The sequence below is a fragment of the Dermacentor albipictus genome, unplaced genomic scaffold, assembly GCF_038994185.2.
Source record: "Dermacentor albipictus isolate Rhodes 1998 colony unplaced genomic scaffold, USDA_Dalb.pri_finalv2 scaffold_11, whole genome shotgun sequence".
Classification (NCBI taxonomy): Eukaryota; Metazoa; Arthropoda; class Arachnida; order Ixodida; family Ixodidae; genus Dermacentor; species Dermacentor albipictus.
In genome coordinates, this window is record NW_027225565.1 from 6,968,319 (window position 1) to 7,100,797 (window position 132,479).

Consider the following 132,479-nt stretch of genomic DNA (forward strand, 5'->3'; position numbering starts at 1 on the left):
CATGCTTTCAGGCAGGTACGAGTAGTCAGTGCCTGAGCAATCGGCGGCAGCCATCTTTTATTCATTTCGGAACAGGGTAGCCCGCGGCTATTCAGAAGGAAACTCCGTTTTGTTCGGCATAATAATGCATCTTTACCGCGTACACGCCACTTTGACGCGGTGAGCTTTTGTGTTTTTGTGACGTCGAGTGACAGGCAGGTGAAGTGGGTGCAGTCCGAAAGCTTTTGACCAATAGCCGGGGGCTAATGCCGAAAAGCGTCGAATCAAAAATAAAAATTTTTATTCTTTTATTCAAATCATGCATAATCAGTGTGCACACGCCATATCAGATGGGGAGCTATCGTGGTTTTCGTCACGTCGCGTGACGGACAGGTGAAGTGGGGGTGGTCCATAAAAGTTATTGACCAATCGCGAAGGGCTAATTACAGAATTGGAATAGAAAAGTGTGGAATAGTTTTACGTTATAGCGTCCATATTTTAGTTCTTTCTCCATTAGGCCTTTGTCAGGTCCACGTCCTGCTACTGCGCTTTTTGAAGAAGCTATTGATATCTTGGACTCTACTCCTCCACGGGAATTCCAATGTTCCTAAATTGATGCTGTAGTTATTATTTGCTTGTTCCGCAGGCTGATTTTCTCCTATTTTTGCATTGAAGTCGACCATGACTGCAGTATGGTGAGTTTGCACCTTTGTCAATGCTAATTCAATATCTTCATCCAACTGTTTTATTTCTTCATCATTATGACTGCAGGTTGCAGCATAGCCTTGTACTACCTTTATTCTATATCTCCTATTTAAATTTATTACGACGCCTGCTATTTCCTCATTAATGCTGTAGAATTCATCAATGTTGCTCCCTATGACCTTAGGGATTAGAAGTCCTACCCTGTATTCTCTCTTATCTGGACGACATCTGTAGCAGATGATGCGGCCGTTAGTCAGCACTGTATAAGCCTGACCAGTTCTTCTAAGGTCACTAATGCCAATAATAGCCCACACAATGCCTGCTAGTTCCTCATAGAGCCCTGCTGAGCTAGCCTCACCGGAGAGAGTTCGCATTTTAAATATTGTCAGGTTCCAATGCGAGTGGCGGCCTGTCCGAATCCAGAGATTCTTAGAGCCCTCTGCCGCGTCTCAGGTCTGACCGCCACCATAATAAGGTGCTCCGCAGCCGCTGGGGACTGAGGGCCATGGCTTAATTGCTGGTCACGAGGGAGGTAGAAGCCAAACACAGCACCAGGGTGCAGCACCAGGGAGCACCAGATCAGCACCAATTGCTGATCTGGTGTGGGAATGTCTTGGTTGAAGCTTAGTGCACCCGCCAAATTTGGTTGTGCCCGGACTAGGCTCGCCCCGCAGGGTATCCGCATTGTTTTTTTTTTCTTTTTGCAGGTGCCAAACCAGATGATTTAGTGGAATGGACGAGAATTCAAGCTTCCGACCTTAAGATTAGAAGCTCGGCCTTCTACCTTTGCTCTACGCCACCTGGCTCCAACATTGAAATGTACGCGCCTTTGTGCACTTCACTTCTGTCGCAATCCGGCCGCCTGAGCCTGCAAAACAAGCTCTTTGACCTATTGCGAGGTATCATCGTGTTTTATCAGTTCAGCAGCAAAAAAAGAAAAGCGGTGTAAACTCATGCGACGTAAACGTGCGATATAGGCAGGTTCGCGGGAGGTGCTTATATAGATCTCCGTGCCCTCGGCACGGATGCGAAGAGAGCGGGAGTTTGTTCGTCGGTTCGCGCTCGGCGAGTTCGTCGACCAGCACCTTACAAATGCTGGTCGACAAATGCTGCTGGCTGCCGAGGGAGCTGATATTGAGCCTATTTGCGGCATTATAACTGCACCTACAACTCTGTGCAGCGCGATCACATAGACTACCGATGAACGTACTGTTGCTGGTGGCCTTGCATTGACGCCATATGAACTAGTTATTATGCAGCTTTCCCTTTGTTTTCTATCCGTCATTACTATAGAAAAAATTAATCGCTTTGTAGTATGGTGGTGGGGCGGGTGGTGATGTTGCTAGAGGTGGGGTTAGCGTGGCAGCCCTAGCCGGCAACTGCTCCTCCTGAGCATCTCTTTCTGCGCCAAATATGTCGCCAAGGGTTCATCAGTTCTGCCTCTGGCAGAAACGTGAGAAGAATGCGTGATACTTCCACTGCCATTCTTTTGGCGATCACGCGGTGAACGGACTAGCGCACTTGCGTTTGTCGACGCTTAGCAGACACCCGGAAAAGGAACCTCTCAAATAGGGGTGTGCGGTGATTTGCCGTAAGAATATAGCCTCAACTGCAGATGCATGATGAGAGATCATGTTGTCAGTTGACCGCGCTCCTTTAATTTCTTGTTGTTTATTCCGACCTTTGCTTCCTCCTCGCTCTCATACGACGCCGCAAGTTAAATGCGCGGCCACTTCGGTGGGACCCTTATTTTAGCGTAAGAACTTCTTCGCTAAGAAATTGCGTACGAATGGCGTAGCTTCGTAAGTTCTGCCCATGGTACGATAGTATTTTGAAAGCACATTCCGTTAGTTATCATGCTAGTATTATTTCTTTTAGTCTTCTTTGCTACAGACCTGTCGCCTTGCGACTTCCACTTTTTGGAGCATTTGAACAAACAGCTCAAGGGAACCAGATTCGTATCGGACGGTGGCGTGAAAGAGTCAGTTGCAGACTTTTTGAAGCAGCAGCCCAAGATGTTTAATGAGACGGGAATCACGCGACTCGTTACACAACGGGACAAATGTCTAAAGGATCATGGAGACTACTTTTAAATGAGGTACCCCGTTTGTCATATATTCGCACTGGCTGACTTTCGTTTGACTGGCCCTCGTTTATTTTGCAGAACTCCTGCTTTTTATACGTGCTCTCTGTTGCGGCTATAATTTCGGTGCAATTACTCACGATACACGACCGGTGACAGCTGCTCCTGCGTAATACATTGGAACAAATGACAGCGTCATTAAGATTTTTCACTGGCCGTTACATATGTACAGGAATCTAAACAAGGTTCTTGAATGAGAAAGTTTCATTACAATTTTTGTCCTCAACTTGTTAATTTCATTGGCTTTGCATTTTTTATATCTGCGGCATGCACTGCCTTGCTGGTTTCGAACTGATATAGTTCTAAAGTTCGTGTGATATTTTATTTACTTATTAAATAGAGAAAGAACATGGACGCATTGATATCGGTTATTTTGGGCACAACTTCTGGCACATCCAAGTATATACTTGTATAAAGAAATACCTATTTTACTTGTTTTGACAGTGCGTAGCGTTGAAGAATTCGTTTGCAGCATCGTTAGCAATGACAAAGCAGTTATTATTCATGTATTTGATCCCCAGACAAATTGTTTAAGAGGAAGCTTTAGCTGGCGCCCAACTCCGACGCGGCTTATTCAAATACATGTAAAACGCAGAAACGCTTTTTTGTGATAACCCCCGGATCACTTTTAATGAAATTTGTTACATTTGAGGGAGAAAGTTGAATTCTAGTGTCTGTTGGAAGCGGAATTTCGATTTAGGGCCTGAACATTGTTTCATTATTTTGAAAAGCTTGGAAGTTTCCCCCCAAAATACGAGCATGACGTTTACAAACTAATAGCTTTGCATCAAGCACACATGTCGCTGTTCAGTAAACGGCATCTATTATAACAGCCAAAGCGAACAAATTTGGTGTGTCAATTCGTAGCTTACGTGAATTGGCTACGTTGTGTACAGGGATTCAGCGAACGCCGTATTTCCGTAATGTTAATTTCTTGAGATTCACGTGTAACACAGAAATTTTGTCCGCTGTAGATGTACTATTAGGTGCAATTCACAGAATTGTGATACCATTTTTCATTGCCGAGTTCCAGAGTTTTAAACTCGATAGTTCAGATTTCTGAAAATTTGCGATTTTGGTAAATTTTTAATAAAGAATTGACAACCTAAATGAAAAATTCGAAACCAACAGTCACTAGAATTCAAGATTTTCTTTTAACCGCAACAAACCTCATCAAATTTGGTGCATTGGTTGCCGAGAAAAACGAATTTTCATTCTACATGTATTTAGATACGAGCACCCGAGCTAAAGCTTCCTCTTAAGGAGGAGACCGAGTTGCAATGTGAGCCCCCACCCCCGAACGAAATTTCTGGCTACGCCACTGACCACAGATGCATTACTTTTAGCATATGGAGGACAAGAGTAGGGCTTCCCACAAGCGTAAACTTTAGTACTTGTGTTGCAAAACCTTCGTCTACGACCTACTCTGAGGTCGATAAAGCTTTCCTGTGCTGGCTAAGTTCACACTAATAGGAGGTAGTACTTGGGGTCCAATACACCGCGGGTTCCTTCGTGAACACCTGCACGGGCCTGTGATGAGTATTCGCGCGAGTACCTTCATAATGTGGAACAAATGCGTTTTCTGTCCATTCTGCAGTTTCTCCGTTTCCTTGTTGGCCAGCAGAGAGAGAGTAAAACTTTATTAATGTAAATAAAACAAGGCACGATGGTTGGAGCCCCTATTCCAGGGCCCCACTGGCACGAGCGGCTCGCTGGGCTTGGTCCAGAAGAGCCAACTGGCTCTTCCGACCCTCGTCCGCAAGCCATGCCTCCCCCTGCCTATTCCTCATTAGTGGATGTTCGTGTAATATGGGACTGTCTATGTGCGGAGGCCTCCTGGGACACTCCCATGTGATGTGTTTTAGTGTGGGTGTGTCTGTGCACCACGGGCACTCGTCAGTGAACCTCGTGGGGTGTATTCTGTGTGGGTGGTGCAGGTTGGGGTATGTATTCGTCTGAATACGACGCCAGTCCCTCTCCTGTTGGCTGTTTAAATCGGAGTGAGGATGTCCAAAACGTCTCCGCTCCTGCCTTTGCTGAAGGAGGATGTCACGAGAATTCGGTGGAAGGTCATCGCTAGGCCATGCCGTTGCTCGGACGTTCAAACCTCGAGCAATACGGTCTGCCCTAGCGTTTCCTGCCAGTCGCTCGTGTGCCGGACACCAGACGATAGTGTGGTGCCCTTCTAGTTGAGTGCCTAAAATTTTGATTACTGATTTGGGTGCCGTTCCTTGTAAAAACAGGCGGCAAGCCGCTTGTGAGTCGGATAATATGACAGCCGAATTGGTTTGGCGCTCGGCGTCCTGAATGCCAGCAACTCTATAAACTTCCCACTGCCAAACTCGTATGCGGCTCTGTTTCCGCCATGGGCATCGCAGCTGTTCGTAAGAGCTTTGCTGTCGATTCCCAGCCGGGCGCTTCATTGCCGAACAAACCCATCAATACTACTATTGGCATCAAGGTTAACATCCTCGACGAAAGCATTCCTGACGCAACGACATCGTCTTGCGTCCTGACGTGGCGTACGAAAGTGCGTCGAGCCTTACATTCGTCCAGAGTCCCCCACCACGATGTTCGTCACAACCACATTGCATTTTTGGCAGGTAAAACCGCAATATTTTAAGTGTCCGGCTGACAATTCACCGGATGTCTTATAAATGCTGTGACAGCATTAAAGTAGGACGAAAGCTTCATGCACATGACTGCGACGCGCAGTGGAGTCGCTGCAATCGTGATTCTGGGAGTGAGCCAGCAGGCCATTTGGCGCAACTTCAAATGGCAGCTCTTCGCACGACGATAGGATTACGACATACGCGAATATTGAGATCGGACAATAAATAACTCCTTTATTGTAAGTACTACAAAACCACACTTTTCTTGAAACAAGGGCATTTTAAAGAGTCATATCGACGCCACTCTCAAAAAGCATGAGCCCCGGAGAGCGAAAGCATCGATAAAATAATGATGAAGCCGTCAGCGCCATCTGGAGGAATGCGTGGCAGAAGTAGGAAGAGGTGCCCAACGGCTGAGCCGACGTCGCCCACGTAGGCCACGAGTATGTGCAGCAGGCTGCGGAGTGAGGAAGGCAGGCTTGGGTAGGAGAACCCCTTCCGCCATGTCTTCCTCCTGGTAGCAGAACATACTCAGGGTATGCCGATCCTTGCCACCGTCCTTATCTTGCTGCACGCAATACATCGCGTAAGTGCTTGGACCACGCCACTGCAAGCCGCCTCCGAATACTTGTGGTTGAAAACTATATAGACGGAACAAGGTCATCACTCCCTGGACAGGAACGGCTTCTTTTGACCGGTCGCCATTCTTCGATGAGCAACGCGCTTCACTGGAGTCGACTCTTTCGCTACGTGAGACGAAGCTGCCCCACGTAGATGACAAGGATGAAGTCTGCGACAATGAAGCCGGTGCTCCGTTTTGGCCGACGCACGGGGCAAGGAAGAAGCCTGCACCAAAGGTTACGAAGGACGGTTACGAATGTGGATGTAGATAGGCTGGTGGAATCCTAATAATTCAAAGCTGAATAATTTAACTTTTTTTGTTCGTGAACAATGTCTTCCTCTCGCGAGCAACACAAAGCACGGGGGTCGCGAACGGCAGTTCGGCAACCCTCACTGCAAGCTCCAGCTAGCCTTGCAATGTGAAGTGGACTGGCAACATTGTATGTCACGTTGTACTCCGGTTCCTTGCTAATTAAGTGTCATGATTCAGTGCTAAAAACACTGACATTGTCAAAGGCGGTTGGCTGTGGGCTTTCTGCTCAATGCGTAGGGGCTAAATATGCGCATGCTGAACGACCAGATAGCGGAAGGTCGCTATAGCGATCGACTGAAGGGGTCACTGAGCGTCAATAACACACATCCCGACTTTTGAGCAATACTGCTCTCTCTCTCGCACATACATACATGCTCTCGCTTCCATGCATACATACATGCATGGAAGATTTATAACATCACTGTGCTACAGAATAGCGCGACCGCGCAACTTAGGTGGTCATTTCAAATCTTCTTATCTAGCTCCATATCAAAGCTTTATAGTTTACTGCTGCTGTTGAAAGGCGATAACCCTATTATTATGTTTACAGTTTAAACACTACGGTAGTGGAAGCTGGTCCTTATGCCCATCGACCCATGAGGTGTGACGAATCGCTTCACTACGCAATCCATGAGCTCTGCTTTGTGTTTGTGTGTTGCATTGTTTATTAAGATTCATAAAAGTTAAGCACTGAGTTATCTCAAATTATGCGTATAGGTAAAAGATGTTTTCATCATATTGAAATTGCGACTTCTAACAGCACAATGCTATTCCCGCTACTTCATAATACGAATTGTGAATGTGTAATCATTGTCAAAGGGACTGTGTGCAAAATACTCGCAGTGGACATCCATGTGGAATAAAGGTTATACAACCGTCGAGACAAAACAGCAACGCGCCTGCATCATTTTGGCATTGACGTATCACATGGCGTAGTGAGGTGTGGGCGCTAGATTTTGACTATTGGCTAAGTATACTGCCTGTCTAATTGCGTTTAGTGGTCTGAGGAGCACGTGATAAAATAGGAAGGAAAATTCTGCTTGTATATTATGTGGTCACATTGCGCACCCACACAATGACATATCCGTTTACATAAAATTATTTTGTCGTTCATTTAAATGATGCAGCTTAATACACAGAAATGTTCGTGGGGTTTTACATGCCAGAACGACAATCCAATGATCAGTCGCACCACTCCAGCATTTATTTTACTACTCGGGGTTCTTTGCCGTGTAACGAATGCATCTTGCACGAGCGTTTTTGCATTCCGCCCCTGCAGGAGTTTGGCGCCCCGCCTGTAGGATCGAACACATGACCTTGACCTCTGAAAGCGACAACATGGCCGGTGCGCTACCTCGTCATCTATTAGCTGCTACTGTTATTCACTCACAGCGGTCACTGCATACAAAAAATATATCTAAAGAAGATGGATTGATAGGCTGCACACAGAGGCACTTCTTTGATTATACGTTTCTTGTGGTTTAGTCTCTGTAAAACTAGACAAATGACTTATTGACAAGTACTTACAATTACCTACACTAAGACACCAACTTGAGGAATAAAATGAATAAACAAAAACACATGAGAGACCGTTACATTTTTACTGATGAATATTGTGTAGAGGGTTTCTATGCAAACAGTTAAGATCAGAAAGTCAGCATGGCGCATCTTAGATTCAATAGAAAGATATCCTGTGACGCACAGTGCTATATCTGCCTCTGAACTCTACCTAACTGCAGGGCAGCTAAATACACTCACGGCGAATGACTAACCGTGACTTGCCGTGGTTCTGCAGGAGTGCATCCTTTCGTGTCGGAACCAGAAACATGGTTGGATGCTGCAGTTGCCAGGTGCTGCTGCTGTGGATTCCAGAGTGAAGCCCGACATGGCGTCATGGCGGCACTTGCTCTGGAAGAGGTGGCGAGACCTGCTGCAGTCCTTGTGGCGCCCAGGCAGCCGGAGGAAAAACTCGTCGGTGGAAGCCCGCTGCGAAGCCCCGTTAACACAACGTCGGATGCATAGTGAGACTGGAGGGCGGACGACATCAGTAAGCCGTTGACATCTTGCATGAGGGTGCCTTCGCACCCGGGAACGCGTGAAGGACTTCGGAGCGGCTGAAGGGGCCATCGTCTCCGAGTTGCTTTTCTTCGTTGGCTGGTTGTTGTTGTTGTTGTTGTTGTAGCCTGTGGCACGTGTGGCTCCTACCCACGATGGGGGATTGGCCAAGAAATGGATGGATTAGTCCAAAATAATATATAGCATAAATTTCCTAATATCTATGGGAATATCATTGAATAGGATTGAATAACCGGCTAAAATAAAATCAGGAAGGTACTGTTGAATGAGAAATAATTAATTTAAAAGTAATAATAAAAAATAGAATTTAGCAGGGCATTCGTTTAGATTCTGTAAGGAATGTTTGGACAGCGAAGCATGCATCCCTGTGGCTGAAACCCAAAGTGGACGTCCCGAACGAAAGAATTGCAGGTTCTGTCAAGTCCAGGCCAATTCTTCTAAACGGCATCTCCAACAATCTGCTATCGTGCAGCGTCTCGTGCAGCGTCGAATGCAGAAGGGCGTTTCGTCTTTTACTCGCACGCCCGCGACGGGCATGGCTCTTGATATGTTTATGAATACGATTATGGAATGTGTTTACTGCAGCTTAGATTGACATCGTTAAAAGACTTTCCCAAAGCAGTCTCAGGCGCGCCAGCTTCGTGTTTTACTTGCTTTTATTTTCTCTCACTTAAGCGAGCTCACAAAAGAAAATGATTTGGTGCTTTTCGAGTGAGTTTCGTAATCCCTTCTTCCATTCTTTGTGTCACCATTTTATGTCAGTGTCCTCATCACTGTATTTTTCGTGTGCTGGCCGGCAAACACTTCATTGATGCAGCCGTCCTTGTTCCGCGTTTCCTCGAGACTGTTGCGTAGAGAATAGGGACAGCCTTTAATGAAAGGTCTTTTACCACCGATCGCAAGGTCACATTATATGAGCCAGCTTCTACTCTGTGCAGAAAGGGAAGAGATGTGGTGGGGTCAGAAACTGGATGCAACGTTTAGTCGGAATATGAAAGTACGATGAATGTGCTTTAAATTAGACTTTTTTTCAGCTGTATACACAGATCTCTGGGCCTCATGCTCACATGAAAGCTTTATGGAAGGCTAAAAGTTAATCGACAGTCTGTATGTATTTTTTCCGGTCAAGAGCGCAAACTAAGTAAATATCAGTATTTCAGCAAGAATGACGAAGCGTTATGTAACAGGAACCGATTGTACTTCGACTGATTTAGCGTGTGAATAAGCGTATGAGTGGCGAAAATGTCGGCGAAATGAAGGACAGACAGATGCAGTGCAAATGTCACATATTTTTTATTTGAACGCTCCTTCCGCGCTAAAATAACAAAAAAGACAAGAACGAAGAATAATTGTGTGGTTTATTCACTTTATTGAAGTATGCTATAGACATACGTGTGACACTTTAGTGGGTGGACTCCGGGTGACGGTTGACCGCCTAGGGTTCAAATCGCACCCACGAAAAGCTGCGCAAACGTTTTCGTATTAAGGCACTATCGAAATGCGGCGGCCGTGACCAGCGACTGAAGCTACGACCTCGTGAAGTGCTGCAGAATGCCATGAACCATTACGAAAAACATTTTGGCAAGATCACGGAAGTGGTTTACTCTAAGTATAAGGACAGGGTTTGTGCACCTATTACATTGTCTGTTACCTCGCTTGATTTCTCAGAGTATAGCGGTCCGCTTCTTAGCTCGAGTTCGAGGGTTCGATTCCCAGAAGTTGTGGCCGGATTTTATTGCGGTTGGAATGAAAACCCTTCTGCACGTGCCCAGGGTCGAAGTCCTGTTGTAAAACACCCGACGGCAAAAATTATTCCAGAGGCATTGTCCCTATTGGTCACTCATAGCCACTATGTTCCTTCGTCAGATAAAATCGCGGAATCAACGTTAATGAAATGGCGAATTGTGATTAACATATTCTTCAATTTACTTTATTCGCAGTGATGTAGTCGCTCGATATGCGCCACTGTGTGTGTATGTGCCCGTTCTTGGCCAATTCTCCTGAATTCGCCCACTGTGACACAAGAGGTACAGAAACCTGAAATGATGTTACATACGCGTCGTACTTTTCTGTTCACGCACTTGTCATTCCCAGTCTTCCCTCCACAAGCGTCAGGCATCGCCTGTGTCCTCGTAGACATTTTTGTGTAGACGTCTCGCACTGTGCACCCCCTGATTAAGACTGCATTTCGGTAGAGGCTGTGAACGATGTAGTGCATAAGCGTACAAATTCCAAGACTATAAAGTTGTGAGCTTTGTGGCGCATATTGCACGAGATTACGGGTTCCATAGGCTGAAGGCAAAGGCAAATGTACTCGTGACCGATAGATGCAAAGAAATTATTTAAGCGCTTTAATAAAGCTTCGCTTCACATAGATTCCAAGATGTGCATTCTCTCGGCGTAATTTTTTTTTTGTCGCTAATGGTCTATCAATTTTTGCTCACGATTGGACAACGTCTGCATTAAGAAGATCATTCGCACTGGAACAGTTCACCACACTAATCTGTTCGAACTTCAAAGTGCTACGTAACTTAAGCGTACCCGTTAGTTTTATCTCCCTGCAGTAGACATGTGGCGAGTCTGTAATGTAAAAAGAAAGGGGAAAAGCTTGTACGTGCGAAATCGTGCGTCGTTTTGTTGCCGTATTTGCCGTCGGGTTAGAGCATTGCACCAGGCCCGATTTTTTTTTTTTTTTTACAAATTCTCGCTTTTACGCCATGCATATTGGTTACTGACTCCAAATATGGTCTAGTCACATAGTTGCGCACACAAGAAAAGTGGGATAATACCGATTAAGGATAGTGCCCGGCAAGTAGGCACCCGCTCTCCAAAGTTACTCATTACATGGGTGCAGAAAAGCAATCAAACTGGCAGAATGAGAATGTTAACATGTCAATGAGAAATGTACGTCATGAAGGCTTCGATTTGCCGCCGACGCTGTGTTGTTCAGCAACTAGAGATATGACCTAAACGATTGAAGACTTCAACGCGGGTAAGAATTGCAGTGCCACAGTGGTAGTGCGAAAACTCAAGTAGAGTTAGATGTGGGCCTAAATATAACTGTTAAGGCGTGCCACTTCCTCTTTATTTTCATCCCTGATTGACTCTTGGAGCTGCGTCTACCGAGCTTGAGCAGTTAATTTTGACGGAAGGTGCCGCCGTTTCTCAGTATGCGCAGATAAGTTTTGTGCGTGCCTTTTCTTTTTCCGCCACTGTGCGACCTTTCAGTTGACTGTGGGTGTTTCTGTTTTGCGTTTCCCTCTGTTTGTGTCCGTGTCTGCATGCCTACCTTTTCTCTAACATGAAATGCTATCACTGACGCATGACGTGTAGGTAGGCGTCTTGAAACTGTTTCGAGAACATTTCCCGCCTTCTGCCTTTCTTTATACATTTTAGTGATTTGTCCAAAACGGTGCTCTCCGCTGTGAACGGCGACTGCTTGCAGCTCGCGAGAAGCAAGGGTGCAGCGACTGAAGTCCCTGATTCCTAGACACTTCGTGAGGAAGGCATGTCTGTGTGCCCTGCATGGAAGCCTATCTAGTCGCTGTATTGGAGGCGTGGGTGCCGCAAGCATGAAGTAAATAAATGAGGGAGAAAATAAATGAGGTCAGGCTACGCTGTCTCCAATGGAACTTCCGAATTTTTAGCGCTTCTTTAGGTTCCTTTTTATAACAGAAACTTCATTGATAAAAAAAAAAATTGGTACATTTTGACTTCCAAAGGAGATGCGATTATCAATTGAGCTCAAATAAAAATGGACTGACATTAACTATCAGCCGCAGAATTTTCCCGAAAAAAAAAAACAACAACAACGTATTTTTCCATATCACTTGCGCAAGCTATACAATTATAAGACTCGTAGTGGGCCCTTCTTTCCGAACGCTTCTTTTCAACATGTTTATTGTTAACCCTTTACTGCACAATTTTTTGTTTCCTCAAAATATTTTTCATGGAGTTGTAGGGAAGAATAATAGTAGCTGTACTGCCATGAAAACTAACTTTAGCGAATTTCTCTTGTTTGAATGTGCAGAAAAAGCGTATGTTGCGCATTTGCAACAACGTGCACGTAAAGAAGAAGTTGAAGGTGAAAGACAAACTTAGTGCGATTCATACTCGGATGTTTATTTGCACGTGACAATCATTGGTACACCTATGATTTAGTGTGGAACAAAAAGAAGCAATTATACTTGCTTGTGCACCACAGGTGGTTCCCACACTTCGTGCAGTACGTGGTCGAGATTCCCGTGCAGCCAGGAAGCAATGCAGTGTATTCGCGTTATTGTCAAAATTTAGCACATAGAAGCACAGACGTAAGGCTGTGCCGTGACGACGCGACACGGCAGCGTGCAGCTGCACCGCATCCTTTCAAAAAAAAAAAATCGACCAGAAAACATTTTGCACGCATATAGAATCGAAACGAATTAACACTCGTGGTTGTCGTCACTCCTGGAATGGTCGCTGCGTTCACTATCAGGAGGAACTGCTGAGCCATCAAAGCGTTTAGAAGCCATTTCACTTTTCCGAAGAAAATAAACCATGTACACGTTGTTGCATTTGAGCAACATAGCAACGTTCCGTCGCCAGGAACAAAATATTTCGAGATAAGAATGTCTTTTTTTTAATTTACAGAGTCAGGAGAATGTGGAGCTTAGCGTAAGAATTTTTGGGGAGCTTTGGCTTATGGAGAAATACATTTATAAGTGGCAAAACTTATCCATATCACTGCTCGTGGGCACGCGCAGCCTCCACCACGTTTGTTTTGGTAGAAGGTGCGAAGGATGAGCACAGATGGCAGCACAAAGGGGCGCGTTCTTTAGACGAATGTTGCGGAAATGCAACAACGCCTACAGGCAGCTTCAAACGGACTTTGCTTCTGCGTTTAACGCCTTTCATCAGAATGTTGCGTAAATGCAACAAGGTGCAGTAAAGGGTTAAGCTTGTTAAAGCAGTTGGTTGTACGTATACACTTGACTGGCATCTGAACTGTTAAATGAGAACACGCAAAGTTTTACGATCGTAAACTTGCGATCCTCAACCGCGAGGTCGAGCAAGTAAGCGCGTACACGCAGCGTTGCCCGTTTCGTGCCGCCGTGCCCTTGTTCCTGCTTGCGCAGGTCCTTGACTCAAGCCAGCGGCAGGTATTCACGTGCCACACATGTGCGTGACATGTCTGGTGGTCTCGCTAACGAATGACTCGCATATTCTTTCTTTCACCTTGATGCAGCCTATAGGAGGACAAAATCAGGACCGAGGGTTCTTCACCTACTGCCACGAGGTGGGCCGAAACCTGTCATTTCCTAAAGAAAAAAAAAACTCTGTGCCCAGACTGTAGGCGCGGCGGACATGTTTCTTCTGAAAACCGCGGGCGACCTCAAAGGCCCTTCTTCCGCTCCAAGTTGGTATAGTCGCGCTAGTATGCACTGCTTCGTAGGAATGCTGACATAATAAAAAAACGCTAATAAACCCCATAGGGGCGGCAATAGATGCGGAAACAGACAGCTCTAGGGTCACTTTAATAAGTAGTTATTCAATAAGATGCACGTAATCATGAAGACGGCATTCTGCAGTCTCGCTTTGAAATCTACCTTCAAGCACTGTCTTGGGCTCCTGTATATACATCAGGTGTCATTGAATATGGGTGTGCCCGACCCTGATATATTCAACCCTAAAAATTTTAAGTTAGTGTCGCTTAATGCAATACGTTCTATTACACGTTGAAAAACGGAAAATTACGTTCCGTAATACAGTAAATGATTCCAACAACCATGTGTTTGCCGTATTTTATTTTCCGCTCGTTATACGCAGAAAGAAAAAGAGAGATAGAAGGGAAGCTGAATTTTTAATTGAAATTGTGCTTTTACGTGGCAAAACCACAGTATGATATGAGGCACGAAGTAGTGGGGGACTCCGGATTGAATCTGACAACGTGGGCAGCGTATTGTGCACTTATTTCCCGCTAGGCGGCCGTTTTTTCACTTCACCCCCATCGAAATGCGACCGCCGCGGCCGGGATTTATTCCCGCGCGCTCGGGCTTAGCAGCTTAACGACAAAGACACAGAGCGTCTCAAGTTACTGGTTGTTGAACTATAAAGACTGAAGCATATGGCGATGTACTACATTTTACGCAACTTTTTTCTGTTATTGTATGCTTCGCAAGGAAATTTTCTTTCGACAGCCCGTGTTGGGCACCGCGACCTGCAAAAGGTGTTATTGTGTATCGAATCCGCTGTATCTTATAACCAGATCCCAAACACCCGGTACTCCGCGAGGTAAGGTCGACAGTGCACTCGGTCTGGGATCGGACCTCAATCGGAGAGATTTGGTTGGCCACCTGTTTGCATGCACGAGCCCGACACACTACGCGCGGAGTTGTCCTCCCTTTTCCTGGATCCGCAGCATTGGGGATAAGATACATTCAGGCCTCTTAGTATGGCTTGAAACAAGAAGGATCGGTGAAGCGGAAAAGAAGGTATATAGCAGGAAAACATATCTTTATTATTTCAATAGTTCATACTAAATATTTACAATCTTAAAGGAGTTCAACCGACGTGAACCACGAGTTTTACAGAAGAAAAGAAAAAACGCATTCGTAAAAAAGCGTGCGTGCCTCGGTATCGCCGCTCCTTCGGCCGCAGCGCAGTGCAAGCGCGGACCACGTTCGGCAAAAAAAAAAGGAAAAAGAAAAAAAGAAAGGGAGCCGCTTCGCCTGCTTCGGGTGTCGTGGCCCCGGACTCGTCGGGAGGCGCACACGGGCGCCAATGGCTGCGACGCTGAGTGCGATGCTCGCGCTTCCAGCAGCCTCTGCCTCACGAAATCCTCCAGCGTATTCCAGTTTCTATGAAACCGTGTTTTACAGAAGCCGGGCAACGTTCATACGCTGACGCTTCGCGAAAAATTATTGGGAAAGATTGTTTAGGCCTTAAATACGTTATTCAGTTTGGCACCACGTGTTACCAATGTGAATCACGTCTCTACACTTTCCTTGCAACACGTCACCTTCGCTGCGTTCAGGGAAATAATGTACAATCAGCCGTGGACTTGCCAGCTACAGGCTAACTAAAACAAGCACGGGAGCTCCCCTTACAGTTCAATACCCGTCGAATAGCACGTGAGTATCGTACCCTGATGGCACTGGCTACCGTTCTATCATTGGAATCGATCGTTCTACTCTCCTTTTAAACAAACTTTGGTCTCGCAAGCCGGCAGTTTGAGGACTATGAGGACCCACTAAACTTTCCTGTCAGAAGTGCTGATAACTCTAAATGCACTAATACTGACCAAGCTCCTTCCTCCATTGCATGAATATATTCCCAAAAAACTGACATTTTCTATTTTTTGAGCATTCAATCACTTAACATTCTTAACACCGGGCTTGACTAATTAGCTTCTCGTGTTTTCTGCGCCACATTTTCCCATTTAGGAACTAGTTTAATGCACTGACACTTGACGAGTAAGAACACGTGACAAGTTTTGCTTAAGGTGATTACTATGGCTGCGGCGGCGGCCAAATTTATTTGTTCGAGCGTAGCAGTAGCAGTACTGGCTATGTAGTAGCGACACGAACCATCCTGGAGATTATATGCATGTCTAACTGGCATGTTAAAAGGGGCCTTAGCTTATTCGTGTGAACAGGGTCGGTATATTGTAAAGATTGCACTGCAATGATATTCCTTTTGGCTCTTCGTCCGTGGTCCGAGCTACACTCCGGCTGGGCCGTGCAGAATGAAGCAGGAGGAGGAATAAACTTTTATTGTAGACCCAGCACTTTATAATGGCCGAGCCTAAGCCTCCCACGAAGGGACGTCGAGGGCTTGCCTCACCGCCGCCTCGCGGGCGTGCTGGGTCGCCCAGGTTTGGTCGTCGAGGGCGGAGCTCCGCAGAGCCCCATGCAACCTCGACGAGAGAGTCGTGGTGTTAGTCTGTGTGTACTGTGCTGGGCACTCCCATAGCATATGCGGAAGCGTAGCCGGGTGAATCCCACAGCACCGGCAGTTGGGGGTAGTGTATACGTCCGGAAATATAAGGTGGAGGCGGGCGGGTGAAGGGTACGTGTTTGTTTGTTTGTAGTAGACGCAGGGTGGTAGCCTGCGCCCGGCTGAGTTTTGGGTGAGGCGTGGGGAAGATTCGGCGACTGAGGTGAAATGCCTTAACGAGATCGAACGAGAAGAATGAATATTTAAAAAATTATGCGTGACACTGCCATCGTGAACACCAGAGACTAGTGGAACTGGGGCAAGGCCAGTAAAGTAGTGCCAAACCGAAGACAATACACACAAGCGCCAACAACGCATAGCTACGGCGTCCGCCAAAGGAGTTTACTACGGCGTCCGCAGTTCGCGTGGCCAACGCCGTATTATGCGAAGCATAGTAGGTTTCGGGCCTTCGCGCGACGCCCGGCGGTGGCCACCATTCACCCTGAAGTGGGGTCACGTGACATAACGTCACACCGGCTGCAGATGGGGCCTCATATCGCGCCGTCGGTCGCCTCCCGGCGGTGGCCACCATTGACCCTGAAGTGAGATCACATGATGTGACGTCACGTGATGACGTCACACCAGCTGCAGATGGGGCCTTAAGCGGCGCGCGCCCGCCGTCGCGTCAGTCTCTGTGCCCGCAACCGCGCCAGCGTCTTTGCGCCGGCCGTGTATGCGGTCAAGATGCATCCAAACGCTAAGGATACGCTAAGGTTAAGCCCAGTGGACGAAGCATCCACTGGGCTTAATCTTGATAAGCCTCCAATTTTTTGGTGGTTGTCTCCACTCTGTACGGCGCAGCGGGCGAGAAGGACATCGGCCACCCTAGCACCAGCTGGAGAAGAACGCTCCTCCTCCCTCGCCTGAACCCCCTGTGTCGCACACCATATGGAGAGGGCACGCTCCGGGCCGCGTTCCTCCCTCTCGTGCGCGCCGTTAATTCTCCCCTGCTAGGCTCCACCCACTCTCGCTGCGTCGCTATGCTGTGCTAGGTTTATACTCTGCTTTCACTGTCTCTCTCCTCTCTCCTCCCTCAGCTCGACGAAGCGGCGCACGTCCAGAGAAAGCCGGCGAGGTTCAAACAGCTCCACTGCAAAAAGCAATATAATCGATCGAAAGGGATCCTCACGGTATATCGACTCAGGGTACCATAACCAGTCACAGAAACCCCTACGGCTGCTTTTGTTTTTTTGTTTTTTGTTGCGGCGCTCGTAAATTCGAGGCTATTAGCCCCGAGATACCTCAATGGCACCCTCTTGAGTGTGATGTCAGAGCGGGGACAGCTGCTCTGCTCGGGTTTTTGAAATGCGAGTCAGCATGTTTGTAGAACAGTACATACGGAATGTTGCAGGACGTTATTTCCTGCGAAATCGAGCAGAGTTGCCGTCGTCACCACGCTTAGCGTGCATTGCTCCTGGCGTCGTCTGCTGTAGTCACCAGTGTGTACAGGTGCGTGTACGGCGTTGGTTACTCATCGTCGGTTGTCTCGGCGCACTCGTATTGATTTGTCTGTCCAGCGCCTGCTGCGTGTTCGGTCGCCAGTTTGGTTGGCCACCGACATTACAATTCTGTTGCTGCCCAGCTGCATATCACGAAAGACGTTTGATGACATTCTCAGGAAACGAAGTGGTCGCTACGGTGCGTTTCTGTATGCACTGTTTTAGCATCATTAACCCAAAATCCGGTCTGGAACGCCTGGTGGTTGCGCGGACAAAATTAGTGGGCAAAACAACGTTACGTAGTGTTGTGCTGCTATACTGACCTTCCCAAAATAAATTAAACTTAATTACTTCCCTGCTGACACAGCTCGCCATTGGAAGTTAGTCGTCTCAGCGTAACTATTTCTTGCTTTGCTTCTACAACGGGCAGCGAGCACATTTTCCGGGCGACGTTCGTCGAGCGATGAGAATTGCGCTATAAAAAACAGGTGACATTACCTTCCCTTAGATCATCGTTTCTTATATACCTTGTTCTGTAAGCGCGCCATGCATACTTAAAGCAAATAAAGCTGAGAAGTTCAGGATGGCTGGCACTTGACCGAATAACTACGCAACTGGAGCACTAAACATAATAGGGGAAAAAAAGGGGGGGGGATTCAAAGGCGCAATGAAATGTTACTTTAGACAAACAATATTTTCGCAGTAGAAAGTGGTAATGAGAGTTACTTGCAAGAAAATAGAGAGCTTTAGAATAGGCGCCCCAAACGCTTTGGGGCCCCAAAGAAATAGCGTCGAAGCTACTGCGCATGCGCAAGACGCAAACTGCGTTTGGGTTTTGCGTTGGGGATGCTATTTCACCGATTTAGCGGGAGCCCAAATAGCGGCCCCAAAAGCTTTGCGTCGGCAAACATGGCGGCACCCATCGAAGCGACGGCTCTAACCTAGCACAAAACTGGCTTCGATTCGCGGTAACGCGTGGAGTTCGCAAGCTAGGAGAAGTGACTGCGGTTATCGCTCTCTCTCAACTAGCGCGTTTTATGAAGATTGACTCATTAGACGCCGCTGATTTTGAATTCCATTGTGGATTTTATGGCTTGTAGGCCTAACACGGCTAAGCTTGGCTGGTGAAGGCTAGTAAAGTTGGTTTGCTCAAAACTAAGCGCAACTAATTGTTTGCTGCTTACAGAATAACCTCTAAATTGTAATTAAACGCGAATACACGCAAGTCATAATTATTATTCCTATCATAAAATGGTATGTTGTATTTAATTATTTCTAATAGCTTTTCTTTGACGCCGTAGTGGCGCTGTCAGCGCAACACGCTATCCGCAAACGTAAGACCCTATTCTAAAACTATTCAATCCTACGTGCCCCAACGCTAACACCTGCAAAGCTCTTTGGGGCCCCAAACTATTGGGGCCCCTATTCTAAAATTCTCTAATAATGTAAAGCAGGTGTGACGCTTGCGAAGCAGGATAGAGCATGGTACTAATGTTCGAGATAAGCCGCTTCCCACTGAAAAAAATTATTAGATTTTTCTGGTCAGAAAAAGCTTTGTATATGTAACAGCAAGTGACCGGAATTGGGAGAGAAATTTAAAATTTGTATTCGGCTTCAATGGGGCTTAGCCAACGCGAAATTATGTGAATGAGTCCTGCGATCGTGCATGCTTCCTTTCAAAAAACTGTACACTCTCATTTAGTCGCTCAGCGTGATGTTTTATTACAGAATCACGAGATCTTTTCCCTGCCGCAAGGTCTGTGGTTATATGGAATGTTATTATGAAAAATGATGTTCGGTGAGTCTGCGTACCAAAAACACAATATGAGTACTAGGCACGCCGTAATGGGGGACTACAGATTCATTTTGACGAAGTGAAACGACCCGGGACGCAAGATGTCTGATATGGGCTCAAAATAGCATTAAGCAGTGGATTGAGTTGCACACAAAGACACTTTCCTAAGAGCTTGTAATCGCAGTTCAGAAATGTGATGTGACGCCATCGTCTTATGTCGGTACTTCTGGACTCATGCTTACAAAGGAGAGTGATTAGTCCATCTATTTGAGACGTTGGCAAAGTCTCTTTACTGAGCAGCCTATTCACCAGGGATGTGAAAGGCTTCCCTAACACTTGCCAGCACTTAACGTAAAATTCAACGGCCAAACCATCAGATCCTGGACTGCGATTATGTTTCATAGACTTCAAAGCCGAAAAGAGCTCTTTCTCAACTGTGGCTGAATCAGAAACTTCTGGCGGCTCAACTGGTGAAACAATTGGAACACCAGCTAGAATGGTAGCTGGATCAGCATATAAATTCTTATAGAGCGGCCTCGCCAACTCAAGAACTCCATCTGGTGAAGCTAGTATGCCACCAGTGCTTGGTTCTACTAAGGAAGAGAGAGTTGTGCTCTTACTTGAAAGATTTCTACGGAGGGCGTTTCTTCTGCCCCATGCTTCCATTTCTATCGCCTCAAGCCATCCCAGCATCGCTGCAGGGGAATCCGATCTTCCTTTCAGAGAGATGCCAGTGCTAGAGTTGCCACAGGACCGCACCACAGTGGTATCAAGCGCAGGATGATTGCGTCAGAGACGATCTTAATCTCGCGCGATCGACACTTGTACCAAGACCTGAAGCACTCGCACATACCTGCCGTCACTTGATCCCATTCTCTGACTTCGAGATTCTCTTTGTTATGGAGCTTGCGAAATAGAATGTACAATACCTCGGCGGTTGCCTGCCTGTCCTTTAAGAGCCGTGGATTTAAGCGCCATGGTCTCTTCCCTTGCGAGACTAAATGCGAATCGGAAAACCGCAGAATTAGAAAGGAGTGCTCTCTAAGAGCCCAACGAAACAACCTCGAAGAGTGCATACTGGGTGACAGTGATGATGAGACATAAAACCGATCAATTCAGCCCTCGCCAAGCATCTGCATTCCAAGCTCATCATCGAGCTCTCAGAGTACTGAATCTCCAGCCATGTCTTTAAATTTTGGAGTACCGCTATAGGATACACGATCCATCTCCCCTAACACGCAATTGAAATCGCCCACGAGAATGAGCCGCGATGGGCCTACCAAGTCAGGGTTCAATAATGGAGTGAAAAACTCTCTGCGACCTTAACCCCTGCATGGAGTGTAGACACTAACAATTAGAATGTCAGACTCAAGATCCACTGACTATATACGGCCCTCGGAATCCCTGGCATATGTCGCAGCACAACCCCGTCAAAATCTGGCATCAAAATGATAGGTCCACCAGTAGCGTCGTCTGCTCATTACACTTCTTGAGCACCGACGGCAGTTCCGAGTCCGCCAATTAGAACCGGCGCCTGAAGCGTACTGTTGTCCCCAGTTTTTTCCTGGCTACCCGAGTTATATGCAGTCACAGATACCAAAACTTATGCACAAAACTTGGCGGGCAGGAGATTCTCGAAAAAAAAACTACGTTCCTTCGTCAGTCAGGTGGCATTCCTTCTAGCATGTAGAGTTCGAATTCCTTATGCCGCTTGTATGCTTTGCAATGGAATGCTGCGCTTGATCGCGCGGAAGTGTAATCTTCCCGCAAACTTTGGTTCGCGGGTGTACTCTGTTCGGGCAGCATCATCCCGGCAGGGGTTGGGCCTATGTCCTTCTCAGCTCCACGCTCACTGACCAAATCTGGGCCGTGAAGCGTCGTCTAGGCAAGGCCTGGACGTCCCGACATGGGAGACCGGGGCCCGGGTCAGCAATCTGCAGGACACTCAAAAAAAGTTTTACCAACCAACCTACAGGGGATATGCATCGCCGCTTTTGTGTCGCTTTTTGCTCGGGACAACTTGTGGCAGTTTGTTATAAAGCGATAGTTTAAAGGTGGAGCGAATCATCTCCCGTACAGCCATATCAACGAAGTCGAGGCGTCGGAGCTGTGCGTTCAGCGTGTGTTCTTCCTACAGCTATCGTATACCTCTCTTGGCACTCTCGTAACCGCAAATGTAGCTTCGCACAACGACGTCTCTGTTTTTTCTTAACCGTCGTCGTTGTCTTCAACACAGGCACGCGATAACGGCGACATTAAGGTAACACTCATGTACTCGCAGAGGAACGGCAATATTGAAAAAAATAATTATAGCAGAACCTATCAACTGAGCTATTAAGCTGTCTTAGGACAAAGTGTTCCAGAAGAAAAAAATTGCCAACATTTTGAGACCATAAAATGTTCCCGCATAACAATGTTTCCCGTTTATACGGGGTATTGGTTATTGATGCGAAATAGCAATATTTTGGACTCTGCGAGCGTTTCGTAATTTCATGCACTTAGCGTGCGTGTGCGTCTTAATGTTTGTGTATGTGTGCATGAGTGTTACACATGCAACCACATGATTATTTTTAGATCCAAAATAGTGACGTTGACATGATCAGGCTTAAGAGGAAGCTTTAGCTCGGGAGCTCCTATCTAAATACATGTAAAAGGAGAATTCGTTTTTCTCGGCAACAACTGCACCAAATTTGACAAGATTTGTTGCACTTAAATGAAAACCTTAAAATCTAGTGACTGCTGGTTTTGAATTTTTGATTTACGTCGTAAATGTTTTATTAAAAATTCACAAAAATCGAAAATTTTCAGAAAACGACACTATCAAGTTTACAACTCAGTAACTCAGCAACGAAATGTGATAATACAATTCTGTGAATTTAATCTAATAGGGTATCTGAAGCGGACAAAATTTATATGTTACACATGAATCTCAAAAGTTTTGTAATTTGCAAATACAGCTTTTGCACAACCCCTGTAAACAACGTAACAAATTCCCGTAAGATGTAAAATTACATATAGAATTTGTCCGCTTTGAGTGATCTAATGGATGCCGTTTACAGAACCGCGATATCTGTTCTTGATGCAGAGCTATGAATTTGTAAACTTCGTGCTTCTATTTTTTTCTAACGGTCGAATATTTGAAATTTTTTTCAGCAAAATTCAAGCCCTAAATCGAAATTCCGCTTCCAACAGTCACTAGAACTTAACTTTCTCTCTCAAATGAAACACATTTTATTAAAATCGGTGCAGGGGTTCTCTCACAATAATGTTTTTGCGTTTTACATGTATTTGAAAGGGCCGCGTTGGTGTTGGGCCCGAGCTAAAACTTCCTCTTAATCATTTTCGCTAGAAGGGCTCATATTTTTTACTGAACCAGATTTTTTCGGTCATATTGGAGCCAGCATCCACGAATGATAATTGCAACAGCATGCGGTCCACATGGCCAACGCTGTTTAGCCAGCAGTCACCTTGCTCGAACTGCCAACTTTTTGGCTGTTATCATTGATTGGCCAAAACCTACTGTCTAAATAAAAAAATACTTGTTTAATTGATCAAGCTCAAGTGTTAAATGCCTTCATATGTGGAGAACTGAAATCGCGGGGAGCAAACGGTCGTGCCTCGTGTTTTATTTTATTTTTTTCCTATTTCGCGGGCTTTCTTTTGGATGCAGAAAGAGATTACATAACAAATAGTAAGTTAGAAAATGCAGAATTAGATGTTCCCTAGAAGGCTGTACCTCTCATCGGAAGTTTGTGTTAAAGTTGATACTTGCAATGTTAATTTGGCTTGGATAATCATGCTGTTAAGAAGAACACAAGGCTTGTTCGACACAATAGCGAACAACATGCATTTGTAGCATCCTCTTACAGCGCTCCTGCATTCTTTTAAACCTTGGCTAATGTTAGCTAGTACATGCCCTGTATATCTTAGCGCTGAACGTGAAAAAGCAATGGAAAAGCAAATTCGCGATAGGCGTATTATCGTTCCTAGATGCATGCCAAGAAGGGCAGCGCTTAATTGTCCGGCTCTGTAGCCTGTAAATAAAACCGCCAATCGAATATTTGTCTGTACTCTTAGATTGCGATAAAAAGAAAGCTACAGCGAAGAATTCGGCTTTCCTAAAGAACGGCGGAATGTTATCTTAACGCGAGGATAGAAAGGTGGGGATATGCGCATGTTTGCGCGAATTGGGATAGCAGGCGAGATAAGAAAAAGATGCACCTAATTTCGATTTGGAGTGCTATAGAACTAACGTCAGTCCGTGCCATGTAGTGAGCCATCGAGCTGCATATATGTGGCAGCCTGACAACACACTCAGTGCCGAGTCCTCATCATTTTTGAGAGACTCTTCTCATTCATTTCAGCTCAATTCACCTGAAATTTTCTGTAGGAGAGAGCAGCCCCATGAAAACTACCGAGAGGCGGCCGCACCCTTCTTTGGCAGCAATGAACAGCATGACATTTAAACAGATGCTTAGGACAGGCATACAATAACCAATAATGCACGTACGTATGAGGGCATAAAATAACAAACGGACAACTGGCGTGATAAATTAATCACAGAAATAATGACACTGCACATATGATTCCAAAATCGTATCGTGTATACGCATTACTTAAACTGAGAGAACGTACAACCGCTTTGATCATTAATGCCACTAACTTACGAAGGCAAAATGAAGGAAGTCGGAAGTCAAGGACAAATTGCGAAGTTGCGCGACATAGTAGTATACACATACTAGCGATATACTAGCAAGACGCATTCTAATAAGGCAGTGCAAGGGCGAACAATAAAGCTCGAAGCGGGGTTGAAACCATCATTCATAAGAATATACGTGTAAGTGTTTTAAAAACTTACCCATGCCATGGCTACGGAAGAAATAATTTAGCCGTGCGGAAAGCCGGTACCGAAGCGTCTGTTTACCATTGTTTGTGCGGCAACAGCCTATATTCCTGCATTCAGGAGTACGAGTGTTGCAAGCATTCGTAAAACCTTGAAGTTGTGCCAAGTGAATATGTAAAGTTATCGCTCTTTACTGTCCCTAACCTATCAAGGCGGCCGAGATGGGATAAAACGCCCTTGGCTTCAGCTTAGAACGACCTCGTGTCGCTCAACGAGAGTGGCCAGGCGTAGACGCAACCACCACAGACAACGAAATCCTTATTTAATCAAAAATGTAATACAATCGTGAAGAAAGCGCACGAACTTGAGCCGCCAGAAGTGACGGCACAGAAAGGCGACATCACCGAGACAAACAAGCGCGGCCGTGCCACGACAGCGCGTTCTCCTCGCCTCGCTGTGCATTGTGGGCGGCCGCGTCACCGAGGCTCGGCCGCTGCAGCTCCCCGACGAAGCACGTGGTGCGCATGGCCGCGCGGCTGCGTGTGGTCCTCCAGCGTCGAGCAGGGAAGCGGGGCTGCAGGGTCGGGACACTGCGACAGAAAGGGCCGCCATCACCTCGGCGCTTGCACTCAATAGAAAAATAACGCACAAAAGAAAGTGCGTGCTCGATCGAAACTCCGCGCGAAGGCGGCGGCGAGTCTGAAAGCGCACAGTATGATGACAACCGAAGAATTCCGAGCCGACCGTAAAAAAGACAAACGACAGAAAAGAAGAAAAAGAAGAATTTGAGCACGCGCGGATGCCATGCCAATATCGCGGCCACGGACAAAGGTCACTTGCCTATAACAAGGCGGACTGCATACCAACCAAAATGGCTGTCCTCCCATCATCATCAGCAGCAGCAACAGGCAACAGCAGCCATTTTTATGTCGACTGCAGGACGGAGGCCTCTCCGTGCGATCTTCTACTACCCCACTCTTGCGCTAGCTGATTCGCCCCCCCCCACGCCCTGCATGCGCCTGCAAATTTCCTAATTTCATCACCCCACCTAGTTTTCTGCCGTCCTCGAGTGTGCTCCCGTTCCTTTGGTACCCATTCTTTAACTCTAATGGTCCACTGGTTATATACCCTACGCATTACATCGCCTGCCCAGATCCCTCTCTTTCTCTTTATGTCATCTGGAATGTCGGCTATCCCCGTTTGCTCTCTGATCCACGCCCCTTTCTTTGTTTCTTAACGTTACGCCTAACATTTTTCCTTCCATCGCTCTGTCGGCGCAGTCCTTAACTTGGTCTCGCGCTTCTGTCTTAAACTCGAAAGTTTCTGCCCCATATGTTAGCACGGGTAGAATACAATGATTACACACTTTCCTCTTGAACTACAGGGGTGAGCTGGTGCCCTCCCATAAGAAGCCGCTAATGTTGCCTTGTGGGGGCTGTGAACGAGGTAAAGGGAGAGAGTGTCTGCTGCGTAAAATGTAGTCGCTTGCTCGCACTATTGATTTACGCCTGACATATCATTTGGTTATATCAAGGCTAGCACTAACCTTTACTCACAATGTTTTGGTATATTTTAACGCTCCTTGCACGGCAGTCTGCGAAATCTGGTGTATAACCAAAGTCTTATACGGGTCACGATCGATGTTATTTGCACACCACTTGGAACGAAGACTAGGGAACGACAGAGACAAGCGGTTTTGTCTGTCGTTCCCCAGTCCTCGATCCAAGTGGTGCGCAAATAACATCGATCATGAATTCTAACCAACTATCCCAAACCACTACCCTTCTTATACACGGGGCCTGACTATGGGCCCATTAAACTGCGATGAGCTATCATTTATGATTGAGGTCTTCCACCACGGCATTTAACAGCTCGTGATGGTTTCTAGAGGCCATATGCACCATCATTCATGGAAGTTACGTTTTCCGCCCTATGATGTTACGCGCCAACATTTACATTCACTGCAAGAAGCACTCACTTATCGATAATAATGTTATTGGCATCCCCTTTCAAACGGCGCGGTGATCAACGGTGACATAGCTTGCTTGGGCTAATCATATTATAAAGTTTAGTATAGCTACTGCAGTCTGATATTTTGCCGAGCTTTTTCTGATATTGTAAGGTTACCTGTGCCTGTAAGAACGCCGGCATTTGTTCTCTTGATTTTGTTTCCCACGAATACTCTAAACGTGTCTTGCTTATTCGGACCGCTGACCAGGTAATGTTCCCGTAAGCTTTCAACACCTGCGCTTGTTCAATGCCGACATTCCCTACTGCTCTGGCTGCGCTTTGCATTGCAATTGCAGCTGCACATTGCATCTTGACATTGTCATGTTAAAATGGGTTTAGTCTTCTCTTGCAATAGACAACCGAGTTGCAACCGAGTTGCAGGGCGAGTTCAACGCCGCACGGCTTTGAGACGCACATAATGTGATGCCTGGGACGTTCTTCATAGGCACTGCGGTACAGCCTAGAGAACTGCACGGGCCCGGACCGACCCGAAAGCACGGGCCAGGCCTGCTTAAGATGTTTTTGGGTGGGCGCGGGCTCGGTTTTGACGCTGCGGACACCGGGCCGGGCTCGTTCGCTAATTAACCTGGGTCGTGTTTCAGAGCGCGCGCGGACGTTCTGCATAGATGCAAAGCACTCCGTGCGAAGCCAAACTGACACGTTGTAAAAGCTGGCTCTCAGTTACCTCACTCGACATAATAAAAAAATCATAAAGTTTGAATTCTAAACAAACTTGCTTCCCCCCCCCCCCCCTAACTGACACTAAAAGCCGCTGTTGATACGATTATTTTATTGCGATTGTGCTATTTTTCAGCATTTTATTTCTTGAAAACACTGATTGCTTAATCGTCACTGAAGTGCGCATGGCAATCTTCTTTGTAGGCCTTAAATAGAAGCTTCGTCCCGAGTTCGGTAGGGTCAGTGTGGTAGCTCAAAGCCCTCACTTGCTGTAGGTTTCTGGTCAAAACGCCGCTATAGATTTCAGCCTTAGCTTAAACTCATCATATGCCTTGCGATATTCCAACGTGATCTCAATTACTATACCGTGTTTATTATTATTGTTTTTTAAATGACCACCCACTGCACATGTCCATTTCGTATGCTGCTGAAGCCCTGATCGGATGGGCTGGGGAGACAGAAGGAGACAGGCGCCCCCACCCAATCACCACTTCCAACACCAGACGAAATTAACGTGTCCACTACAGAACACACCCTTGCAGTGGCGTAGCCAGAAATTTCGTTCGGGGGGGGGGGGGGGGCTCACTTTGCAGCTCGGCCTGCTCCTTATGAAATTAGTCGAGGGATCAATATATATATATACATAGATGTCTGTCATTCAACAACTTTGTGTACATTTTTGTACATATGCAACGACCAAGGGAAAATCTCAATGACGCTTTCCTTTGTAAGAATGTATTGCGCAGGAGCAGCCGTTGCCGTTTGTTCATTGCGAGTAATTGCTCCGAAATTATAGTCGCAACAGAGAGCACATATAAAAAGCAGGAGTTCTGCAACATATACGAGGGCGAGTCAAATGAAAGTGAGCCAATTCCAATATATGACAAACGGGGTACTTTATTTAAAAGTAGTCACCATGAGTATTCAGACACTTGTTCTACAAACGAGTCGCTTAATTCCCGTCTCATAAAACTCCTTGGGTTGCTGCCTCAAAAATCTGCAAATGACTACACGTCATCTTTCGACACGAATCTGGTTCCCTTGAGCAGTTTCTTCAAATTTTACCAAATGTGGAAGACGCAAGGCAACAGGTTTGGGCTGCATGAGGGATGTTGCAGCGTTTCCCATTTGAACTTTGCCAGTTTTGTATTAACCACATCAGCGGCGTGGGAACGGGCAATGTCGTGAAGGAAGATGTCCCCAATGCGCAATTTTCCACGTCGTTTGTTCTTAATTGTGACACGCAGCCGATCCGATCTTTCACAATATCTGAAACGATTTAGAGTCTCTCCAGGTTTAGAAAATTCGATCAATAGTGGCCCCTTACGATTTAAAAAGAAGTCAACGCTTTTCCGGCATAACTGACGGCCTTTGTTTTCCTTGGGAGCCGTGAATTCAAATGTTTCCACTGTAACATTTGCCGTAATGTTTCAGGCTAGTAGTAGCGGCACCATGAGTCATCCCCGGTCACAATTGCAGACAAAAAGTCGTCACCTTCATCTGCGGTTCTTTGACGTGCACTTAAATCTAAGTACACGGGTGTTTTCGCATTTCGCGTCCATAGAAATGCAGCCGCCGTGACCAGGATTCGATCCCGCGACCGTGTACTCAGCAGCCGAACACCATAGCCACTGAGCAACCACGGCCTTTTCAATTGTGTTGGGGGTGATTGCACGGTGGCTTTGGCCCGGCCGTGGATCGTCTTTGTAACTTTCATGTGCTGCTTTGAACAGTTTGCTACAACGCTTCTTAGTGGCCAATGAAACGCAAAGTTCAACGCATACGGCAGCCATACGGCGAATAATTTCTTTCTGGGAAACATCTTCATTTGTCAAACACCTCACGACACCAAGCTGTTCAACTTTTGAAGTGCCCATAATGTCACGCAACCATGTTAAACCCCGTGTATGAGAGCATTAAAGAACATTTAACCTCACCTCTGCATGTCACTTGTAAATGAGACGCGTATGTGCTACGCGCATGCGTCGAAAATAATGAACCGAACTATTATTGCGCCGGGCGGGTTGTCTCACTTTCATTTGACTCGCCTTCGTGCATTAGAAATGCGAAGATACGATGGAATATACAAATGTGAAGATACAGCTTGATACAAGGCAAAACATTGTCACTGGAAACAAAGTTAACTGCGCATATACACAAAACCTCGCAACAAGATGTTTAAATATACGCATAAGGCTCCAATAAATCTACGTACCTAAGAAAAAGCCACTATATATAAGAGAGAGAGAGAGAAGGGAAGACGGAAAGGCAGGGAGGTTAACTAGACTGAGTCCAGTTTGCTACCCTACGCGTGGGGAGGGGAATGGGGAGTGAAAGAGAAAGAGAGAGAACTTAAGTGTAGGCTGTCTATAGTCGCGCACTCAAGTCCGTCGCCTTCAGGTAGCGAAAATGCGTCAAACTAGGCAAGTAAGCTGGTTGCGCAACCACAGATTCACAAACGGGGTACCAGCACCCGCCCCCCCCCCCCTCCCTCCACTCCCAAAATGTATCGCGTGCGACGGAAGGCGGCGCGCTTCCTCCCCGCTTTTCTCCCTTGCGCACACAAGACTCTGCCACCATCGTCGGCTCACCACCTCCCCTTCCCCCCGCACGCTTTCACTCGGACATAGAGCATGCGGCGCGCGGTCACGATGTTATCGCCCTTGGCCTTTATTTATACGGAACATGAGGGCAACGACAGGAATGCGCCTGGAGTCTTCATAGAGCTGCTATCGCAATAATAAAATAGTATCCGGCAAGTGAAGCATCCTGTCGCCCATTACTTTCCGCAAAAGAAGCAACAAAATCGAACTTTCACCATGCGAAAATTCGCTGCGCCGCAATGATGTCTTCTTTTTTTGTGTGTGGGCGGGGGGCGGCGAAAAAGTATAACGCAAAGGAAACCATGTTGGCTACAATCGGATGCCTACTTTGGGCCCCTAGTGTGGCTACCGAACGATTATCGAAGAAAACGTGTGAAGCTTGGTCCACAGAAAACCATACGCGTACGGCTCGGTATCCTACACCGGCGAGACAACATTTTCCGGGGAGGTTGCGCTCAAGCGGACGCGTTGCAATCTATCGAGTCCCCGCAGTGCTGGCGGCGAGTGACTATGCATTGTTTTTTTCTCGTCTGCTAGCCAGAAAGCGTCCAAAACTCTCCTAGGCGAAAATGCAGTCGGCCAGAGAAAAACAAACGCGCATACAAGTGCGCCGCGCGGTTGTCGATGCAGCACGAGAAAAACGCATGCGCTCTGGCTGGATCGGCAGCCCGCGGGTTGCGAGAACACACAAAAAAAAAGAATGAGAAAGAAAGGAGAAAGAGGCTCAATATATCCTCGCGAATAAAAGTCTAGGTAGAAAAATAAATAAGAACTTAGTTACAATGGTGGCTTTAGTGTCTTGACATGGATGCTTTCGCGCAGGTGAAAAAAAATGTTTATATTCTTTTCTGTGACCTGATGGCACAAATGAACCACCAGAACGCTTTGTCTCATCGGACCTCGCTGCGTGCTTTGTCAACTTGTCTGATAGTATGTTGATTTGGCTTGTCTCGTTGTATGGCCCGATGTACGACTTTAGAAAAGTCGATGCACCTTTGGCGTCAAATGTTTACAACAGCATTAAACCCAAAAAGTTCCGGAATCGAAAATCTAAAGCACGACTTTGAAAATGTCAATGGACCTTTCGCATCAAAATGTTATGAGAACTTCACACCCACAACGTTTCAGAATTGAAATCCAAGCACTCCGTAGATTCCACAGACTCCGCGAGATGCCGAGACCACCCCGCTCGCCTTCAAAACGCCCTTGAAATTTTGTGCCCGGTGAGGCTCCTTGCGTTACGATATGTGACTCCCTATGCATGGGCGTTGCCCCGAAATCCAGCCCGATTTTTCAATGTTCGCGCTAAAATGTCTTTTCGAGCGTGAATTAACAACATTCTAGGCAAAATCGAGCATGATTTCTGGCGCCGGGAGTTGTTTTGGTCGGCGCCACATGACAGCACGAAAAAATTTCGGGGGGGGGGGGGCAGAAGCCCCATAAGCCCCCCCCCCCTGACTACGGCCCTGCACCCTTGGTATGGGCGACCACATCTAAAAGCAGCATTATTATGCTTCTAGCTGTGAAAAAAAAGGACCAATAAGACTTATGGCTGGTGGCAGTTACAGAACTTAACTTTTTATTCAATAAAATATTCTTTGTCTGGACATTCTTTTTGCATACAGGTTATTATATTCTCTCGAATTTTGTCTGCCAAGTGTACCTAACATCTTTAGGCTCGCTCTAAAACGGCACGCATACATCAATGCATTTGTACGAGACAAATCAATGGTTATTTTCGTGTGTAAGAACAAACTACGGTGAACGGAGCTTAGAATATCTATTGCCTAGAACACTAAATATGTATGACCCGTTCTATGATGTGTATGTCGAAGTTTATAGCTTCGCTTCATTTAGGTTACATTTTATTAAAAGAAACAAATAATAGTGTTTGCTAATAGATAACTAGTTTGCGTTCTTGCTGTTTTAGTTGATGTTTCATTCCCCAGTCTTTCATATAACATGTTGTCCTTCTGAAATGTTATTTCGCCATTGCCTGCTGGCATAAATTGTGTATGCGTGCTACCCCGGTATACCATATATCTGTATTTATACTCTGGGCCGCAGATGTTCTCAAGCTACATTTCTGTAACGTTTCACTAGGGTGCATTCCCTAATTGACTGAAATAAATGAAGCAATCATTAATTCCCCGCAGTGCCTCAAAGAGCCACCGCAGTTGGCGTTCGCCTGTGAACGCGCCCCACAACGCAAGCAGGGGCGTCCTTCGCGTCGGCGCCTTGTCTCCGACCTTCGTCGAGCAATTCCCGACCACCGGCCTTGGTCTACCAACCACACACAACCGACCAGGAAAACGGGTGACGGAGCCAAAGAAAGCTGTACGATTTAAAAGGTGCAAGTCAACGCGAAGGAATGAATGCACACACCATCTGCTTCATCTCAAAGGGAGGAGATAAAGTGAGAAAGGCAGACAGTGCAGTTTTTTTTTTATCTCGCACCATCGCTCTCTCACTTGCTCGGTCCTCAGCGAAGGTCGTGCGAATCGTTGCAATACATGGAAATAACGGTGCACCGCCACTGACACGATGCGCTAAGAAGTTCGACTGTATAGAATATCACACATTATCTGCGCCGGTGATGTAAACGCACTGACTCGGACTATACAGATATCTGATAACAAGCCGCACACCAATGCCATACGCTCACTGGGCAGCGCCTTGCCAGTTTCGTGCAATGAAGCGAAAACCGCCGATGAGGATCGAGAATCGGCTAAGTGTCACAAAGAGCGTGTAGCTCGCCCTTCGTGCGCCGCTTATAATCCTGTTGCACACGGAAGAATCAGCGACGGACAAAGGGAGAGCCTCTCTCTGTTCATCGTAAAGAGCCGCTTGTCGCCCCAGGATGAATGACGCGAACCACAGTATTCGCTGCCCTACGTTGATCTGCAGTGTTGTACATAGTTATGTGGGCAAGCTTGGCGCTTGTCGACTGGCGTGTTAGCTTCATCAACTGTGTTAGCTTCATCAACTGTGCTGTGGGTGCACGGTAAACCCACCTCTGAACGGCGAAGGGTCCGGACGCATGTGGGCTTTCGTGCTGGAGCCTGAAAAGTTGTGCGAGGTGGAAGCTCCGAGAGAGCGGAAGTGGCCCGACACGTCGCCCATCGTTTACGGACTGCGCGTGCACTTGCAGGAAGCCTTGAATGAAGACTGCCCCGTCTTCCTCGGTGAGGTGGCACGTGGCGACTTGCTCAGCCGTGTGCGTCGACCCGCGGCCAACCATGTTTAGATTCTGGTAGTGCAGCCACAAGCGATGGGCAAAGCCGCTCATCGGGAAAAAGCGCAGTGTGGCGGCCCCGATGCAAACTTGGCCGCAGCCAGGAGCGTCGTGTAAGCGCCGCAGGAGTCCGCGCAACTGCATTGGGTGACGTCACACTCGGCTCGTTACACTCGTACGGCCGCAGACTAGGACCTCAGGAGACGATGCAGAAGCCTGGCAGATGCTGCGCGTGTCACATGGAACGAGGAGCTGCGTGCTGCGTGCTCGAGCTGATCATGGTGCATGTCGGGAACTATGGCACAGACCCACTTGAGCGGATAGAAGTCTGGTGGCATGGGTATATGTGCAAAATAAAGGACTGTTCTAAAGAGCGAAAAAAATATAAGAACGAATGCCTAAAAATGGAAAGAATAGATCGAAACTGAGTCAGACTAACAATACATAAAATTCGGAAAGGTTTCATATACGATGGCTATCCAAGTAAGCGATTAGTCGAAAATTGCAACTTATGAGGCGCGTACTCAATTTATGAGGCGCTTCATGCGGGACACACTGCTCGTTCCGTTGACGCCACCTGGAATTCCGCGCATCATAGTGGCACCGATACAGTGATTCAAGTGGGAGGCAAAGATATTTGTTGAAGCACGTACATGTACCCTTTCGAACACGCCGAGACGAACGACCCACATTTTTCGACTGCACTATTCCGGTACCGGCCCATATATCTGCTAGGACAGCTGAATAGCTGTACAATCAGGAGAAAAAAAAGAAAATCTTGCCTGAGTATGTCAAGAATGCTTTTCGCATTAAAATATTGAAATATTATACAGTTCTCCCTCACTGTGGGAATCGATCATATCCGAAGAATTTAGCAGGTTTCTGGCTGTGTAGAACAAGGTGGAACAACGTGTTTTTGTAAGGCGAGCAGCTGTGAGAATGACGCGAACGTCTGTGTGACAACAGCAGCGATATGACGAGGACGACAGTGACGACGACCGAACGACGGCGATGGCAATAATTTATGCTGTGGCCTCTCCACGTGAATTCACGGCACGCGTGTTCCTCGGACCTACATAGGTACTGTATGGGCGTAAGCAAAATTATGGCATCAGCTGCGACTAAGTGTTAATACAGTGCGACGTGCCCGCGTCTATGTTAAGTGGTTTATGTTCAAACGACGGTGCAGTTTGTGCTCCGCCAAAAAACTTTAAAACCAGTTCGACCTGCGTTGATCACGAAGGCGGTACGCTGTCGTCCTCGATCTACGTCAGTCGCGTAGCCAAAAATGTATTTCGCGAGAGGGGGAAAGGTACACTACAGTGTGACAGTGTACAGTGTGACAGAGGCGCCGACATGAAAGAAAAGACCCTGCGGCCGATAGTTGGAACACCGAAATCGGTGTCGGATCGGCCTAGTGTGAGTGAGCCTTAAGTAGGCCACGGCAACCCCAAAGCAACTGCCGCCAAGCGTGTACCTGGCACACAATACAGCGCACTTCTGCGAAATCTGCATGGCGGTGAAATCAGAGTGCTAATAAATGACCCCACGGCCTGCGTAATATGGCGCCGCCCATGAAAAAAAAAATTCTATAGGTGGCGTGCGCAACTGGTTCCGCAGCGCCCACTAACCATATTGTGGCTGTCTACACTTCTCTCGTGCTGAAGCGAACTTCCCGGCTGGCTGTATTAGTCGTCTGGTCCTTCCGTCACGTGTCAGTTTCTCGCATTCTTCCGTCGCAGCAGACAACACTTTGAGATGTTGTGCAAGACTATGCCGCTTTTTGGATCGGTTCACTATCGCCAGTTATTTCCGCGTGGCAGCTAACACTACGTAGAAATTGTGCGAAACTCTATATACCACCTTAATATTCAATGGAGGTCGAACAGGTCTTAACGTTTCGTTGCCGGAGTTCAAATGGTTTAATCATTTTAACATAAATCATTAACATAAAACACTTCGTAGCAGATAACTTCATAATCCCTGTTTCTTTCGCTTACTTCCATGTGTAGTTTCCAGGAATAGGCATGCCGTAAGGTCACGTCGAAAGATCGGAGTATAAATGAGGCCGTCACCACCGTCATGCGATCGTCGTCACTGTCATCGGTGCCATATTGCGGCCATGGTCACACAGACTCGCATAATCCACACAACTGCTCGCAATACATAAACACGTTGTTCCACCTGGCAATGCTTTGCGCGACACCCAACGAAGCTGGACAGCCAGCAACTTGCATAATGCATCGCATATGGTTCTTGTTCCCGACAATGTGTTGGATCTGCATTTTTAAAATATTTTTATTACCATTGGTCTTACTCTTCGTTTTTACAACTATCCTTTTCATTCGGCATCTTCGTTTCTGCATTATTTCGCCGGCGCAGTTGCGCGGATTCCTGCGCCGCTGTCACGGTGTTCTCGGTTGTTGCCAAGCTGAGATCGGAGGTGACATTCCACGTTGTTTCCCAATCGGCAGCCTTCGACGTGGCTTGCGGCTGCAGTGCCCGAGTCTAAACGCTATTGGCCACGGGTTGACGCACTTGGATTAGAAATTCACCCCGTGCCGCCTCGTCGCGAGTAAACATTGCAGATCCGAATTCAAGATTTCTTCCACTCCGCTGCCCCGTCCTCCTACATTGCACGTCCCGCCATTTTTCAGGCTCGAGCATGACAGCCCACAAACCCTCGCACTCATCGTCGCTCAGAGGTGGGTTCTCCGCACAAACTCGCTGAAGCTGATGAGGCCAACACGCGAGTCGTCAAGCGTGAAACTTCCCCACATAACTCCGTACCGTCAGATCTCTGTAGAGCAGCGAATACTGTGGTTCATGTGTCACCCTGGAGTGAGAGGCGGCTCTTTACGGCGAGCAATGAAAGGCTCTCCCTTTGCCCGCCGCCAAGGGCGAGCTATACGCTCTTTGCCACACTTTCGATCCTCGTTGGCGATTCTCGCTTTATTGCTCGAAGCTGGCGAGACGGCAGGTACAGTGAAAGTATGGCGTGGGTTTACATCTTGTTGTTAGATATTTCTGCAATCAGAAGTTGACGCGTTAACAAAATCCGCACTCGTAAGTTTGAGATTCAAGGTATAGTCGGACTAGCTAGCTTATCATGTTAATATGATGTGCCTCAATTGACATATATTGCACAATTTCGGGTGACAGTCGCATAGAGTGGACCAAATGAGAGAGCGACGGTTCGAGATAAAAATGAGTGTGCTCACTGACTCTCAGAGTTTCTCTCTTATCTTTGATGCGATGGAGAAGGTGTTTGTGTATTACAATTTCACCAAAGATTACGATGCTCCCTAATGTGAAATTTGAGTGCAGCTCTATACGTGTTTTGATTTCGCGATATACTGGCTCGCGCGGGCAATCTGTTTCATGTGGCATGTCTCAAAGGGAGCGAAACGTAGCGCGACTGCGTCCCTAATCGGGCGATCGCGAGAGGCAGCAGGTAGGTAACGCACAGGCGCGATTCACAGCAGCCGTCGCAGACTGACTTGCCAGACGACGCACGCTAGTGCGGCGCCATCGCGTTGTCATCGTCGCCGCAGAGCGCGTCTTGCGAGGAACTACGCGTTTATTGTTCCGCTTTCACCATGCCCTCCTCCGCCGCTTTCCTTCTTGCGCTCTCTTCGCTGTCACCGTTATTCATCTTTCAATGTGCTTGTTCGCTCCGTGACGCTGACGCTCTCCGTAGGAACGAACGCCTAAGAGCTGCGTTCTAAAATTAAATTCACGGGTTTTAAGCGCAAGAACTACGATGTGATTATGTGGCACGTTGTAGTGTTCTGTAACGTGCACACAATGCATAGTAAACGCACGTTTTTGCACTTTGCCCCGTCGAATAGCGACCGCTGCGGCCAGTAGTAGATAGTGCACCTTTGCGGTTAGCACGGTTTCTGTTTGTATGTAGTCGTTTAGGTTAACTTGCAACTTTCTGTGTCCCCATTATACAACATTACCGATTACGTATACTTCGAGCTTGACTTTTGTTTTCATCTATTTTAGAGCTGCGTTTGCAATATTGTGTACATCGAAACTTATACCGCCGGGAGATCAGCTTTCCATTTCTCGTGCAGGGAATCTCCGTCTCTCTGAGTAATCAAGCTGAATGACTAGAGTTACGTTATCTGCAACAGGCTATGTTTAAAAATTGCATAAAACTTTAATGAGATCCTCATTTGTCGATCGGGTTGGGAACGTAAAACGCCTCAAGTTTTTTTTCTGTTTTCTTTTTTATTGCGAGAGGATTACTTGGCTCATTCAGCCACCCCCGCCATCGTCAGAAAGCCGCGGCAGAAAAACGACACAAGATTTACGCCATCATTTAGTTTATTAAGGTAAGCCAGACGAAGATGGAATTCACTCAAATAGACGGTTCACCATTACATTGGTAATATATGGGTTAGCAATCCAGGCAATTAAATTAAAGCTGCAAGCATGGCAGAGAATAGCAGCATTTTAGGAGAAATTCAGAATGGCTTCAGAATAATGAAGCGTCTCGATAAGTTATTAGAAATGAAATGAGTGGAAGAAACAAGTAGAAATGACACCGTTATACGTGGCCTTTATAGACATTATATGAGCGTATGAAAAGGTAGACATCAAAATTTTGTGGGAAATTCTGGAATGGGAAGGCTTGGGCGATAACTGCATACAGGTTTTGAGAGAGCTTTACCTAGAAATCGATGTTTGCGTGAATAGAAAAGGATGAGGATCGAGGAGGAAGTTGATATCAGCAAGGGACAGAGGCGAGGGTGGCCTGGTGAGGATGGAAAGGGCGCTAGAGGGAAGTAATATCGGGTTTGATCTCTCATGCAAACAGGCGGGTATAGCAGTAGAGCAGTAGCTTCCAGGTTTGTTTTATGCGGATGACATTGTGTTGCTAGCTAACAAGCAAAGTGATATGCAACGTCTAGTTAATATCGGTGGACAGGAAAGCGAGAATTTAGGTCAGAAATGTAGCGTTAAAAACGAGGTGTTGTGGAATTCAATGAAAATAGTGAACAGACTGTGTCAATGCGGGGCCAGGAAATACCTCGGGAAAAAGAACGTAAATAAATACCTTGGTATATGTATAAACCATATACCATGTGCTGTATATAACCATTTCCAGATAGATATCAAGAAACGCAGGAAAAAATTACAGCAAACGGGAAGAGAAATACGTCTTTATTTTTATTTTTATTTATTTATTTCATACATACTGCTAGCCTCCATTTTGAGGCTGTTGCAGGACATGGGAAAATACATTGCATCAAAATAAGAATGACAAACTTATACACTTGTTAGTATTGTAGTTTACAAGTAGACGTAGTTGAGTAATACAACAAAGGGTGTGACCTTCCTGAGTCAGGCCTTAAAGGTTAATGAACAGAAATACAGAAGCATAAGATAAACAACAAAAAAGTACATCAAAACCAAAAATGCGGGGTCTTCAGGCGATACTGGTAAATCAAGATGCGCATGCATAGACATATTTTTCCAGCATAGGGAGGAAATCGTCAGGTGAGCAAGTTATGATATCACTAGGCAATGAATTCCAGTCTCTGATTGTCTGGGGAAAGAAAGAATACCTGAATGTGTCTGTATGGAACCTGTATTCAATTAAATGTTTATGATGTTTAGTTCTAGTGTTTCGCTGTTCAGAAAAAGATACATATGCACCACTGTTTAATTTGTAGACTCCGTTAAGGAGGTGGAACAGAAACTTGAGACGTAAGTATTTCGCACGCTTGTAAATAGTCGGGAGACAAGCTTTATCAAGGAGTTCTGTCGGAGAATCATTACGGTTGTACCTATTATAAATGAATCTGATGGCTTTTCTCTGTATTGTTTCTAGGCGTTTTATGCACTGTCTGGTATGTGGAGACCAGCAGGTAATATCATATTCTAGTATAGGACGAACGAATGAGGTGTAGGCTAGCATCTTAGTGTCTGGTGAGGCAGATTTTAAAGAGCGTTTAAGCGAACAAAGTGTTGTAAATGCCTTAGAAGATATGTGTGACACATGCTTGTCCCATTTCATATCAGATGATAGGACAATGCCCAAATATTTATAATCATCGATTATCTTTAATTTTTGCTGTTCGATCGTGTAGGTGAATTCTAGTGGGGTTCTTTTTCGGCTTACTCTCATAAAAACAGTCTTGTCTAAATTAATCTTCATTTGCCATGCCTGACACCAATTTTCTACTTGCGCAAGCTCGTGATTTAGTATTACTTGATCATTATGGTTCCTAATCTCCCTATATATAATGCAATCATCTGCAAACATGCGCATCGTTGATTTTATGTTATCTGCCATGTCATTGATGTATAGTAAAAAAAGAATTGGTGCTAAGACTGTTCCTTGTGGTACTCCGGATGACACTTCTACCCAATCAGATTGCTGACTTTCGATTTCTACGTACTGTTGCCGACCTGCAAGATAGGCTTTTATCCAGTTTATTATGCTGCCAGATCCGAGAATGTGTTGTAGTTTGCCCAGGAGTTTAGGATGGGATACCCGGTCGAAGGCCTTCGATAGATCTAAGAATATTATGTCAGTCTGCCCGCGGTTATCAATTGTTAGAGCGAGATCATGCACAGTTTGTGTCAGTTGCGTAACAGTAGACAGTCCTTTTCTGAAACCATGTTGGTTGATGCTAAGCAAGTTATTATCTTCCGCAAAGGTTACGATGTGTTTTAGTATGATGTGTTCGAGAATTTTGCAAGATGTGCAGGTTAGCGAAATCGGTCTATAATTTGATGGGCTTGTTGCGTCACCTGATTTGAGAATCGGGACAATCTTTGCTATTTTCCAGTCTTTGGGCACGTCAGACGATTCTAGAGATTTTTTAAAGATAAGTAAGAGGTATTTAGAGACCCATTCTGCGTATCTCTTGAGGAAAGTATTGGGGATCCCATCTTGGCCACAAGATTTTTTAATGTCGATGTTAAGCAGCAATGAAAGTATACCTGATTCTGTTATCTCTATATCACCAAGTATGTCGCCGGTTCCCCTCGGCTGATGGTTTAAATCTGGTGAGATTCCGTTGTCTTGTGTAAAAACGGATTTAAAAAAGTTATTAAACTGATTTGCTCTTTGGAAAGCATCCTTCTGCGGCAAATTGCTTTGCTTATGCACGTTCGCGTTAAAATATCTCCAAAATTTTTGAGGAGACGTCTTGATGAAGTTGCTAAGTGTGACGTTCATGTACGTATGTTTTGCTTGCTTTATCACTACTTTCAACTCATGTGCCAATTTTCTAATTTTGTCAGAGAAACAGGGATTTGATGTCTTACCCTTAAGTTTCCTCAGCCTTGACATTTTACGTTTCATATGTATTATATTCCTTGTGATCCAAGGGTTTCTTTTGTGCACTTTCTTTTTTTTTCATGGGTACGAAGTTTGATAAACATTCGTGTACATAGGTCTTAAATTTCGCCCATAATTCATCTACTGTCACAGAATTATCATGGAAAAGACAAGAAAAATTGGGGTAGTGATAATCAAAAAAGTCAAGAATGCCGACATCATCTACGTTTTTCCAATCATATATTCGTGTGATCAATTTTTCTGAGCGTATTGGCGACGGTAGTGATAGACAACATTTGGTTGCCTTGTGGTCCGAAATTCCGTCAATTATTTCCCATGATATGTCCTCTACAGGAATGTTTTCACTCACAAAAGTTAGATCAAGAATTGTGCTGCTCGACAAAGTGACACGTGTGGGTTGCTGAATGATTTGCTTTAAACCACTATTGAAGGCCATATCAAGTATCGCCTCAGCGCTGTCCTTATCGATAACACCAGCATCGTACGAATCCCATCTTATACCTGGTAGATTGTAATCCCCCGTAAGGACAACCTTTTTGTCCCCTTGAAGGTGACGCTGCATGTAGTCAGACAAGATATGTAATGGCTCCGGGCCAGAATTCGGTGCTCTGTACATTGTACCAACATAAAGGGAATATACGCCGATCGTGATCCTACAAAACAGTGCTTCTGCGCCGGTAATGTTAGGTAGCGGTGTGGTCTGAATGTCGTCTTTCACTAAAATCGCGACGCCACCGCCACGTGTACATCTATCCTGACGAAGAACTATATAACCTGGGGGAAATATATTGTTGGTCAAGATACATGATGACAGCCAAGTTTCACTAATGGTTATGATATCAGGTTCATGTGCAAGAGACAAGGCCTCAAGTTCTACCGTCTTATTAACTATACTCCTGGCGTTGATATTAAGAATAGTTAGTTTTTTCTTAACTTAGCAGGTTGCCGTTCGGCAATTCTAGGAGACACTTTTTTTACTGGTATTCTCTCGCCTAATTCTTCATCCCATGCAAAGAGTTCATCATTTACTTTGATCTTATCGTAAACGAGTCTGACCTTTTCGTGCTTTTCTCTATTAAGTTTGCAACTATCCCAAAGTTTTTTTCTTATATTGCGTACCGCCAGAGAAAAATCTTCGCTGACAGAAATTTTGGAACCCTTCAGTCTAAAACAGTTCTTAAGTATCTTGGCTTTGTCTCTGTAATCGAACAGCTTGAAGATCACGGGGCGCGTTTTGTTAGCCGTCTTCCCTCCCAAGCGGTGAATTCGCTCGAAACCGGAAAACGTTACACCAAGCACTTCTTTAATTAGTTTAGTGCTAACCTCGTGTTCTAGGATTTCCGATGTTTCATCCTCGGGTTCGCTTAGTCCGTAAATAATTAGGTTCGACCGTCTGCTTCGGTTTTCTAGGTCGTCAATTTGACGCAGAAATGATTTCATGGTCTTTTCCAGTTGCATGCACTTTTCCTCGATGGCTGACATACGACTTTCAAGCTGTCCTAAAAGATCTAGTTTGGAGTGAATACTTGCTAACGACTCACTTGAACCCTCATTTTCGTTTCTGATAGCGGTGATGTCGGCAGCCATTTTTCTAATTTCAGCAGCAAGTTCCTGCATGTTGGGACCAGGGTTGCTCTCTACATCCCCTCCCAGCAACAACAGGTATCTTAAAGACACTATGCAGTTTCGAAGCAAAGAACACATTTGCCTTGGGCACGGCAGTACAAGAAGAATCAAGCAATTACTACGGTAACATTTGCCAAAACGTTTGCTCACCTGGAGCATGAAGACAAAGGGGTTTGTCAGCCACATATTCATTCCGGTGCGACCGTGCCCAATGCTGTACTCGTGGAAGCAGCTGCTATTTAAAGCGGTTGATGTCGATAAGGTTGCCGATGTCGCTGCAGCCATGAAGAAGTGGTGATCCAAACGGAACGGAACGGAAGCCTGAACGTCGTTGCGCAGACGTTGTCGCGCAGCCCAGTTATCGTACGTGAACGCGTGGTCACTGCTTTGAGGCTCGTCGATGTGGACTGGACGGGAGACGACGAGGGCACTCGGTCCAGCCACCAAGAATACAGGAAGCGCCTGGAGCATGAAGACAAAGGGGTTTGTCAGCCACATATTCATTCCGGTGCGACCGTGCCCAATGCTGTACTCGTGGAAGCAGCTGCTATTTAAAGCGGTTGATGTCGATAAGGTTGCCGATGTCGCTGCAGCCATGAAGAAGTGGTGATCCAAACGGAACGGAACGGAAGCCTGAACGTCGTTGCGCAGACGTTGTCGCGCAGCCCAGTTATCGTCCGTGAACGCGTGGTCACTGCTTTGAGGCTCGTCGATGTGGACTGGACGGGAGACGACGAGGGCACTCGGTCCAGCCACCAAGAATACAGGAAGCGCCTGGAGCATGAAGACAAAGGGGTTTGTCAGCCACATATTCATTCCGGTGCGACCGTGCCCAATGCTGTACTCGTGGAAGCAGCTGCTATTTAAAGCGGTTGATGTCGATAAGGTTGCCGATGTCGCTGCAGCCATGAAGAAGTGGTGATCCAAACGGAACGGAACGGAAGCCTGAACGTCGTTGCGCAGACGTTGTCGCGCAGCCCAGTTATCGTCCGTGAACGCGTGGTCACTGCTTTGAGGCTCGTCGATGTGGACTGGACGGGAGACGACGAGGGCACTCGGTCCAGCCACCAAGAATACAGGAAGCGCCTGGAGCATGAAGACAAAGGGGTTTGTCAGCCACATATTCATTCCGGTGCGACCGTGCCGGAATGAAACACGGAGTCCTATGGGGATACAATAGGTAGGAGGTGCTCCGGGGTATATGAAAAGATTTGGTGGTTCCAGGACTTACATTAGAAAATGCGGTTGTTAGCTTGAAATCAGAGGTACAATCAGGACTCGATGGCAACCAAAGGTCAGAGGGACGCCTCGCATTGGGCGCTCACGGGAAGACTACAAATGAAACTGTGCAGGGTGATACGGGCTGGCCAAGCTTTGAAGCGAGAGAACCTGAACGTAAAATTGATTATGAATAACTACTGACTAATATGGAGAAAAGTTAAATGGGCTGGGAAGGTTTTCAGGTATTTGTACAAAAAAAGCAGAAACATGGATTCACAGTGCAGGAACAGAACTAGGAAGCTTTCCAGCAAGTATGCGACCTGTATGGTGAGCAACATGGCAACAAAGAACATCAAGCGGAAAGTCAGAGAGACTGAGATAATCTCATGGGTGGCGGCATTGGAAAAGAAACCTGCCATGAGTAACTACTTCGGAGGAAAAAACGAAATCGGAAAAGGAACAATTCATGATAACTCAAGGGAAGCTCTTACTTTTCGAAGCGAGAGCGGGATGCGTTAGAACACGCACTTATAAAGCGAGATATAAGAAGGAAGTAGACGCATGTGGCTGTTCCGGTAAAGCTGGAGAAACGATGGAGCACGTTTTATTAGAATGTGAAGATATCTGTCCAGCGGTCGATTTAGGCATCTCAGGCCTCCTTGAAGAACATGGATTTAGCGAGAGCAGGGGTAACGTAAATATGTGCGCAGGAGAGATTAGTAAGCGGCGATTGGAAGATTGGTGAATATAAAGTGGGCAAACGGCAAACAACCGAGGCACGCAAAAACAAAGTTTACAATAGGGGTTCAGCAACATTGGTTATGGGAGTTCATCGTGATTTTTTTTCTCCTTTCCTTTTTTTTTTTAAAAAAAGGCAGGACATTAGGCAATATAATGAGAGCTCGGTGGCGCAACCCTCCACTCCGTTCCAAAGGACATACTCACGGCAACCATCCGTCCATCCATCCATACATCGCAGATGAACCGCCATGTTTTTGAACGTATAGGCTCCTATGGTCGCTTCGCTACCAGCTGTATTTACCTCGGAGGTGAGCTGCAGCAACTCGCTCTGCCTTTCGCGTTGTCGGGATCCCGCAGACGCCATGGACGAATAAGATGCAACGTGCTTCAGGTGCCCCTCGGATGACGACGACTACGACATCCCCCCGTAGTATGAGGTGGAGTTCGCCTACGCACCCGATGAAGAAATGTAGTGCCGACACTATGGTGCCGGATCGGAAAAAAATACTGGCATCGCTCGGCCAAGTGAAGTCATCGAGAAATAACACTCAACGCAAGTGAAACACTATAGTTTAAGTAGAACTCAGCTGAGAAATCGCACTACGGCCTGTTTGTCATCTTGCAATTGTTGCGACCTCATAGGCAGCAACATTACCCTCGGAAACATAACGCAGCAACGCTAAACTCAGCAAAATTTTGCCGCTGCATTAAACTCGGCGGCATACATCAGCGTCACGTTATACTCTCGCAATCACACGCAACAATTGCTTAGTTGCCCCCAAAGATGTTTTTTTTTCATGACGCCATACGGCTCTCAGGTGTCCCATTAACATGTTGTATGGCACGGAGGCGCGGCATATAACGCTGGAATCATTGGTGCGTTCTGCCGGTGTTCACGGAGCACAAGTTCCAGAACACTTTGGAAAGATATTTTTTTGTCGGCTCCTCCTATTTATTTATTTAAAATATATTACAGGCTCTATGGGGGCAATGTGTAAGGAAGTTACAAAATCAAATGCATAAAAAGGAAGAGTAAGGAGCCTTGTGAAGTCTGGTACAAAAGATACGTACCAACGCATGGCTTTTCCGCATGGCTAGAAAGATCAAAACATGCAAAAGGAAAAACTGAAGTAATGAAATGCCACCAAGGCACACTTCAAGGAAAAAACACGAGTAAAATTAACGTAAGGCACCAATACTAGAAAGTGCAATACAGAAAAATTGAACAGATCAAGGAATACAATGATTCAAGGGATATTTCGGGAAAAAGATGCAAAGAAGCAATAATATATACAGGGCATACAAGGAACACGTGACGCAGCATAAAATACCCATTGATAAGAGCGAGATAGCAATGCATTAATAGAAATAAAAACATCGCAAGAAGTTAGAAGCACATTGCCAAGTCCCAAAGGTAACGCCGGAAGAAGTAAAGAAAGCCTTGGGAGATATGCAAAGGGGGAAGGCAGCTGGGGAGGATCAGGTAACAGCAGATTTGTTGAAGGACGGTGGACAGATTGTTCTAGAGAAACTGGCCACCCTGTATACGCAATGCCTCATGACCTCGAGCGTACCGGAATCTTGGAAAAACGCTAACATAATCCTAATTCAATCCTAATTCATAAGAAAGGAGACGCCAAAGACTTGAAAAATTATAGACCGATCAGCTTACTGTCCGTTGCCTACAAACTATTTACTAAGGTAATAGCAAATAGAATCAGGAACACCTTAGACTTCTGTCAAGCAAAGGACCAGGCAGGATTCCGTAAAGGCTACTCAACAATAGATCATATTCACACTATCAATCAGGTAATAGAGAAATGTGCGGAATATAACCAACCCTTATATATAGCTTTCATTGATTACGAGAAAGCGTTTGATTCTGTCGAAACCTCAGCAGTCATGGAGGCATTACGGAATCAGGGTGTAGACGAGCCGTATGTAAAAATACTGAAAGATATCTATAGCGGCTCCACAGCCACCATAGTCCTCCATAAAGCAAGCAACAAAATCCCAATAAAGAAAGGCGTCAGGCAGGGAGATACGATCTCTCCAATGCTATTCACAGCATGTTTACAGGAGGTATTCAGAGACCTGGACTGGGAAGAATTGGGGATAAAAGTTAATGGAGAGTACCTTAGTAACTTGCGATTCGCTGATGATATTGCCTTGCTTAGTAACTCAGGGGACCAATTGCAATGCATGCTCACTGACCTGGAGAGGCAAAGCAGAAGAGTGGGTCTAAAATTTAATCTGCAGAAAACTAAAGTAATGTTTAACAGTCTCGGAAAACAACAGCAATTTACAATAGGCAGCGAGGCACTGGAAGTCGTAAGGGAATACACCTACTTGGGGCAGGTAGTTACGGCGGATCCGGATCATGAGACGGAAATAATTAGGAGAATAAGAATGGGCTGGGGTGCGTTTGGCAGGCATTCTCAGATCATGAACAGCAGGCTGCCATTATCCGTCAAGAGAAAAGTATATAACACCTGTGTCTTACCAGTACTCACCTACGGGGCAGAAACCTGGAGGCTTACGAAAAGAGTTCTACTCAAATTGAGGACGACGCAACGAGCTATGGAAAGAAGAATGATAGGTGTAACGTTAAGGGATAAGAAAAGAGCAGATTGGGTAAGGGAACACACGCGAGTTAATGACATCTTAGTTGAAATCAAGAAAAAGAAATGGGCATGGGCAGGACATGTAATGAGGAGGGAAGATAACCGATGGTCATTAAGGGTTACGGACTGGATTCCAAGGGAAGGGAAGCGTAGCAGGGGGCGGCAGAAAGTTAGGTGGGCGGATGAGATTAAGAAGTTTGCAGGGACGGCGTGGCCACAATTAGTACATGACCGGGGTCGTTGGAGAAATATGGGAGAGGCCTTTGCCCTGCAGTGGGCGTAACCAGGCTGATGATGATGATGATGATGCCAAGTACTAGAAACAAGATAACATGGTTTGTGTGTACTATTATGAAAAATGCTCTTGTAGGGGATGACGAAAGTAATTGCGACACCGAAATACTTATATTTTGTTTCTTCCCGCAAAGGCAACGAACCTACCGTGTTGCTAAAGGTTAAAAAAGACCGTCTTTTCAGCGTTAAGCCGCATGCGACGCAATTTCCACCAATCAATGATGCCAGCGAGACAAGTATTTAAATCAATTTGATCATCTGTTGAAGTGATTGCTCTAAAAAGCACACAGTCGTCCGCAAACAACCTAGTTTGCACACTTGAATGAATATATATATATATATATATATATATATATATATATATATATATATATATATATATATATATATATATATATATATTTAAATGTGTATGTATATATCTGACGATATAAAGCCACCTGACATTAAAGCCACGGAAAGCAACGGGTAAATTAACTGTGGCTGGAATTAGGCCTGCATTTTAGCCCTCTAAGTTATTTTACGACACTGTTATAGTTAAAGTGAACTTCAGATATATGCTCCAGCCTTAATTCCGTGTAATGCAGTACTGAGCCATCGTAGGGGTGTGTGAACACAGACGGAAAATAACAAATTAAACAGCACGCCTTCTTATAGTTGTCTGCTACTGTATGTAGTACTATCTGACTGTAACCTCGAAATATATTCCTGCTCCCGGCAACTATTCTTCAAAAATTTTCACCACTCCATCGTGTTGTCTGAAGTGTTAAGCCATGTGAATCGAAAAAGCCTTTTTTTTTTAAGTAACCTTAACTTTGCGTCAATCTCCTAATTAAGTCTCCTCATGATTTCATGCACCCGTGGCTTCTGACTTTTCCTGTAAGAAAAACGATCGCAATGTCGTTTTAATTAGCTTTCTAGCATCGTTATTCATCCAAGGCTTGTCTTGACGCCTTTTTCGTGTTATGACTTTAGACGGGACAAAAGCGTTTATGAACGCAACGAATTTAGTTGTCAGAGCAGTCACATGCCATCGCAATCTCTGTTATACTCTGTATTCAAGAACTTAGGCATATACAGGGTAAGTTCGCATTTTATTGGTGCATTGTGTTCATTATCATAAAGATAAACCTTCCTGGGTAACCTATATAAGGTGCTTTGGCGGCGAACTGCAATCCATGCGCAACAACAAATTATGATGGCAATATACCGGGAATTATTTCGATATTCGAAACAAGCGGTCCAGGGTTTGCCAAGAAGTCGAGCATTGGAGGTGACGTGTTTCTTTGCCACGTGGTTTCAGTCACACGGTGATTTAGAATATTTGAGGCTGTGATTTCCGCAGATTCAATAGACAAAGCGTTCCCGTTTACAAATACCTACCATAAAACCACTGTCTTACCATAAAACTTGTGGCTTGTTGACATGTCCCCCAATTATAAAGCCGTGATTTGTTGTCCACAAAAAAAAGCACAATTACCTGCTTAAAAACGTGCACAATTATTCGGCGAATGAGAGGGATACGCAGCAGCAATGGCCAGACGACCGCCAGTGTTTATATTGAATTTACGCCGCGCGGATTCGCAAGATCCGAAAGACGCCGAAAGCGGACAAGGCTGAAGGCACCTATGTGTATTCTGATCAGAGTGCAAGAGAGACAACTTTATTCGTCAGAGTGGGGAGCTAATTCATGGGCTCGTCAGGAAGGCCAGATGGCCGCCAGGCGATACGTGGCAGTGACCTCTTCGGCTTGGAGCTTGTGTCTGTTGTTTTGCGCTAAACAAAGTATTCATGGATTCGTACCAACTAGCTCGTCAACGCATTGTGTTGGCTATGTATATTTTACTAATAGAACTAATCCTGGGAGTCTTAGCCAGCGTCACAACTCGCAAACCTTGAAGGCGGATGTGGCACGTCTTTTCTGTCCCAAGAGTCACGAGTACGTGATCTTTTTTGCGTGAAGGCAACTGGTCTATAAACCAACACGTGCTGCCTGAATGCATCAATATTGCCTTCAATGTTGGCTTGGAGAGTCGAGACTTTTGTTATGTAATAAACGAGAAGAAAGGCGGTTAACCGAGGCGACTGATTTTGAATAATCAGATCATAAGAAACCACCAAACAATCACACGAAGGAAAACGTAAGAAAAATTGCTTGTACACACTGATTGAACTAAAGAGACATAGTTCCTAATTAGTAATTCTCGTTTGTTACATAACAAGCGTCTTTAATCCGGCAACATTGATGCCTTAAGGTAGCATGCGTTGTCTTCACCCGAAAAGATCACGTGCTCGTGACGCCTCTAGGGTGTGCCACATACGCCGCCAAGGCTGGTGAGTTGTGGCGCTGGCTAAGACTCCCAGGATTAGTTCTAGTAGTAACACATTAATATTCGAGAATGTAGATGGGCAAACAGTGCTGCGGTAGCTCATCTGGTAGAGCATGGGGCGCATAATGCGAAGACGTGGGATGGTTCCCCACCTTCGGTACATTGTGTTTCAGCCACATTTATTTCCAATAATCTATTATTTATTTAATTCGGTTAGTGAGTACAAGTAATTTCCCCTATGTTTTCTTTGATGTTATTGTTTGTTCGCTTCTCATGATATGATTACCCATATGCAGCTTATCATAGTGAAGCTGAAATGACGCCCCCCCCCCCCCCGATCCTCCCGTGCTGCAGCAGCTTTGATTGATGCATGCGGAACACAAGGGGTGAAATCTTCGCGCATCACTTATTGTGACACTTTCAATTTACACCTTCAGACACAACAAGCATTGCTAATCTTTATAATGATTAATGCCATAATAATTGGTCCGCGCTTCCCACATATATAAGCGTTTCATCGATTTCATATAAAACGCGACGTACCCCACAACGCTCTTTTTTTTATGACACATCCGAGCTGAAGCATAATACAGCATTCACACAATGACATGTACAGAACGCAGAAGCGCAAATGAAAAGCAGGCCTCGTTATATATGCCAGTCAATTCTGGATACGCATGTCAAAAGTGCGGAACCCTAATGGACTCACTTAAGAACTGCATGGGCTTTGGGGCGTTATGGCAGGTTTATGTTTTAGACTATGCAGTATGTAATATTTTTAAAGTTGCCTGCGTCATTGCAACGCAATTCCAATCCTTCAACTGGAATAATGGAAGAGGCTGATATCTGCGCGAAAAATCAAATTACCTAAATGACTTATTACCAAATAAATGTCTAACGAAGTTTTAACGGACTGTTTTATGCGGCACATATTTAGTTTAAGAATGGTCGCCGGCACTTTTGCAAGGCATATTCATTTTGATCGAATCCTAAGAGTGGCACCGTTTTTCAGATATCCACCGCGAAAGTTGCGCTAGAACTGCTGTGTTGCTCTTGCTTTTACCTTCTTAACACCGTTTCATGCATTTAAGCAGAAGACTACCAGAACATCGCGGTACACGTACACGACCGCGAAGCACACTGTAATCATTTCAGTAGTTGTACTCCTTTTTTGCGATTGGTGATACTAAGGGTATAGAACAGGACAGACTTCGGCACAGCTTGAAATCATCTCTTCTCGCATAACGACAGGGTTTTAGCATAGCCGTCACGCGAATAGACAATCAAAACGATATTTATTAATACATTAAAGAAGTATTAGAACAAAAAGTGACGGATCACGAAAGCAAAAGCGTTAACATAAATTTCCTGGCCACGCGCGTGGACTCTTTCTGCGGAACCAGTAGCCCACGTGACCCCGTTCGGCAGCGCTGGATCGCTGGAGGCGCAGCAGCTGCAGCATGCGATGCACGTGGCGAACTGCGCGCTGCTCGCGGCGGTGCTGCTGCGTGCGATTCTCCGGCATCGAGCAGCCACCGCAGCGTCGCCGAAGGGCAGCCCGCCGGCAGGTCGGGACACTGCGAGAGTCAAATGTTAACCAATAACCCCTGTGGGTCTCACATTTAGTAAAAAAATAAAAACTACTGTTCGTTGGATTACAATCTCGCTCCAGGACGGTGACGAGTTTCGAAGCGCGCGGGCCAATTGCAACGAAATTGGGCCGAGCAAAGTCAGCGCTTTTTCCGCATGCAGGTAACCGGGCATGCGCGCATAGCCGTTAACGAGCAACATGTCGTTCTAGCAGTTGACAACGATTCTCCCGCGCCCGCCATTGTTACTTAGTGTCTATGGTATTGGGCTTCTAAGCACGAAATGCTAAAACACCGGCGTACTTATATTTGGGTGCACGTTAAAGAACCCCAGCTGGTCCAAATTTAGGGAGTCCCCACCTACGTCGTGCACCATAATCAGCTCGTGGTTTTCGCACGTAAAACCCTACAATACATTTTTTTCAACGATTCTCCCTCTCTCTTACGACCCTTGTTGCCAATGTCTTCCTGCACTGAAGAATCTCTGGCTCGCATGCAGTCGTTTCGAAACCCTTACCGCGGACTAAGGAAATAGCAAGTCTTGCTAAAACAATTCGATAAACGTGCAACATTGTCCATCTTGTTTTGCAAATGTTAATCGTAAAATGTCATTAAATTCTGCTGAAACACTCACACGCCAAATAATGTATAAGTTAGTTCTAACGTTCGATTCGCAGTAGAACGTCGCCAATGGCCGATGTGCACATACCATACATTGCCTCCTGCGTGATGCCAGTTATGCTGCTGCGTGCGATTCTCAGGCGTCGAGCAGTTTCTGCAGCTTCGCCGAAGCACAGCGTGGCCACTGGTCCTGGCACCGTGAGAGCAGAAAACAAGCCCCTTGTAATCCTTGCGTGGCACTTGTATTGTGTGACAAATCCACTAACATTGCCCACACTGACTCGAAGCGCTCTACAGAGGCAGGCATGAAATTATCAGCTCCGGGGCAGTCGGGCGACGGCAAGAAAATAGTTCCTAGCGAAATAATCCAATTTGAACAAGAACACCTGCACCATGAACACCCAACTCCTCCTTTATTCCAGTTGCGTCCAGCGTTCCTCAAGGGAGTGTGCTTTGTGCTTTGCTTTTTATAGTGTGTATTATTGACTTGCCTGACTGCATGTCGTCTCGAATAAGACGGTTCGCCGATGATTCAGCCATTTTCCGTAATATTTCTACTCACTCTAACCGTGAAGCCTTCCAACCACACCTAAACGCATTGAGTACATGGTGTTCAGACCGGTAAATGACCTTAAATTATGCTAAAGCTAAGTGCATGTCATTTTCACGCTCCTCGACTCGTATTGCAACGTCATACTCTCTTCATAATAAGATTGTTGAGGAGTCACTTTGCAATGGGATCCAATATGTTCGTCATCACATCAACGTTACACTTGCACCTGTTACCCGCAAATTTGATATAATAAAACCCAGACTAAAGCAAGCGCATTTACACTTAAAAAAAAAGATCTAGCATATATACACTGCATAGTGATACCTCAAAGTCGAATATGCATGCGGCACCTGGGATCCGAACCAGGACTCCATCGTGCGTAACCTTGAATCCTTGTAAGCCGTGCTGCTTGCTTTATCTTTACAGATTATCCCCCGCACTAGTGCTGCATGTTTAAAGAATCGTGCCGAATTGCATCCGCTATCACTACGCCGCAAACACGCGCGCCTATCGCTCTTTCATAAACTGCACCATCACGAGTGTTTGCATTGATGGCTTCTTTCACTCACGCCCTGTCATTTTCTCTCGCCGAGATCAGCCTCTCTAAGTCAAAGCCCGGTGTGTATCACTAAGATCTTTGCGCTCAGTCATTTATATACCCAGATTCATACTTCGCGAGAATAACCTACCATCAGACATTGTCTACTGAAGTTCACCCCGGCAACTTTCAACAGATCCTGCGTACGTATGTCATAATGTGATGTCTCTGCGCAATGTGAAAGTTTTTTTCTTTTCTTTTTGAATGAGTTATATTCTATGTTGTGTTCCTTCGGTACCTTTGACATCCGGTAGATTTTGTTTTCGAATTATCCTCTTTGATTGCCTTTTATGTATTCTGAGTTCTAGGTGCTTCAATATTCGAATTTCTGGTAATATACTGTTAATTTGGTTTCATCCAAACTGTGATTTTACTACACATAGTCGTGTCTGCGTATTTAGTCGCGTATTTAGGCGCGTTTGTTGTAGTCTTTAGAAATTGTTATGACCGTATGTTCGTGTGGCCCCCTCCCCCAATTCTAATACCCTCTTCCGCAGGGCATTCAGTGGTGTTATTGAATAAATAAATAAATAAATAAATAAATAAATAAATAAATAAATAAATAAATAAATAAATAAATAACCTTTACAGAATATTTCTCTTCGTACTTATACGTAAGAATTCTTTAGGAACTCCTTAGGCGACGAACACAGACAAGAAGACGCCGCCGCAATTTTGCGTTTACCATCTTGACTTTGTCCGACGCCCAAATGGGCTCTTCTAACAGGGTAAACTAACGAAAACAGTAAAATATCAGTCGCTTACTGTTGACTTTTACGCATTGTTCCTATTTTATGCGTCGAAAGAACAAGACAGTGTTTTTGAACATAAGAATACGTCAGCAGTACTGCGGGGCTACTTCCTGCAGCGGTGCAAAAGTCGCGATTTGGATCCGTAGCCTTCGCTTTCGCGCCAAAAATAGTTGTCCACGAAGACAAAGCTGCTAGAATTATTTTTTTTCTTATCGTTCAGACCGGCGTTCACTCAATGGAAGAAACATATGTAAAGAAGGCGTATATTATTGACTGGACAAGCAGGTACTTTTTGATTTAAGGTTTGTTTGTCGAACAGTGAGAATGACTTATATAGACTCTCTGTAACGCGCCGTGGTTGCTTAGTGACTATGGTATTGCGCTGCAAAGCAGGAGATCGCGGGAACGAATCCCGAGGACACGTTGTGATGGGTGCGAAACGCGAAAAAACCCGAACACTTAGGCTTAGCTGCACGTTAAAGACCACCAGGAGATGAAAATTATTCCGGAGTCCCACACTACGGCGTGCGTCATAATCAGGTCGTGGTTCTGCCATGTAAAACGCCATAATAAAAAAAAAAAACATGATGAATATTGTCTAACGAAAGCAGCAAATTCTAAATATATACTTGAACGCTTGAAATGCCTCTCAATTGTCCCTGATGAGGCCTTTTAATCCAAATAGTTTAAGGAAATTAGGCCAACACGGTGCCCATTATGGCACACTCTGGTGGTTCCTACGACACTCCAAGTCGGTTTACAGCGATGCGGAACGCTCTGGTGATTGGAGCCGTAGAAATACTGCCCCAGCCGAACGTGCTAGCTGCTGACAAAGCCATCAGAGCTTGATGCAGGTTCTTTCGGATCTCGGTCGCGCTCTCAGGTTCAAGGCATACAGCACCGCCTCCTAACGCTATCTGCTAGAGCGCGGCACTCTGAATAGACCAGAACGCCTGGTTTCGACCAGCCGAATGCATCCCGAGAGCGCCCTAAAGAGACCACTACTCTGTAAATTCAATATAGAAATATCACGTGACGCACAGTGCTATCGGCGCCAATCAAATCATCTTGACGGCAGCACAGCTATTACCACTGATGGCGAATGCCGAAACACAACTTGCCATCATTCGGCAGGGGCAGGGACTTTCGTGCCGGAGCCAGAAGCACGGCAGGATGCTGGAGTTGCCACCTGCTGCTCCTGCTGATCCCAGAGTGAAGCCCGACATGGGCGTCATGGTGGCACTTGCGCTGGCAGACGTGGCCAGAAGACCTGCTGCTGTCCTTGTGGCGCCTGGGCAGCCGGAGCGGAAACAGCTTGGCCGATGCACGCTGCGTAGCCCCGCCTGCAGCATAAAGTCGCCTTCTGTATTTGGTCCGTTTGCGCAACTACACAACGAAAAAGCCATTTACACAAAATTATTTTGTCGTTCATCGAAATGATTCAGTTAGCTACCAGGGGCGCTATAACGTAAAATTATCCGAAGCTTTTCTAATCCAATTTTGAAATCAGCCCTCCGCTATCGGTCAAGCACTTTTTTGGACCACCCCCGCTTCACCTGTCTGTCACGCGACTTCACGAAAACCGCGATTGCTCCCCATCTGATATGACGTGTACGCACTGATTATGCGTGATTTGACCGAACAAAAGAAAAATTGTAACATCCGATTCGACGGCTTTTCGCCATTAGCACTCGGCTATTCGTCAAAAGTGTTCAGGCTGCACCTTCTTCAACTGCTTGTCACGCGGCGTCACAAAACCGCAAGAACTCACCGCGTCAAAGTGACGTCTACGCGTTAAAGATGCATTAATATGCCGAACAAAACTGAATTTTCTTCTGAATAGCCGCAGCCTGCATCGTTCCCGAAGGAGTAAAATATGGCTGCTGCGGATCCTTCAGGCACTGGCTACTCGCACCTGCCAGAAAGCATGGTTTTTTCGCGTATAATAAACTGCTTGCGTGGCCGTGTAACCTTTTTGAGCACTTTCGGCACGTTTACGATCCCACTATTCCAGCTCTTCTTTGTTGAGGATTCGTTTGAGTGGCATTCTTAACCTTCAGTTGCACGACGCCGCGATTTTCGACCAGCCACCACAAGCTAAGCAAGAGAAAGCGGACCAATCGCAGACGCCGACACCACCCTCTTCATCTGGTTATTTCTTTCAGTGCGGTGGCTCGGTTTCATCGAAGCGCTGTCCACTTGAGCGTGCTCCTCGCCTCCTGCCAGCCAATTACAAGTGAAACACTTCAACTTAGGCAATGGTATTCATTTCGAAAGCAAAGAAAAGTAGGAGTGTTTGACTAGGCTGTTCAGGCAGCGCTGCGGGTCACCGCGTGATGCTTCCGTCGGCGGTTGCGCAAACTTGACGTCAGAAGATTGTAATAGAAACATATTGGAATAGTTTACGTTATAGGGCGCCAGGTCATTTGTTTTTTTTTTTGCGTGGGTTGGGCGGGAGTTAGGTGTCGGAACTGCAATTCAATGATGAGTCGCACTACTCTGGCAGTAATTTTATCGCCGCGGGTTATTTACCATGCTCCGAATCCATCTTGCACGAGCGTTTTTAATGCCGCCCCCGATAGAAATATGCCCCCCCCCCCCCTCGTCTGGGACCTAACACATGACCTCGACCTCTAGAGAGCGACAGGATGGCTACTGCAAGGCTCCCATGACTGCTTATTACCTCATCAAATTTTAGTTTCTACCATTATTCAGTCTTTATTAAAAACGTAGAACCACGGCGACAGCGTGGACAAAATATACGCACAAAAGATGGATACAAGGGTGCACACAGAGGCACTTCTTCGATTATACGTTTCTGGTGGTTTAATATTTGTAAATATCTATAGAACGTGCTTACAATTACCTACGCTAAGACTCCAACGTTGGAATTAAAATGAATAAAGAAAAATACAGGAGAGACCGTTCCATTCTTACTGATAAATATTGTGAGGAGCTTTTCAATCCAGACTGATAAAGGACGGAAAGGCAGCACGGCCCATCTTATACTCAGTATGAAGATATCCCGTGGCGTAGCGTGCTATCTGCGTGTATGAAATAATATTGATGGCAGGGCAGCTACATACACTCACAGCGAATTAGTAAACATCACTTGCCAGGGCTCTGCAGGAGCGTAGCCTTTCGTGCCGGAGGCAGACGCACGGTACGATGGTGCAGTTGCCAGGTGCTGCTGCTGTCCCCACAGCGCAACCCGACATGGCGTCATATCGGCACTTGCGCTGGAAGACGTGGCGAGGAGACCTGCTGCAGTCCTTCTGGCGCCCAGGCAGCCGGAGGGATGACGGGTCGGTCGAAGCCCGCTGCGCAGCCCCGCCAGCACGATGTCGGATGGAAAGTGAAACCGGACGGCGGACCCCATCAACGCGCCGTTGACGTCTTGCGTGAGGGTGCCTTGGCATCCGCGAACGCCTGAAGAACTTCAGAGTGGCTGAAGGGGCCATCGTCTCCGAGGTGCTCGCTCGGTTGGCTGGTTGCTCTCGTGCAGCGTCTCGCGCAGCGCCGAACGGAGAAGGGCGCTTCGTCTTCGTCTTTTACTCGCACGTGATCCTCGTACTCAGGCGACGGGCATCACTATGAATATGCTTATGAATGCGAAAATAGAATGTGTTTATCGTCACGGACATCCGCAAAGAGGTACGATAGTTCTATACACACTTGTAGAAAAGTGGCACTTTCGCGGACTGATTTTATATATGGCGGCCGGCATCTCGGAATGATGATCATATTTTTACGTTGGCGCGCCGCAGCCTTTCATCGACAGTCATGGTGGCGTTTTTTGTCATTGAATTGACAAGCTGTTCTGCTTAGGTTTAATTCGTAAGAAAGAAAAAAAAAGGAAGCTATACGAAAAAGCTAATCAAGAAGAAAGCCAGAAATAAAGGAGACGAGATACAGGGAACGTAAGACGCGGCAGAATTCAATCACTGCCTCCGACTTTGATGCCGGTGTAATACGGCCGTGCGCAATAGGTCTCGGTAATCAGACAATGACGTCGCTGCCAATCCCGAAAGGCAATGCTACTTACAGTGTATATTGACATCATTTTAATATATGTACTAGTGCATCACAAGTGCACCGCTTTCATGCATTACTTGCTTCGAATTATAATAAACATGTGAGGTGTGGTATCCTGTGTTAACTTCTGGTTTCGGTTTTGGGTCGATTGCGTCAGGGCGCCACTCAGCGCCAAACGCTGTAAGTTGGCTCCTGCTTCCCCTCGGAGAAATTAAAGAGCGTTCTTTGTCTGGTCCCCGACTGGAGCAGTCCGGCTATCATCTTGCGGCGCAGCGCGCCCCGGCCGTTTAGGCCTCATGCCGTAACCCTTCCGTCCGGCCACCCCCGTCGAAGCTACAACATGAGGCAGAAAAGCAAACAACGAAAAAATACGGCAGAACCCATTTATTTAGTTATTTCTTCATTTTATTTATTTATTTCGACAGTGCGCGGTTAAGGCTCGATGCGCTCGGCGTTTTATATGAATGCGCAGAAGGAGACAACATCCGAGCGGGCCGAGCGCGAGCACCAACAACAGCAACCGTCTCCTTCCTCTTCGTCTTCTGCTGGCGCCCGTATTTCTCAGTGCAAATTATTTATTTATTTATTTATTTAGTATGCCTCATAGGTCAATAAAGGGGAAATTACATAAGGAGTGGGCACATACTGAAAAACGAGAAATATCTACGTTAATGTGATTAGCGTTGAAACTATCGCTTTGAGCTATTAAGCTAGTACATTGAGCACCGGAGAGACATTCAATGGCTCCTTTCATGCTGGAACGTTGGTGTCAGACATTCGTGGTAGTTGTTAGGGTGACAAATAGAGAAGCACGAAAGGGTTGAATATCTTTATTTGACCATAAATAATAAATACATGGGTGGATGAACGACCCGATGCTACACAATTCAATAGAGAGAAAGAAGGGGGCAATTTTCAATGCCAGAAAGATGGAGAGGTCGCCCTGAGTGAAGTTCCTCTAACCTGCTACTCCACGCTGGTGAATTGATTTGTCGGAATGACAGAGGCGGGATGTGAAATGGAAGGAAGGAGGTTGTGTGCTGAAGATGATGATGATGAGAGCTGCACAGCATACTGTTCCTGTGCTCCGCGTACATGCATACTTCACAGCGACACCCACACTTCTTCGCGGACAGAGGTAGTGGTTACTGAGGTGTGGTTACGGGAACGTCTATAGCTTGCATGATTTTCACAGCTCTTGGAGCCGCTAGAATGTTAAAACCAGACAGTAGCAGGTGCAGGGCGTCTATCGTCGATATTTGTCGCAGAATTAGATTGATGAGAGAGCCCGATGGTGATTTTTCGTTGCACTGCCGTTCCTGGCGCTCACAGTCCAAGCTCCTGTGCGCGGCTGCAGGCGTGGCCATACATTCGATTCCAGGCTTGTGCTGCTCGCTTGAAGCAACGTGGCTTGGAGAGGCCCACCGATGACGATTCAAATACCTTCCACTGGAACTGCGGGATGAGAGCCAGGGAGATCTCGGTTGGACCAGCAGCTTGTTCATGTCGGCGACGCGATAGTCTCCCCCGGTGCTCCGCTGACGCTGCCGCAACTTTGTGTGACATACTTCTCTTGCTCGTTTGGTTCAATATTTTAATCTTCTTTTTCTGTTGGGGACAATCGCTGAAATTTACCTCGTGTGGTCCGCTGTAATTCAAGCACTTCATTTTTTTACCGTGCATAAACACATGTCGTGGCTGCCTGTATAGCGAAGCCATGCCTTCTGGCCTGTGCGGAGAAGCGCTGGCAGAATCTAGCTTTCGGGACTTGCGACATCACAGAGGTAGAGGCACGTAAGGACGCACAGAGTGTCTCACATAGCCCACCTTGACGTGATCAGGTGTCGTGTGTCCTCGAAAAGGAGCTTGAAGCTCGTCGATGACCTTCACTGTTGAAGACAGAAGCCCTAGGAATTCTTCATCGGTGATGTCAATGACGACATCGTAAATAACGCTTGCGTTTTTCTTAGCGTTGAAAGCTACCTCATTAATTCCTTTCAGAGCCACATTAACCAAGGTAGGTCTTGAGAATCTGTCTTGAGGCACAAACGCAAGATTGTAACTTGCGAGTAGGTGGTCCTTAGGGGCCATGCTCACTCACGTCCTTAGTTGTCTTGCTGCATTTGCTCTTCAATCGCTTGACCTCCACGATGGTGTAGTTGTTTTACGAATCCAAGGATTCACTGTTGGAGAAGCAGGAGCCGGACGTCTCCACATCGACGTGACGAGTCTTGCACAAATATCGCTGGGCGCCAAAGTGCAAAGAGGCGTGCCCAGCACAAGTGATGGCGAGCCGTCTGTCATCGCCTCGGACGGCTTTTCGTTCAAGAAGCACAATTATGCCTCACCTGTATCAAAACTATCGCAGCAAACTTAAAAAGCTACGCTAGCTCAGCTCCTGCAGTTCACCATGCCTACACGTGACAATTAAAAAGCGGGCTCCGTATTATACCCTTGAACATCTGGTGCCCCTTGACATACCTGAAGAAAGGTGCATGATAAACGTGAATGCACGGACCCTATAGATACGCGTCCACCGCAGCCAGGCTAAACCTGAAAGACCAGAGCATCTGAGCGATGGAAACAGGGTATTTGAACCAAGATTTCCACAAAATTACGGAAATAATTCGCATTCGACAGAAGTACAGAGTTTAAATGGTTGTTCGAGCGTCCCGTACCGCCTATTTGATGTCTCAGTGCGAGGTTGAGGTTGAGGTTTATTGATTTCTGTACATCAACAGAAATCGAAGCAAAAGCAAAAGGCTATACAGCCTGGCAGAGGCTTTTCGTTAAGGTTCTGCTTCTTAGCCCGAAGACGCGTGTTTGCTTTCCTTCCGCAGGGGCGGAAGCCCGATCAGGGTTAAATGAATAAGACGCCAGCCCTTTGAAAGCATCAGTGGCATGTTCGAAAAGGAAAACAAAGTGTTGAAGTTACTCAGCAACCGTTCCTCATGTCACCTCTCCTACCCCCTTCGTTTTTCGACTGTTGAAACTGGCAGGTTGAACGAAAGCGTCCACATGTGCTTGTTTCCGCAATTTCGATCTGCCTCTGATCTCTTCGTAACGTTTACCATTACCTATATCCCAGTTTTAATTACATTTAACAAAACGCTCACGCACAACAACAAAAAAAATTCGAGGGGTGTATGTAGAAGCTACAATTGCGGATACCTAAGGCCGCGAAGTCTTCTTGCTACAGTTCATGATGTGCTGGTGAGACTAAAAATTGTAGATGGTACGATCGCATTATATAATTCGGGCATATACTGTAAGCGGTCGTCCTTTACTGTAGAGCCTGTCTGGTACCTTTTGTTGTTCCGATAACCATATTCAAACAACAGCTTGCGCACCAATGTCTCCACGTTGATAATGATTATGACGTTCCTCCTCGATTAACACGGGCGCGCTATAACAGTGAAGTTCAGGTAACACCGGGTCACGTACCGATTGGAGAAGGTACAAAGAAGTAAATAAATAACCGTAGCATTGACTCAACCCTCGCTATTAGTGTCTCCCTTACTCATCATGTGTGTTGTATAATATTTCCAATGTTGTTGCGAACGTGTTGAGTCGGTGTTGTATGGGAGACAATAGAAATCGATGTGTTTTCAGGGTACATAATATTCAGCTCTAAAAAGTATCCTGTTGCAAGTGTATTTATTACTGATGCAATACGTCTAACAAAATGTCAATTTGTGGTCTTCGAGTGCTTCTTAACTGAATTTCGTTATTTTCATTTTTTTGGCAAGGGCACGTAGTTTTTGATAAGTATGGGGCGTAAACAGTGACATAAGAAGGTTGAACTGTACTGAATAGACGCACAGAAAGGCACTGATGTAGCTGATGTTCTTGATTAAATTTTCACTGTTTTGTGGCTGTTTTGTGGTTTATTATTTATTTAGGTAAATGTAACAAAATGGAGAAATACGGTTCTTTATTGTAATGAATATTCGCAACGCATTGCGAGCCATAAACCCAGGGACCCGCTGCGATAGCGCAGTGGCTTTTGCTTTGAGCTGTTGAGTTCCAGGCGGTGGGTTCAGCTCTAGCTGCAGTGGCCGCATTTCTACTGTAACAAAAGACGAATATGCTCGTGTACTTTTTTTTTGCAAGCGCAAGAGCTTTATTTTTCTTTACATAATCATGGTTATACAGATATCTGGACCGATAGCCAGGGAAGGCTACTTTGCGGTCCAGTGACAAATTACAAAAGACAGGTCAGGCGCAGTTTCGAACAGCACAGTATTCCGGAACATGTCATGAGTTATACAGACAAGAAACATGTTGAAAATACTCGTACATAATGAAAGTAAGTTCGAGATTCTGGTTATCAAGAAAAAAGAATTTGCTACAATGCTTGAAATTACGTGCGGTTTTAACTTCTAGGGGAAAAATATTCCAGATTTTTGCACCAATGAATTCAATTAACCTTTCACCGTATACATTGTAACACTTTGGTAAGTTGAGGTTACCTTTTAAAGCATGTCTTGTACTGCGAGTTGGAAATGAAAAGACGTTTCGAGGAATAGGAAAGTTAGTGCATAAGATATTATTAATTGAAATTGAGATCTTGTGATTACATAGTGCATTAACGGATAACATATGTTGTGTTTCGAAAACATCACTAAATGTATCACTGGCATATTTTGAAGGGCCAATTATTTTCAGGGCCCTTTTCTGTAGTTTCTGTAAAGGTTGTGAGTATGTCATGTAAGTCACAGCCCATGATTCTAAACAATAACTAATATGGCTATGGCAAAACGCATATTAAAAGGATTTGAGTACATCGTGGGGGAAATATTGCTTCGCTTTAATTTGGGAGTAACAACCATATGCGACCTTCTTGCATACACTATGAATATGTGCTTCCCAATGTATATGCTGGTCAAATATGACGCCCAGATATTTAAACGAATCATCTTCTTGGATAGGGCTTTCATTTAACGTGATATTTATTTGACTGGTGTCAACATTGTTTCTCCTCGATCGAAAAACTACATATTTTGTCTTATTGCTATTTAAAGTCAATTTGTTTTCTAAGAACCATGAAGAAATCGTTGATAACTCGGACGTCACATGCGTTTGCAGTGCAGAAAGTGTGTCTGCTGTGAATAATAAAGCTGTGTCATCTGCGTACATTAGGGCATTAGGGCGGTCATTAATGTACGATGAGAATAACACAGGACCGAGCACTGAACCTTGTGGGACTCCGCTGGTTACTGTGCTGTATGTAGAATAATAATCACCCATTACTACCATTTGTTTCCGTGAGGATAAATAGCTGGAAAAAAATTTTAGGGAGTCCTTTGTGACACCATAACATTCAAGTTTTTGTAGTAGTATAGAGTGAGAAACGGTATCAAATGCCTTCTTTATATCCAAAAATATTGCTACAATTATTTTATTATGATGAAGTGCAGAATTTATTAATTGCGAAAGTGTTAGGACTGCTGTTGATGTCGATCTGGAGGGAACAAAACCATGCTGCTGGGGACAAATTACATGGTTTTCAGGTAGAAATTGCTTCAATCTCTTGGAAATGAGTTTTTCACAAACAGTGTTTGTCACACTCAGAACAGAAATTGGCCTATAATTCTCTGGTAGGTTCGAATCTCCGCATTTGTATGCGGGAACGAATTTGGCTGTTTTTAATATATCTGGATACGAGCTGGAAGCTAACGCTAGATTGAATACTTTGCATATGGGACTGCAGAGAATGTCGATATTGTCTTTTAAAATCCTAGTGGATATACCATCATGACCAGCCGCTTTCTTTAGATGCAGTTGATTTATCGTTGATATGAGTTCATCATGAGTTATTTCTTCTAGCTGAAAGTCGTTGTCGACTATTCCAGGTAGGGCAGGTACGGGATTACAAGATAAAATCTGGTTAGCCAAATTCGTTCCTACATTAGCAAAATAATAGTTAAAATCATGAGCCACTTGTGTCGATGGTTTATCAGGTTGAATGCTCTGCGTTTTGCTTTTTCTTATAACTTCTTTTACGATTTCTCATATCCTTTTCGTATTACCACTCTCGTTCTTAATAAGGTTAGTGTAGTATTGCTTTTTCGATTTTCTAATCATAATAACTGAGATATTTCTAAAGTATTTAAAGCTCTCCCTGTAATATGAATTTGATTTGTTGCGTTTCCATTTACGGTAAAAAGAGTCTTTCTGCTTTAATGTTTCCAGTATAGTGTTGTTTATCCAAGGACACACTGGTGGCTCGTAATTGTGGCGCACATATACCCTTGTAGATTACTTAATGGCATTGCAGATGCATTGAATAAAATTTTCACATTGAGTGTGCACATCACACAAATCAAATACTTTCTTAAAGTCTATGCATTGGAGCAATCGTCGTACTTCTGCATAATTTATACAGGAGGATTTTCTATCGCCTGTATCACACAAGGAGGACATGTATTTACGAGGTAAAAAGAGAAACGTGAGGTTGTGATCTGCAATGGCGTCGGGGCTGTGCGTTCAGCGTGTGTTCTTCCTACAGCTATCGTATACCTCTCTTGGCACTCTCGTAACCGCAAATGTAGCTTCGCACAACGACGTCTCTGTTTTTTCTTAACCGTCGTCGTTGTCTTCAACACAGGCACGCGATAACGGCGACATTAAGGTAACACTCATGTACTCGCAGAGGAACGGCAATATTGAAAAAAATAATTATAGCAGAACCTATCAACTGAGCTATTAAGCTGTCTTAGGGCAAAGTGTTCCAGAAGAACAAAATTGCCAACATTTTGAGACCATAAAATGTTCCCGCATAACAATGTTTCCCGTTTATACGGGGTATTGGTTATTGATGCGAAATAGCAATATTTTGGACTCTGCGAGCGTTTCGTAATTTCATGCACTTAGCGTGCGTGCGCGTCTTAATGTTTGTGTATGTGTGCATGAGTGTTACACATGCAACCACATGATTATTTTTAGATCCAAAATAGTGACGTTGACATGATCAGGCTTAAGAGGAAACTTTAGCTCGGGAGCTCCTATCTAAATACATGTAAAAGGAGAATTCGTTTTTCTCGGCAACAACTGCACCAAATTTGACAAGATTTGTTGCACTTAAATGAAAACCTTAAAATCTAGTGACTGCTGGTTTTGAATTTTTGATTTACGTCGTAAATTTTTTATTAAAAATTCACAAAAATCGAAAATTTTCAGAAAACGACACTATCAAGTTTACAACTCAATAACTCAGCAACGAAATGTGATAATACAATTCTGTGAATTTAATCTAATAGGGTATCTGAAGCGGACAAAATTTATATGTTACACATGAATCTCAAAAGTTTTGTAATTTGCAAATACAGCTTTTGCACAACCCCTGTAAACAACGTAACAAATTCCCGTAAGATGTAAAATTACATATAGAATTTGTCCGCTTTGAGTGATCTAATGGATGCCGTTTACAGAACCGCGATATCTGTTCTTGATGCAGAGCTATGAATTTGTAAACTTCGTGCTTCTATTTTTTTCTAACGGTCGAATATTTGAAATTTTTTTCAACAAAATTCAAGCCCTAAATCAAAATTCCGCTTCCAACAGTCACTAGAACTTAACTTTCTCTCTCAAATGAAACACATTTTATTAAAATCGGTGCAGGGGTTCTCTCACAATAATGTTTTTGCGTTTTACATGTATTTGAAAGGGCCGCGTTGGTGTTGGGCCCGAGCTAAAACTTCCTCTTAATCATTTTCGCTAGAAGGGCTCATATTGTTTACTGAACCAGATTTTTTCGGTCATATTGGAGCCAGCTTCCACGAATGATAATTGCAACAGCATGCGGTCCACATGGCCAACGCTGTTTAGCTAGCAGTCACCTTGCTCGAACTGCCTACTTTTTGGCTGTTATCATTGATTGGCCAAAACCTACTGTCTAAATAAAAAAATACTTGTTTAATTGATCAAGCTCAAGTGTTAAATGCCTTCATATGTGGAGAACTGAAATCGCGGGGAGCAAACGGTCGTGCCTCATGTTTTATTTTATTTTTTTTCATATTTCGCGGGCTTTCTTTTGGATGCAGAAAGAGATTACATAACAAATTGTAAGTTAGAAAATGCAGAATGATGTTCCCTAGAAGGCTGTACCTCTCATTGGAAGTTTGTGTTAAAGTTGATACTTGCAATGTTAATTTGGCTTGGATAATCATGCTGTTAAGAAGAACACAAGGCTTGTTCGACACAATAGCGAACAACATGCATTTGTAGCGTCCTCCTACAGCGCTCCTGCATTCTTTTAAACCTTGGCTAATGTTAGCTAGTACATGCCCTGTATATCTTAGCGCCGAACGTGAAAAAGCAATGGAAAAGCAAATTCGCGATAGGCGTATTATCGTTCCTAGATGCATGCCAAGAAGGGCAGCGCTTTATTGTCCGGCTCTGTAGCCTGTAAATAAAACCGCCAATCGAATATTTTTCTGTACTCTTAGATTGCGATAAAAAGAAAGCTACAGCGAAGAATTCGGCTTTCCTAAAGAACGGCGGAATGTTATCTTAACGCGAGGATAGAAAGGTGGGGATATGCGCATGTTTGCGCGAATTGGGATAGCAGGCGAGATAAGAAAAAGATGCACCTAATTTCAATTTGGAGTGCTATAGAACTAACGTCAGTCCGTGCCATGTAGTGAGCCATCGAGCTGCATACATGTGGCAGCCTGACAACACACTCAGTGCCGAGTCCTCATCATTTTTGAGAGACTCTTCTCATTCATTTCAGCTCAATTCACCTGAAATTTTCTGTAGGAGAGAGCAGCCCCATGAAAACTACCGAGAGGCGGCCGCACCCTTCTTAGGCAGCAATTAACAGCATGACATTTAAACAGATGCTTAGGACAGGCATACAATAACCAATAATGCACGTACGTATGAGGGCATAAAATAACAAACGGACAACTGGCGTGATAAATTAATCACAGAAATAATGACACTGCACATATGATTCCAAAATCGTATCGTGTATACGCATTACTTAAACTGAGAGAACGTACAACCGCTTTGATCATTAGTGCCACTAACTTACGAAGGCAAAATGAAGGAAGTCGGAAGTCAAGGACTAATTGCGAAGTTGCGCGACATAGTAGTATACACATACTAGCGATATACTAGCAAGACGCATTCTAATAAGGCAGTGCAAGGTCGAACAATAAAGCTCGAAGCGGGGTTGAAACCATCATTCATAAGAATATACGTGTAAGTGTTTTAAAAACTTACCCATGCCATGGCTACGGAAGAAATAATTTAGCCGTGCGGAAAGCCGGTACCGAAGCGTCTGTTTACCATTGTTTGTGCGGCAACAGCCTATATTCCTGCATTCAGGAGTACGAGTGTTGGAAGCATTCGTAAAACCTTGAAGTTGTGCCAAGTGAATATGTAAAGTTATCGCTCTTTACTGTCCCTAACCTATCAAGGCGGCCGAGATGGGATAAAACGCCCTTGGCTACAGCTTAGAACGACCTCGTGTCGCTCAACGAGAGTGGCCAGGCGTAGACGCAACCACCACAGACAACGAAATCCTTATTTATTAAAAATGTAATACAATCGTGAAGAAAGCGCACGAACTTGAGCCGCCACAAGTGACGGCACAGAAAGGCGACATCACCGAGACAAACAAGCGCGGCCGTGCCACGACAGCGCGTTCTCCTCGCCTCGCTGTGCATTGTGGGCGGCCGCGTCACCGAGGCTCGGCCGCTGCAGCTCCCCGACGAAGCACGTGGTGCGCATGGCCGCGCGGCTGCGTGTGGTCCTCCAGCGTCGAGCAGGGAAGCGGGGCTGCAGGGTCGGGACACTGCGACAGAAAGGGCCGCCATCACCTCGGCGCTTGCACTCAATAGAAAAATAACGCACAAAAGAAAGTGCGTGCTCGATCGAAACTCCACGCGAAGGCGGCGGTGAGTCTGAAAGCGCACAGTATGATGACAACCGAAGAATTCCGAGCCGACCGTAAAAAAGACAAACGACAGAAAAGAAGAAAAAGAAGAATTTGAGCACGCGCGGATGCCATGCCAATATCGCGGCCACGGACAAAGGTCACTTGCCTATAACATGGCGGACTGCATACCAACCAAAATGGCTGTCCTCCCATCATCATCAGCAGCAGCAACAGGCAACAGCAGCCATTTTTATGTCGACTGCAGGACGGAGGCCTCTCCGTGCGATCTTCTACTACCCCACTCTTGCGCTAGCTGATTCGCCCCCCCCCCCACGCCCTGCATGCGCCTGCAAATTTCCTAATTTCATCACCCCACCTAGTTTTCTGCCGTCCTCGAGTGTGCTCCCGTTCCTTTGGTACCCATTTTTTAACTCTAATGGTCCACTGGTTATACACCCTACGCATTACATGGCCTGCGCAGATCCCTCTCTTTCTCTTTATGTCATCTGGAATGTCGGCTATCCCAGTTTGCTCTCTGATCCACGCCCCTTTCTTTGTTTCTTAACGTTACGCCTAACATTTTTCCTTCCATCGCTCTGTCGGCGCAGTCCTCAACTTGGTCTCGTGCTTCTGTCTTAAACTCGAAAGTTTCTGCCCCATATGTTAGCACGGGTAGAATACAATGATTACACACTTTCCTCTTGAACTACAGGGGTGAGCTGGTGCCCTCCCATAAGAAGCCGCTAATGTTGCCTTGTGGGGGCTGTGAACGAGGTAAAGGGAGAGAGTGTCTGCTGCGTAAAATGTAGTCGCTTGCTCGCACTATTGATTTACGTCTGACATATCATTTGGTTATATCAAGGCTAGCACTAACCTTTACTCACAATGTTTTGGTATATTTTAACGCTCCTTGCACGGCAGTCTGCGAAATCTGGTGTATAACCAAAGTCTTATACGGGTCATGATCGATGTTATTTGCACACCACTTGGAACGAAGACTAGGGAACGACAGAGACAAGCGGTTTTGTCTGTCGTTCCCCAGTCCTCGATCCAAGTGGTGCGCAAATAACATCGATCATGAATTCTAACCAACTATCCCAAACCACTACCCTTCTTATACACGGGGCCTGACTATGGGCCCATTAAACTGCGATGAGCTATCATTTATGAATGAGGTCTTCCACCACGGCATTTAACAGCTCGTGATGGTTTCTAGAGGCCATATCCACCATCAATCATGGAAGTTACGTTTTCCGCCCTATGATGTTACGCGCCAACATTTACATTCACTGCAAGAAGCACTCACTTATCGATAATAATGTTATTGGCATCCCCTTTCAAACGGCGCGGTGATCAACGGTGACATAGCTTGCTTGAGCTAATCATATTATGAAGTTTAGTATAGCTACTGCAGTCTGATATTTTGCCGAGCTTTTGCTGATATTGTAAGGTTACCTGTGCCTGTAAGAACGCCGGCATTTGTTCTCTTGATTTTGTTTCCCACGAATACTCTAAACGTGTCTTGCTTATTCGGACCGCTGACCAGGTAATGTTCCCGTAAGCTTTCAACACCTGCGCTTGTTCAATGCCGACATTCCCTACTGCTCTGGCTGCGCTTTGCATTGCAGTTGCAGCTGCACATTGCATCTTGACATTGTCATGGTAAAGTGGGTTTAGTCTTATCTTGCAGTAGACACATGCCACATCCTGTTGAGAATATTTGCCCCTTTGTGCATTTATGTTCGGGCTGCCTGCTAGGGTGTCAAATAGCCAGACATTGTCCTTTGTCTTATCGTATAAATTTTATCTCCTCCTTTCTCGCTTGCCGTATTTGTAAGTATCCGTAACCTTTTCGGGCAAGTAGCGTTCCGTGGCTTTCTCGGCCGCGGTCGAACTTTCTCAAGGGCTGTGCTCTCGCGCGAACCGAGTTGCAGGGCGAGTTCAACGCCGCACGGCTTTGAGACGCACATAATGTGGTGCATGGGACGTTGTTCATAGGCACTGCGGTACAGCCTAGAGAACTGCACGGGCCCGGGCCGACCCGAAAGCACGGGCCAGGCCTGCTTAAGATGTTTTTGGGTGGGCCCGGCGCGGGCTCGGTTTTGACGCTGCGGACACCGGGCCGGGCTCGTTCGCTAATTAACCTGGGTCGTGTTTCAGAGCGCGCGCGGACGTTCTGCATAGATGCAAAGCACTCCGTGCGAAGCCAAACTGACACGTTGTAAAAGCTGGCTCTCAGTTACCTCACTCGACATAATAAAAAAATAATAAAGTGTGAATTCTAAACAAACTTTCCTCCCCCCCCCCCCTAACTGACACTAAGAGCCGCTGTTGATACGATTATTTTATTACGATTGTGCTATTTTTCAGCATTTTATTTCTTGAAAACACTGATTGCTTAATCGTCACTGAAGTGCGCATGGCAATCTTCTTTGTAGGCCTTAAATAGAAGCTTCGTCCCGAGTTCGGTAGGGTCAGTGTGGTAGCTCAAAGCCCTCACTTGCTGTAGCTTTCTGGTCAAAACGCCGCTATGGATTTCAGCCTTAGCTTAAACTCATCATATGCCTTGCGATATTCCAACGTGATCTCAATTACTATACCGTGTTTATTATTATTGTTTTTTAAATGACCACCCACTGCACATGTCCATTTCGTATGCTGCTGAAGCCCTGATAGGATGGGCTGGGGAGACAGAAGGAGACAGGCGCCCCCACCCAATCACCACTTCCAACACCAGACGAAATTAACATGTCCACTATAGGTGGACACTTACAGAATACACCCTTGGTATGGGCGACCACATCTAAAAGCAGCATTATTATGCTTCTAGCTGTGAAAAAAAAGGACCAATAAGACTTATAGCCGGTGGCAGTTACAGAACTTAACTTTTTATTCAATAAAATATTCTTTGTCTGGACATTCTTTTTGCATACAGGTTATTATATTCTCTCGAATTTTGTCTGCCAAGTGTACCTAACATCTTAAGGCTCACTCTAAAGGGGCACGCATACATCAATGCATTTGTACGAGACAAATCAATGGTTGTTTTCGTGTGTAAGAACAAACTACGGTGAACGGAGCTTATAATATCTATTGCCTAGAACGCTAAATATGTATGACCCGTTCTATGATGAGTATGATGAAGTTTATAGCTTCGCTTCGTTTAGGTTATATTTTATTAAAAGGAACAAATAATACTGTTTGCTAATAGATAACTAGTTTGCGTTCTTGCTGTTTTAGTTGAGGTTTCATTCCCCAGTCTTTCATATAACATCTTGTCCTTCTGAAATGTTATTTCGCCATTGCCTGCTGGCATAAATTGTGTATCCGTGCTACCCCGGTATACCATATATCTGTATTTATACTCTGGGCCGCAGATGTTCTCAAGCTACATTTCTGTAACGTTTCACTAGGGTGCATTCCCTAATTGACTGAAATAAATGAAGCAATCATTAATTCCCCGCAGTGCCTCAAAGAGCCACCGCAGTTGGCGTTCGCCTGTGAACGCGCCCCACAACGCAAGCAGGGGCGTCCTTCGCGTCGGCGCCTTGTCTCCAACCTTCGTCGAGCAATTCCCGACCACCGGCCTTGGTCTACCAACCACACACAACCGACCAGGAAAACGGGTGACGGAGCCAAAGAAAGCTGTACGATTTAAAAGGTGCAAGTCAACGCGAAGGAATGAATGCACACACCATCTGCTTCATCTCAAAGGGAGGAGATAAAGTGAGAAAGGCAGACAGTGCAGTTTTTTTTATCTCGCACCATCGCTCTCTCACTTTCTCGGTCCTCAGCGAAGGTCGTGCGAATCGTTGCAATACATGGAAATTACGGTGCACCGCCACTGACACGATGCGCTAAGAAGTTCGACTGTATAGAATATCACACATTATCTGCGCCGGTGATGTAAACGCACTGACTCGGACTATACAGATATCTGATAACAAGCCGCACACCAATGCCATACGCTCACTGGGCAGCGCCTTGCCAGTTTCGTGCAATGAAGCGAAAACCGCCGATGAGGATCGAGAATCGGCTAAGTGTCACAAAGAGCGTGTAGCTCGCCCTTCGTGCGCCGCTTATAATCCTGTTGCACACGGAAGAATCAGCGAGGGACAAAGGGAGAGCCTCTCTCTGTTCATCGTAAAGAGCCGCTTGTCGCCCCAGGATGAATGACGCGAACCACAGTATTCGCTGCCCTACGTTGATCTGCAGTGTTGTACATAGTTATGTGGGCAAGCTTGGCGCTTGTCGACTGGCGTGTTAGCTTCATCAACTGTGTTCGCTTCATCAACTGTGCTGTGGGTGCACGGATAACCCACCTCTGAACGGCGAAGGGTCCGGACGCATGTAGGCTTTCGTGCTGGAGCCTCAAAAGTTGTGCGAGGTGGAAGCTCCGAGAGAGCGGAAGTGGCCCGACACGTCGCCCATCGTTTACGGACTGCGCGTGCACTTGCAGGAAGCCTTGAATGAAGACTGCCCCGTCTTCCTCGGTGAGGTGGCACGTGGCGACTTGCTCAGCCGTGTGCGTCGACCCGCGGCCAACCATGTTTAGATTCTGGTAGTGCAGCCACAAGCGATGGGCAAAGCCGCTCATCGGGAAAAAGCGCAGTGTGGCGGCCCCGATGCAAACTTGGCCGCAGCCAGGTGCGTCGTGTAAGCGCCGCAAGAGTCCGCGCAACTGCATTGGGTGACGTCACACTCGGCTCGTTACACTCGTACGGCCGCAGACTAGGACCTCAGGAGACGATGCAGAAGCCTGGCAGATGCTGCGCGTGTCACATGGAACGAGGAGCTGCGTGCTGCGTGCTCGAGCTGATCATGGTGCATGTCGGGAACTATGGCACAGACCCACTTGAGCGGATAGAAGTCTGGTGGCATGGGTATATGTGCAAAATAAAGGACTGTTCTAAAGAGCGAAAAAAATATAAGAACGAATGTCTAAAAATGGAAAGAATAGATCGAAACTGAGTCAGACTAACTATACATAAAATTCGGAAAGGTTTCATATACGATGGCTATCCAAGTAAGCGATTAGTCGAAAATTGCAACTTATGAGGCGCGTACTCAATTTATGAGGCGCTTCATGCGGGACACACTGCTCGTTCCGTTGACGCCACCTGGAATTCCGCGCATCATAGTGGCACCGATACAGTGATTCAAGTGGGAGGCAAAGATATTTGTTGAAGCACGTACATGTACCCTTTCGAACACGCCGAGACGAACGACCCACATTTTTCGACTGCACTATTCCGGTACCGGCCCATATATCTGCTAGGACAGCTGAATAGCTGTACAATCAGGAGAAAAAAAAGAAAATCTTGCCTGAGTATGTCAAGAATGCTTTTCGCATTAAAATATCGAAATTTTATACAGTTCTCCCTCACTGTGGGAATCGATCATATCCGAAGAATTTAGCAGGTTTCTGGCTGTGTAGAACAAGGTGGAACAACGTGTTTTTGTAAGGCGAGCAGCTGTGAGAATGACGCGAACGTCTGTGTGACGACAGCAGCGATATGACGAGGACGACAGTGACGACGACCGAACGACGGCGATGGCAATAATTTATGCTGTGGCCTCTCCACGTGAATTCACGGCACGCGTGTTCCTCGGACCTACATAGGTACTGTATGGGCGTAAGCAAAATTATGGCATCAGCTGCGACTAAGTGTTAATACAGTGCGACGTGCCCGCGTCTATGTTAAGTGGTTTATGTTCAAACGACGGTGCAGTTTGTACTCCGCCAAAAAACTTTAAAACCAGTTCGACCTGCGTTGATCACGAAGGCGGTACGCTGTCGTCCTCGATCTACGTCAGTCGCGTAGCCAAAAATGTATTTCGCGAGAGGGGGAAAGGTACACTACAGTGTGACAGTGTACAGTGTGACAGAGGCGCCGACATGAAAGAAAAGACCCTGCGGCCGATAGTTGGAACACCGAAATCGGTGTCGGATCGGCCTAGTGTGAGTGAGCCTTAAGTAGGCCACGGCAACCCCAAAGCAACTGCCGCCAAGCGTGTACCTGGCACACAATACAGCGCACTTCTGCGAAATCTGCATGGCGGTGAAATCAGAGTGCTAATAAATGACCCCACGGCCTGCGTAATATGGCGCCGCCCATGAAAAAAAAAATTCTATAGGTGGCGTGCGCAACTGGTTCCGCAGCGCCCACTAACCATATTGTGGCTGTCTACACTTCTCTCGTGCTGAAGCGAACTTCCCGGCTGGCTGTATTAGTCGTCTGGTCCTTCCGTCACGTGTCAGTTTCTCGCATTCTTCCGTCGCAGCAGACAACACTTTGAGATGTTGTGCAAGACTATGCCGCTTTTTGGATCGGTTCACTATCGCCAGTTATTTCCGCGTGGCAGCTAACACTACGTAGAAATTGTGCGAAACTCTATATACCACCTTAATATTCAATGGAGGTCGAACAGGTCTTAACGTTTCGTTGCCGGAGTTCAAATGGTTTATTCATTTTAACATAAATCATTAACATAAAACACTTCGTAGCAGATAACTTCATAATCCCTGTTTCTTTCGCTTACTTCGATGTGTAGTTTCCAGGAATAGGCATGCCGTAAGGTCACGTCGAAAGATCGGAGTATATATAAATGAGGCCGTCACCACCGTCATGCGATCGTCGTCACTGTCATCGGTGCCATATTGCGGCCATGGTCACACAGACTCGCATAATCCACACAACTGCTCGCAATACATAAACACGTTGTTCCACCTGGCAATGCTTTGCGCGACACCCAACGAAGCTGGACAGCCAGCAACTTGCATAATGCATCGCATATGGTTCTTGTTCCCGACAATGTGTTGGATCTGCATTTTTAAAATATTTTTATTACCATTGGTCTTACTCTTCGTTTTTACAACTATCCTTTTCATTCGGCATCTTCGTTTCTGCATTATTTCGCCGGCGCAGTTGCGCGGATTCCTGCGCCGCTGTCACGGTTTTCTTGGTTGTTGCCAAGCTGAGATCGGAGGCGACATTCCACGTTGTTTCCCAATCGGCAGCCTTCCACGTGGCTTGCGGCTGCAGTGCCCGAGTCTAAACGCTATTGGCCACGGGTTGACGCACTTGGATTAGAAATTCACCCCGTGCCGCCTCGTCGCGAGTAAACATTGCAGATCCGAATTCAAGATTTCTTCCACTCCGCTGCCCCGTCCTCCTACATTGCACGTCCCGCCATTTTTCAGGCTCGAGCATGACAGCCCACAAACCCTCGCACTCATCGTCGCTCAGAGGTGGGTTCTCCGCACAAACTCGCTGAAGCTGATGAGGCCAACACGCGAGTCGTCAAGCGTGAAACTTCCCCACATAACTCCGTACCGTCAGATCTCTGTAGAGCAGCGAATACTGCGGTTCGTGTGTCACCCTGGAGTGAGAGGCGGCTCTTTACGGCGAGCAATGAAAGGCTCTCCCTTTGCCCGCCGCCAAGGGCGAGCTATACGCTCTTTGCCACACTTTCGATCCTCGTTGGCGATTCTCGCTTTATTGCTCGAAGCTGGCGAGACGGCAGGTACAGTGAAAGTATGGCGTGGGTTTACATCTTGTTGTTAGATATTTCTGCAATCAGAAGTTGACGCGTTAACAAAATCCGCACTCGTAAGTTTGAATTTCAAGGTATAGTCGGACTAGCTAGCTTATCATGTTAATATGATGTGCCTCAATTGACATATATTGCACAATTTTGGGTGACAGTCGCATAGAGTGGACCAAATGAGAGAGCGACGGTTCGAGATAAAAATGAGTGTGCTCACTGACTCTCAGAGTTTCTCTCTTATCTTTGATGCGATGGAGAAGGTGTTTGTGTATTACAATTTCACCAAAGATTACGATGCTCCCTAATGTGAAATTTGAGTGCAGCTCTATACGTGTTTTGATTTCGCGATATACTGGCTCGCGCGGGCAATCTGTTTCATGTGGCATGTCTCAAAGGGAGCGAAACGTAGCGCGACTGCGTCCCTAATCGGGCGATCGCGAGAGGCAGCAGGTAGGTAACGCACAGGCGCGTTTCACAGCAGCCGTCGCAGACTGACTTGCCAGACGACGCACGCTAGTGCGGCGCCATCGCGTTGTCATCGTCGCCGCAGAGCGCGTCTTGCGAGGAACTACGCGTTTATTGTTCCGCTGTCACCATGCCCTCCTCCGCCGCTTTCCTTCTTGCGCTCTCTTCGCTGTCACCCTTATTCATCTTTCAATGTGCTTGTTCGCTCCGTGACGCTGACGCTCTCCGTAGGAACGAACGCCTAAGAGCTGCGTTCTAAAATTAAATTCACGGGTTTTAAGCGCAAGAACTACGATGTGATTATGTGGCACGTTGTAGTGTTCTTTAACGTGCACACAATGCATAGTAAACGCACGTTTTTGCACTTTGCCCCGTCGAATAGCGACCGCTGCGGCCAGTAGTAGATAGTGCACCTTTGCGGTTAGCACGGTTTCTGTTTGTATGTAGTCGTTTAGGTTAACTTGCAACTTTCTGTGTCCCCATTATACAACATTACCGATTACGTATACTTCGAGCTTGACTTTTGTTTTCATCTATTTTAGAGCTGCGTTTGCAATATTGTGTACATCGAAACTTATACCGCCGGGAGATCAGCTTTCCATTTCTCGTGCAGGGAATCTCCGTCTCTCTGAGTAATCAAGCTGAATGACTAGAGTTACGTTATCTGCAACAGGCTATGTTTAAAAATTGCATAAAACTTTAATGAGATCCTCATTTGTCGATCGGGTTGGGAACGTAAAACGCCTCAAGTTTTTTTTCTGTTTTCTTTTTTATTGCGAGAGGATTACTTGGCTCATTCAGCCACCCCCGCCATCGTCAGAAAGCCGCGGCAGAAAAACGACACAAGATTTACGCCATCATTTAGTTTATTAAGGTAAGCCAGACGAAGATGGAATTCACTCAAATAGATGGTTCACCATTACATTGGTAATATATGGGTTAGCAATCCAGGCAATTAAATTAAAGCTGCAAGCATGGCAGAGAATAGCAGCATTTTAGGAGAAATTCAGAATGGCTTCAGAATAATGAAGCGTCTCGATAAGTTATTAGAAATGAAATGAGTGGAAGAAACAAGTAGAAATGACACCGTTATACGTGGCCTTTATAGACATTATATGAGCGTATGAAAAGGTAGACATCAAAATTTTGTGGGAAATTCTGGAATGGGAAGGCTTGGGCGATAACTGCATACAGGTTTTGAGAGAGCTTTACCTAGAAATCGATGTTTGCGTGAATAGAAAAGGATGAGGATCGAGGAGGAAGTTGATATCAGCAAGGGACAGAGGCGAGGGTGGCCTGGTGAGGATGGAAAGGGCGCTAGAGGGAAGTAATATCGGGTTTGATCTCTCATGCAAACAGGCGGGTATAGCAGTAGAGCAGTAGCTTCCAGGTTTGTTTTATGCGGATGACATTGTGTTGCTAGCTAACAAGCAAAGTGATATGCAACGTCTAGTTAATATCGGTGGACAGGAAAGCGAGAATTTAGGTCAGAAATGTAGCGTTAAAAACGAGGTGTTGTGGAATTCAATGAAAATAGTGAACAGACTGTGTCAATGCGGGGCCAGGAAATACCTCGGGAAAAAGAACGTAAATAAATACCTTGGTATATGTATAAACCATATACCATGTGCTGTATATAACCATTTCCAGATAGATATCAAGAAACGCAGGAAAAAATTACAGCAAACGGGAAGAGAAATACGTCTTTATTTTTATTTTTATTTATTTATTTCATACATACTGCTAGCCTCCATTTTGAGGCTGTTGCAGGACATGGGAAAATACATTGCATCAAAATAAGAATGACAAACTTATACACTTGTTAGTATTGTAGTTTACAAGTAGACGTAGTTGAGTAATACAACAAAGGGTGTGACCTTCCTGAGTCAGGCCTTAAAGGTTAATGAACAGAAATACAGAAGCATAAGATAAACAACAAAAAAGTACATCAAAACCAAAAATGCGGGGTCTTCAGGCGATACTGGTAAATCAAGATGCGCATTCATAGACATATTGTTCCAGCATAGGGAGGAAATCGTCAGGTGAGCAAGTTATGATATCACTAGGCAATGAATTCCAGTCTCTGATTGTCTGGGGAAAGAAAGAATACCTGAATGTGTCTGTATGGAACCTGTATTCAATTAAATGTTTATGATGTTTAGTTCTAGTGTTTCGCTGTTCAGAAAAAGATACATATGCACCACTGTTTAATTTGTAGACTCCGTTAAGGAGGTGGAACAGAAACTTGAGACGTAAGTATTTCGCACGCTTGTAAATAGTCGGGAGACAAGCTTTATCAAGGAGTTCTGTCGGAGAATCATTACGGTTGTACCTATTATAAATGAATCTGATGGCTTTTCTCTGTATTGTTTCTAGGCGTTTTATGCACTGTTTGGTATGTGGAGACCAGCAGGTAATATCATATTCTAGTATAGGACGAACGAATGAGGTGTAGGCTAGCATCTTAGTGTCTGGTGAGGCAGATTTTAAAGAGCGTTTAAGCGAACAAAGTGTTGTAAATGCCTTAGAAGATATGTGTGACACATGCTTGTCCCATTTCATATCAGATGATAGGACAATGCCCAAATATTTATAATCATCGATTATCTTTAATTTTTGCTGTTCGATCGTGTAGGTGAATTCTAGTGGGGTTCTTTTTCGGCTTACTCTCATAAAAACAGTCTTGTCTAAATTAATCTTCATTTGCCATGCCTGACACCAATTTTCTACTTGCGCAAGCTCGTGATTTAGTATTACTTGATCATTATGGTTCCTAATCTCCCTATATATAATGCAATCATCTGCAAACATGCGCATCGTTGATTTTATGTTATCTGCCATGTCATTGATGTATAGTAAAAAAAGAATTGGTGCTAAGACTGTTCCTTGTGGTACTCCGGATGACACTTCTACCCAATCAGATTGCTGACTTTCGATTTCTACGTACTGTTGCCGACCTGCAAGATAGGCTTTTATCCAGTTTATTATGCTGCCAGATCCGAGAATGTGTTGTAGTTTGCCCAGGAGTTTAGGATGGGATACCCGGTCGAAGGCCTTCGATAGATCTAAGAATATTATGTCAGTCTGCCCGCGGTTATCAATTGTTAGAGCGAGATCATGCACAGTTTGTGTCAGTTGCGTAACAGTAGACAGTCCTTTTCTGAAACCATGTTGGTTGATGCTAAGCAAGTTATTATCTTCCGCAAAGGTTACGATGTGTTTTAGTATGATGTGTTCGAGAATTTTGCAAGATGTGCAGGTTAGCGAAATCGGTCTATAATTTGATGGGCTTGTTGCGTCACCTGATTTGAGAATCGGGATAATCTTTGCTATTTTCCAGTCTTTGGGCACGTCATACGATTCTAGAGATTTTTTAAAGATAAGTAAGAGGTATTTAGAGACCCATTCTGCGTATCTCTTGAGGAAAGTATTGGGGATCCCATCTTGGCCACAAGATTTTTTAATGTCGATGTTAAGCAGCAATGAAAGTATACCTGATTCTGTTATCTCTATATCACCAAGTATGTCGCCGGTTCCCCTCGGCTGATGGTTTAAATCTGGTGAGATTCCGTTGTCTTGTGTAAAAACGGATTTAAAAAAGTTATTAAACTGATTTGCTCTTTGGAAAGCATCCTTCTGCGGCAAATTGCTTTGCTTATGCACGTTCGCGTTAAAATATCTCCAAAATTTTTGAGGAGACGTCTTGATGAAGTTGCTAAGTGTGACGTTCATGTACGTATGTTTTGCTTGCTTTATCACTACTTTCAACTCATGTGCCAATTTTCTAATTTTGTCAGAGAAACAGGGATTTGATGTCTTACCCTTAAGTTTCCTCAGCCTTGACATTTTACGTTTCATATGTATTATATTCCTTGTGATCCAAGGGTTTCTTTTGTGCACTTTCTTTTTTTTCATGGGTACGAAGTTTGATAAACATTCGTGTACATAGGTCTTAAATTTCGCCCATAATTCATCTACTGTCACAGAATTATCATGGAAAAGACAAGAAAAATTGGGGTAGTGATAATCAAAAAAGTCAAGAATGCCGACATCATCTACGTTTTTCCAATCATATATTCGTGTGATCAATTTTTCTGAGCGTATTGGCGACGGTAGTGATAGACAACATTTGGTTGCCTTGTGGTCCGAAATTCCGTCAATTATTTCCCATGATATGTCCTCTACAGGAATGTTTTCACTCACAAAAGTTAGATCAAGAATTGTGCTGCTCGACAAAGTGACACGTGTGGGTTGCTGAATGATTTGCTTTAAACCACTATTGAAGGCCATATCAAGTATCGCCTCAGCGCTGTCCTTATCGATAACACCAGCATCGTACGAATCCCATCTTATACCTGGTAGATTGTAATCCCCCGTAAGGACAACCTTTTTGTCCCCTTGAAGGTGACGCTGCATGTAGTCAGACAAGATATGTAATGGCTCCGGGCCAGAATTCGGTGCTCTGTACATTGTACCAACATAAAGGGAATATACGCCGATCGTGATCCTACAAAACAGTGCTTCTGCGCCGGTAATGTTAGGTAGCGGTGTGGTCTGAATGTCGTCTTTCACTAAAATCGCGACGCCACCGCCACGTGTACATCTATCCTGACGAAGAACTATATAACCTGGGGGAAATATATTGTTGGTCAAGATACATGATGACAGCCAAGTTTCACTAATGGTTATGATATCAGGTTCATGTTCAAGAGACAAGGCCTCAAGTTCTACCGTCTTATTAACTATACTCCTGGCGTTGATATTAAGAATAGTTAGTTTTTTCTTAACTTAGCAGGTTGCCGTTCGGCAATTCTAGGAGACACTTTTTTTACTGGTATTCTCTCGCCTAATTCTTCATCCCATGCAAAGAGTTCATCATTTACTTTGATCTTATCGTAAACGAGTCTGACCTTTTCGTGCTTTTCTCTATTAAGTTTGCAACTATCCCAAAGTTTTTTTCTTATATTGCGTACCGCCAGAGAAAAATCTTCGCTGACAGAAATTTTGGAACCCTTCAGTCTAAAACAGTTCTTAAGTATCTTGGCTTTGTCTCTGTAATCGAACAGCTTGAAGATCACGGGGCGCGTTTTGTTAGCCTTCTTCCCTCCCAAGCGGTGAATTCGCTCGAAACCGGAAAACGTTACACCAAGCACTTCTTTAATTAGTTTAGTGCTAACGTCGTGTTCTAGGATTTCCGATGTTTCATCCTCGGGTTCGCTTAGTCCGTAAATAATTAGGTTCGACCGTCTGCTTCGGTTTTCTAGGTCGTCAATTTGACGCAGAAATGATTTCATGGTCTTTTCCAGTTGCATGCACTTTTCCTCGATGGCTGACATACGACTTTCAAGCTGTCCTAAAAGATCTAGTTTGGAGTGAATACTTGCTAACGACTCACTTGAACCCTCATTTTCGTTTCTGATAGCGGTGATGTCGGCAGCCATTTTTCTAATTTCAGCAGCAAGTTCCTGCATGTTGGGACCAGGGTTGCTCTCTACATCCCCTCCCAGCAACAACAGGTATCTTAAAGACACTATGCAGTTTCGAAGCAAAGAACACATTTGCCTTGGGCACGGCAGCACAAGAAGAATCAAGCAATTACTACGGTAACATTTGCCAAAACGTTTGTTCACCTGGAGCATGAAGACAAAGGGGTTTGTCAGCCACATATTCATTCCGGTGCGACCGTGCCCAATGCTGTACTCGTGGAAGCAGCTGCTATTTAAAGCGGTTGATGTCGATAAGGTTGCCGATGTCGCTGCAGCCATGAAGAAGTGGTGATCCAAACGGAACGGAACGGAAGCCTGAACGTCGTTGCGCAGACGTTGTCGCGCAGCCCAGTTATCGTCCGTGAACGCGTGGTCACTGCTTTGAGGCTCGTCGATGTGGACTGGACGGGAGACGACGAGGGCACTCGGTCCAGCCACCAAGAATACAGGAAGCGCCTGGAGCATGAAGACAAAGGGGTTTGTCAGCCACATATTCATTCCGGTGCGACCGTGCCCAATGCTGTACTCGTGGAAGCAGCTGCTATTTAAAGCGGTTGATGTCGATAAGGTTGCCGATGTCGCTGCAGCCATGAAGAAGTGGTGATCCAAACGGAACGGAACGGAAGCCTGAACGTCGTTGCGCAGACGTTGTCGCGCAGCCCAGTTATCGTCCGTGAACGCGTGGTCACTGCTTTGAGGCTCGTCGATGTGGACTGGACGGGAGACGACGAGGGCACTCGGTCCAGCCACCAAGAATACAGGAAGCGCCTGGAGCATGAAGACAAAGGGGTTTGTCAGCCACATATTCATTCCGGTGCGACCGTGCCCAATGCTGTACTCGTGGAAGCAGCTGCTATTTAAAGCGGTTGATGTCGATAAGGTTGCCGATGTCGCTGCAGCCATGAAGAAGTGGTGATCCAAACGGAACGGAACGGAAGCCTGAACGTCGTTGCGCAGACGTTGTCGCGCAGCCCAGTTATCGTCCGTGAACGCGTGGTCACTGCTTTGAGGCTCGTCGATGTGGACTGGACGGGAGACGACGAGGGCACTCGGTCCAGCCACCAAGAATACAGGAAGCGCCTGGAGCATGAAGACAAAGGGGTTTGTCAGCCACATATTCATTCCGGTGCGACCGTGCCGGAATGAAACACGGAGTCCTATGGGGATACAATAGGTAGGAGGTGCTCCGGGGTATATGAAAAGATTTGGTGGTTCCAGGACTTACATTAGAAAATGCGGTTGTTAGCTTGAAATCAGAGGTACAATCAGGACTCGATGGCAACCAAAGGTCAGAGGGACGCCTCGCATTGGGCGCTCACGGGAAGACTACAAATGAAACTGTGCAGGGTGATACGGGCTGGCCAAGCTTTGAAGCGAGAGAACCTGAACGTAAAATTGATTATGAATAACTACTGACTAATATGGAGAAAAGTTAAATGGGCTGGGAAGGTTTTCAGGTATTTGTACAAAAAAAGCAGAAACATGGATTCACAGTGCAGGAACAGAACTAGGAAGCTTTCCAGCAAGTATGCGACCTGTATGGTGAGCAACATGGCAACAAAGAACATCAAGCGGAAAGTCAGAGAGACTGAGATAATCTCATGGGTGGCGGCATTGGAAAAGAAACCTGCCATGAGTAACTACTTCGGAGGAAAAAACGAAATCGGAAAAGGAACAATTCATGATAACTCAAGGGAAGCTCTTACTTTTCGAAGCGAGAGCGGGATGCGTTAGAACACGCACTTATAAAGCGAGATATAAGAAGGAAGTAGACGCATGTGGCTGTTCCGGTAAAGCTGGAGAAACGATGGAGCACGTTTTATTAGAATGTGAAGATATCTGTCCAGCGGTCGATTTAGGCATCTCAGGCCTCCTTGAAGAACATGGATTTAGCGAGAGCAGGGGTAACGTAAATATGTGCGCAGGAGAGATTAGTAAGCGGCGATTGGAAGATTGGTGAATATAAAGTAGGCAAACGGCAAACAACCGAGGCACGCAAAAACAAAGTTTACAATAGGGGTTCAGCAACATTGGTTATGGGAGTTCATCGTGATTTTTTTTCTCCTTTCCTTTTTTTTTTAAAAAAAAGGCAGGACATTAGGCAATATAATGAGAGCTCGGTGGCGCAACCCTCCACTCCGTTCCAAAGGACACATTCACGGCAACCATCCGTCCATCCATCCATACATCGCAGATGAACCGCCATGTTTTTGAACGTATAGGCTCCTATGGTTGCTTCGCTACCAGCTGTATTTACCTCGGAGGCGAGCTACAGCAACTCGCTCTGCCTTTCGCGTTGTCGGGATCCCGCAGACGCCATGGACGAATAAGATGCAACGTGCTTCAGGTGCCCCTCGGATGACGACGACTACGACATCCCCCCGTAGTATGAGGTGGAGTTCGCCTACGCACCCGATGAAGAAATGTAGTGCCGACACTATGGTGCCGGATCGGAAAAAAATACTGGCATCGCTCGGCCAAGTGTAGTCATCGAGAAATAACACTCAACGCAAGTGAAACACTATAGTTTAAGTAGAACTCAGCTGAGAAATCGCACTACGGCCTGTTTGTCATCTTGCAATTGTTGCGACCTCATAGGCAGCAACATTACCCTCGGAAACATAACGCAGCAACGCTAAACTCAGCAAAATTTTGCCGCTGCATTAAACTCGGCGGCATACATCAGCGTCACGTTATACTCTCGAAATCACACGCAACAATTGCTTAGTTGCCCCCAAAGATGTTTTTTTTTCATGACGCCATACGGCTCTCAGGTGTCCCATTAACATGTTGTATGGCACGGAGGCGCGGCATATAACGCTGGAATCATTGGTGCGTTCTGCCGGTGTTCACGGAGCACAAGTTCCAGAACACTTTGGAAAGATATTTTTTTGTCGGCTCCTCCTATTTATTTATTTAAAATATATTACAGGCTCTATGGGGGCAATGTGTAAGGAAGTTACAAAATCAAATGCATAAAAAGGAAGAGTAAGGAGCCTTGTGAAGTCTGGTACAAAAGATACGTACCAACGCAGGGCTTTTCCGCATGGCTAGAAAGATCAAAACATGCAAAAGGAAAAACTGAAGTAATGAAATGCCACCAAGGCACACTTCAAGGAAAAAACACGAGTAAAATTAACGTAAGGCACCAATACTAGAAAGTGCAATACAGAAAAATTGAACAGATCAAGGAATACAATGATTCAAGGGATATTTCGGGAAAAAGATGCAAAGAAGCAATAATATATACAGGGCATACAAGGAACACGTGACGCAGCATAAAATACCCATTGATAAGAGCGAGATAGCAATGCATTAATAGAAATAAAAACATCGCAAGAAGTTAGAAGCACATTGCCAAGTCCCAAAGGTAACGCCGGAAGAAGTAAAGAAAGCCTTGGGAGATATGCAAAGGGGGAAGGCAGCTGGGGAGGATCAGGTAACAGCAGATTTGTTGAAGGACGGTGGACAGATTGTTCTAGAGAAACTGGCCACCCTGTATACGCAATGCCTCATGACCTCGAGCGTACCGGAATCTTGGAAAAACGCTAACATAATCCTAATTCAATCCTAATTCATAAGAAAGGAGACGCCAAAGACTTGAAAAATTATAGACCGATCAGCTTACTGTCCGTTGCCTACAAACTATTTACTAAGGTAATAGCAAATAGAATCAGGAACACCTTAGACTTCTGTCAAGCAAAGGACCAGGCAGGATTCCGTAAAGGCTACTCAACAATAGATCATATTCACACTATCAATCAGGTAATAGAGAAATGTGCGGAATATAACCAACCCTTATATATAGCTTTCATTGATTACGAGAAAGCGTTTGATTCTGTCGAAACCTCAGCAGTCATGGAGGCATTACGGAATCAGGGTGTAGACGAGCCGTATGTAAAAATACTGAAAGATATCTATAGCGGCTCCACAGCCACCATAGTCCTCCATAAAGCAAGCAACAAAATCCCAATAAAGAAAGGCGTCAGGCAGGGAGATACGATCTCTCCAATGCTATTCACAGCATGTTTACAGGAGGTATTCAGAGACCTGGACTGGGAAGAATTGGGGATAAAAGTTAATGGAGAGTACCTTAGTAACTTGCGATTCGCTGATGATATTGCCTTGCTTAGTAACTCAGGGGACCAATTGCAATGCATGCTCACTGACCTGGAGAGGCAAAGCAGAAGAGTGGGTCTAAAATTTAATCTGCAGAAAACTAAAGTAATGTTTAACAGTCTCGGAAAACAACAGCAATTTACAATAGGCAGCGAGGCACTGGAAGTCGTAAGGGAATACACCTACTTGGGGCAGGTAGTTACGGCGGATCCGGATCATGAGACGGAAATAATTAGGAGAATAAGAATGGGCTGGGGTGCGTTTGGCAGGCATTCTCAGATCATGAACAGCAGGCTGCCATTATCCGTCAAGAGAAAAGTATATAACACCTGTGTCTTACCAGTACTCACCTACGGGGCAGAAACCTGGAGGCTTACGAAAAGAGTTCTACTCAAATTGAGGACGACGCAACGAGCTATGGAAAGAAGAATGATAGGTGTAACGTTAAGGGATAAGAAAAGAGCAGATTGGGTAAGGGAACACACGCGAGTTAATGACATCTTAGTTGAAATCAAGAAAAAGAAATGGGCATGGGCAGGACATGTAATGAGGAGGGAAGATAACCGATGGTCATTAAGGGTTACGGACTGGATTCCAAGGGAAGGGAAGCGTAGCAGGGGGCGGCAGAAAGTTAGGTGGGCGGATGAGATTAAGAAGTTTGCAGGGACGGCGTGGCCACAATTAGTACATGACCGGGGTCGTTGGAGAAATATGGGAGAGGCCTTTGCCCTGCAGTGGGCGTAACCAGGCTGATGATGATGATGATGATGCCAAGTACTAGAAACAAGATAACATGGTTTGTGTGTACTATTATGAAAAATGCTCTTGTAGGGGATGACGAAAGTAATTGCGACACCGAAATACTTATATTTTGTTTCTTCCCGCAAAGGCAACGAACCTACCGTGTTGCTAAAGGTTAAAAAAGACCGTCTTTTCAGCGTTAAGCCGCATGCGACGCAATTTCCACCAATCAATGATGCCAGCGAGACAAGTATTTAAATCAATTTGATCATCTGTTGAAGTGATTGCTCTAAAAAGCACACAGTCGTCCGCAAACAACCTAGTTTGCACACTTGAATGAATATATATATATATATATATATATATATATATATATATATATATATATATTTAAATGTGTATGTATATATCTGACGATATAAAGCCACCTGACATTAAAGCCACGGAAAGCAACGGGTAAATTAACTGTGGCTGGAATTAGGCCTGCATTTTAGCCCTCTAAGTTATTTTACGACACTGTTATAGTTAAAGTGAACTTCAGATATATGCTCCAGCCTTAATTCCGTGTAATGCAGTACTGAGCCATCGTAGGGGTGTGTGAACACAGACGGAAAATAACAAATTAAACAGCACGCCTTCTTATAGTTGTCTGCTACTGTATGTAGTACTATCTGACTGTAACCTCGAAATATATTCCTGCTCCCGGCAACTATTCTTCAAAAATTTTCACCACTCCATCGTGTTGTCTGAAGTGTTAAGCCATGTGAATCGAAAAAGCCTTTTTTTTTAAAGTAACCTTAACTTTGCGTCAATCTCCTAATTAAGTCTCCTCATGATTTCATGCACCCGTGGCTTCTGACTTTTCCTGTAAGAAAAACGATCGCAATGTCGTTTTAATTAGCTTTCTAGCATCGTTATTCATCCAAGGCTTGTCTTGACGCCTTTTTCGTGTTATGACTTTAGACGGGACAAAAGCGTTTATGAACGCAACGAATTTAGTTGTCAGAGAAGTCACATGCCATCGCAATCTCTGTTATATTCTGTATTCAAGAACTTAGGCATATACAGGGTAAGTTCGCATTTTATTGGTGCATTGTGTTCATTATCATAAAGATAAACCTTCCTGGGTAACCTATATAAGGTGCTTTGGCGGCGAACTGCAATCCATGCGCAACAACAAATTATGATGGCAATATACCGGGAATTATTTCGATATTCGAAACAAGCGGTCCAGGGTTTGCCAAGAAGTCGAGCATTGGAGGTGACGTGTTTCTTTGCCACGTGGTTTCAGTCACACGGTGATTTAGAATATTTGAGGCTGTGATTTCCGCAGATTCAATAGACAAAGCGTTCCCGTTTACAAATACCTACCATAAAACCACTGTCTTACCATAAAACTTGTGGCTTGTTGACATGTCCCCCAATTATAAAGCCGTGATTTGTTGTCCACAAAAAAAAGCACAATTACCTGCTTAAAAACGTGCACAATTATTCGGCGAATGAGAGGGATACGCAGCAGCAATGGCCAGACGACCGCCAGTGTTTATATTGAATTTACGCCGCGCGGATTCGCAAGATCCGAAAGACGCCGAAAGCGGACAAGGCTGAAGGCACCTATGTGTATTCTGATCAGAGTGCAAGAGAGACAACTTTATTCGTCAGAGTGGGGAGCTAATTCATGGGCTCGTCAGGAAGGCCAGATGGCCGCCAGGCGATACGTGGCAGTGACCTCTTCGGCTTGGAGCTTGTGTCTGTTGTTTTGCGCTAAACAAAGTATTCATGGATTCGTACCAACTAGCTCGTCAACGCATTGTGTTGGCTATGTATATTTTACTAATAGAACTAATCCTGGGAGTCTTAGCCAGCGTCACAACTCGCAAACCTTGAAGGCGGATGTGGCACGTCTTTTCTGTCCCAAGAGTCACGAGTACGTGATCTTTTTTGCGTGAAGGCAACTGGTCTATAAACCAACACGTGCTGCCTGAATGCATCAATATTGCCTTCAATGTTGGCTTGGAGAGTCGAGACTTTTGTTATGTAATAAACGAGAAGAAAGGCGGTTAACCGAGGCGACTGATTTTGAATAATCAGATCATAAGAAACCACCAAACAATCACACGAAGGAAAACGTAAGAAAAATTGCTTGTACACACTGATTGAACTAAAGAGACATAGTTCCTAATTAGTAATTCTCGTTTGTTACATAACAAGCGTCTTTAATCCGGCAACATTGATGCCTTAAGGTAGCATGCGTTGTCTTCACCCGAAAAGATCACGTGCTCGTGACGCCTCTAGGGTGTGCCACATACGCCGCCAAGGCTGGTGAGTTGTGGCGCTGGCTAAGACTCCCAGGATTAGTTCTAGTAGTAACACATTAATATTCGAGAATGTAGATGGGCAAACAGTGCTGCGGTAGCTCATCTGGTAGAGCATGGGGCGCATAATGCGAAGACGTGGGATGGTTCCCCACCTTCGGTACATTGTGTTTCAGCCACATTTATTTCCAATAATCTATTATTTATTTAATTCGGTTAGTGAGTACAAGTAATTTCCCCTATGTTTTCTTTGATGTTATTGTTTGTTCGCTTCTCATGATATGATTACCCATATGCAGCTTATCATAGTGAAGCTGAAATGACGCCCCCCCCCCCCGATCCTCCCGTGCTGCAGCAGCTTTGATTGATGCATGCGGAACACAAGGGGTGAAATCTTCGCGCATCACTTATTGTGACACTTTCAATTTACACCTTCAGACACAACAAGCATTGCTAATCTTTATAATGATTAATGCCATAATAATTGGTCCGCGCTTCCCACATATATAAGCGTTTCATCGATTTCATATAAAACGCGACGTACCCCACAACGCTCTTTTTTTTATGACACATCCGAGCTGAAGCATAATACAGCATTCACACAATGACATGTACAGAACGCAGAAGCGCAAATGAAAAGCAGGCCTCGTTATATATGCCAGTAAATTCTGGATACGCATGTCAAAAGTGCGGAACCCTAATGGACTCACTTAAGAACTGCATGGGCTTTGGGGCGTTATGGCAGGTTTATGTTTTAGACTATGCAGTATGTAAAATTTTTAAAGTTGCCTGCGTCATTGCAACGCAATTCCAATCCTTCAACTGGAATAATGGAAGAGGCTGATATCTGCGCGAAAAATCAAATTACCTAAATGACTTATTACCAAATAAATGTCTAACGAAGTTTTAACGGACTGTTTTATGCGGCACATATTTAGTTTAAGAATGGTCGCCGGCACTTTTGCAAGGCATATTCATTTTGATCGAATCCTAAGAGTGGCACCGTTTTTCAGATATCCACCGCGAAAGTTGCGCTAGAACTGCTGTGTTGCTCTTGCTTTTACCTTCTTAACACCGTTTCATGCATTTAAGCAGAAGACTACCAGAACATCGCGGTACACGTACACGACCGCGAAGCACACTGTAATCATTTCAGTAGTTGTACTCCTTTTTTGCGATTGGTGATACTAAGGGTATAGAACAGGACAGACTTCGGCACAGCTTGAAATCATCTCTTCTCGCATAACGACAGGGTTTTAGCATAGCCGTCACGCGAATAGACAATCAAAACGATATTTATTAATACATTAAAGAAGTATTAGAACAAAAAGTGACGGATCACGAAAGCAAAAGCGTGAACATAAATTTCCTGGCCACGCGCGTGGACTCTTTCTGCGGAACCAGTAGCCCACGTGACCCCGTTCGGCAACACTGGATCGCTGGAGGCGCAGCAGCTGCAGCATGCGATGCACGTGGCGAACTGCGCGCTGCTCGCGGCGGTGCTGCTGCGTGCGATTCTCCGGCATCGAGCAGCCACCGCAGCGTCGCCGAAGGGCAGCCCGCCGGCAGGTCGGGACACTGCGAGAGTCAAATGTTAACCAATAACCCCTGTGGGTCTCACATTTAGTAAAAAAATAAAAACTACTGTTCGTTGGATTACAATCTCGCTCCAGGACGGTGACGAGTTTCGAAGCGCGCGGGCCAATTGCAACGAAATTGGGCCGAGCAAAGTCAGCGCTTTTTCCGCATGCAGGTAACCGGGCATGCGCGCATAGCCGTTAACGAGCAACATGTCGTTCTAGCAGTTGACAACGATTCTCCCGCGCCCGCCATTGTTACTTAGTGTCTATGGTATTGGGCTGCTAAGCACGAAATGCTAAAACACCGGCGTACTTATATTTGGGTGCACGTTAAAGAACCCCAGCTGGTCCAAATTTAGGGAGTCCCCACCTACGTCGTGCACCATAATCAGATCGTGGTTTTCGCACGTAAAACCCTACAATACATTTTTTTCAACGATTCTCCCTCTCTCTTACGACCCTTGTTGCCAATGTCTTCCTGCACTGAAGAATCTCTGGCTCGCATGCAGTCGTTTCGAAACCCTTACCGCGGACTAAGGAAATAGCAAGTCTTGCTAAAACAATTCGATAAACGTGCAACATTGTCCATCTTGTTTTGCAAATGTTAATCGTAAAATGTCATTAAATTCTGCTGAAACACTCACACGCCAAATAATGTATAAGTTAGTTCTAACGTTCGATTCGCAGTAGAACGTCGCCAATGGCCGATGTGCACATACCATACATTGCCTCCTGCGTGATGCCAGTTATGCTGCTGCGTGCGATTCTCAGGCGTCGAGCAGTTTCTGCAGCTTCGCCGAAGCACAGCGTGGCCACTGGTCCTGGCACCGTGAGAGCAGAAAACAAGCCCCTTGTAATCCTTGCGTGGCACTTGTATTGTGTGACAAATCCACTAACATTGCCCACACTGACTCGAAGCGCTCTACAGAGGCAGGTATGAAATTATCAGCTCCGGGGCAGTCGGGCGACGGCAAGAAAATAGTTCCTAGCGAAATAATCCAATTTGAACAAGAACACCTGCACCATGAACACCCAACTCCTCCTTTATTCCAGTTGCGTCCAGCGTTCCTCAAGGGAGTGTGCTTTGTGCTTTGCTTTTTATAGTGTGTATTATTGACTTGCCTGACTGCATGTCGTCTCGAATAAGACGGTTCGCCGATGATTCAGCCATTTTCCGTAATATTTCTACTCACTCTAACCGTGAAGCCTTCCAACCACACCTAAACGCATTGAGTACATGGTGTTCAGACCGGTAAATGACCTTAAATTATGCTAAAGCTAAGTGCATGTCATTTTCACGCTCCTCGACTCGTATTGCAACGTCATACTCTCTTCATAGTAAGATTGTTGAGGAGTCACTTTGCAATGGGATCCAATATGTTCGTCATCACATCAACGTTACACTTGCACCTGTTACCCGCAAATTTGATATAATAAAACCCAGACTAAAGCAAGCGCATTTACACTTTAAAAAAAAAGATCTAGTATATATACACTGCATAGTGATACCTCAAAGTCGAATATGCATGCGGCACCTGGGATCCGAACCAGGACTCCATCGTGCGTAACCTTGAATCCTTGTAAGCCGTGCTGCTTGCTTTATCTTTACAGATTATCCCCCGCACTAGTGCTGCATGTTTAAAGAATCGTGCCGAATTGCATCCGCTATCACTACGCCGCAAACACGCGCGCCTATCGCTCTTTCATAAACTGCACCATCACGAGTGTTTGCATTGATGGCTTCTTTCACTCACGCTCTGTCATTTTCTCTCGCCGAGATCAGCCTCTCTAAGTCAAAGCCCGGTGTGTATCACTAAGATCTTTGCGCTCAGTCATTTATATACCCAGATTCATACTTCGCGAGAATAACCTACCATCAGACATTGTCTACTGAAGTTCACCCCGGCAACTTTCAACAGATCCTGCGTACGTATGTCATAATGTGATGTCTCTGCGCAATGTGAAAGCTTTTTCTTTTCTTTTTGAATGAGTTATATTCTATGTTGTGTTCCTTCGGTACCTTTGACATCCGGTAGATTTTGTTTTCGAATTATCCTCTTTGATTGCCTTTTATGTATTCTGAGTTCTAGGTGCTTCAATATTCGAATTTCTGCTAATATACTGTTAATTTGGTTTCATCCAAACTGTGATTTTACTACACATAGTCGTGTCTGCGTATTTAGTCGCGTATTTAGGCGCGTTTGTTGTAGTCTTTAGAAATTGTTATGACCGTATGTTCGTGTGGCCCCCTCCCCCAATTCTAATACCCTCTTCCGCAGGGCATTCAGTGGTGTTATTGAATAAATAAATAAATAAATAAATAAATAAATAAATAAATAAATAAATAAATAAATAAATAAATAAATAAATAACCTTTACAGAATATTTCTCTTCGTACTTATACGTAAGAATTCTTTAGGAACTCCTTAGGCGACGAACACAGACAAGAAGACGCCGCCGCAATTTTGCGTTTACCATCTTGACTTTGTCCGACGCCCAAATGGGCTCTTCTAACAGGGTAAACTAACGAAAACAGTAAAATATCAGTCGCTTACTGTTGACTTTTACGCATTGTTCCTATTTTATGCGTCGAAAGAACAAGACAGTGCTTTTGAACATAAGAATACGTCAGCAGTACTGCGGGGCTACTTCCTGCAGCGGTGCAAAAGTCGCGATTTGGATCCGTAGCCTTCGCTTTCGCGCCAAAAATAGTTGTCCACGAAGACAAAGCTGCTAGAATTATTTTTTTTCTTATCGTTCAGACCGGCGTTCACTCAATGGAAGAAACATATGTAAAGAAGGCGTATATTATTGACTGGACAAGCAGGTACTTTTTGATTTAAGGTTTGTTTGTCGAACAGTGAGAATGACTTATATAGACTCTCTGTAACGCGCCGTGGTTGCTTAGTGACTATGGTATTGCGCTGCAAAGCAGGAGATCGCGGGAACGAATCCCGAGGACACGTTGTGATGGGTGCGAAACGCGAAAAAACCCGAACACTTAGGCTTAGCTGCACGTTAAAGACCACCAGGAGATGAAAATTATTCCGGAGTCCCACACTACGGCGTGCGTCATAATCAGGTCGTGGTTCTGCCATGTAAAACGCCATAATAAAAAAAAAACATGATGAATATTGTCTAACGAAAGCAGCAAATTCTAAATATATACTTGAACGCTTGAAATGCCTCTCAATTGTCCCTGATGAGGCCTTTTAATCCAAATAGTTTAAGGAAATTAGGCCAACACGGTGCCCATTATGGCACACTCTGGTGGTTCCTACGACACTCCAAGTCGGTTTACAGCGATGCGGAACGCTCTGGTGATTGGAGCCGTAGAAATACTGCCCCAGCCGAACGTGCTAGCTGCTGACAAAGCCATCAGAGCTTGATGCAGGTTCTTTCGGATCTCGGTCGCGCTCTCAGGTTCAAGGCATACAGCACCGCCTCCTAACGCTATCTGCTAGAGCGCGGCACTCTGAATAGACCAGAACGCCTGGTTTCGACCAGCCGAATGCATCCCGAGAGCGCCCTAAAGAGACCACTACTCTGTAAATTCAATATAGAAATATCACGTGACGCACAGTGCTATCGGCGCCAATCAAATCATCTTGACGGCAGCACAGCTATTACCACTGATGGCGAATGCCGAAACACAACTTGCCATCATTCGGCAGGGGCAGGGACTTTCGTGCCGGAGCCAGAAGCACGGCAGGATGCTGGAGTTGCCACCTGCTGCTCCTGCTGATCCCAGAGTGAAGCCCGACATGGGCGTCATGGTGGCACTTGCGCTGGCAGACGTGGCCAGAAGACCTGCTGCTGTCCTTGCGGCGCCTGGGCAGCCGGAGCGGAAACAGCTTGGCCGATGCACGCTGCGTAGCCCCGCCTGCAGCATAAAGTCGCCTTCTGTATTTGGTCCGTTTGCGCAACTACACAACGAAAAAGCCATTTACACAAAATTATTTTGTCGTTCATCGAAATGATTCAGTTAGCTACCAGGGGCGCTATAACGTAAAATTATCCGAAGCATTTCTAATCCAATTTTGAAATCAGCCCTCCGCTATCGGTCAAGCACTTTTTTGGACCACCCCCGCTTCACCTGTCTGTCACGCGACTTCACGAAAACCGCGATTGCTCCCCATCTGATATGACGTGTACGCACTGATTATGCGTGATTTGACCGAACAAAAGAAAAATTGTAACATCCGATTCGACGGCTTTTCGCCTTTAGCACTCGGCTATTCGTCAAAAGTGTTTAGGCTGCACCTTCTTCAACTGCTTGTCACGCGGCGTCACAAAACCGCAAGAACTCACCGCGTCAAAGTGACGTCTACGCGTTAAAGATGCATTAATATGCCGAACAAAACTGAATTTTCTTCTGAATAGCCGCAGCCTGCATCGTTCCCGAAGGAGTAAAATATGGCTGCTGCCGATCCTTCAGGCACTGGCTACTCGCACCTGCCAGAAAGCATGGTTTTTTCGCGTATAATATACTGCTTGCGTGGCCGTGTAACCTTTTTGAGCACTTTCGGCACGTTTACAATCCCACTGTTCCAGCTCTTGTTTGTTGAGGATTCGTTTGAGTGGCATTCTTAACCTTCAGTTGCACGACGCCGCGATTTTCGACCAGCCACCACAAGCTAAGCAAGAGAAAGCGGACCAATCGCAGACGCCGACACCACCCTCTTCATCTGGTTATTTCTTTAAGTGCGGTGGCTGGGTTTCATCGAAGCGCTGTCCACTTGAGCGTGCTCCTCGCCTCGTGCCAGCCAATTACAAGTGAAACACTTCAACTTAGGCAATGGTATTCATTTCGAAAGCAAAGAAAAGTAGGAGTGTTTGACTGGGCTGTTCAGGCAGCGCTGCGGGTCACCGCGTGATGCTTGCGTCGGCGGTTGCGCAAACTTGACGTCAGAACATTGTAATAGAAACGTATTGGAATAGTTTACGTTATAGGGCGCCAGGTCATTTGTTTTTTTTTTGCGTGGGTTGGGCGGGAGTTAGGTGTCGGAACTGCAATTCAATGATGAGTAGCACTACTCTGGCAATAATTTTATCGCCGGGTGTTATTTACCATGCTCCGAATCCATCTTGCACGAGCGTTTTTAATGCCGCCCCCGATAGAAATTTGCCCCCCCCCCCCCTCGTCTGGGACCTAACACATGACCTCGACCCCTAGAGAGCGACAGGATGGCTACTGCAAGGCTCCCATGACTGCTTATTACCTCATCAAATTTTAGTTTCTACCATTATTCAGTCTTTATTAAAAACGTAGAACCACGGCCACAGCGTGGACAAAATATACGCACAAAAGATGGATACAAGGGTGCACACAGAGGCACTTCTTCGATTATACGTTTGTTGTGGTTTAATATTTGTAAATATCTATAGAACGTGCTTACAATTACCTACGCTAAGACTCCAACGTTAGAATTAAAATGAATAAAGAAAAATACAGGAGAGACCGTTCCATTCTTACTGATAAATATTGTGAGGAGCTTTTCAATCCAGACTGATAAAGGACGGAAAGGCAGCACGGCCCATCTTATACTCAGTATGAAGATATCCCGTGGCGTAGCGTGCTATCTGCGTGTATGAAATAATATTGATGGCAGGGCAGCTACACACACTCACAGCGAATTAATAAACATCACTTGCCAGGGCTCTGCAGGAGCGTAGCCTTTCGTGCCGGAGGCAGACGCACGGTACGATGGTGCAGTTGCCAGGTGCTGCTGCTGTCCCCACAGCGCAACCCGACATGGCGTCATATCGGCACTTGCGCTGGAAGACGTGGCGAGGAGACCTGCTGCAGTCCTTCTGGCGCCCAGGCAGCCGGAGGGATGACGGGTCGGTCGAAGCCCGCTGCGCAGCCCCGCCAGCACGATGTCGGATGGAAAGTGAAACCGGACGGCGGACCCCATCAACGCGCCGTTGACGTCTTGCGTGAGGGTGCCTTGGCATCCGCGAACGCCTGAAGAACTTCAGAGTGGCTGAAGGGGCCATCGTCTCCGAGGTGCTCGCTCGGTTGGCTGGTTGCTCTCGTGCAGCGTCTCGCGCAGCGCCGAACGGAGAAGATGATGATGATGATGATAGCCTCATATTATGGCTCATACCCACACTGGGGGATTGGCCAAGAATTGCGTGCTGAAACGTTCACCTATTTTTTTGAAGTGCCACTTATTCGATGATAAAAAAAATTTATATATATATAACGAAAGAGAGATAAGAAAACATACAAAAACCAATAAAATACAAGACAAAAGTTAAAAATTTATTCGTTTTGTTGACGTTATGTAACTGCAAACGGCATCAAATACGTCCCTGTGGCTGACCCCTATAAATGACGCACCGAAAGATAGTATGGTTTCTGGTGATAACATTAACCCTAATTTTGCGAACGGAACTTCTAGATGTCTTTTTCTTAACAATTTGTATCGTCGACATGTCAAAAAATAATGATCTAGTGATTCTGTTTCTTGACAGTATGGACACAGAGGGGATAGCGTCAGACCAGTCCTGTGTAAATATAGGTTTAATGGAGGGACACGGCAGCGTAATCTCGTGACCGCTACTTCTGATTGTCTTGATGGACACCACTGGATTTTCCACGGAAATTTGAGGTGCTGATATTCTGTCCATGTTGTTATTGATTCACTGACATCTCTATGAATTGAATATTTTCTATATCTGATTGCTGTTATGTGAGCCACCAAAGGAAGAACCTGCATTATTGGTCCACTCAGGGATGCTCGTGCTAATGCGTCTGCCATTTCATTTAAATGTAAGCCACAATGTCCAGGTACCCATAATAGTTTTAGAGAATTCAACTGCGGAGGAACTAATGTTAGAAACGTCTTTATTGGTGGCGATTTGGGTGAAGCCGTAAGCGAAGTACAGACCGAAAGGGAATCTGTTATTATAACCGCACTTATTGAGTTCGACGGTAGTTTCCGGAGCGCTAATAGAATTGCTAAAAGCTCGGCTTCAAAAACAGGTGTGAAGTCTGGCAGTCTCAGGGAGAATGACCAGCCAAGCGGAAGCGAGAAGATGCCTACGCCCGCCTTTTCGTTGTTCACTGAAGCGTCCGTAGCTATTATGTTATTTGTTTGCACGTGTGCTAGGTAATCTTGCAACAGGTTATTTAAAAAAGTGGCTGATTGAAACTTAGAGTTTGGGGGGAAAATGTCATCAAAATCTATCTTAATATTCTGATGTGATTCGGTTGACGGAATTACCTCTCGAATGTTCACATTCAGGCTATGTAATTGTTTTTGAACAAATATGATCTGTGGAGTGTGAAATCGAGGCCAATGAGCAAGGAAGAAGGAATTTGGATCATTAATGAATGCGTATTCAGATCGTCTAAGCGGCAAGCTGTAAAATTTCAGGAATGCTTGAACTGTTAAGATGCGGAATCTGCAGGGCAATGTTGGAAGGCGCGCTTCTTGGTAGATAACATTAATAGCCACAAACCTGGGGAGTCCCAGACACAGGCGTAGGGCCTCACGCTCCAAAAGAACCAGAGGCTTTATTTTATAAGCAGGGCCGCCTGAGAACAAGACACACCCAAATTCCAATATGGGGGCACATACATTTTATAAATCATCAACAATGTATCCCTACGTAGTCCATATTTCCGGTTACTCATTCTGCGCAGAATACCTAAAGCACGTTGTGCCTTACCTGCTACACTCTCTATGTGTGGACTCCAGTTGAGTTTTCCATTATATGTGATTCCCAAATATTTTAGAGACTCAACCTGTGGAATGGGTTTTTGCTTATAAGTTATAGAAATTGAAACCGGATCTATGACCGAGAACACTAAAATGGCGCTTTTGCTTACGTTTAATGACATACAAATTGTCTGAAGCCATACTTCTAGCATGCTCATGTATCTTTGTAATTTTTGGTATAATGTGTTAATGTCTGTGTCGGCAGCAAAAAATGCAATGTCATCGGCATACACGTAAACGTGCACGTCCTGACAAGTGGGGATAGAGCTCATTAATATATTAAATAAAAGTGGGGATAGGACAGATCCTTGGGGAACTCCGCGGGTTTGTCTGAATTTAGACGAAGAGCATCCGTCCTTGAAGCAATAAAATTCTCTTGATCGCAAAAATTCTGCCACCCACGCGGTTATATAATTGGGGAAATTACGACGCTGCAGAATATCAAGTAGAATTGAATGTTCGACGCTGTCATAAGCTTTAGCTATATCTAATTTCATCAAAGCAGAATATTCTCTCCTTTTCCGGGCAAGTTGGATGCGGCTCTCTAAATCAGCATGGGCACACCATATTGAGCAATTAGTTCTAAAGCCTATTTGATTTGGACTTAATAATAAATTATCCGTCATCCATATACTAATTCGGCAGTGTAATACCCTCTCTATGACTTTGACCATATTAGAAGTAAGAGAAATGGGTCTGATGTTTTCTATGTTATACCCTAGTCCTTGTGTTTTAGGTATCGTGATTACTTTAGCTACTTTCCAATCGTTAGGTATCCAGGCTTTGTGTAAGGAATAGTTTATAACGTTTAGAAGGTCTCCAGGCGATAGATCAAATAAAATTTTTATCATGTGCACGGTAATTCCATCAGGACCAGGGGCTGACAAAGGTAAGTTTCGAATCACTTGGGATAATTCAGGCAATGTAACTTCAGTATACACTAAGGATGGGGCTACATTTTGCAAATTGTACGACATCGATGACGTGAATCTACTCTCCAAGCCTTTAGCCAGGAGTTCAAGAGATTTTCTCATTTCATCGGGAGACAGATTGACATAATCAATATTAGCTGGCGATGGCAGAATTTTTCGATATCTCATATATCTAAACAACGATTTTTTGTTTTTAGATTTAGAAAGGAAATCATAGTGTTTCCTATCATAATCCTCTTTAGCTTTAGCAACCGTACGTTTAAAGACTGCAGCTTGAAACTTGTAATCAAACCAATTTTTGGGGCACTGGTTGTAGAGGAGTTGCTTCCAAGCCGCCTGTCGGCGTCGGTGGTCTCGCGTGCAGTCTGTATTCCACCAAGGGTTGTAAGATGTTTGCTTTGCAGATGTAACACTGAATTCAGCCTTTTTGTATGTTCTTTTAATCACCGCACAAAGTTTCATAGCCTTGGTGTCTTCCTGTTCTTCAGAATGAGAAGCCAAATGTACCTTAAGATCGGATTTAAATTTAACATAATCTACAAATACGCGTACCTGGGAGCACGCTGGCATAATCGGGCAAGCAAGTTCAACCATTATTGGAAAGTGGTCACTGTTGGTTGCACAGTCCAAGGCTGTCCAGGATGAGTTAGTGAAGGACGAACTTACAAAACTTAAATCCAATGCGGAGCGGGACTGTTTACAAATATATGTAGGAATTCTAGAGTTCAGGCAACACAGATTATTATCTATTGTCCAATCCCACAAGCGTTTGCCACATTGGTCAGTTCGAAAGCCCCAGCACGTGTGATGGGAGTTGAAATCTCCAACCAGAATTTTATCCTTACACCATGATGTCACTGCTGAATTCAAACATCGAGTGTTCTGTACACCCGCAGGAAAGTATGCGTTTACTAAGGAGAAAGGTAGACACCCTGGTATAATTATATCTAATGCGAGAATTTCACTTTCGGGGGACATATGTTTATATGAAATCTTCGCTTTAAGGCTAATTCTGTTATTGATAAAGAAAGCTAAACCTCCGCCCTTCGATGGACGGTCCAGTCGGAAAGATCGATAGTTCGTCAATTGAAAACTTTGATGTACTGAAAGCCATGTTTCTTGCAAAGCAATGATATCCGGGGAGAATTTCGATGATAGATACAATAAATCTGTTGCTGCTGAGTAAATTGATCGGCAATTCCAATGAATAATTTTGAGGAGACCTATGGTTGCGTAAGTATGGACTCAGTAACTGCCTTATCTAAAATGTTTTCCTTTAAAAAATCTTCCTTGGTAAGGCTGTCTTTCTGATACTTTTTTGTCTTTGCCTGAGTTAGAGTCGTAGCTTTTTTAGACAAAGGGGACCTACATCGTTTTAACGACCGAGGATCCATGTCCATTTCCTCTGCGCCCTCTGTATTATCGTTGGAGTCTGTACATTGGGTCTGGTTAACATCGACTGGTGGGATTACAATTTGGGCATCTTGCGACGTGCAATTGGCGGTTACTTCCTCGTTTGAAGTAGGTAGACACTCAGTAGTTCGCGAAGTTATACCAACTGCTGTTGTTGCTGCGAATATCTGCGCCATCTGGCTAGTGAGGATTTGTGTCAGGGACTCACAAATGTTTCCAGCTAGGCGCTCCATAGATTTTTCCATTGCCCTTTCGATGGCATTAGCAATAGAAATTGAAAGAGCCGCATCCGTTGCTGTCACCTAGCGTGCTGTGACGCCGGCGTATCCCTGTGTCCTAGAATGAATTTCCGCTACCGCTTCTCTACGCGAACAACGTCTTCGTTCAATGATTTCCAGAATTTCAATCTCCCGTGCCTTTGCTGAGCAATTAGAATAATCTGCAGGGTGCGCGTCATTGCAAAGGCAGCACCTTTCTTCCTTGCTTTTGCATTCGCTTGCATTGTGTTCTTCACCACAAATTCGGCATCTGGAAGCAGATCTACATCCTTTTAACGTGTGTCCGTAGCGCCAGCATTTCACACATTGGAGGGGACGAGGGGACAGAGGTTCCACTCTGTAGATTAGAGGCCATGCCTTTATCTCTGAGGGTCGAAGTGTCCCTGCAAATGTGGCTATGATCGACTCAGTAGGGATCCTGTTTTTCTCGACCACACGTCCACACCGATAAACTGAAATTACACCCGCGGGTGAAAGCATCTCTAATACCTCTGTCGGTGTCATGTTCACGTCGACGCCGCGGAGAAGCCCTTTCACACATGCCAAGTGGGGGGGAATAAATGCGCTCACCGGATTGGCGGCAAACAGCAAACACTTTAACAGGTCTTGTACACAGGACTGGTCTGCCGAAAAGCAGAGGACTCCACCTCTGCCAAACTGGCGGACCTCAGAGATGGTCTGGAAATGGGCCGTCGCCGAGCGCAATTCCGCCTGAATCGCTTTCGGATTCTTCATCCGTATGACTCCGTTATTGGTTGGGACAAGAGCCACAGGAACTGATGAGATGCCGTTGCGTAGAAACAGATCCACAGGTAACTCCTGCGGAGGAATAGAAGCGGACCAGGGGCAGGCCCCTGGCCCTGGTGAAGAAAAGGACATCTGCGTGGTCTTATTAGCTAAATAATAATAGGACTAGCAAAACTGATGAGAAGCGATAAAAGAGAGAGAAAAAAACAGCTATGCAATTCTAGGCCAAAACCTTGCGAGGCAAGAGCAGTTCCACTCGGACGACGGAAGCAGCAGCCCAGAGACAGGTTGCGCTTCGTCTTCGTCTTTTACTCGCACGTGATCCTCGTACTCAGGCGACGGGATCACTATGAATATGCTTATGAATGCGAAAATAGAATGTGTTTATCGTCACGGACATCCGCAAAGAGGTACGATAGTTCTATACACACTTGTAGAAAAGTGGCACTTTCGCGGACTGATTTTATATATGGCGGCCGGCATCTCGGAATGATGATCATATTTTTACGTTGGCGCGCCGCAGCCTTTCATCGACAGTCATGGTGGCGTTTTTTGTCATTGAATTGACAAGCTGTTCTGCTTAGGTTTAATTCGTAAGAAAGAAAAAAAAAGGAAGCTATACGAAAAAGCTAATCAAGAAGAAAGCCAGAAATAAAGGAGACGAGATACAGGGAACGTAAGACGCGGCAGAATTCAATCACTGCCTCCGACTTTGATGCCGGTGTAATACGGCCGTGCGCAATAGGTCTCGGTAATCAGACAATGACGTCGCTGCCAATCCCGAAAGGCAATGCTACTTACAGTGTATATTGACATCATTTTAATATATGTACTAGTGCATCACAAGTGCACCGCTTTCATGCATTACTTGCTTCGAATTATAATAAACATGTGAGGTGTGGTATCCTGTGTTAACTTCTGGTTTCGGTTTTGGGTCGATTGCGTCAGGGCGCCACTCAGCGCCAAACGCTGTAAGTTGGCTCCTGCTTCCCCTCGGAGAAATTAAAGAGCGTTCTTTGTCTGGTCCCCGACTGGAGCAGTCCGGCTCTCATCTTGCGGCGCAGCGCGCCCCGGCCGTTTAGGCCTCATGCCGTAACCCTTCCGTCCGGCCACCCCCGTCGAAGCTACAACATGAGGCAGAAAAGCAAACAACGAAAAAATACGGCAGAACCCATTTATTTAGTTATTTCTTCATTTTATTTATTTATTTCGACAGTGCGCGGTTAAGGCTCGATGCGCTCGGCGTTTTATATGAATGCGCAGAAGGAGACAACATCCGAGCGGGCCGAGCGCGAGCACCAACAACAGCAACCGTCTCCTTCCTCTTCGTCTTCTGCTGGCGCCCGTATTTCTCAGTGCAAATTATTTATTTATTTATTTATTTAGTATGCCTCATAGGTCAATAAAGGGGAAATTACATAAGGAGTGGGCACATACTGAAAAACGAGAAATATCTACGTTAATGTGATTAGCGTTGAAACTATCGCTTTGAGCTATTAAGCTAGTACATTGAGCACCGGAGAGACATTCAATGGCTCCTTTCATGCTGGAACGTTGGTGTCAGACATTCGTGGTAGTTGTTAGGGTGACAAATAGAGAAGCACGAAAGGGTTGAATATCTTTATTTGACCATAAATAATAAATACATGGGTGGATGAACGACCCGATGCTACACAATTCAATAGAGAGAAAGAAGGGGGCAATTTTCAATGCCAGAAAGATGGAGAGGTCGCCCTGAGTGAAGTTCCTCTAACCTGCTACTCCACGCTGGTGAATTGATTTGTCGGAATGACAGAGGCGGGATGTGAAATGGAAGGAAGGAGGTTGTGTGCTGAAGATGATGATGATGAGAGCTGCACAGCATACTGTTCCTGTGCTCTGCGTACATGCATACTTCACAGCGACACCCACACTTCTTCGCGGACAGAGGTAGAGGTTACTGAGGTGTGGTTACGGGAACGGCTATAGCTTGCATGATTTTCACAGCTCTTGGAGCCGCTAGAATGTTAAAACCAGACAGTTGCAGGTGCAGGGCGTCTATCGTCGATATTTGTCGCAGAATTAGATTGATGAGAGAGCCCGATGGTGATTTTTCGTTGCACTGCCGTTCCTGGCGCTCACAGTCCAAGCTCCTGTGCGCGGCTGCAGGCGTGGCCATACATTCGATTCCAGGCTTGTGCTGCTCGCTTGAAGCAACGTGGCTTGGAGAGGCCCACCGATGACGATTCAAATACCTTCCACTGGAACTGCGGGATGAGAGCCAGGGAGATCTCGGTTGGACCAGCAGCTTGTTCATGTCGGCGACGCGATAGTCTCCCCCGGTGCTCCGCTGACGCTGCCGCAACTTTGTGTGACATACTTCTCTTGCTCGTTTGGTTCAATATTTTAATCTTCTTTTTCTGTTGGGGACAATCGCTGAAATTTACCTCGTGTGGTCCGCTATAATTCAAGCACTTCATTTTTTTACCGTGCATAAACACATGCCGTGGCTGCCTGTATAGCGAAGTCATGCCTTCCGGCCTGTGCAGAGAAGCGCTGGCAGAATCTAGCTTTCGGTTCTTGCGACATCACAGAGGTCGAGGCACGTAAGGACGCACAGAGTGTCTCACATAGCCCACCTTGACGTGATCAGGTGTCGTGTGTCCTCGAAAAGGAGCTTGAAGCTCGTCGATGACCTTCAGTGTTGAAGACAGAAGCCCTAGGAATTCTTCATCGGTGATGTCAATGACGACATCGTAAATAACGCTTGCGTTTTTCTTAGCGTTGAAAGCTACCTCATTAATTCCTTTCAGAGCCACATTAACCAAGGTAGGTCTTGAGAATCTGTCTTGAGGCACAAACGCAAGATTGTAACTTGCGAGTAGGTGGTCCTTAGGGGCCATGCTCACTCACGTCCTTAGTTGTCTTGCTGCATTTGCTCTTCAATCGCTTGACCTCCACGATGGTGTAGTTGTTTTGCGAATCCAAGGATTCACTGTTGGAGAAGCAGGAGCCGGACGTCTCCACATCGACGTGACGAGTCTTGCACAAATATCGCTGGGCGCCAAAGTGAAAAGAGGCGTGCCCAGCACAAGTGATGGCGAGCCGTCTGTCATCGCCTCGGACGGCTTTTCGTTCAAGAAGCACAATTATGCCTCACCTGTATCAAAACTATCGCAGCAAACTTAAAAAGCTACGCTAGCTCAGCTCCTGCAGTTCACCATGCCTACACGTGACAATTAAAAAGCGGGCTCCGTATTATACCCTTGAACATCTGGTGCCCCTTGACATACCTGAAGAAAGGTGCATGATAAACGTGAATGCACGGACCCTATAGATACGCGTCCACCGCAGCCAGGCTAAACCTGAAAGACCAGAGCATCTGAGCGGTGGAAACAGGGTATTTGAACCAAGATTTCCACAAAATTACGGAAATAATTCGCATTCGACAGAAGTACAGAGTTTAAATGGTTGTTCGAGCGTCCCGTACCGCCTATTTGATGTCTCAGTGCGAGGTTGAGGTTGAGGTTTATTGATTTCTGTACATCAACAGAAATCGAAGCAAACGCAAAAGGCTATACAGCCTGACAGAGGCTTTTCGTTAAGGTTCTGCTTCTTAGCCCGAAGACGCGTGTTTGCTTTCCTTCCGCAGGGGCGGAAGCCCGATCAGGGTTAAATGAATAAGACGCCAGCCCTTTGAAAGCATCAGTGGCGTGTTCGAAAAGGAAAACAAAGTGCTGAAGTTACTCAGCAACCGTTCCTCATGTCACCTCTCCTACCCCCTTCGTTTTTCGACTGTTGGAACTGGCAGGTTGAACGAAAGCGTCCACATGTGCTTGTTTCCGCAATTTCTGCCTCTGATCTCTTCGTAACGTTTGCCATCACCAATATCCCAGTTTTAATTACATTTAACAAAACGCTCACGCACAACAACAAAAAAAATTCGAGGGGTGTATGTAGAAGCTACAATTGCGGATACCTAAGGCCGCGAAGTCTTCTTGCTACAGTTCATGATGTGCTGGTGAGACTAAAAATTGTAGATGGTACGATCGCATTATATAATTCGGGCATATACTGTAAGCGGTCGTCCTTTACTGTAGATCCTGTCTGGTACCTTTTCTTGTTCCGATAACCATATTCAAACAACAGCTTGCGCACCAATGTCTCCACGTTGATAATGATTATGACGTTCCTCCACGATTAACACGGGCGCGCTATAACAGTGAAGTTCAGGTAACACCGGGTCATGTACCGATTGGAGAAGGTACAAAGAAGTAAATAAATAACCGTAGCATTGACTCAACCCTCGCTATTAGTGTCTCCCTTACTCATCATGTGTGTTGTATAATATTTCCAATGTTGTTGCGAACGTGTTGAGTCGGTGTTGTATGGGAGACAATAGAAATCGATGTGTTTTCAGGGTACATAATATTCAGCTCTAAAAAGTATCCTGTTGCAAGTGTATTTATTACTGATGCAATACGTCTAACAAAATGTCAATTTGTGGTCTTCGAGTGCTTCTTAACTGAATTTCGTTATTTTCATTTTTTTGGCAAGGGCACGTAGTTTTTGATAAGTATGGGGCGTAAACAGTGACATAAGAACGTTGAACTGTACTGAATAGACGCACAGAAAGGCACTGATGTAGCTGATGTTCTTGATCAAATTTTCACTGTTTTGTGGCTGTTTTGTGGTTTATTATTTATTAGGTAAATGAAACAAAATGGAGAAATACGGTTCTTTATTGTAATGAATATTCGCAACGCATTGCGAGCCATAAACCCAGGGACCCGCTGCGATAGCGCAGTGGCTTTTGCTTTGAGCTGTTGAGTTCCAGGCGGTGGGTTCAGCTCTAGCTGCAGTGGCCGCATTTCTACTGTAACAAAACACGAATATGCTCGTGTACTTTTTTTTTGCAAGCGCAAGAGCTTTATTTTTCTTTACATAATCATGGTTATACAGATATCTGGACCGATAGCCAGGGAAGGCTACTTTGCGGTCCAGTGACAAATTACAAAAGACAGGTCAGGCGCAGTTTCGAACAGCACAGTATTCCGGAACATGTCATGAGTTATACAGACAAGAAACATGTTGAAAATACTCGTACATAATGAAAGTAAGTTCGAGATTCTGGTTATCAAGAAAAAAGAATTTGCTACAATGCTTGAAATTACGTGCGGTTTTAACTTCTAGGGGTAAAATATTCCAGATTTTTGCACCAATGAATTCAATTAACCTTTCACTGTATACATTGTAACACTTTGGTAAGTTGAGGTTACCTTTTAAAGCATGTCTTGTACTGCGAGTTGGAAATGAAAAGACGTTTCGAGGAATAGGAAAGTTAGTGCATAAGATATTATTAACTGAAATTGAGATCTTGTGATTACATAGTGCATTAACGGATAACATATGTTGTGTTTCGAAAACATCACTAAATGTATCACTGGCATATTTTGAAGGGCCAATTATTTTCAGGGCCCTTTTCTGTAGTTTCTGTAAAGGTTGTAAGTATGTCATGTAAGTCACACCCCATGATTCCAAACAATAACTAATATGGCTATGGCAAAACGCATAGTAAAGGCATTTGAGTACATCGTGGGGGAAATATTGCTTCCCTTTAATTTGGGAGTAACAACCATATGCGACCTTCTTGCATACACTATGAATATGTGCTTCCCAATGTATATGCTGGTCAAATATGACGCCCAGATATTTAAACGAATCAACTTCTTGGATAGGGCTTTCATTTAACGTGATATTTATTTGACTGGTGTCAACATTGTTTCTCCTCGATCGAAAAACTACATATTTTGTCTTATTGCTATTTAAAGTCAATTTGTTTTCTAAGAACCATGAAGAAATCGTAGATAACTCGGACGTCAAATGCGTTTGCAGTGCAGAAAGTGTGTCTCCTGTGAATAATAAAGCTGTGTCATCTGCGTACATTAGGGCATTAGGGCGGTCATTAATGTACGATGAGAATAACACAGGACCGAGCACTGAACCTTGTGGGACTCCGCTGGTTACTGTGCTATATGTAGAATAATAATCACCCATTACTACCATTTGTTTCCGTGAGGATAAATAGCTGGCAAAAAATTTTAGGGAGTCCTTTGTGACACCATAACATTCAAGTTTTTGCAGTAGTATAGAGTGAGAAACGGTATCAAATGCCTTCTTTATATCCAAAAATATTGCTACAATTATTTTATTATTATGAAGTGCAGAATTTATTAATTGCGAAAGTGTTAGGACTGCTGTTGATGTCGATCTGGAGGGAACAAAACCATGCTGCTGGGGACAAATTACATTGTTTTCAGTTAGAAATTGCTTCAATCTCTCGGAAATAAGTTTTTCAAAAACAGTGTTTGTCACACTCAGAACAGAAATTGGTCTATAATTCTCTGGTTGGTTCGAATCTCCGCATTTGTATACGGGAACGAATTTGGCTGTTTTTAATATATCTGGATACGAGCTGGAAGCTAACGCTAGATTGAATACTTTGCATATGGGACTGCAGAGAATGTCGATATTGTCTTTTAAAATCCTAGTGGATATACCATCATGACCAGCCGCTTTCTTTTGATGCAGTTGATTTATCGTTGATATGAGTTCATCATGAGTTATTTCTTCTAGCTGAAAGTCGTTGTCGACTATTCTAGGTAGGGCAGGTACGGGATTACAAGATAAAATCTGGTTAGCCAAATTCGTTCCTACATTAGCAAAATAATAGTTAAAATCATGAGCCACTTGTGTCGATGGTTTATCAGGTTGAATGCTCTGCGTTTTACTTTTTCTTATAACTTCTTTTACGATTTCTCATATCCTTTTCGTATTACCACTCTCGTTCTCAATAAGGTTAGTGTAGTATTGCTTTTTCGATTTTCTAATCATAATAACTGAGATATTTCTAAAGTATTTAAAGCTCTCCCTGTAATATGAATTTGATTTGTTGCGTTTCCATTTACGGTAAAAAGAGTCTTTCTGCTTTAATGTTTCCAGTATAGTGTTGTTTATCCAAGGACACACTGGTCGCTCGTAATTGTGGCGCACATATACCCTTGTAGATTACTTAATGGCATTGCAGATGCATTGAATAAAATTTTCACATTGAGTGTGCACATCACACGAATTAAATGCTTTCTTAAAGTCTATGCATTAGAGCAATCGTCGTACTTCTGCATAATTTATACAGGAGGATTTTCTATCGCGTGTATCACACAAGGAGGACATGTATTTACGAGGTAAAAAGAGAAACGTGAGGTTGTGATCTGCAATGGCGTCGGGGCTGTGCGTTCAGCGTGTGTTCTTCCTACAGCTATCGTATACCTCTCTTGGCACTCTCGTAACCGCAAATGTAGCTTCGCACAACGACGTCTCTGTTTTTTCTTAACCGTCGTCGTTGTCTTCAACACAGGCACGCGATAACGGCGACATTAATGTAACACTCATGTACTCGCAGAGGAACGGCAATATTGAAAAAAATAATTATAGCAGAACCTATCAACTGAGCTATTAAGCTGTCTTAGGGCAAAGTGTTCCAGAAGAACAAAATTGCCAACATTTCGAGACCATAAAATGTTCCCGCATAACAATGTTTCCCGTTTATACGGGGTATCGGTTATTGATGCGAAATAGAAATATTTTGGACTCTGCGAGCGTTTCGTAATTTCATGCACTTAGCGTGCGTGCGCGTCTTAATGTTTGTGTATGTGTGCATGAGTGTTACACATGCAACCACATGATTATTTTTAGATCCAAAATAGTGACGTTGACATGATCACGCTTAAGAGGAAGCTTTAGCTCGGGAGCTCCTATCTAAATACATGTAAAAGGAGAACTCGTTTTTCTCGGCAACAACTGCACCAAATTTGACAAGATTTGTTGCACTTAAATGAAAACCTTAAAATCTAGTGACTGCTGGTTTTGAATTTTTTATTTACGTCGTAAATTTTTTATTAAAAATTCACAAAAATCGAAAATTTTCAGAAAACGACACTATCAAGTTTACAACTCAGTAACTCAGCAACGAAATGTGATAATACAATTCTGTGAATTTAATCAAATAGGGTAACTGAAGCGGACAAAATTTATATGTTACACATGAATCTCAAAGCTTTTGTAATTTGCAAATACAGCTTTTGCACAACCCCTGTAAACAACGTAACAATTTCCCGTAAGATGTAAAATTACATATAGAATTTGTCCGCTTTGAGTGATCTAATGGATGCCGTTTACATAACCGCGATATCTGTTCTTGATGCAGAGCTATGAATTTGTAAACTTCGTGCTTCTATTTTTTTCTAACGGTCGAATATTTGAAGTTTTTTTCAACAAAATTCAAGCCCTAAATCAAAATTCCGCTTCCAACAGTCACTAGAACTTAACTTTCTCTCTCAAATGAAACACATTTTATTAAAATCGGTGCAGGGGTTCTCTCACAATAATGTTTTTGCGTTTTACATGTATTTGAAAGGGCCGCGTTGGTGTTGGGCCCGAGCTAAAACTTCCTCTTAATCATTTTCGCTAGAAGGGCTCATATTGTTTACTGAACCAGATTTTTTCGCTCATATTGGAGCCAGCATCCACGAATGATAATTGCAACAGCATGCGTTCCACATGGCCAACGCTGTTTAGCTAGCAGTCACCTTGCTCGAACTGCCTACTTTTTGGCTGTTATCATTGATTGGCCAAAACCTACTGTCTAAATAAAAAAATACTTGTTTAATTGATCAAGCTCAAGTGTTAAATGCCTTCATATGTGGAGAACTGAAATCGCGGGGAGCAAACGGTCGTGCCTCGTGTTTTATTTTATTTTTTTCATATTTCGCGGGCTTTCTTTTGGATGCAGAAAGAGATTACATAACAAATCGTGAGTTAGCAAATGCAGAATTAGATGTTCCCTAGAAGGCTGTACCTCTCATTGGAAGTTTGTGTTAAAGTTGATACTTGCAATGTTAATTTGGCTTGGATAATCATGCTGTTAAGAAGAACACAAGGCTTGTTCGACACAATAGCGAACAACATGCATTTGTAGCGTCCTCCTACAGCGCTCCTGCATTCTTTAAAACCTTGGCTAATGTTAGCTAGTACATGCCCTGTATATCTTAGCGCCGAACGTGAAAAAGCAATGGAAAAGCAAATTCGCGATAGGCGTATTATCGTTCCTAGATGCATGCCAAGAAGGGCAGCGCTTAATTGTCCGGCTCTGTAGCCTGTAAATAAAACCGCCAATCGAATATTTGTCTGTACTCTTAGAATGCGATAAATAGAAAGCTACAGCGAAGAATTCGGCTTTCCTAAAGAACGGCGGAATGTTATCTTAACGCGAGGATAGAAAGGTGGGGATATGCGCATGTTTGCGCGAATTGGGATAGCAGGCGAGATAAGAAAAAGATGCACATAATTTCAATTTGGAGTGCTATAAAACTAACGTCAGTCCGTGCCATGTATTGAGCCATCGAGCTGCATACATGTGGCAGCCTGACAACACACTCAGTGCCGAGTCCTCATCATTTTTGAGAGACTCTTCTCATTCATTTCAGCTCAATTCACCTGAAATTTTCTCTAGGAGAGAGCAGCCCCATGAAAACTACCGAGAGGCGGCCGAACCCTTCTTTGGCAGCAATTAACAGCATGACATTTAAACAGATGCTTAGGACAGGCATACAATAACCAGTAATGCACGTACGTATGAGGGCATAAAATAACAAACGGACAATTGGCGTGATAAATTAATCACAGAAATAATGACACTGCACATATGATTCCAAAATCGTATCGTGTATACGCATTACATAAACTGAGAGAACGTACAACCGCTTTGATCATTAGTGCCACTAACTTACGAAGGCAAAATGAAGGAAGTCGGAAGTCAAGGACTAATTGCGAAGTTGCGCGACATAGTAGTATACACATACTAGCGATATACTAGCAAGACGCATTCTAATAAGGCAGTGCAAGGGCGAACAATAAAGCTTGAAGCGGGGTTGAAACCATCATTCATAAGAATATACGTGTAAGTGTTTTAAAAACTTACCCATGCCATGGCTACGGAAGAAATAATTTAGCCGTGCGGAAAGCCGGTACCGAAGCGTCTGTTTACCATTGTTTGTGCGGCAACAGCCTATATTCCTGCATTCAGGAGTACGAGTGTTGCAAGCATTCGTAAAACCTTGAAGTTGTGCCAAGTGAATATGTAAAGTTATCGCTCTTTACTGTCCCTAACCTATCAAGGCGGCCGAGATGGGATAAAACGCCCTTGGCTTCAGCTTAGAACCACCTCGTGTCGCTCAACGAGAGTGGCCAGGCGTAGACGCAACCACCACAGACAACGAAATCCTTATTTAATCAAAAATGTAATACAATCGTGAAGAAAGCGCACGAACTTGAGCCGCCAGAAGTGACGGCACAGAAAGGCGACATCACCGAGACAAACAAGCGCGGCCGTGCCACGACAGCGCGTTCTCCTCGCCTCGCTGTGCATTGTGGGCGGCCGCGTCACCGAGGCTCGGCCGCTGCAGCTCCCCGACGAAGCACGTGGTGCGCATGGCCGCGCGGCTGCGTGTGGTCCTCCAGCGTCGAGCAGGGAAGCGGGGCTGCAGGGTCGGGACACTGCGACAGAAAGGGCCGCCATCACCTCGGCGCTTGCACTCAATAGAAAAATAACGCACAAAAGAAAGTGCGTGCTCGATCGAAACTCCGCGCGAAGGCGGCGGCGAGTCTGAAAGCGCACAGTATGATGACAACCGAAGAATTCCGAGCCGACCGTAGAAAAGACAAACGACAGAAAAGAAGAAAAAGAAGAATTTGAGCACGCGCGGATGCCATGCCAATATCGCGGCCACGGACAAAGGTCACTTGCCTATAACAAGGCGGACTGCATACCAACCAAAATGGCTGTCCTCCCATCATCATCAGCAGCAGCAACAGGCAACAGCAGCCATTTTTATGTCGACTGCAGGACGGAGGCCTCTCCGTGCGATCTTCTACTACCCCACTCTTGCGCTAGCTGATTCGCCCCCCCACGCCCTGCATGCGCCTGCAAATTTCCTAATTTCATCACCCCACCTAGTTTTCTGCCGTCCTCGAGTGTGCTCCCGTTCCTTTGGTACCCATTCTTTAACTCTAATGGTCCACTGGTTATATACCCTACGCATTACATCGCCTGCCCAGATCCCTCTCTTTCTCTTTATGTCATCTGGAATGTCGGCTATCCCCGTTTGCTCTCTGATCCACGCCCCTTTCTTTGTTTCTTAACGTTACGCCTAACATTTTTCCTTCCATCGCTCTGTCGGCGCAGTCCTTAACTTGGTCTCGCGCTTCTGTCTTAAACTCGAAAGTTTCTGCCCCATATGTTAGCACGGGTAGAATACAATGATTACACACTTTCCTCTTGAACTACAGGGGTGAGCTGGTGCCCTCCCATAAGAAGCCGCTAATGTTGCCTTGTGGGGGCTGTGAACGAGGTAAAGGGAGAGAGTGTCTGCTGCGTAAAATGTAGTCGCTTGCTCGCACTATTGATTTACGTCTGACATATCATTTGGTTATATCAAGGCTAGCACTAACCTTTACTCACAATGTTTTGGTATATTTTAACGCTCCTTGCACGGCAGTCTGCGAAATCTGGTGTATAACCAAAGTCTTATACGGGTCATGATCGATGTTATTTGCACACCACTTGGAACGAAGACTAGGGAACGACAGAGACAAGCGGTTTTGTCTGTCGTTCCCCAGTCCTCGATCCAAGTGGTGCGCAAATAACATCGATCATGAATTCTAACCAACTATCCCAAACCACTACCCTTCTTATACACGGGGCCTGACTATGGGCCCATTAAACTGCGATGAGCTATCATTTATGAATGAGGTCTTCCACCACGGCATTTAACAGCTCGTGATGGTTTCTAGAGGCCATATCCACCATCATTCATGGAAGTTACGTTTTCCGCCCTATGATGTTACGCGCCAACATTTACATTCACTGCAAGAAGCACTCACTTATCGATAATAATGTTATTGGCATCCCCTTTCAAACGGCGCGGTGATCAACGGTGACATAGCTTGCTTGAGCTAATCATATTATAAAGTTTAGTATAGCTACTGCAGTCTGATGTTTTGCCGAGCTTTTTCTGATATTGTAAGGTTACCTGTGCCTGTAAGAACGCCGGCATTTGTTCTGTTGATTTTGTTTCCCACGAATACTCTAAACGTGTCTTGCTTATTCGGACTGCTGACCATGGTAATGTTCCCGTAAGCTTTCAACACCTGCGCTTGTTCAATGCCGACATTCCCTACTGCTCTGGCTGCGCTTTGCATTGCAGTTGCAGCTGCACATTGCATCTTGACATTGTCATGTTAAAATGGGTTTAGTCTTCTCTTGCAGTAGACACATGCCACATCCTGTTGAGAATATTTGCCCCTTTGTGCATTTATGTTCGGGCTGCCTGCTAGGGTGTCAAATCGCCAGACATTGTCCTTTGTCTTATCGTATAAATTTTATCTCCTTTCTCGCTTGCCGTATTTGTAAGTATCCGTAACCTTTTCGGGCAAGTAGCGTTCCGTGGCTTTCTCGGCCGCGGTCGAACTTTCTCAAGGGCTGTGCTCTCGCGCGAACCGAGTTGCAGGGCGAGTTCAACGCCGCACGGCTTTGAGACGCACATAATGTGGTGCATGGGACGTTGTTCATAGGCACTGCAGTACAGCCTAGAGAACTGCACGGGCCCGGGCCGACCCGAAAGCACGGGCCAGGCCTGGTTAAGATGTTTTTGGGTGGGCCCGGCGCGGGCTCGGTTTTGACGCTGCGGACACCGGGCCGGGCTCGTTCGCTAATTAACCTGGGTCGTGTTTCAGAGCGCGCGCGGACGTTCTGCATAGATGCAAAGCACTCCGTGCGAAGCCAAACTGACACGTTGTAAAAGCTGGCTCTCAGTTACCTCACTCGACATAATAAAAAAATAATAAAGTGTGAATTCTAAACAAACTTGCTTCCCCCCCCCCCCCTAACTGACACTAAAAGCCGCTGTTTATACGATTATTTTATTGCGATTGTGCTATTTTTCAGCATTTTATTTCTTGAAAACACTGATTGCTTAATCGTCACTGAAGTGCGCATGGCAATCTTCTTTGTAGGCCTTAAATAGAAGCTTCGTCCCGAGTTCGGTAGGGTCAGTGTGGTAGCTCAAAGCCCTCACTTGCTGTAGCTTTCTGGTCAAAACGCCGCTATGGATTTCAGCCTTAGCTTAAACTCATCATATGCCTTGCGATATTCCAACGTGATCTCAATTACTATACCGTGTTTATTATTATTGTTTTTTAAATGACCACCCACTGCACATGTCCATTTCGTATGCTGCTGAAGCCCTGATAGGATGGGCTGGGGAGACAGAAGGAGACAGGCGCCCCCACCCAATCACCACTTCCAACACCAGACGAAATTAACGTGTCCACTACAGAACACACCCTTGGTATGGGCGACCACATCTCAAAGCAGCATTATTAAGCTTCTAGCTGTGAAAAAAAGGACCAATAAGACTTATAGCTGGTGGCAGTTACAGAACTTAACTTTTTATTCAATAAAATATTCTTTGTATGGACATTCTTTTTGCATACAGGTTATTATATTCTCTCGAATTTTGTCTGCCAAGTGTACCTAACATCTTAAGGCTCGCTCTAAAACGGCACGCATACATCAATGCATTTGTACGAGACAAATCAATGGTTGTTTTCGTGTGTAAGAACAAACTACGGTGAACGGAGCTTAGAATATCTATTGCCTAGAACGCTAAATATGTATGACCGTTCTATGATGTGTATGATGAAGTTTATAGCTTCGCTTCGTTTAGGTTATATTTTATTAAAAGGAACAAATAATACTGTTTGCTAATAGATAACTAGTTTGCGTTCTTGCTGTTTTAGTTGATGTTTCATTCCCCAGTCTTTCATATAACATCTTGTCCTTCTGAAATGTTATTTCGCCATTGCCTGCTGGCATAAATTGTGTATGCGTGCTACCCCGGTATACCATATATCTGTATTTATACTCTGGGCCCCAGATGTTCTCAAGCTACATTTCTGTAACGTTTCACTAGGGTGCATTCCCTAATTGACTGAAATAAATGAAGCAATCATTAATTCCCCGCAGTGCCTCAAAGAGCCACCGCAGTTGGCGTTCGCCTGTGAACGCGCCCCACAACGCAAGCAGGGGCGTCCTTCGCGTCGGCGCCTTGTCTCCGAACTTCGTCGAGCAATTCCCGACCACCGGCCTTGGTCTACCAACCACACACAACCGACCAGGAAAACGGGTGACGGAGCCACAGAGAGCTGTACGATTTAAAAGGTGCAAGTCAACGCGAAGGAATGAATGCACACACCATCTGCTTCATCTCAAAGGGAGGAGATAAAGTGAGAAAGGCAGACAGTGCACTTTTTTTTTTTATCTCGCACCATCGCTCTCTCACTTGCTCGGTCCTCAGCGAAGGTCGTGCGAATCGTTGCAATACATGGAAATAACGGTGCACCGCCACTGACACGATGCGCTAAGAAGTTCGACTGTATAGAATATCACACATTATCTGCGCCGGTGATGTAAACGCACTGACTCGGACTATACAGATATCTGATAACAAGCCGCACACCAATGCCATACGCTCACTGGGCAGCGCCTTGCCAGTTTCGTGCAATGAAGCGAAAACCGCCGATGAGGATCGAGAATCGGCTAAGTGTCACAAAGAGCGTGTAGCTCGCCCTTCGTGCGCCGCTTATAATCCTGTTGCACACGGAAGAATCAGCGACGGACAAAGGGAGAGCCTCTCTCTGTTCATCGTAAAGAGCCGCTTGTCGCCCCAGGATGAATGACGCGAACCACAGTATTCGCTGCCCTACGTTGAACTGCAGTGTTGTACATAGTTATGTGGGCAAGCTTGGCGCTTGTCGACTGGCGTGTTAGCTTCATCAACTGTCTTAGCTTCATCAACTGTGCTGTGGGTGCACGGAAAACCCACCTCTGAACGGCGAAGGGTCCGGACGCATGTGGGCTTTCGTGCTGGAGCCTGAAAAGTTGTGCGAGGTGGAAGCTCCGAGAGAGCGGAAGTGGCCCGACACGTCGCCCATCGTTTACGGACTGCGCGTGCACTTGCAGGAAGCCTTGAATGAAGACTGCCCCGTCTTCCTCGGTGAGGTGGCACGTGGCGACTTGCTCAGCCGTGTGCGTCGACCCGCGGCCAACCATGTTTAGATTCTGGTAGTGCAGCCACAAGCGATGGGCAAAGCCGCTCATCGGGAAAAAGCGCAGTGTGGCGGCCCCGATGCAAACTTGGCCGCAGGCAGGAGCGTCGTGTAAGCGCCGCAGGAGCCCGCGCAACTGCATTGGGTGACGTCACACTCGGCTCGTTACACTCGTACGGCCGCAGACTAGGACCTCAGGAGACGATGCAGAAGCCTGGCAGATGCTGCGCGTGTCACATGGAACGAGGAGCTGCGTGCTGCGTGCTCGAGCTGATCATGGTGCATGTCGGGAACTATGGCACAGACCCACTTGAGCGGACAGAAGTCTGGTGGCATGGGTATATGTCCAAAATAAAGGACTGTTCTAAAGAGCGAAAAAAATGTAAGAACGAATGTCTAAAAATGGAAAGAATAGATCGAAACTGAGTCAGACTAACAATACATAAATTTCGGGAAGGTTTCATATACGATGGCTATCCAAGTATGCGATTAGTCGAAAATTGCAACTTATGAGGCACGTACTCAATTTATGAGGCGCTTCGTGCGGGACACACTGCTCCTTCCGTTGACGCCACCTGGAATTCCGCGCATCATAGTGGCACCGATACAGTGATTCAAGTGGGAGGCAAAGATATTTGTTGAAGCACGTACATGTACCCTTTCGGACACGCCAAGGCGAACAACCCACATTTTTCGACTGCACTATTCCGGTACCGGCCCATATATCTGCTAGGACAGCTGAATAGCTGTATAATGAGGAGAAAAAAAAAGAAAATCTTGCCTGAGTATGTCAAGAATGCTTTTCGCATTAAAATATTGAAATATTATACAGTTCTCCCTCACTGTGGGAATCGATCATATCCGAAGAATTTAGCAGGTTTCTGGCTGTGTAGAACAAGGTGGAACAACGTGCTTTTGTAAGGCGAGCAGCTGTGAGAATGACGCGAACGTCTGTGTGACGACAGCAGCGATATGACGAGGACGACAGTGACGACGACCGAACGACGGCGATGGCAATAATTTATGCTGTGGCCTCTCCACGTGAATTCACGGCACGCGTGTTCCTCGGACCTACATAGGTACTGTATGGGCGTAAGCAAAATTATGGCATCAGCTGCGACTAAGTGTTAATACAGTGCTACGTGCCCGCGTCTATGTTAAGTGGTTTATGTTCAAACGACGGCGCAGTTTGTATTCCGCCAAAAAACTTTAAAACCAGTTCGACCTGCGTTTATCACGAAGGCGGTACGCTGTCGTCCTCGATCTACGTCAGTCGTGTAGCCAGAAATGTATTTCGCGAGAGGGGGAAAGGTACACTACAGTGTGACAGTGTACAGTGTGACAGAGGCGCCGACATGAAAGAAAAGACCCTGCAGCCGATAGTTGGAACACCGAAATCGGTGTCGGATCGGCCTAGTGTGAGTGAGCCTTAAGTAGGCCGCGGCAACCCCGAAGCAACTGCCGCCGAGCGTATACCTGGCATACAATACAGCGCACTTTTGCGAAGTCTGCATGGCGGTGAAATCAGAGTGCTAATAAATGACCCCACTGCCTGCGTAATATGGCGCCGCCCATGAAAAAAAAAATTCTATAGGTGGCGTGCGCAACTGGTTCCGCAGCGCCCACTAACCATATTGTGGCTGTCTACACTTCTCTCGTGCTGAAGCGAACTTCCCGGCTGGCTGTATTAGTCGTCTGGTCCTTCCATCACGTGTCAGTTTCTCGCATTCTTCCGTCGCAGCAGACAACACTTTGAGATGTTGTGCAAGACTATGCCGCTTTTTGGATCGGTTCACTATCGCCAGTTATTTCCGCGTGGCAGCTAACACTACGTAGAAATTGTGCGAAACTCTATATACCACCTTAATATTCAATGGAGGTCGAACAGGTCTTAACGTTTCGTTGCCGGAGTTCAAATGGTTTAATCATTTTAACATAAATCATTAACATAAAACACTTCTTAGCAGACAACTTCATAATCCCTGTTTCTTTCGCTTACTTCCATGTGTAGTGTCCAGGAATAGGCATGCCGTAAGGTCACGTCGAAAGATCGGAGTATAAATAAGGCCGTCACCACCGTCATGCGATCGTCGTCACTGTCATCGGTGCCATATTGCGGCCATGGTCACACAGACTCGCATAATCCACACAACTGCTCGCAATACATAAACACGTTGTTCCACCTGGAATGCTTTGCGCGACACCCAACGAAGCTGGATAGCCAGCAACTTGCATAATGCATCGCATATGGTTCTTGTTCCCGACAATGTGTTCGATCTGTATTTTTAAAATATTTTTATTACCATTGGTCTGACTCTTCATTTTTACAACTATTCTTTGCATTCGGCATCTTCGTTTCCGCATTATTTCGCCGGCGGAGTTGCGCGGATTCCTGCGCCGCTGTCACGGTTTTCTCGGTTGTTGCGAAGCTGGGATCGGAGGCGACATTCCACGTTGTTTCCCAATCGGCAGCCTTCGACGTGGCTTGCGGCTGCAGTGCCCGAGTCTAAACGCTATTGGCCGCGGGTTGACGCACTTGGATTAGAAATTCACCCCGGGCCGCCTCGTCGCGAGTAAACATTGCAGATCCAAATTCAAGATTTCTTCCACTCCGCTGCCCCGTCCTCCTACATTGCACGTCCCGCCATTTGTCAGGCTCGAGCATGACAGCCCACAAACCCTCGGACTCATCGTCGCTCAGAGGTGGGTTCTCCGCACAAACTCGCTGAAGCTGATGAGGCCAACACGCGAGTCGTCAAGCGTGAAACTTCCCCACATAACTCCGTACCGTCAGATCTCTGTAGAGCAGCGAATACTGTGGTTCGTGTGTCACCCTGGAGCGAGAGGCGGCTCTTTACGGCGAGCATTGAAAGGCTCTCCCTTTGCCCGCCGCCAAGGGCGAGCTATACGCTCTTTGCCACACTTAGCGCGTTTTCGATCCTCGTTGGCGATTCTCGCTTTATTGCTCGAAGCTGGCGAGACGGCAGGTACAGTGAAAGTATGGCGTGGGTTTACATCTTGTTGTTAGATATTTCTGCAATCAGAAGTTGACGCGTTAACAAAATCCGCACTCGTAAGTTTGAGATTCAAGGTATAGTCGGACTAGCTAGCTTATCATGTTAATATGATGTGCCTCAATTTACATATATTGCACAATTTCGCGTGACAGTCGCGTAGAGTGGACCAAATGAGAGAGCGACGGTTCGAGATAAAAATAAGTGTGCTCACTGACTCTCAGAGTTTCTCTCTTATCTTTGATGCGATGGAGAAGGTGTTTGTGTATTACAATTTCACCAAAGATTACGATGCTCCCTAATGTGAAATTTGAGTGCAGCTCTATACGTGTATTGATTTCGCGATATACTGGCTCGCGCGGGCAATCTGTTTCATGTGGCATGTCTCAAAGGGAGCGAAACGTAGCGCGACTGCGTCCCTAATCGGGCGATCGCGAGAGGCAGCAGGTAGGTAACGCACAGGCGCGATTCACAGCAGCCGTCGCAGACTGACTTGCCAGACGACGCACGCTAGTGCGGCGCCATCGCGTTGTCATCGTCGCCGCAGAGCGCGTCTTGCGAGGAACTACGCGTTTATTGTTCCGCTTTCACCATGCCCTCCTCCGCCGCTTTCCTTCTTGCGCTCTCTTCGCTGTCACCCTTATTCATCTTTCAATGTGCTTGTTCGCTCCGTGACGCTGACGCTCACCGTAGGAACGAACGCCTAAGAGCTGCGTTCTAAAATTAAATTCACGGGTTTTAAGCGCAAGAACTATGATGTGATTATGTGGCACGTTGTAGTGTTCTTTAACGTGCACACAATGCAGAGTAAACGCACGTTTTTGCACTTTGCCCCGTCGAATAGCGACTGCTGCGGCCAGTAGTAGATAGTGCACCTTTGGGGTTAGCACGGTTTCTGTTTGTATATAGTCGTTAAAGTTAACTTGCAACTTTCTGTGTCCCCATTATACAACATTACCGATTATGTATACTTCGAGCTTGACTTTTGTTTTCATCTATTTTAGAGCTGCGTTTGCAATATTGTATACATCGAAACTTATACCGCCGGGAGATCAGCTTTCCATTTCTCGTGCAGGGAATCTCTGTCTCTCTGAGTAATCAAGCTGAATGACTAGAGGTACGTTATCTGCAACAGGCTATGTTTAAAAATTCCATAAAACTTTAATGTGATCATCATTTGTCGATCGGGTTGGGAACGTAAATGCCTCAAGTTTTTTTTCTGTTTTCTTTTTTATTGCGAGAGGATTACTTGGCTCATTCAGCCACCCTCGCCATCGTCAGAAAGCCGCGGCAGAAAAACGACACAAGGTTTACGCCATCATTTAATTTATTAAGGTAAGCCAGACGAAGATGGAATTCACTCAAATAGACGGTTCACCATTACATTGGTAATATATGGGTTAGCAATCCAGGCAATTAAATTAAAGCTGCAAGCATGGCAGAGAATAGCAGCATTTTAGGAGAAATTCAGAATGGCTTCAGAATAATGAAGCGTCTCGATAAGTTATTAGAAATGAAATGAGTGGAAGAAACAAGTAGAAATGACACCGTTATACGTGGCCTTTATAGACATTATATGAGCGTATGAAAAGGTAGACCGCAAAATTTTGTGGGAAATTCTGGAATGGGAAGGCTTGGGCGATAACTGCATACATGTTTTGAGAGAGCTTTACCTAGAAATCGATGTTTGCGTGAATGGAAAAGGATGAGGATCGAGGAGGAAGTTGATATCAGCAAGGGACAGAGGCGAGGGTGGCCTGGTGAGGATGGAAAGGGCGCTAGAGGGAAGTAATATCGGGTTTGATCTCTCATGCAAACAGGCGGGTATAGCAGTAGAGCAGTAGCTTCCAGGTTTGTTTTATGCGGATGACATTGTGTTGCTAGCTAACAAGCAAAGTGATATGCAACTTCTAGTTAATATCGGTGGACAGGAAAGCGAGAATTTAGGTCAGAAATGTAGCGTTAAAAACGAGGTGTTGTGGAATTCAATGAAAATAGTGAACAGACTGTGTCAATGCGGGGCCAGGAAATACCTCGGGAAAAAGAACGTAAATAAATACCTTGGTATATGTATAAACCATATACCATGTGCTGTATATAACCATTTCCAGATAGATATCTAGAAACGCAGGAAAAAATTACAGCAAACGGGAAGAGAAATACGTCTTTAATGAAACACGGAGTCCTATGGGGATACAATAGGTAGGAGGTGCTCCGGGGTATATGAAAAGACTTGGTGGTTCCAGGACTTACATTAGAAAATGCGGTTGTTAGCTTCAAATCAGAGGTACAATCAGGACTCGATGGCAACCAAAGGTCAGAGGGACGCCTCGCATTGGGCGCTCATGGGAAGACTACAAATGAAGCTGTGCAGGGTGATACGGGCTGGCCAAGCTTTGAAGTGAGAGAACCTGAACGTAAAATTGATTATGAATAACTACTGACTAATACGGAGAAAAGTTAAATGGGCTGGGAAGGTTTTCAGGTATTTGTACAAAAAAAGCAGAAACATGGATTCACAGTGCAGGAACAGAACTAGGAAGCTTTCCAGCAAGTATGCGACCTGTATGGTGAGCAACATGGCAACAAAGAACATCAAGCGGAAAGTCAGAGAGACTGAGATAATCTCATGGGTGGCGGCATTGGAAAAGAAACCTGCCATGAGTAACTACTTCGGAGGAAAAAAACGAAATCGGAAAAGGAACATTTCATGATAACTCAAGGGAAGCTCTTACTTTTCGAAGCGAGAGCGGGATGCGTTAGAACACGCACTTATAAAGCGAGATATAAGAAAGAAGTAGACGCATGTGGCTGTTCCGGTAAAGCTGGGGAAACGATGGAGCACGTTTTATTAGAATGTGAAGATATCTGTCCAGCGGTCGATTTAGGCATCTCAGGCCTCTTTGAAGAACATGGATTTAGCGAGAGCAGGGGTAACGTAAATATGTGCGCAGGAGAGATTAGTAAGCGGCGATTGGAAGATTGGTGAATATAAAGTAGGCAAACGGCAAACAACCGAGGCACGCAAAAACAAAGTTTACAATAGGGGTTCAGCAACATTGGTTATGGGAATTCATCGTGATTTTTTTTCTCCTTTCCTTTTTTTAAAAAAAAAAAAGGCAGGACATTAGGCAATATAATAAGAGCTCGGTGGCGCAACCCACCACTCCGTTCCAAAGGACATACTCACGGCAACCATCCGTCCATCCATCCATACATCGCAGATGAACCGCCATGTTTTTGAACGTATAGGCTCCTATGGTTGCTTCGCTACCAGCTGTATTTACCTCGGAGGCGAGCTGCAGCAACTCGCTCTGCCTTTCGCGTTGTCGGGATCCCGCAGACGCCATGGACGAATAAGATGCAACGTGCTTCAGGTGCCCCTCGGATGACGACGACTACGACATCCCCCCGTAGTATGAGGTGGAGTTCGCCTACGCACCCGATGAAGAAATGTAGTGCCGACACTATGGTGCCGGATCGGAAAAAAATACTGGCATCGCTCGGCCAAGTGTAGTCATCGAGAAATAACACTCAACGCAAGTGAAACACTATAGTTTAAGTAGAACTCACCTGAGAGATCGCACTACGGCCTGTTTGTCATCTTGCAATTGTTGCGACCTCATAGGCAGCAACATTACCCTCGGAAACATAACGCAGCAACGCTAAACTCAGCAAAATTTTGCCGCTGCATTAAACTCGGCGGCATACATCAGCGTCACGTTATACTCTCGCAATCACACGCAACAATTGCTTAGTTGGCCCCAAAGATGTTTTTTTTCATGACGCCATATGGCTCTCATGTGTCCCCTTAACATGTTGTATGGCACGGACGTGCGGCATATAACGCTGTAATCATTGGTGTGTAATGCCGGTGTTCACGGAGCACAAGTTCCAGAACACTTTGGAAAGATATTTTTTTGTCGGCTCCTCCTATTTATTTATTTAAAATATATTACAGGCTCTATGGGGGCAATGTGTAAGGAGGTTACAAAATCAAACATAAAATGGAAGAGTAAGGAGCCTTGTGAAGTCTGGTACAAAAGATGCGTACCAACGCAGGGCTTTTCAACATGGCTAGAAAGATCAAAACATGCAAAAGGAAAAACTGAAGTAATGAAATGCCACCAAGGCACACTTCAAGGAAAAATACGAGTAAAATTAACGTAAGGCACTAATACTAGAAAGTACAATACAGAAAAATTGAACAGATCAAGGAATACAATGATTCAAGGGATATTTCGGGAAAAAGATGCAAAGAAGCAATAATATATACAGGGCATACAAGGAACACGTGACGCAGCATAAAATACCCATTGATAAGAGCGAGATAGCAATGCATTAATAGAAATCAAAATATTGCAACAAGTTAGAGGCACATTGCCAAGTAATAGAAACAAGATAACATGGTTTGTGTGTACTATTATGAAAAATGCTCTTGTAGGGGATGACGAAATTTTTTTTTATCTGACTCGGAATCAATGTTATCAGAAAGATTGTTCCACAAGTAAGGAGTGCTGACAAGTTAAAAGCATGTGTCGTAGCGGTATATGAGCGCGAAACGTTAGTTATTAATTCGGTGAGACGTGTTTGACGCGATCTGGATATGCAGTGCGGATTGTGTGGCATTATAAACATATTTGTGAAACAAGGACACCAGAGCGATTTTACGGCGAAGAACGATAAGCTGGAGGAAATGATCGAGTTTGATTTGCGTTACGCTGGATTGGTGGCTATAACTACGTCAGATGAAACGGGCCCCTCGGTTCTGGACTGATTCAAGCATATCGGTTAGGTAGGTAGGATGTGGGGACGAAATGGATTATGCATACTCGAGCTGGTGGACGAACAAATGGCTGATAGGCCAATTTGTGGATGTTGGAAGATGAATTACCCAGATTACGAAGTAGGTAACCTAAAGTCCTTGAAGCTTTTGCACAGATGGCTGCAATGTGGTCTGTCCCGGAGAGGGTATCGGTTAGTAGAGCATATAGAAAAGCAGCCGGCCTGCTGCCTCCAGTGAGCATTGTTCAGCATTTCTTCACGAATGAATCTGTGCAGCAGGTAAACAGCAAGGTGTCCCAACTATCATGCACGAAGGTTTAAAAATACGCGAATGCCATGAAGCTAGACCGAACCGCAGTAATGCTGTTCGGCGTCGCATGGAGGTACTCAGATTATTCTTTCCATTCCGCCTAATCACATAGTTACTCTTAATTACTTGATCAGGTTCTCAAATGTTATATTTAAATGAAAAGCGTCAGTGAGAAACATGTAGTGGAACACGAAAAGCCTCCACTAGAGCTTTCGGTTTCTCAATACGTGCTATAAAAGAAGAGTTTTTCCGAGCCTGAAAGAAGCGCGCGAATACGCGCAAAGTGCCTCGAGCGGCCAGTCACGCGGCCACTTTGCGTGCATTCGTGGGTAATCTCGGGTAATCTACTGACACGCTCGAAATTGGCGTGTCAGTAGAAGGGGCGAATGGTATCTCAGACAGCACGCCCGTGCGTTGTTAGCTGATCTGAGGTCTGTACGAGTACACCGAGACGTTTAATAATTGCACTGGCAGTCATTTAGCGCGGTTTCTCACGATGCTGCGTCCAAGATAAAAAAAAAGGAATGAAGGTATTACTCTGTCGTCGCTTTCTTGCACCACCCGCCGTGGTTGCTCAGTGGCTATGGTGTTGGGCTGCTGAGCACGAGGTCGCGGGATCGAATCCCGGCCATGGCGGCCGCATTTCGATGGGGGCGAAATGCGAAAACACCCGTGTGCTTAGATTTAGGTGCACGTTAAAGAACCCCAGGTGGTCAAAATTTCCGGAGTCCTCCACTACGGCGTGCCTCATAATCAGAAAGTGGTTTTGGCACGTAAAACCCCAAATATTATTATTATTATTTCTTGCACCGTTTGACGTTTACCCATATATATATATATATATATATATATATATATATATATATATATATATATATATATATATATATACAGGATGTTTCAGCGAACACTTTTAAAATAGTTTAAAGGTTCCCTGCGGCAGATAGCTCAATTGTAGTTTATAAGCCGGTGTACTCGAAGTGGCGGACACTGTTTGCATGAAGAATTGAAATGCAAAATAGACTAATTAGTGAGAAGTCACAAATTAACTCTCTAAGCTAATTATCTTATGGCCCATATTGCAGTTTACAAATTCTAGCAGTGGATTTAGCAAGGCGGATCCGCTTAAAACGAATTCTGAGCTTGACACCAGTTCGGAGATATAAAATCCCAAACTTTGCGTAGACACGCATTGGCGTTCCAGTTACTTGTGTGCCTCAGTGCATGAAACGACGTTTTCTGAACAAATTAACTGGAATGACAATGCATTTCTTCGCGAAGTTCGGGAATTTATCTCTCGAAACCGCTGTCGTCTTGAAAATTCTGTCCAAGTGGATCCGCCTTGCGATCTCCACGGCTAGAATTTGTAAACTGTAATATGCGCCATAACGTAATTAGTTAAAATCATAATTAGTGAATTTTTATTAATTAGCTGATTTTGCATCGCAATAGTTTGTGCGAAGATTGTCCACCGCTTCGAGTAGACCATCTCATCAACTAGAATTGTGATATCTGCCGCTGTCAACTTTCAAAGTTATTTGAATGGGTTCGCTGAATATATATATATATATATATATATATATATATATATATATATATATATATATATATATATATATATATATATACATATCATTTATTTCATACTGCAGACCTAGTTCAGGTCCAAGCAGGGTGGCTACACACAACAATAATATAACGCATCAATCAATTTAAACAGGCAACAACGAGTTATTCCAGTCTGTTATAGTTCGGGGGAAAACAGACTACCCTAACACACCCGTCCGTGCAAAATGTGTCGAGTAAGCCTAGACGTTGAACTAGATAGATAGGATGCAGGAATAATTGGTAAATCTACATTCAAAAGCAATTGGAAAGAAATCGAATTCTTAAGCTTCACTTGCTTCACTGCTCAAGGATTTCGGTGCCATTATCACGCATTACTTGTGACGGTGATTCATATCGTGAGAATTTTGAACATATTAATCGCCCGGCTGTCTTCTGTACCTTTTAGAGACATTTAATATTTTGTATAGTAAACGGGTCCCAAACAACTTATGCATATACAAGTTTCGGTCTAATTAAGAAATAATAAGCAAGTATGTATACGTTAGGTGGGGAATTTCTAGGTTTATGTCGCAAAAAATATAATTTACGCAAGGCTGAAGAACACATATTATCAATGTGTAAATTCCATGATAAATTGTTAGTAATTGCGACACCGAAATACTTATATTTTGTTTCTTCCCGCAAAGGCAACGAACCTACCGTGTTGCTAAAGGTTAAGAAAGACCGTCTTTTCAACGTTAAGCCGCATGCGACGCAATTTCCACCAATTAATGATGCCAGCGAGACAAGTATTTAAATCAATTTGATCATCTGTTGAAGTGATTGCTCTAACAAGCACACAGTGGTCCGCAAACAACCTAGTTTGCACACTTGAATGATTATATATATATATATATATATATATATATATATGTATATGTATATATATATATATATATGGATATATATATATATATATATATATATATATATATATATATATATATATATATATATATGTATGTATGTATATATATGGCGATATAAAGCCACCTGACATTAAAGCCACGGAAAGCAACGGGTAAATTAACTGTGGCTGGAATTAGGCCTCCATTTAAGCCCTCTAAGTTTTTTACGACACTGTTATAGTTAAAGTGAACTTCAGATATATGCTCCAGCCTTAATTCCGTGTAATGCAGTACTGAGCCATCGTAGGGGTGTGTGAACACAGACGGAAAATAACAAATTAAACAGCACGCCTTCTTATAGTTGTCTGCTACTGTATGTAGTACTATCTGACTGTAACCTCGAAATATATTCCTGCTCCCGGCAACTATTCTTCAAAAATTTTCACCACTCCATCGTGTTGTCTGAAGTGTTAAGCCATGTGAATCGAAAAAGCCTTTTTTTTTAAAGTAACCTTAACTTTGCGTCAATCTCCTAATTAAGTCTCCTCATGATTTCATGCACCCGTGGCTTCTGACTTCTCCTGTAAGAAAAACGATCGCAATGTCGTTTTAATTAGCTTTCTAGCATCGTTATTCATGCAAGGCTTGTCTTGACGCTTTTTTCGTGTTATCACTTTAGAAGGGACAAAAGCGTTTATGAACACCATGAATTTAGTTGTCAGAGCAGTCACATGCCATCGCAATCTCTGTAATACTCTGTATTCAAGAACTTAGGCAAATACAGGGTAAGTTCGCATTTTATTGGTGCATTGTGTTCATTATCATAAAGATAAAGCTTCCTGGGCAACCTATATATGGTGCTTTGGCGGCGAACTGCAATCCATGCGCAACAACAAATTATGATGGCAATATACCGGGAATTATTTCGATATTCGAAACAAGCGGTCCAGGGTTTGCCAAGAAGTCGAGCATTGGAGGTGACGTGTTTCTTTGCCACGTGGTTTCAGTCACACGGTGATTTAGAATATTTGAGGCTGTGATTTCCGCAGATTCAATAGACAAAGCGTTCCCGTTTACAAATACCTACCATAAAACCACTGTCTTACCATAAAACTTGTGGCTTGTTGACATGTCCCCCAATTATAAAGCCGTGATTTGTTGTCCACAAAAAAAAAGCACAATTACCTGCTTAAAAACGTGCACAATTATTCGGCGAATGAGAGGGATACGCAGCAGCAATGGCCAGACGACCGCCAGTGTTTATATTGAATTTACGCCGCGCGGATTCGCAAGATCCGAAAGACGCCGAAAGCGGACAAGGCTGAAGGCACCTATGTGTATTCTGATCAGAGTGCAAGAGAGACAACTTTATTCGTCAGAGTGGGGAGCTAATTCATGGGCTCGTCAGGAAGGCCAGATGGCCGCCAGGCGATACGTGGCAGTGACCTCTTCGGCTTGGAGCTTGTGTCAGTTGTTTTGAGCTAAACAAAGTATTCATGGATTCGTACCAACTAGCTCGCCAACGCATTGTGTTGGCAATTTATATTTTACTAATAGAACTAATCCTGGGAGTCTTAGCCAGCGTCACAACTCGCAAACCTTGGAGGCGGATGTGGCACATCCTTTCTGTTCCAAGAGTCACGAGTACGTGATCTTTTTTGCGTGAAGGCAACTAGTCTATAAACCAACACGTGCTGCCTGAATGCATCAATATTGCCTTCAATGTTGGCTTGGAGAGTCGAGACTTTTGTTATGTAATAAACGAGAAGAAAGGCGGTTAACCGAGGCGACTGATTTTGAATAATCAGATCATAAGAAACCACCAAACAATCACACCAAGGAAAACGTAAGAAAAATTGCTTGTACTTACTGATTGAACTAAAGAGACATAATTCCTAATTAGTAATTCTCGTTTGTTACATAACAAGCGTCTTGAATCCGGCAACATTGATGCCTTAAGGTAGCATGCGTTGTCTTCACCCGAAAAGATCACGTGCTCGTGACGCCTCTAGGGTGTGCCACATACGCCGCCAAGGCTGGTGAGTTGTGGCGCTGGCTAAGACTCCCAGGATTAGTTCTAGTAGTAAAACATTAATATTCGAGAATGTGGTGATTGGTAGTGGGGCGCCGACTAGTGCGGACAAGCATACATCGGCTCCCGATATCATCAATTTTTTCACGAGGTTATTCAGCCCAAATCGAAGTTAATTGCGCACCAACGAAGGCAGCACGTTACACGGATTCCGTGGATACCGGATTCATTTCGGTGGGTGGACCCTTTCTCAACATTTTCTGCGTTGGAATTTTCAACCTCGGCGTGCAAAGGCAGGTAGGCCTAGGGCGACCAACGCAAGTCACTCACTACCGACATGGAAATCGTCCCCGGTGAGACGATATCGCCGGAAGACGCGAATGACCCGGGCTGGATCGCGGCATATAACCGCAAACCACGCAAGGGCAAGGCCAGTCAACCCCACGGAGCAAGTTCGTCATGTACACGTGGCAGACGAAGGGACGGCGATCGCACCGCCGGCCCGAACAGCGCATACCAGCGCCTCGTCGCCACCTCGAGACTCCCTCAGCTACCGAGGGACACGTTCCGTATCATCGTAAGGCCCCGAGATGGTCTCAACGTGGCCAAATACACACCAGTGCAGGTTGAGCAAGCCCTGGCAATGGCGGCAGCCCTGACTCCTCAAGACCTCACGGAAGACTCCATATGCCCCAACGTTACTCAGAATATCTTCATCATCTGCACCCCCAGCGAACGTAACGCAAGAGCATACGCCACGGTGCAACAGATTCGCATGAAAGACTCTACGTATCGGGTCGCGGTATACCCGGCCCCACCCGATAATACCTGCAAAGGCGTAGTCCGAGGCATTGACCTCGAGCTCAACGACTCCCAACTCCGAGAACTGATCGTCACGAAGCGCAACCCCAACGCCTTGGAGGTGAAGAGAATCAAGAACACCACAGCCGTGACAATCCTTTTCCAAGGAATGCAAGTACCAAGTTACATCTACTGCGGAGCAAGCATTGTTCGATGCACGCTCTTTCGCAGGCACACGGAAATTTGCTACAACTGTGGCAACATTGGTCACCGCGCGGATGTCTGTCCTAACCCCAGCACCACGTGGTGCCGTAAGTGTGGCCTCAAAACACCACCAGAAGATCACCAGTGTACTCCTCACTGCACTCTGTGTGGTGGACCACACCCCACCGCCGACAAGGACTGCAAACACAAGTTTCAAGTCCCTTACATCGTGCGACAGAGACGCCGCCGCAGACGCAACCAACGCGGCCGCAACCGCTCCCGATGACCGAGCGGCGCCAGTCACCGCGATTCGAGCGCCACCTCGGGAATTCCCGTAGCGACCACAAGGAGTCGCTCAGTCACGCCGACACCCGAGCGCCGCAGCGCCCTCTGCAGCAGCCGCTCCCGCTCCAGGGGACGACGCAACAGCCGCTCCCGCTCCAGGGGGCGCCCTACATCCGGCCACACCGAACTGACGTGGGCCGACCGAGTGCGAGGGAAACACCACCAGCAGCAGCAACAGGACGCCTCATCTATGAAACAGGAAACGCGGTCTTCATTGCCCGAGCATGAGAGCGAGATAGTCACAGCCCTACGACGGGAACTAGCGGGTCTCCGAGCGACCATACAAGTGCTTACAGCGCAGCTTAATGACGCGAAACAGGAGATTCAAAACCTTAAATCTCCCAAACCAGCACCCCCCCAGGAGACAAATGTAAAAGTAAGCACGGCGAAACGCAAACCACCTCCGCTCCCAGAGACGGAAGAAGAGTGTAATGTACCGCAAGACACCCTAGATGAAATTCTGCGCCTCACGCGAGAGAACCTACAAAGTATTCGTACCCTAGCAAATCGTGTAGAGGTTGTCGAAAACAAAGTCGCCATAAAAATTAAAAACAAAGCTAGCCAGCCACAACAAATGGACACGACTACGCAGCCTTCGGCGCCAATAAATTCTTCAGAAAACCATCATGGCTAACACGACACGGGATACTTTAGAAATTTGGCAGTGGAATTGCGCTAGCTACGCGAAACGCAAATCCTCGCTGCAACAGTACCTCAAAATTCAACCCCAAAGACCGCACGTAATACTATTACAGGAAACCCTATGCGCAACCCTCACGCTCTCAGGGTACTGCACCGTCTCAAAAAGAGAAGGGGACGCCAGGAGAGGCATCGCCACGCTCGTTAGTAGAAAGCTCGCGCACATCGTTCACGACGTCCCACCAAAAAACAGTCGCATCGAGGCGATCCTAATCGAGCTCGTCCCTAACCGATTCTTAAAACAAAGTGTTTTTGTACTAAACGTCTATAGTTCCCCCGCGCACTACAACCAATCCTTCCACGCGATCCTCACTAAAGCCACGTCATTGGCACGAAACTCACCGCTCATTATAGCAGGTGATTTCAACGCCCCCCCACACGTCGTGGGGTTACCCCATAATCAAGCCTAGCGGCAACAACCTCTCGCGCGCAATAGACGACCTGTCCCTCACCCTGGTGACGGACCACAGTTTCCCCACCAGATTGGGTACGTCGACGCAGCGCAATACTACGCCAGACCTCACGTTACTCCGAAATGTTGCAAACTACACATGAACGAACACGCAAGAGAACCTGGGCAGCGATCACTTCGTCATACGCACAGAAATACCGAACACGACGGCCCCACCCCGAACTTTCACCCTCACAGACTGGGATACCTTCCGTAAGTTACGGAAAGAGGATACGAATACGTATGACTCCTTCGCGGAACTCCTCTCTGCGATAAAGGGCGACGTTACCAGAGCCACGAAAACCATAGAGATGGAACTGGAAGTCCCAAGGGTTGACCCTCACCTCGCACACTTACTCGAGGCCAAGGCTTCAATACTTGCGCGATGGAGAAAGCAGCGTCTCAACAGACGCCTGCGCAAACGCATCGCGATCCTCAACCGAGACATAGACGAATACTGTACGGAGCTCACAAGACTCCAATGGCACGAACTCTGTTCGGCAGTAGACGGCCGCATGCGGACAGGAGGTAAGTGGAACCTCCTGAAACGCATGTTAGACGACAGCCAAACGAAGGATAATCAAAGTCACGCGCTAGACCGACTTCTACACTCACATAAAGGGAAAGGGGGAACGGAAGAGTCCTTCTTGGAAAAATGGCTGTGGCTTAGCTAAGGTTAAGCCCAGGATGCGAAGCATACTAGCCTTTATTTTAGTTGTTGAACCACTGTTTAGCCTGGTGAACTGCTGTTCCTTGGCTATATTTGGTTCGGCTAGACGAAGAAACAACTCATGCGTTACCCTGCTTCGCCTTCAAGAGTGGAACGCGACAGCGTTCCCGTCGACCCGCCAGCGACTACGCGCCCCGCATTGGACGCAGTGAGCGTCGAGCAACGCAGCGTTCGGCGCGGCAACGAAATGTGCGCCTGAGCAAGCGTCGCGCGCCTGAGCCTTAGAAACAGCTCGTTTCTAAGGCAACACCGCATTCACTAGAGGCGCTTTTGTACCGCTTTGAAGCATCGTACTCGTGGCTCAGTGGTAGCGTCTCCGTCCCACACTCCGGAGACCCTGGTTCGATTCCCACCCAGCCCGTCTTGCAAGAGTTGAGCCAAAGCCACTTCTCCTCTGTCGTGACGTCACGGTGTCACGTGATTTCATGGTCACCGCCGCGCCTGAGGAGCTGGGTTGAGCCCTCGTAATATGCTTCGCATAAAAATTGCCAAACGGTATCTTCCGCTAGGCGTCGCTCACCCCAATGATTACCCGATCATAAAGTGCGAAACCACTCCCGAACTAGACGCTGCCTTCACGGAAGCAGAAGTCCGAGAGGCGCTACACAATCTAAACAGCAGGTCTGCTTCAGGACCCGACGGTGTAACCAACCGACTGTTGCGCAACCTAGACGACCAAGCCATTACATTGCTGACGAAAGACATCAACCACGTGTGGGAAACAGGAGAGGTACCAACGCAATGGCGCACTGCCACGGTGGTCCTCATACCAAAACCCGGCAAACCACTTAACCTCGACAACTTACGACCTATCTCTCTTACGTCATGCGTGGGTAAAGTAGCCGAGCACGTAATTCAAAACCGAGTG

General features: G+C 45.4%; 5 protein-coding genes and 1 long non-coding RNA gene across 11 annotated transcripts; all 6 read right to left on the reverse strand.

The window, feature by feature from the left end:
- Nucleotides 1–5,697: 5,697 nt before the first annotated feature.
- LOC139051326 (uncharacterized) lies at nucleotides 5,698–24,605 on the reverse strand. 2 transcript variants are annotated; one of them, XR_011509335.1, is made up of 3 exons: nucleotides 24,516–24,605; nucleotides 8,156–8,574; nucleotides 5,698–6,285 (listed from the first exon to the last, which is right to left on the reverse strand). XR_011509335.1 is itself a non-coding variant. In XM_070528337.1 (3 exons), exons 1-3 carry the CDS (start codon nucleotides 24,517–24,519, stop codon nucleotides 5,801–5,803), a joined length of 918 nt encoding a protein of 305 aa, XP_070384438.1. In that variant the 5' UTR covers nucleotides 24,520–24,599; the 3' UTR covers nucleotides 5,698–5,800. The 2 variants fall into 2 exon arrangements, 1 of the variants encoding a protein (XP_070384438.1); XM_070528337.1 differs by having other exon boundaries at nucleotides 8,146–8,574; nucleotides 24,516–24,599.
- A 200-nt stretch (nucleotides 24,606–24,805) lies between these two features.
- Nucleotides 24,806–43,115, reverse strand: LOC139051273 (uncharacterized). The gene is made up of 3 exons (XM_070528274.1): nucleotides 42,127–43,115; nucleotides 32,806–33,354; nucleotides 24,806–25,090 (listed from the first exon to the last, which is right to left on the reverse strand). The coding sequence occupies exons 1-2, from the start codon at nucleotides 43,102–43,104 to the stop codon at nucleotides 33,322–33,324; spliced, it is 1,011 nt and encodes a 336-aa protein (XP_070384375.1). The 5' UTR covers nucleotides 43,105–43,115; the 3' UTR covers nucleotides 24,806–25,090; nucleotides 32,806–33,321.
- A 7,349-nt stretch (nucleotides 43,116–50,464) lies between these two features.
- On the reverse strand, nucleotides 50,465–66,649 carry LOC139051293 (uncharacterized). Of its 3 annotated transcripts, none has more exons than XM_070528296.1 (5): nucleotides 66,566–66,649; nucleotides 56,416–56,901; nucleotides 54,421–54,628; nucleotides 51,485–51,586; nucleotides 50,465–50,763 (listed from the first exon to the last, which is right to left on the reverse strand). In XM_070528296.1, the coding sequence occupies exons 2-5, from the start codon at nucleotides 56,758–56,760 to the stop codon at nucleotides 50,504–50,506; spliced, it is 915 nt and encodes a 304-aa protein (XP_070384397.1). In that variant the 5' UTR covers nucleotides 56,761–56,901; nucleotides 66,566–66,649; the 3' UTR covers nucleotides 50,465–50,503. The 3 variants fall into 3 exon arrangements, with proteins under 3 accessions (XP_070384397.1, XP_070384398.1, XP_070384399.1); XM_070528297.1 differs by having other exon boundaries at nucleotides 54,421–54,642; XM_070528298.1 differs by lacking the exon at nucleotides 56,416–56,901 and having other exon boundaries at nucleotides 54,421–54,642; nucleotides 66,566–66,636.
- Nucleotides 66,650–66,855: 206 nt separating this feature from the next.
- LOC139051269 (uncharacterized) lies at nucleotides 66,856–81,858 on the reverse strand. Of its 2 annotated transcripts, XR_011509298.1 has the most exons (3): nucleotides 80,870–81,858; nucleotides 71,546–72,094; nucleotides 66,856–67,139 (listed from the first exon to the last, which is right to left on the reverse strand). XR_011509298.1 is itself a non-coding variant. In XM_070528270.1 (2 exons), exons 1-2 carry the CDS (start codon nucleotides 81,845–81,847, stop codon nucleotides 67,026–67,028), a joined length of 1,092 nt encoding a protein of 363 aa, XP_070384371.1. In that variant the 5' UTR covers nucleotides 81,848–81,858; the 3' UTR covers nucleotides 66,856–67,025. The 2 variants fall into 2 exon arrangements, 1 of the variants encoding a protein (XP_070384371.1); XM_070528270.1 differs by lacking the exon at nucleotides 71,546–72,094.
- Nucleotides 81,859–89,177: 7,319 nt separating this feature from the next.
- On the reverse strand, nucleotides 89,178–110,626 carry LOC139051298 (uncharacterized). 2 transcript variants are annotated; one of them, XM_070528301.1, is made up of 4 exons: nucleotides 110,599–110,626; nucleotides 93,142–93,363; nucleotides 90,200–90,301; nucleotides 89,178–89,478 (listed from the first exon to the last, which is right to left on the reverse strand). In XM_070528301.1, the coding sequence occupies exons 1-3, from the start codon at nucleotides 110,605–110,607 to the stop codon at nucleotides 90,248–90,250; spliced, it is 285 nt and encodes a 94-aa protein (XP_070384402.1). In that variant the 5' UTR covers nucleotides 110,608–110,626; the 3' UTR covers nucleotides 89,178–89,478; nucleotides 90,200–90,247. The 2 variants fall into 2 exon arrangements, with proteins under 2 accessions (XP_070384402.1, XP_070384401.1); XM_070528300.1 differs by lacking the exon at nucleotides 110,599–110,626 and adding an exon at nucleotides 95,136–97,081.
- Nucleotides 110,627–110,888: 262 nt separating this feature from the next.
- Nucleotides 110,889–116,741, reverse strand: LOC139051291 (uncharacterized). The gene is made up of 2 exons (XR_011509315.1): nucleotides 115,562–116,741; nucleotides 110,889–111,173 (listed from the first exon to the last, which is right to left on the reverse strand). It is a non-coding gene; the product is annotated as an uncharacterized lncRNA (long non-coding RNA).
- Between the last annotated feature and the right edge of the window lie 15,738 nt (nucleotides 116,742–132,479).

Excerpts from the sequence above, each read along its gene's own strand:
- LOC139051326 (XM_070528337.1), bottom strand. Across the intron at positions 6,286-8,145 it reads CAGAACCACGGCAAGTCACG|GCTTCTTCCTTGCCCCGTGC; the intron begins GTTAGTCATTCG and ends CCTTTGGTGCAG.
- LOC139051273 (XM_070528274.1), bottom strand. The coding sequence starts at position 43,104 with ATGAATATGTGGCTGACAAACCCCTTTGTCTTCATGCTCCAGGCGCTT. Across the intron at positions 33,355-42,126 it reads CCTTTGTCTTCATGCTCCAG|ACTTCTATCCGCTCAAGTGG; the intron begins GTGAGCAAACGT and ends CCATGCCACCAG.
- LOC139051293 (XM_070528296.1), bottom strand. The coding sequence starts at position 56,760 with ATGGCCCCTTCAGCCACTCTGAAGTTCTTCAGGCGTTCGCGGATGCCA. Across the intron at positions 51,587-54,420 it reads CCTGCCCCTGCCGAATGATG|GACCAGTGGCCACGCTGTGC; the intron begins GCAAGTTGTGTT and ends TCACGGTGCCAG. Across the intron at positions 50,764-51,484 it reads CACGCAGGAGGCAATGTATG|TGTCCCGACCTGCCGGCGGG; the intron begins GTATGTGCACAT and ends TGACTCTCGCAG.
- LOC139051269 (XM_070528270.1), bottom strand. The coding sequence starts at position 81,847 with ATGAATATGTGGCTGACAAACCCCTTTGTCTTCATGCTCCAGGCGCTT. Across the intron at positions 67,140-80,869 it reads CCTTTGTCTTCATGCTCCAG|TGTCCCGACCCTGCAGCCCC; the intron begins GTGAACAAACGT and ends TTTCTGTCGCAG.
- LOC139051298 (XM_070528300.1), bottom strand. The coding sequence starts at position 95,588 with ATGAGCCATAATATGAGGCTATCATCATCATCATCATCTTCTCCGTTC. Across the intron at positions 93,364-95,135 it reads TACGCTCCTGCAGAGCCCTG|GCGGGGCTACGCAGCGTGCA; the intron begins GCAAGTGATGTT and ends TTTATGCTGCAG. Across the intron at positions 90,302-93,141 it reads CCTGCCCCTGCCGAATGATG|GACCAGTGGCCACGCTGTGC; the intron begins GCAAGTTGTGTT and ends TCACGGTGCCAG.